The 141,592-nt window shown below is 40.5% G+C and overlaps 11 protein-coding genes, 1 long non-coding RNA gene and 1 gene segment (V, D, J or C); 4 read left to right on the plus strand and 9 right to left on the minus strand.

Annotated features, from left to right (window-relative positions):
* si:dkey-177p2.18 (phospholipase B1, membrane-associated) overlaps positions 1–4,179 on the minus strand; it is an 8,266-nt gene extending 4,087 nt beyond the window's left edge. Inside the window, exons 1-5 of one of the 2 annotated variants that reach the window (XM_017456062.3) lie at positions 4,050–4,179; positions 2,729–2,849; positions 2,504–2,555; positions 2,303–2,383; positions 2,052–2,117 (exon numbers count right to left, since the gene is read on the minus strand). In XM_017456062.3, the coding sequence (XP_017311551.2) occupies positions 2,052–2,117; positions 2,303–2,335 (99 nt within the window). In that variant the 5' untranslated portion in view covers positions 2,336–2,383; positions 2,504–2,555; positions 2,729–2,849; positions 4,050–4,179. The remainder of the gene's footprint in view (positions 1–2,051; positions 2,118–2,302; positions 2,384–2,503; positions 2,556–2,728; positions 2,850–4,049) is intronic. The other variant, XM_053675588.1, reaches the window with a different exon arrangement.
* Positions 4,180–10,607: 6,428 nt separating this feature from the next.
* Positions 10,608–23,535, minus strand: sel1l (SEL1L adaptor subunit of ERAD E3 ubiquitin ligase). The gene is made up of 21 exons (XM_053675589.1): positions 22,925–23,535; positions 22,780–22,826; positions 21,385–21,595; positions 20,406–20,573; positions 20,150–20,255; positions 19,793–19,955; positions 18,667–18,720; positions 18,493–18,552; positions 18,334–18,415; positions 18,084–18,238; positions 17,784–17,840; positions 17,591–17,659; positions 17,353–17,430; positions 17,198–17,260; positions 16,401–16,488; positions 15,464–15,612; positions 14,299–14,464; positions 13,686–13,760; positions 13,146–13,318; positions 11,698–11,826; positions 10,608–11,394 (listed from the first exon to the last, which is right to left on the minus strand). Exons 1-21 carry the CDS (start codon positions 23,013–23,015, stop codon positions 11,182–11,184), a joined length of 2,397 nt encoding a protein of 798 aa, XP_053531564.1. The 5' UTR covers positions 23,016–23,535; the 3' UTR covers positions 10,608–11,181.
* Positions 23,536–24,599: 1,064 nt separating this feature from the next.
* ahsa1a (AHA1, activator of heat shock protein ATPase homolog 1a) lies at positions 24,600–30,166 on the minus strand. Of its 2 annotated transcripts, XM_017456060.3 has the most exons (9): positions 29,802–30,164; positions 27,650–27,840; positions 27,477–27,559; positions 26,974–27,091; positions 26,793–26,872; positions 26,395–26,520; positions 26,113–26,214; positions 25,319–25,370; positions 24,600–24,962 (listed from the first exon to the last, which is right to left on the minus strand). In XM_017456060.3, the coding sequence occupies exons 1-9, from the start codon at positions 29,879–29,881 to the stop codon at positions 24,790–24,792; spliced, it is 1,005 nt and encodes a 334-aa protein (XP_017311549.1). In that variant the 5' UTR covers positions 29,882–30,164; the 3' UTR covers positions 24,600–24,789. The 2 variants fall into 2 exon arrangements, with proteins under 2 accessions (XP_017311549.1, XP_017311550.1); XM_017456061.3 differs by lacking the exon at positions 25,319–25,370 and having other exon boundaries at positions 29,802–30,166.
* LOC108257912 (uncharacterized) lies at positions 27,834–28,741 on the plus strand. Its single transcript, XR_001810565.3, has 2 exons — positions 27,834–28,127; positions 28,476–28,741. It is a non-coding gene; the product is annotated as an uncharacterized LOC108257912 (long non-coding RNA).
* Positions 30,167–32,350: 2,184 nt separating the features above from the next.
* On the minus strand, positions 32,351–43,035 carry si:dkey-177p2.6 (SERTA domain-containing protein). Its single transcript, XM_017456057.3, has 2 exons — positions 42,410–43,035; positions 32,351–37,149 (listed from the first exon to the last, which is right to left on the minus strand). Exons 1-2 carry the CDS (start codon positions 42,541–42,543, stop codon positions 36,483–36,485), a joined length of 801 nt encoding a protein of 266 aa, XP_017311546.1. The 5' UTR covers positions 42,544–43,035; the 3' UTR covers positions 32,351–36,482.
* A 1,430-nt stretch (positions 43,036–44,465) lies between these two features.
* Positions 44,466–51,501, minus strand: cdca4 (cell division cycle associated 4). 6 transcript variants are annotated; one of them, XM_017456556.3, is made up of 4 exons: positions 51,317–51,497; positions 49,415–49,439; positions 46,984–47,175; positions 44,466–46,769 (listed from the first exon to the last, which is right to left on the minus strand). In XM_017456556.3, exon 4 carries the CDS (start codon positions 46,760–46,762, stop codon positions 45,899–45,901), a length of 864 nt encoding a protein of 287 aa, XP_017312045.1. In that variant the 5' UTR covers positions 46,763–46,769; positions 46,984–47,175; positions 49,415–49,439; positions 51,317–51,497; the 3' UTR covers positions 44,466–45,898. The 6 variants fall into 6 exon arrangements, with proteins under 6 accessions (XP_017312045.1, XP_017312043.1, XP_017312046.1 ...); XM_017456554.3 differs by lacking the exon at positions 46,984–47,175 and having other exon boundaries at positions 51,317–51,501; XM_017456557.3 differs by lacking the exon at positions 49,415–49,439.
* A 5,677-nt stretch (positions 51,502–57,178) lies between these two features.
* LOC108257675 (E3 ubiquitin/ISG15 ligase TRIM25) lies at positions 57,179–66,537 on the plus strand. Its single transcript, XM_017455605.3, has 9 exons — positions 57,179–57,866; positions 61,990–62,085; positions 62,412–62,645; positions 64,227–64,386; positions 64,478–64,579; positions 64,667–64,765; positions 65,009–65,107; positions 65,580–65,644; positions 65,782–66,537. Exons 1-9 carry the CDS (start codon positions 57,282–57,284, stop codon positions 65,797–65,799), a joined length of 1,458 nt encoding a protein of 485 aa, XP_017311094.1. The 5' UTR covers positions 57,179–57,281; the 3' UTR covers positions 65,800–66,537.
* Positions 66,538–67,896: 1,359 nt separating this feature from the next.
* LOC108257673 (E3 ubiquitin/ISG15 ligase TRIM25) lies at positions 67,897–75,440 on the plus strand. Its single transcript, XM_017455603.3, has 8 exons — positions 67,897–68,574; positions 70,337–70,432; positions 71,352–71,585; positions 71,974–72,133; positions 72,216–72,320; positions 72,408–72,506; positions 73,696–73,815; positions 73,924–75,440. The coding sequence occupies exons 1-8, from the start codon at positions 67,990–67,992 to the stop codon at positions 74,007–74,009; spliced, it is 1,485 nt and encodes a 494-aa protein (XP_017311092.1). The 5' UTR covers positions 67,897–67,989; the 3' UTR covers positions 74,010–75,440.
* A 6,720-nt stretch (positions 75,441–82,160) lies between these two features.
* On the minus strand, positions 82,161–95,753 carry LOC108257670 (uncharacterized). Its single transcript, XM_017455600.3, has 5 exons — positions 95,555–95,753; positions 86,679–86,939; positions 86,493–86,525; positions 84,582–84,641; positions 82,161–84,346 (listed from the first exon to the last, which is right to left on the minus strand). Exons 2-5 carry the CDS (start codon positions 86,929–86,931, stop codon positions 82,629–82,631), a joined length of 2,064 nt encoding a protein of 687 aa, XP_017311089.1. The 5' UTR covers positions 86,932–86,939; positions 95,555–95,753; the 3' UTR covers positions 82,161–82,628.
* A 6,293-nt stretch (positions 95,754–102,046) lies between these two features.
* Positions 102,047–108,728, minus strand: LOC108257671 (G-protein coupled receptor family C group 6 member A). Of its 2 annotated transcripts, none has more exons than XM_047150861.2 (6): positions 108,389–108,719; positions 107,967–108,258; positions 106,642–107,427; positions 105,877–106,083; positions 105,316–105,433; positions 102,047–105,152 (listed from the first exon to the last, which is right to left on the minus strand). In XM_047150861.2, the coding sequence occupies exons 1-6, from the start codon at positions 108,577–108,579 to the stop codon at positions 103,723–103,725; spliced, it is 3,024 nt and encodes a 1,007-aa protein (XP_047006817.2). In that variant the 5' UTR covers positions 108,580–108,719; the 3' UTR covers positions 102,047–103,722. The 2 variants fall into 2 exon arrangements, with proteins under 2 accessions (XP_047006817.2, XP_047006818.1); XM_047150862.2 differs by having other exon boundaries at positions 105,016–105,152; positions 105,316–105,419; positions 108,389–108,728.
* Positions 108,729–114,151: 5,423 nt separating this feature from the next.
* Positions 114,152–115,795, minus strand: LOC108257686 (uncharacterized). Its single transcript, XM_017455623.3, has 4 exons — positions 115,661–115,795; positions 115,230–115,562; positions 114,758–115,099; positions 114,152–114,647 (listed from the first exon to the last, which is right to left on the minus strand). The coding sequence occupies exons 1-4, from the start codon at positions 115,698–115,700 to the stop codon at positions 114,520–114,522; spliced, it is 843 nt and encodes a 280-aa protein (XP_017311112.1). The 5' UTR covers positions 115,701–115,795; the 3' UTR covers positions 114,152–114,519.
* A 14,194-nt stretch (positions 115,796–129,989) lies between these two features.
* LOC128629161 (immunoglobulin lambda variable 4-60-like) lies at positions 129,990–131,974 on the plus strand. The segment is given in 4 exon segments: positions 129,990–130,422; positions 130,521–130,862; positions 131,014–131,112; positions 131,290–131,974. Coding segments are annotated over 4 exon segments (618 nt in total).
* A 7,571-nt stretch (positions 131,975–139,545) lies between these two features.
* LOC108262065 (uncharacterized) overlaps positions 139,546–141,592 on the minus strand; it is a 2,512-nt gene continuing 465 nt past the window's right edge. Inside the window, exons 2-6 of the mRNA XM_017462739.3 lie at positions 141,165–141,509; positions 140,915–141,013; positions 140,692–140,790; positions 140,475–140,512; positions 139,546–140,345 (exon numbers count right to left, since the gene is read on the minus strand). Coding sequence (XP_017318228.2) covers positions 140,226–140,345; positions 140,475–140,512; positions 140,692–140,790; positions 140,915–141,013; positions 141,165–141,509 — 701 coding nt within the window. The 3' untranslated portion in view covers positions 139,546–140,225. The remainder of the gene's footprint in view (positions 140,346–140,474; positions 140,513–140,691; positions 140,791–140,914; positions 141,014–141,164; positions 141,510–141,592) is intronic.

Here is a 141,592-nt window from a genome sequence, read left to right on the forward strand (position 1 = left end):
CACATCGTGTGATGCAGAAACGTCTCAGAGAAGACCTACCGATGAGATGTTTTCCTCATACCGCCCACCTGTACACGAGACCGAGTGAGGGTCAGAGTCAGAGTCAGAGTCAGAGCCAGAGTCAGTGTCAGAATCAGAGTTAGAGTCAGAGTCAGAATCAGAGTTAGAGTCACAGTCAGAGGTAGAGTCAGAGCCAGAGTCAGTGTCAGAGTCAGAGTTAGAGTCAGAGTCAGAGTCAAAGTCAGAGTTAGAGTCAGAGGTAGAGTCAGAGCCAGAGTCAGTGTCAGAGTCAGAGTCAGAGACAGAGTTAGAGTCAGAGCCAGAGTCAGTGTCAGAATCAGAGTTAGAGTCAGAGTCAGAGTCAGTGTCAGAATCAGAGTTAGAGTCACAGTCAGAGTTAGAGTCAGAGCCAGAGTCAGTATCAGAATCAGAGTTAGAGTCAGAGTCAGAATCAGAGTTAGAGTCACAGTCAGAGGTAGAGTCAGAGCCAGAGTCAGTGTCAGAGTCAGAGTTAGAGTCAGAGTCAGAGTCAAAGTCAGAGTTAGAGTCAGAGGTAGAGTCAGAGCCAGAGTCAGTGTCAGAATCAGAGTTAGAGTCAGAGCCAGAGTCAGTGTCAGAATCAGAGTTAGAGTCACAGTCAGAGTTAGAGTCAGAGCCAGAGTCAGAGTCAGAATCAGAGTTAGAGTCAGAGTTAGAGTCAAGGTCAGAGTTAGAGTCAGAGTCAAAGTCAGTGTCAGAATCAGAGTTAGAGCCAGAGTCAGTGTCAGAATCAGAGTTAGAGTCAGAGTCAGAATCAGAGTTAGAGTCACAGTCAGAGGTAGAGTCAGAGCCAGAGTCAGTGTCAGAATCAGAGTCAGAGTCAGTGTCAGAATCAGAGTTAGAGTCAGAGTTAGAGTCAAGGTCAGAGTTAGAGTCAGAGTCAGAGTCAAAGTCAGAGTTAGAGTCAGAGTTAGAGTCAGAGTTAAAGTCAGAGTCAGAATCAGAGTTAGAGTCAGAGTCAGACGCGGCTGCAGGATAATCAGTGATTTGAGGAAGCCGCAGCTCCGTCACGCGAGTGCAGGAATGAATCTTTAACGTGTAATATGATACAGATTTACTGCTTAATCAGATTGAATTGAATTATGGAAGATGACGAGTAGTAAACATTAGCAGTAGATATCTGAACCCTTTCGTGCATAAATGATTTAAAACGCAGATCCAGACTGTTTTGATTTTCCTTTTTTATCATTTTCCTATCATTTTTAATCACATTTATAATCACACAAAAAAATTTAATATCCAATATTAAAGAGTAAATGGATTATGCATGAGTATAAAAGGCTGAAATATTATTTCAGGTATGCCTGTAATAATAATAATTATAATATTTATTTATTTTTAATATTCCAATGTTCCAGATTTTTTGTTTTTGTTTTTTTATTAACATTTAGGTCTAATATATATATATATATATATATATATATATATATATATATATATATATATATATATATATATATATATATATATATATATATTACATACTTATATACTATATTATATTAGTTTATTTTAAAGCAAGTATTTAGTTGAGTCTGGCAAAAAACAACAACATTTATTCTCCTTTAAATAGTGTGTTATGGAGAAGTTAGTGAAGAGGATGATGACGGAGCGAGCTACAGGTGATTATATTCATTTACAGTACATCTCTCAGCTGATTTGGAGGTGATTTACAGCTGATATTTTCCTAAAAAAAAAAAATATATATATATATATATATATATATATATATAAAAAAGAGCTTTAAAATGGACTGTACGTGAGCGTGGACACGACGTGTGAAAGGGTTCATAATAAACGGGTGTAAAACCTGCACATTTACTCATAATGAACTCCTGCGTTCTCATCACAGGCTCTCGTTCCACACACCGGAGACGGAGGGATTTATCGGTAAATCGTCCGCAGGTGCGTTCGCACCAGGAATCAGGCGTTTGTGAAAATCCAGCTGGTTTGAATTTGGTTTGTGTAAACGGACGCACATGGAGCGTCTAAAAAGAGGTTTATTTTTCTACCTCGTTCATCAGCATCTCCAAGGACGTGGCCATGTAGTGGATGAAGTTCTCCACGGAGAACAGCGACTGTGTGAATAAACAGAGGAACAGAGGAATGAAAAGGACGGAGAGGCTCTGAGTGAAGTTACACACTCACTACTATGATACTGGAGTAAGAAGAACACTAATACAGATATAGATACTGATATAAATACGCTGTTACACGTCTACACTAAACACGTTTCACGTGTGGAGCAGCTGGAACTCTCGACCTTGTCCTTGCAGTAATCACAGATATCGTTCATGCCGATGAGAACCGTCAGCAGTTTCCAGTCCTCATCGAAGTTAATGTCCTGAAGTTAAAATACCATCAGAAATCTCATTCATTACAGAATTAATCACAGGGTGAGGAGCGGGAGAGCTTCTGAGAGCATCATCAGCATCCTCCCCTCTCTACAGGCTGGGGGTCTCACCTCGAACGTCTTCAGGGTGTCGATCAAATGCCGAGTCTGTCCAGGAAGATTACTTACACACACACACACACACACACACACGCACGCGCGCACACACACACGCACGCACACACACACACGCACGAGCACGTGCACGCACACACGCACACAGAAGTGTGTTATTTCACTTTACACCCATAAAATTGTTCAGAAGGTGTTGATTAATGTTCTGTAACGGAGACCTACAAGGTGTTGTGTCCCGACACGGCCAGATTCAAACCCGTCTCACTGAGCGGAGCCGGGGTACCGTGCACGGTTCTGCTCCGAGCCGGACCCACAAGATCAGGGTTAAAGAGTCTGAGGATGTCTGAAACACACACACACACACACACACACACACACACACACACACACACACACACACAGTGCAGGTATGAAGGGTGGCATTAGTAAAGAACCAAAAAATAAATAAATAATCAAACATGAAGCGTAACACTGGAGAAGAACCACTTTTAGTTCCCTTAAGAACCTTTTGGTGGCAGTCTGAGCCGCAGAGAACAACAGAGACGCCACTGTATCCGCAGGTAAAGGTAGAACCCCGTGGAAGATCTTTGTGGTAATAAATGAGGAGTTTGTTGTGGCAAAAACAAACCCTGATCTGGACTGAAGAGATCTTCCAGAACCAAAAAAATAACTTTTTTTGTTCTCCTTCGGCAAAACCTCGTTTCAGGAGGCTTTACTGTCTAGAGAGGATGAGGACCGTGTCTGTGTATCTGATGATGCTTTAGAAATAAAGTTGACAGAAAAGCTTCAATGTCTCAGGAGAACTATGGGAAGAATGCGAGCCGGCGGAGGCGGTGTGATGCTCTGGGGAAAGTTCTTCTGGGAAACCTCGGGTCCTGCATCCATGTGGATGTTATTTGACACGAACCTCCTACCTAAACACTGCTGCAGAGCGAGTACACCCCTTCATGGTAACAGTGTTCCTAATATCAGTGTCCTCGTTCAGCAGGGTAACGCTCCCTGACACACCGCACACACTGTTCCGGAACGGTCCGAAGAGCACGACAAACAGTTCAAGGTGTTGCCTCGGCCTCCGAATTCTCCAGATCTCCATCCGATCGAGAGTGTGTGGAATGTTCTGGACAAACCCGTCCGATCCATACACAACATTTTTTCTTTTAATGAAACATCTACAGAAACACTTTGAAGAAGCTTCACTCTCATCTTCATTGTAAGCGTGTACGACACTTCTATAGAAATAAAGTTAAGGGGAAACCTTCTTCAGAATGTTTTAGGAGAACCAGCTGTTGGTTCTTTAAAGACAGCAGTGTTGTTTATTATCTCCCATTCAGTCTTCTTCCACACAGAACCCAGAACACTGAGGAGAGCTGCGTTCACTATTTAGTCGGTGCCACAACGAATTTCTCAGTAATACGATGCGGAAGCTTCTGGAACAAGCTGGAAATAAGAGTGTGTGTGTGTGTGTGTGTGTGTGTGTGTTATAGTAAAATAGACTGTAGTGGTTTGATGTGTAATAAATGCTGAATAAAGGTTCAGAACTTACTTGCGAGTGTTATTACGTTCCGGAAGGTTCCGTAACCGCCGATGCTGCACGAGTTATTACAGATAAAAGACGTCAGTGTTCACGTCAAGTCATTTAACCACAGTGCAACTGTTTCTGTTTAAATATAGCATTATATTTTTGTTATATATACACACACACACACACACAGAGTACAGTATGTATAGAGCTTAGTGCAAAAGTTTGTACACCCCCCCCCCCCCCCGCCCCCCCCCCAAACTTCTGACTCAAACTATCATTACTGTTTATTTTTTTCCTCTCTTTCTTTTCTTTCCTTCACTTTTGTGTATTTTTTTGTCTGAGAAAATTCAGATACTCCTGGTGTATGTAAGTATTGTTGGATAATTAATTTTAAAAGTGCAGGTTAATATTGCTTGTATTCCACTTTATGGCGGAAAACACCTTAAAATCAACTCGGAATATTTTGAAACAGATAAACACTGATATAAACGTACGTGTTTCGTCTTCTCCACCTCAAACCCGAGGGGGCACAAACTTTTGCACTGTAACGGTTCACAGCAGGTGTATCATGTAATAGTGTGTAACTAGTGGAATATGATGACCTGAATGAGACGTGGCGGAACTCGATGGGTATTCCCAGCAGGGTGGTGGCGTTCGCCCCGATAGCCGTCTGTAATCACACAACACAACCATCAGCATTCTCCATACTCACTACACACACAGCACTGCGGAGTCCTGCGCTCTGATTGGTCAGAAAAAGTGGAGGAAAGACCACGCCCACTTCACATCCTGCTGTGTGTTCACTGGAAGTGAGAGTTCACACTCACCGTCAGAGAATCTCCCAGAGCAGCAATCACCTTAATATCTGCTGCTTTCACCACTTCAACTGCGCACACACACACACACACACACACACACACACACACACACACACACACACACACACACAATTATCAAAAACATCACAAATCCAAACTATGTTTGCAGAAAATATGTTCAGGTAAAGATGCAAACAAATGAATAAATAACTACATTAATAATAATAATAATAATAATAATAATAAATAATAATAATAATAATAATAATAATGATGATAATAACCTTTCCAGCAAAAAGAATCTGAATAAGTAAATAGATAGCTAAATAAATACAGTTGTGCCCAAAAGTTTGTACACCCCTTGCAGAATTTGCTAAATCTTGACACTTTTAATAAAATAAGACGGATCATAAAAATCCCATGTTGTTGTTTATTTAGTTCTGTCCTGAGTAAACTATTTCACATAACAGATGTTTACATATCGTCCACAAGACAAGATGACAGCTGAATTTATAAAAATTACTCCGTTCAAAAGATCTTTAAGCAAAATAATAATATATCTGTATGTAAATGTGGAGTTTTGACGCTTTGGGGAGAGGAATGGGGAGGAATGAGGAATGAGGAATGAGGAATGATGAGGAATGAGGAATGAGGAATGAGGAGGAATGAGGAGGAATGAGGAATGAGGAATGAGGAGGAATGAGGAATGAGGAATGAGGAGGAATGAGGAATGAGGAATGAGGAATGAGGAGGAATGAGGAATGAGGAGGAATGAGGAGGAATGAGGAGGAATGAGGAGGAATGAGGAATGAGGAATGAGGAGGAATGAGGAGGAATGAGGAATGAGGAATGAGGAGGAATGAGGAATGAGGAATGAGGAGGAATGAGGAATGAGGAGGAATGAGGAATGAGGAATGAGGAGGAATGAGGAATGAGGAGGAATGAGGAATGAGGAGGAATGAGGGATGAGGAGGAATGAGGAATGAGGAGGAATGAGGAGGAATGAGGAATGAGGAGGAATGAGGAGGAATGAGGAATGAGGAATGAGGAATGAGGAATGAGGAGGAATGAGGAATGAGGAGGAATGAGGAATGAGGAATGAGGAGGAATGAGGAATGAGGAGGAATGAGGAATGAGGAGGAATGAGGAATGAGGAATGAGGAGGAATGAGGAATGAGGAGGAATGAGGAGGAATGAGGAATGAGGAATGAGGAGGAATGAGGAATGAGGAGGAATGAGGAATGAGGAGGAATGAGGAATGAGGAATGAGGAGGAATGAGGAGGAATGAGGAGGAATGAGGAGGAATGAGGAATGAGGAGGAATGAGGAATGAGGAATGAGGAGGAATGAGGAATGAGGAGGAATGAGGAATGAGGAATGAGGAGGAATGAGGAGGAATGAGGAGGAATGAGGAATGATGAGGAATGAGGAATGAGGAATGAGGAGGAATGAGGAGGAATGAGGAATGAGGAATGAGGAGGAATGAGGAGGAATGAGGAATGAGGAATGAGGAGGAATGAGGAGGAATGAGGAATGAGGAATGGGGAGGAATGATGAGGAATGAGGAATGAGGAGGAATGAGGAATGAGGAGGAATGAGGAATGAGGAATGAGGAATGAGGAATGAGGAGGAATGAGGAATGAGGAATGAGGAGGAATGAGGAATGAGGAATGAGGAATGAGGAATGAGGAGGAATGAGGAATGAGGAGGACAGATGACAGACAGGTTTGAGTTGGAGTTTGTTTATAATCTAAAACAGGTTTGATTTTTCCTAATCATCAAACCTGCCATGGAGATGCTTTAAAGTCGAGGAAAGTTCATCTCACTCCAACACCAAGCAGAGAAGAGCTTCGAATAAAAACAGCCTCATCCCTGTTGAGCAAGGCCCGTAACCCTCATCTGCCCAGTCGTATAAAAATGAGGTGACTGTCAGTGGCTCTGGATGATCGTGGCGTGTACAGAATGCTGTGAATGTAAACCCGCCTCCAGTCTGCTGCTTCAGGAGCACTTTACTAACGCTGCTGCTGGTGAACGAGCCTCAGGAGACCGTACTGTGTCGCGCTCGGAAAGAGGATCAGGAACATTCATCCAGACTGAAGTCAGGCGACAGTTAAACGCAGGAATAAGACCGAGTCGGTTCTGTCTGCCGGGGCGAGAGGGTTACCTGAAGCGGGGACGGGGGACGACGGGGTCATGTCGGGACAGCTGAACGGCAGGTGTTTAAAACCCACGGGTCTGCTTTTCTCAGGATGTTCCTGTAACACCACACACACACACACACACACACACACACACACACACACACACACACACACGCGCGCGGATTAAACCACGAGTGCTGTCAGTGGCACGGTGAGGTTTCCAGTGAGGAGAGGTGTTTATTTAAGGAGTGCTCCAGCGGACGTTGCGGGAGAGAGGAACACGAGACCGAGGCGGCGCGGCGTGACTCTGCGTGAGAGGTTGTGATCGCGGCAGGTTGCTGTGAGGGAAGAGGAGTAAAGCCCTGCGGGACAGTAGCCGCTCCGCCGCGCCGCGCCGCCGGGAGGGAGGAGTCTCCTGAAACATCACAACACACCATATAGAAGTGGTTTATATATGAAACGGACCTTCCTCAGGGCTTCCTCGCTGTAATATCCGAGTCCTTCCTCGTATTCCCTCCGCCATTCATCCCCTTAACGAGATACAAAAATAAAAATCGATTAAATAGTGTCAACTTTCACCATAACCATCAATCAGCACCTGTGACCTTTGACCCTGAGACTACATCACTAGCCCAGTCTTCACAGCAGCATCCTCAGTGAAGCAGAGCTCCGTCCTGATGGGGCGTCACACACTCCGCTCTCTCGCTGCTTCTAGAACTTACCTCTGACAGGACGAAAGGCGAGCAGGCACACTGCCACGGCCATCCAAAGCCCCTCCATGATGTGTGTGTGTGTGTGTGTGTGTGAGCGTGGTTTGGACAATGGCGAAAGCACATGGTCAGAGCAGGTCATTATAGCCGGGCCCCCGTTTAGCTCACCTCACACACACAAAACAGCTGAGTGACAAAGCGCACACACACACACACACACACACACACACCCAGCACTACCGGGGCATTCACACAGTGGGGAGGGGGTGTAGTCATGTGACATGAAATTGCCCATGGGTTTAAAACTCACAATACTCAGACTGTGTTATGAAACGTTTATAAAGTAAGCGTCTGATCAGAAACATCACCTGGGAATAAGAATATGAAAGGTGGGGATGCAGAAATGTGGGAATTCTACACTGATGAAACACACACACACACACACATACAGTGATGACATTCCTCCCCAATAACAGCGTGCTCTACAGAGTCCAATCCGTGATCCATAAATGTTATGTCATGGATGTGTGAAGTCTGGGTTAGTGGAGACAGCCATGACTCCATGTCTCCTTAAATGTTTTTGCTGCTTCTTCATGTTCCTCTCAGATTCCATCTGCTCCATGCTTGTGTGGCAGAGCTGCCAGCAGGTGGAACGGTATCTTCTCCCAGGCGTGAAGGGTCAATCTGATGTTTCCGCGGTGATGCAGTGGTAGGTCAGTGGCGAAGACGTTGGACCTGTGATTGGAAGGTTGTGAGCTGCCACTGCTGGACCCTTGAGCAAGGCCCTTGACCCTCAACTGCTCAGTCGTATTAATGCTCCGGATAAGGACGTCTGTCAAACGCCGTAAATGTAAAAGATGTATTGAGGTAGTCTTTGTACTGCTTCTTCTGACCCCCTGCAGACCGGTGGCCCAGATGAAGCGGTCCTGCAGGACCTGCCATGGCAGGGAATCTTGTGTCTTTCCTGATATGACGCACAAGCCAGCGCAGCGATCGTGGTTTGGACGTTATATCAGGAAGACACAAGATTCCCAGGAGTCGCTGCAGGCATCTTATATGGAAACGCTCCAGCAACCTTCCAGTGCAGTGGTGCTTGAAAGTTTGTGAAACCGTTAGAATTTTCTTTATATCGACATGAATGTCACACGAGTCCTTAAAGAAGACAAAGAGACAAAAATGTTGTACTTTATTTATTTATTGAGGAAATAATCCAATATTACAGATCTGTGAGGGCTAAAAGTGTGTGAACGTCTAGGATTAGCAGTTTAATTTGAAGGTGAGATTAGAGTCAGGTGTCTTCAATCAATGGGAGGATGATCAGGTGTGAGTGAGCGAGCGTTCTGTTTTATTTAAAGAACAGGGATCTATCAGAGTCTGATCTTCACAGCACGTGTTTGCGGAAGTGTGTCACGGCACGAACAGAGGAGATTTCTGAGGACCTCAGAAAAAGAAATGTTTTCAGCACCATCTCTAAGTTTGGACTCCACCAATCCACAGCCAGACAGATTGTGTACAAATGTCGGAAACTGAAGACCGGTGTTCCCCTCCCCAGGAGCGGAGACCAACAACGATCACTCCAAGAGCGAGACGTGTAATAGTCCACGAGGTCACAGAGGAGCCCAGGGGAACTTCTACGCAAGTAAAGACCTCTCTTACATCAGCTGATGTTAATGTTCCTGAGTCCACCATCAGGAGAACACTGAACAACGACGGTGTGCATGGCAGGACTGCGAGGAGAAAAACACTGATCTCCAAAAAGAACACTGCTGCCCCTCTGCAGTTTGATGAAGATCCCGTGGACGAGTCAGAAGTCTAATGGAAAAATGTTTTGTGGATGGAGGAGACCAAAATAGAACTTTGGGTTTAAATGAGAAGCGTGATGTTTGGAGAAAGGAAAACACTGCATTCCAGCAGAAGACCCTTCTCCCATCTGTGAAACATGGTGGTGGTAGTGTCAGGGTTTGGACCCGTTTTGCTGCATCTAGACCAGGATAAAACTCCTCCGAGTCGACGTGCAGATGATCAACAGTTACCCCAAACGTTTATCTGCAGTTATTACTGCACAAGGAGTCACACCACATTCTGAAAACAAAGGTGCACATACTTTTACTCCTCATAGATATGTAATACTGGATCATTTTCCTCAATAAATAAATGACCAAGTGTAATATTTTTGTCTCATTTGTTTAATCGGGTTTCTTTATCTACTTTGAGGACTCGTGAAAATCTGAAGTTTTAGATCATATTTATGCAGAAATGCAGAAAACGATAAAGGGTTCACAAACCGTACGTGAAGTACAAGTACAAGTAGGGCTGGGCGATATGACCTGTGTGTTACGATACTTGACACATTTCAGTGATATATAATTTAGGTAACAAACTGTCCTCAAAACAGTCAAATAAACAATAAATACATTAAAGAAAGGTAGTGTCAGTCGGTTTAATGCCTACGAAGACAAATTTTTTAATTACGTCAAATCAACGGCGTCTATTCAGTACCCTTTAATGTGTAATTATTAAAACCATTTAAAAAAAAATTATATACATATATATAATATTGCGTAATCATTTATCACGATATCGATATTATTTCGATATATATGGCCCAGCCCTGCGTGTAACACACTGCCTTTTTAACAAGAAAACGAGGCAAAGACAGAAATAACGCAACGTTAAAAAAATAATAAAGACCATGAAACAATCCCCACGCTGAGATGATTCATCACATCCTCCTGAACGCTCACCTTCCTCAGCGAGAGGTTCCAGGTCTCACAGATCACACGCATCACTAATCATTTGCATATCAGTTGTGATTGGTCCATAGCGCAGAATGACATCACAAAGTGAAATCAAACCAAAAGCAAAAGAACTCTAAAACTGTGATCGTACTGAGCTGAAACGGGACGTCAGGGACTTCAGGGGGACTTTAATGATTCTACTTTACGTACATTTTGTGCTGGAGAAACATCTTTGTAATAATTTATGGTTATAAATTAACTCCACTCTGGCAAGAACACACATTACAGCAAAGCATGCGAACGATTGGGGTTGTTTTTTTTTTTGGTTGTTGTTTTGAATGATTTCCAGTGTGTTTCATTTCTTACTTAACAAAACAAAAACAAAAAAAGTGGGACAGGGTACTTTTATTAGACGCATGTTAAACAGGGGAACGCAGTAGGTCCGTGGTGTCCAGAAGGGCCGTACTTCACCCCTAAAGAGTGCACACTAATCTGCACACACACACACACGTGAGAGTGAAGCCTCGGTGTGTTGTACCCTGAGCCGTACGCTTTAGAGCCAAGTCCGTGTTCTCTAAGCGCATGGTGTGTGTGTATGAGAGAAAGACACCCCCACTGAGCATCATGAGAGTGGGTCTGTCCCTTTAACTAATACTGGTGTGGGAGGAGAGAGCCGCTCAGGCTCCGCCTTCCTCCCAGTCTCAGGTCTCTTGTGAGCGTCTATTCACTGTATTCCTTGTAGAACTTCAATCGCGGTCGGGTTCGGGGGCGGGGCCGGCCTGCTCCGGCTGGGGGACGGGTCTGGGCGGGGCGGGCGGGGCTCTCGGTACGGGTTGGTGCTGTCTCTGTCTGTACGCGATGACGGTACCCAGGAGCAGAGCGATCACGGTCATGAGGTAAAGATCCCACTCTGGACCCAGCAACTGGTCCAGATCCACCTGAGAGAGAAGCTCCTTCAGCTGGAGGCAGAGTGGAGACGAGAGTTAACAACAACTCAAACAAAAATGACTAAAAATGGTCTAGGAACGTTTCCGTCATCTACATCACTGATTAACAGCGGATTATAATGTTGCCATGACAACCACCACATCGTCATCACTAATTAAAATCTTTAGTTGAGTTATCTAAGGACTCGCTCTTTAATAAGGATAAAGGTGTAAGAGATGTGTGTGTGTGTGTGTGTGTGTGTGTGTGTGTGTGTGAGTGTGTGAGAGAGAGAGAGAGAGAGAGAGAGAGAGAGAGAGAGAGAGAGAGAGACTTACGTTCAGCTCCTGGAAGTACTGCAGCGTGTAGACAAGTCCCAGTTTGCACAGGGCGAGGAACACGGGCACCTGGGCGTCAGGACTCGCCTCTGCGGCCATGTCATAGAAACGCTTAGCCAGATGGATGTCCTGCATCAGGAGACAGCCGTGAGCACAACAACAACCACGGTTCTAGCACGGGAACCAGGCAAACGAAGAGGGAAAACGTACAAGGAAAGAACAGACACTAGGAAGGAAATAAACATTAAAAACAAATAATAAACAAGGAAACAAAAACACAGTCTATAAACATAGACGGAAGGAAACCATCAAATAACGAATGAAAAAGAAGGAAGGAAACAAATATGAAGGAAATCAGTAAATAAATTAGCTTTGATGTATTTAGAGCAATAAGAGTAAATCTTCAGGAGCTCGACCGATTATCGTTTACCGATAACTAAGGCGGGCGATACCTACCTGCCCATAACCAATCAACCGTTTTTAAAACTGAAAACATAACACTCAAAATAAACTACTGACTGAACCATGAAAAACCATGAAGATGTGCTGAACTTTTTTTAAATTATTGACACTACCGGTCAAAAGTTTAGACACACTCATTCTTTTATTTATTTATTTTATATTTATTATTTCCACATTTTATAATAATAATAATAAAGTCATCAGAACTCTGGAGTAACACAGATGGAACTACGGGAATTATGTTGTGATAAAAAATCCAAAATAATTTAATATTTTATCATCTTCAAAGTGGACGCCCTTTTCACCGAGAATTTCCAGAAATGTATTCTTGGCGTTTTCTCGAGCGATTTCCGAGAGATGATTTTTAAACAGTATTAAAGGAGTTCACACCGACGCCGGACTCTTATCACCTGCTTTTCGGAATATTTCACTCCGAGTCGTCTGTTTAAAAATACATATTTTTGTAAATAAAATGTAAGTTTTCTAATGAAAGAAATGAATGTCGACACGATTATATTTTTGTCTACGACACCAATTTCACACATTTGATCATACACCTTTAAACATTTCAGTCAAGTGTCCACAAACTTTTGACTGGTAGTGTGACTAATAATATATATTACCTAATAATAAATATTAAAGTAAATAAAAAGATATGCATCCAAACTGAACCGAAAAGTAACACTCCAAATAACAACAAAATTTAGACAGCAATGGTTTATGTTTCGCCTCTAGAGGCCGCTCTTGTGCTGTATAAGAACAGCAGACGCTTCTCAGCCACTCCGCACCGGACGCGACCGGGGAACACTATCGCTGTGGAGTGGTGTGTGGAGTGGTGTGTGGAGTGGAGTGGTGTGTGGAGTGGAGTGGTGTGTGGAGTGGAGTGGTGTGTGGAGTGGTGTGTGGAGTGGTGTGTGGAGTGGTGTGTGGAGTGGAGTGTGGAGTGGAGTGGTGTGTGGAGTGTGAGGCATGTTGTTTGTGTGCACCTGTTTAATGCCAAGGCCTTTCTCGTGCATGTATCCCAGGTTGAACATGGCCTGTGCGCTGTGCTGCTGCTCAGACGCCAGTCTGTAGTGGATCATCGCCGTCTCGTAATCCACATCAGTGCCGTAACCATAGAAATGATAATCACCCAGCTTAATCCTGGCCACTGTGTAACCTGGGCACGCACACACACGCCTTTAGATCTCATATACGATTCAACTAATTTATGGGTTTCGCAGGAACGGGGGTGAATACTTATGAGCACTTTTTTTTGGCAAACTCTAATCAACCCCCCCCCCAACTTAAATATTATGGTCTGTTTTTGTGTAGATTCATGATATATAATCCTAATGAAAAATTTCACACTGAACACCGTTACATGTAAAAGGTGGCTGACGCCCCAAAGCTCGGGGTGCCAATACTTTTATCTTAGTGAAGACCTGCAGAATGATTGCGTGCTGACTTTGTGATGACATTTATATAAAATATAGTCACATTATTTTTCAGCTACACTTGAATATGGAAGAAGTGACGTTTCTAACCTTGAGCAGCCGCTCTGGTCCAGTGAAGGAGAGCTCGAGGGTAGGTTTCATTATCACTGAAGATCTGGGACTGCTCTGTAACACACACACACACACACACACACATATTACATGACTTTATACCACCTCTGGGTTGATTTCTAGATTGTGATTGGTCAATAATATTGAATAGTTTTCTATAATAGCAGCTCTGACAATTACAATAATGCACCATTTAAAAAAAAATAAATAAAATGTTTGCATTTTTAATCCAAAGTGGCTTCATCCATGTTACATTATCTTCCATTTTGTCCATACAAAAAACCTCCAAAAAACAATGAAAGTTAATTATGTCAATTATGTTACTTATATAAACAATACTAAAAATACAAAATATCAGACCTAATATGAGCCAAGTTTCACACGTGATGCATTTGTTTGTCATTTTGGTCCATACAGGTTCTTCAAGATTTAAAACTTTTAAAATAAAGTCACCATGCACTTAAGATCAATTTTATTTATAAAATAAATCTATATTATAAGGCAAATAAGAATCAAAGCTAAAATTCTAAGGATGTAAACAGCTTTAATGTTTAAGGCTGTGGCGCCCCCTGGTGTCGGTCACGTGACTCACTCTGGTCGAGGATGAAGGCGACGTTACTCTGCGCCACCTCGTAGCCCTGTTCAGCCAGGAGCAGATACTGAACCAGAGCAGAGTCCATGTCTCCCTCCTTAAAGCTGCCGTAAGCACTCATCAGCCTCTCTGACCACCGGCCACGCTCACACACGTTCTTAAACAGCTGTGCGCACACACACACACACACACACACACACACACACACACACACACACACACCAGCATGAGATAATGAGAGAACACACGAGTGTATTATGGAATTAAATTAGTGCCAGAAGTATTGAACGTACCGTTTGAAGGCAGGAACAGAAACACTTACAAAGATTAGGAAACTGTTAATAAAGGACGGTGTTTATCTGAAGACCGGGTTAACGCTTTCAGTTCAGTGTTTCTTCTTCTCTCGCATTGTTTTGCATCTTTGTTCATTTCTTGAAAAAGTTACGTTCAATACTTTTGGCACAAACTGAATTCCAGAGTGTGTGAGGTATAAACCGTGCGTGAGGTATAAACCGAGCGTGAGGTATACACAGTGTGTGTGAGGTATAAACCGTGCGTGGGGTATACGCAGTGTGTGGGGTATAAACCGAGTGTGAGGTATAAACCGAGTGTGAGGTATAAACCGAGTGTGGGGTATACGCAGTGTGTGGGGTATACGCAGTGTGTGGGGTATACGCAGTGTGTGGGGTATACGCAGTGTGTGGGGTATAAACCGAGTGTGAGGTATAAACCGAGTGTGAGGTATAAACCGAGTGTGAGGTATAAACCGAGTGTGAGGTATACGCAGTGTGTGGGGTATACGCAGTGTGTGGGGTATACGCAGTGTGTGGGGTATACGCAGTGTGTGGGGTATACGCAGTGTGTGGGGTATAAACCGAGTGTGAGGTATAAACCGAGTGTGAGGTATAAACCGAGTGTGGGGTATACGCAGTGTGTGGGGTATACGCAGTGTGTGAGGTATACGCAGTGTGTGAGGTATACGCAGAGTGTGAGGTATAAACCGAGTGTGAGGTATAAACCGAGTGTGAGGTATACGCAGTGTGTGAGGTATACGCAGTGCGTGAGGTATACACAGTGTGTGGGGTATAAACCGAGTGTGAGGTATAAACCGTGCGTGAGGTATACACAGTGTGTGTGAGGTATAAACAGAGAGTACGGCGGTCACCTCCACAGCCGTGTGACAGGAGCGCATCACTCCGGTTCCTGTAGCGTGCATCTGGGCCAGGTTATAGAAGGCCAGGATGTGACCCGCCTGAGACGCCAGGTTAAAGAACTTCAGAGCCTGCTTATAGTCACGCTTCACTCCGATACCGTCTGAAATCATTAAAATCAGAGTCAGGAACACGGACTGACAATTTACACACCTTTCACCCACGAATAAGAACGATGTATAGCATGATAAATGAAAACTGATGTTAGCTACAGCGCCCTCCAATAATATTAGCACCCTTAGGAAATATTCGCGAAGAAGGCTGTGAAAAATTGTCTTTATTGTTTAAACTTTTTTTTTTTTTTAATTCACACAAATACTCTGCACTCATCGATATAAAATAATTGCAAAACAAAATACGTTTATCCAACAACTGCAACAATTATTGGCACCCCATGAATTCACGTATGAAAAATATATTTGAAGTATATTCCCATTGAAATTTTACATTTTTTAGTACACCTGGGTGACTAGGAACAGGAAATTGTGCAACCATGACTTCCTGTTTCACGGGGTATAAATATGAGGTAACACATAGGCCAAATTCCCTTAATCATTCATAACAATGGCTAAGTTAAGGAATGTAGCTGTGATGTGCGGCAAAAGGTTGTTGAGCTTCACACAATGGGAAGTGTCTATAAGAAAATAGCACAAGCGTTGAAAATGTCCATTTCACCATCAGGGCAATAATGAAGAAGTTCCACATTGAATAAATACGAAGTTGTATATTTCTGATAGTATTTCACTGATTGTGCCCATGACTTGTGACGCTATGTTAAAGAGAACAGAGACAAAGTCTAAGCACAAGGCCTGAAAGTGCACAGATCGACTCGTGTGATATCCGAGAATAAAATTCACACTCCCTCTCTCACGCACGCACACACACACTCACTGTAGTACATAGTTCCCAGCTGTAGCTGTCCATCCACCCAGCCTTGCTCTGCAGCTTTCTGGAAGTATTTGAGTGCAAGCTCATAGTTCTGTAATAAACAAACACCAAAACATATTTAAACACACAAACAAGAGAATTTTACAGTTATTCTACTCAGGCCAAAGAACACAGGCCACGTAATTATCACTATAATACGGACATAGGGATGAATACATTTTTCTCTGATATCGCAGGTATCCACAGTATTTTAATAACACACCCCGAGACCATCATCACTCACGGGAACACTGATCAATTACACATTCAGTCCAGAAATATACTTAAAGTACACCCACTTCATTCCACTGTCAATAATCAGATATAAAAAGAGCCGAGATATAACTTTCCATATTCCCACTTTTATGTAAGCTGTACTATTATAATAAACAAAAGCAAACAAAGCATTGAGAGAATTTTTCCACACCCTTTACTGTAAATAAAATAATAAAAATAAGTTCAGAAAACAAATGAATAATTAATGTTACCACCACTCACAAAACTACTACAAATAAAAGTGTACTGCGAAATATTTTTCTATAATTTTACAATAAATACATCTAGTAATGAAGTTAATAAAAATAATATACATACAAAATAAATAATGAGATACAACCTCTCATTATAATATCTTCGAATAAGTATTGATGTACATCATTCCCCACATAACAGCTGTATTTCAGCTCTACTGTCAATAATAATATTCATAAACGTAATAAAGAAAGAAAAGCAGAAGGATCGGAGCCGTTCCAGACACTCACCACAGGAACACCTCTACCGTACAGGTAGGCCATGCCGAGTCCACTCTGACCCACCGGGTTCCCCTGAAATCATCAACACCATAAAATGTACTGAACCTGAACACGGACACAATACGAGTAAGTGAGCGTGAAGCAGCGCTCCTGTCAGAACCCACCTGCTCCGAGGCCTTCTTAAAGTAATGCAGCGCTGTCTCGTTGTTCTGGGGTATAAACTCACTGCCCTCGGAGTACATCTGCAACACACACACACACACACACACACACACACACACACACACACACACACACACACACACACACCTGTACACTTATACAGGACTAAAGGGAAGCATTACTGACCAGTGTGTGTCCGTCTCTCACTACCTCTCTCACACACACACAGAGTTTGTTTACCTTTCCAAGGAAAGCCATAGCGTGTGTGTTTCCTGCATTAGCAGCCTGGTTAAAGTATTCATAAGCTCTCTGATGGAAAAAACAAACAAAACAAACAGCAGCAGTGGGTTTACACGTGTGTGGTTTTGTGGTTTCACGTTAAACAGGACGGAATTGACGTGAGCAGAGATTTATGAAGGGGTTAAAGTGATACCTGATGATTCTGCTCCACTCCTCGGCCTCCGTGTAAGTGTAACTGACCCAAACCCACCTGCAAGGGAGAAGTACGAGGACAAGACATGACTGTATATTTACTCATCATCATCATCATAGCAACAGCAGCAATTTTGCTACATCATATTATTATAATTTATTTTTTTGCAATTTGAATATCCAAATGAGAAAACGTTCATTTTAAAGATCAGTGAACACTCCCTCTATTACTAAAATAAATCCAAACGTTAACCGTCTCTACACTTTCGTCATCCCCGTCTCTCTGAGTCTGGGTCGGTACCTGCGCCTGGACGTCCCCCTTTTCAGCCAGAAACTGGTAGTACTGGATCAGATCCTCCTCCAGCATACCACTAGGAGAACCGGGGTTCTCCAACTCGTCCAGCAGCCTGATCCTCTGCACCGCACTGCCCCCCGTCAGGGACACGTCACTGGCCACTGACAAACAACACCACCACCACACACCGTCATTCAGAACATACCGAGCTGAAATCATTCAGAATGAGGAGTATTTTGGAGCTCAGGATCTTTACCGTGATTGGCTACCAGTCTGTAGTGAGTGAGGGCGGACTCGCAGCTCTGAGGAACCCCAACACCTCCCCAGTACCTGTAACCCTACACACACACACACACGTATTTAACAAGTGATATTAACTAACGTATGATAAATGAAGGCACTGTAATCATCTCACCAGGATCATGTGTGCGATCAGGTTTCCTCCCAGAGCTCCGAACGTGTAATACACCAACGCCTGTGTTTAAACACGCGCTCTGTTAGTGACGTAATCACACACGAATACAACAACAACACACCACAACAACAACACACCACCACCACAACACAGCGGACACTGAGTGAGACGTACTTTGGCTTGACTGGAGTTCACTCCTAATCCAGCTGCGTAGAGGAACCCCAGAGCCTGAGGGACAGAAGACAAGATGAGAAAGATCAGACTTTAGAGATCGGAGCACTGTGATCAGACTTCCCTTCCTCACACACAGAAACCGACGATGGTGTGAATACAGATATAATAAAGTGTAGAGCAGAAACGTACTAAACTACATCCTAACAAAATGAATTCATTAATAAACGAGCGTGTCTTTTTACGTGTGAACATTAGTTAAGATATCCGATCTAACATTTCTCCCGGGATTGGACCGGCGCCGCCTTTAATAAATCTAATCAATAATGAAAAATCTATACTCACATTAAATTAAATATTAATGCACAATTATTAGTCATATTTTAGATAAACAATAAAGATAAAGCTGTATAACATTTTAATGAATATTTAAATGAATGTTAATAGATTAAATTAAAGAATAAGCATTAGATGTCTTCTTACTGAATATATTAGTAGTCAAGTTTGAAATGATGTATTAATCAGGTGAAAATTATATATAAATATACAGATTTTCTATTTTATACCACTTACAGAATATTATTGTGTTACTGCATGAGATTTAAAGGGGTTAATTATAATATTGGTAAAAAAAATAAAAATAAAAAAATAATAATAATAATTTATGACTTTTTTTAATCTACATGTTAAAAGATGAAGGAAAATTTGATTTCTCACGTCATGACCCCTTTAATACATTATTACAGGCATTAAAATAAAATAAACTCATATAAACCATACAGGTTTAGGATTTCCCGATGAGGAAATAAAGCGTTCCAGATGTGAAAAGGAAATGAAGCGATAAAATCGTAGCGCACTTTAACAGAAGATTATTGGCAGCATCAGGGTGGGACAACGAGTAGCTCCGCCCCCTGTTTTAAACAGCCAATAGCTTTTTAATAAGTTGTGGGCGGGACACTTCAGCTTCTTGAGAGCGTTTGATTGGACAGAAAACCTGATGAGAACTGAGTCACTGTTCTGGAGCACACTAGCTTACAAATCTTTTTTTGGATTTCACGGGGACTATAAATTCCAGACTTCAGGTCCTGACGACCCCGGATAGGATACGCGGCTGAGCGGAGTTGCGTACCGTCTGGGATTTGGGCGAGCCCTCGAGCGCCAGCTTCTCAAAAATCTCCCTGGCTTGCTGAACGTTCTGAGGAAGGTAATCTCCCAGCAGCATGGCGTAGCCCACCTTCTCCATGGCCTTGGTGTGACCCATCTCCGCCACCTTCACCAGCTTCTCATACAACCTCAAACACAAACCATACACACCGCTACTTAATACACCGCACTTTAATTTAATGAGAGAGAGAGAGAGAGAGAGAGAGAGAGAGAGAGAGAGAGGATTTAGACTCTTGGTCAGATGTGGATTAATTTTCTGGAACAGCATCTCTGACAGTAGACGCTTAGTAGTTCTAATCGTTTCTATGGCAACAGCACTCACTCTCTCTTCTGACTCTTTCTGCTGGTGTTGTTCAGGAGTCTGAGTGTGTGTTGGTACTGCTCCTCCGCCTCCTCTGCCAGTCTCCGCTTCTCCGCCTGCTCCTCCGCTGACAGGGACACACACGAGGAAACGGCGGTTATTCTCTCACACACACACACACACACACACACACACACACACACACACACACACACGAGATGCAGAGAAAGAATACAAGCACCGCCAATATCCTTTTACAAAACAAGTTGAAGCTCACTTTCACAGAAGCCCCATTTCTTGTCGCGCTCGTAGTCGTAGGTGGTTGCACACCACAGTCGGCCGTCCTCCCGGCCCTCGGTGGTACAGTCCATGTACTCCGTCCCCAGGAACAGGAAGGGAAACAGGCAGGGCTCCCCGGAGGCTGTGCCACCTATCACCATGGGAACTGCACCAACACACACACAAACCAATCAGAGTCACACACGTTACTGCACAACACTTGGAGGAAACCAATCTCTCTCGCTCTCTCTCTCTCACACACACACACACACACGGACGCGCATGAAAGAGTCTCGCTCTCACAAGTGTTTCTCTTTTTGTACAAGTCTCATACACGTACAGAAATACCCCGACTTACTCTCGAGTGCAAAAGTTTGGTGTTTAAAACAACATCTGCATTCGAGACACTGAAAAACATTTTTAAAATGATCACTTCATCCTGAGTAATTTAATCGCGTCGGGTTACACCTCCGATATCGACACGCTTGTGTCTGACGCCGTCTTCCGTCGAAAGTTATAAAAGTACCACAGTTTACGTCACATGACCTTCCTCCAGTACATTACCTGAGAAACCACTAAACGGTGAAGTTTGTTTGTATTTGCGTTTATTGCCGTATCAGCCTCGACGGCTATTTCATGGCAAACGCAGGTATTTATCAGATGTAAATAAAACACTTATAAAATAACAAAAGTAATAAAGGTTTAAAACAACATCACTCAGCTTAAGTCCGACATTTCTATATAACGAGACTCCTTCTTGAAAGATTCTTTACATTTGCGTGGGATTAAAATGGTAAAGGTCTTCCTGGGTCCGTCTTACAAAAGTCTTTGGAAGTTTGCCGTCGTCTCATGACATTATAAACACAACCAGGCTAAAATCATGTTTTGCAGTCAATCCCCAACACAAACACTAACTTTGTTATCTTGTTATTTTTCAAAATGAAAAAAGAAGATGGAGTTTATTTCCCCCAGCTCACCCTCCCTGGGCTTCGCGTCTATAGGAGGAGGTTGGCTTGGAAGGTCCTCCTTCTGGATCTCCTCCGGTTCGCTCTCCTCCCCTCGCTCTCTCGTGTCCTCGCGCTGAAGCTCCGCCTTCATCTCGGCCTCTTCTTCGGGGGTAACCGAGTGTCCCGTCACGACGATCTCGTCCTCGTCGTCATCATCGTCGCTCTTGTCATCGTGTGAAAACTGCACAGAAGAGACACGAGGCGGTAACCTGGTGTGTGCGTGTGTGTGTGCGCGTCAACAGGCGAGGAACGACGACATCACTTCCTGCTGCGCTCATGAACATTCATCCAAAAGGCTGCGTCTGATTAGCTCGGGATTCTTTACTCGGAAAGTCGGGAAGGTCTCCTCGATCCCTGTTTCAGCGCGTGATGACGTGTCGGCATGGCAACTCACGCCGTTAACAATTAAATATCACTTTATAGAGCAAACACCACACACACACACACACACACACACACACACACACACACGGCTGGGCAATCTACCGATATAAATTGATACCGTGATAAATGATTATGAGATACATTTTTCTGAGATATCGTTGGTATGGTGATGTATTTTTTTAAAAAACGTTTTTAAAAATTACAAATTAAATGGTGCTGAACGGATGCTGTTGAAATTTATGCACATTTTTAAAAACAATCTTCTTTGTCTTAATTTCATTGTACATATGTATAGTGACAATAAAAGGCATTCATTCATATTTAGGCATTAAAGCATCATAGAAATGTCCTCAAGTATCGTGATATGATATTTTAGTCGTATCGCCCAGCCCTATATGCACAAGATATTTGAACGTCGAGTGAGAAAGGAAGCTTGCACTTCTCTGGGGTTTTTCCCCCAGGTGCGAACGGCGAAACCTGACCGTCATCTCTTATCGCCGAAATCGTTTTTTTTTTCCTCCTTATTGTAAGTGCGCTAGCGATAACGACAGCGCAGTCCCGCTGTGACATCAGCACGACACACGAGTCCTAAACAATGACGTGCGGCTGTCGAACACTATGACGTGACCGCTGAGCAAACGTACAAATGAACGCTATACAAAAGCGTCAAAGTTGGCGTGCGATTACGATCACGCTACACGACTGATCCTGTGACCGGTCATTTAAAAAATTTTAAATTTATGGGGGCGTGCCCAAGACGAGGCTGATTTTAACGAGCAACAATCTCTTTCCTGTAGTGTAATTGTAACAGCGCCACCTGCAGCACAGGAGCACTCGTGCGATAAACTCACGCCGGCGGTTTCGTCTCACACAGGAATTAGCACGGAATCCAAATAAACATCGCCGTAAACGTCAGAGATATTACACGATAAACATGCTTCACGTGTTTCAGGATGGAGTTTTCCCTTCACACACGTGTACCTGAGAAAAACTGGTCTCCTGGTCATCATCGCCTTCTTGTTCCACTTCTGCGAAAGACAAAATTCCATGTCGATTTATTTTATTATGATGTTCATATCCATCTCTGACATTATATAAGCTGCAAACCGTGTGTGCTGTTACTCACCAGCTGTCACTTTAAAGCTGATGATTGAGAAGAGCAGCAGCAGAAAGCAGACAGTCTTCTGTGTGAAATGCATCCTGCCTTTCAAACCCATCAGGACAATAAGACTAAGCTCTAATGCAGATAACTAGATAAGTAAATAACTAGAACATCACTCAGGTGAGCCAAACAAACGCACACACACTCACACATAGCTAGCTAATTAGCTAACGAGACTATAGTCCAGTTCTAAAAACAAAAAAATATAAGGACTCCAAGTATCCATAACGATAATATTCACAACACACGGCTGGCAAACAAACACTCAGGGTTAACTAACTACGGCTAGTTAGCAAAACAATCATAGCAAGCTAACTAAACATTAGCATAAAGCTGACGCAAAGAAATGTTAGCATGTTTCATTTTCTGTCTGACTGCACGCTAACTTGAGAAACCGTTACACAAACCCGTTATTATTATTGTTATTATTATACGTCGCAAACTTTCCCCATAAACGTAGCGTAGCTCAGTTTCAGCTTAAATTAGCTTAGCGTTTAAACTAACGAAATGCTCATTTGTCTACAGCCCGAGTTTTATCATTACTAGCTGACCGTCATCTTTTATCTCCACCGTACTCCGGGAAATACCCCGCTACAATTGGCTGCTCAGAGATATAGGAAGACATCCGACCAATCAGACAGCTGAACATGGATCGTTATTAACCAATCCCAACACAAGAGGCGGGATCAGTCCGAATGCGGTTAGGAAAAAAAGTCTCGATAAACCGTTTCCTGGTTTTCCTGTTCGACCAATCGTGAAGTGCAACGCCAAAAAAGCAGCCAATGGGAGACGCTCACGAGGACATTTTTCGTCCAATCGGATGCGCACACACATCCTGTGGCTTCACACAACAGCTGAGCTCTCTCTGATCCTGAGGAGTTCATACAGCTCTGTTTATACATTTTAATCAGTTGTTTAACACGTTAAACGTATTTATGTGTGTTTGTTTGTTAATTAACAAATAAATTGGTTCAGCTTTGTGCACTTGTTATCAGCTGAAACGGTCGATTTGAAGGCGTACAAAGTATTGGCACCCCTGTACCTCTACGTTAATCATCACTGAAGATTTCGTTGCCAAATTCCAGTGTCACATAAATTTTTTATTTTTTTTAATCTTAATTTATTTTCCAATAAATCAAGATTACAAAAGATTAAATCTAGCGTTCTGAAGAGAGGTCAGTGATTTGTCTCTCCGGGAAACATTAAATTATCGAATTAAACCATTACCTAGCAAACTTGTTACTAATTAGAAAACATAGACGTAGTGCTTGTGTTGCTGTACCAACTCATACTAACTTAATGAGACTGTAATTCTCCATTGTTCTAGCGTCATCGTTTCTATAGTAACAGCTCATTCACATGAACTTCTGTAATTAAAAATAATTAAAAGTGTAATTGTTGATGTGGTGAATTTTTCTGTAAGGAGAGATGTGTTTATTTAATATTTAACATTTATGGAAGGAGTCTCCAGTGTCAGTGCTTGGTAACAGTCAGATGTAAAACTGTAACTTTAAGTTTTCCAACATCTTCAGGACAGAGGAGTTTACGCTTCTTTGAGGTTTCTCGGGAACACGACAAGATTTTTTTGTTGCCAAGTTGCCGTGGTGTAAGGGGAATAAAACACTCGGGGACGTGCCGATATGGGAACATAATTCATTTTGGGTCGGTAACAGTGACTCCACTTCATCTCTGATTATTTTACTATAACAGCACCACACAGAGAGTGTTTAAGTCCTTACTTATTATACAATAAGTATATGTTCAAGATGTTTTCACGCTGGTCATCAAAGCGTCATTGTGCTTTTAAAAATAAACGAGAACACTAGGGCTCAACAGATCCGAGCTCCGTAACCGAATGTCTGTTTAATGGCATCAAAGTAATATCTCTGCCATCCCTCCTTCATTCTCTCCTCCTCACTGCTGGGCACGCCTTTAGCCTCCAGCGACAGGCCTGTCTCACTGCCTCGGTCTGTAAAGTCCAGAGTGACCGTTGAGAAGTGTCCTGAAAAACAAAACAAAACAACAACACAAGGACTTTGCTGGATTAAAAAAGAAATGAAAAAAGGCAAACAGAAATATATTATCTATCTTTGAAGAACTGCATATTTCCTTTGAGATGTGATTAATCATAAAACAGGATCAACTCTTCTGCAGAATACACTAGGAGCACAGGTACTACTATTCAATTTGTACAATTTTAACTTGTAAAAAGAAATATATTTTTAAAACTTAATTTGATGTAACATTGACACTTCTATCACAGTCTTCTGAAACCCCGGTCATTAAACTCTGCTACAGGGTGTACAAACTTTTGCACTGAGTTGAACACTAACAAGTTTTTTCCTTGAGTACACACACCTGCAGGCCAGGATGAAAACCTCCACCTCATGACAATCTTCTGGTCTGGGACCTGTGAGGTAAAAGTGTGTGATAAAAGTCTGAGGTAAAGGTATGAGGTAAAATGGCAAGGTAAAAGTGTGCGGTAAAAGCATGAGGTGAAAGTATGAGATAAAAGTGTGAGGTAAATGTGTGAGGTAAATGTGTGAGGTAAACGTGTGAGGTGAAAGTATGAGGTGAAAATGTGAGATGAATGTCTGAGGAACAAGCATGAGGTGAAACTGTGAGGTGAAAGTGTGGAGTAAAAAGTGTGAGGTGAAAGTATCTGGTGAAAGTGTGATGGAAAAGCATGAGGTGATAGTATGAGGTAAAAGTGTGATGTGAAAGAGTGAGGTGAAAGTATGAGGTAAAGTGTGAGGTAAAAGTATGAGGTATAAGAATGAGGTAAAAGTGTGAGGTGAAATTATAAGGTAAAACTGTGAGGTGAAAGTGTGAGGTGAAAGTGTGAGGTGAAAGGATGAGGTACAAGTGTGAGGAAGAAGCATGAGGTGAAAGTGTGAGGTAAATGTGTGAGGAACAAGTATGAGGTGAAAGTGTGTGGTGAAAGTGTGAGGTATAAGTATGAGGTAAAGGGTGAGGCGAAAGTGTGAGGTAAAATATTAGGTAAAAGTCTGAGCTGAAAGTGTGAGGTAAAATATTAGTTAAAAGTGTGAGGGGAAAGTATGAGGTAAAAGTGTGAAGTAAAATGTGAGGTGAAAGTGTGAGGTGAAAGTGTATCAGTGAGGTGTTAATCATCACATCTTTTCAGTCCTCACCAGTTCAGCGAACTCTCCATGCACGTTTCCCTCCAGCAGCCGGAACTGTCCTCCTCTCACCCCGTCCACACAGGCGGCGAGATGTGTGAAGGCTTCAACCATCTACAAACATTCAAAAAAATAATTTACAGAGTGAAGTAACGCATCCCGCTGTACAATGTGGCAGTCAATCAGTGATACCTCGCGGCTGGGTGAAGAATGATTGTGTCATGAATTTTGCCATGTACCAGGATATTTTAACCCAAAACCTGTAATGTGGCATTGTGGGAGAAGGAGCCTGACCTGTTGGTTGAGGAAGACTCTGTAAAGCTCCTCAGGTGAGGTGAGGAACGTCTCGTTCAGCCTAAACGAGGCCGTGGGGATTTTCACTCCAGAGCCGGGAGATTTAGGGGTGGTGGAGGAGCCGCTCTGTAGATGAAGATGTCATTAATTTAATCGATTTATTTCCACAGAATTGAACATCTATTATCATCATGAGGAGAAACGTTTGCAAGGAGTGATTTTCCTGTAAAAGGAATCGTACAGAAATGCGACAATAAAAGCGTAATCATTTGAATAAAGTGAGTTAAAGCTGATTTTAATCAGGCTACAGTTACTATTTTCATACGATTCAGGTACGTAATGTCACACACACACACACGTATATACAGTTACGATGTGAAAAGGCAGTGAGAGTGTACCGGTTTCTTTTTCTCCAGTTTGACGTTTGTCTGCGCTTGCTGCTGTGTAGCTGAAGGCAGGATCATACCCTGAGAGAACTCTAAAAAAAATTATAAAATCACATGATTACATTAACATTAAAAAATCTCAATCCTAAAAGTGAAAGTTTGATTTTTTTTATATTGAAATGTTTTATTTCACCTTTTCTCATGTGGGTAACGTAGCCCTGTAGAGCCAGTTTAACCTCCTTCTCTCCCTCCTTCTTCATAAGGGCAGTCAGAGGTGTAGTGGGCTGGTCTTTACACGCTGTAATGCAGATCTGTACAGACGATAATAAATACGATTTTAAAGTGCCTGCCAGTGTACTTGACTTATGAGTAGCAGACTCGTTTACAGGTTCTATGCCTCTGAGTCAAGTCACGAATTCACGAGTCGAGTCATGAGTTTTCCACTCAGAGTCAGAGCCAACTCATGAGTTGTCCACTTAGAGTCAAGTCACAGGTTCACCACTGAGTCTGAGTCAGGTCAAAAGTTTTCCACTTAGTCTGTTTAGAGTCACAGGATTTCCAGAGGTCAGAGTCAGAGGTGATTCATGAGTCTGAGTCGAGTCCTAAGTCAGTAAATTACCTTTATTATATATTAGTACTTTAGTAGTAACTAAATTAATACTTTAGTACTAACTTAAGTAGACTTTATTCACTCACATCCAGGTCATCCATGTCATTTTCATCTGAGAGGTTCATCACCTCAACGTTCCCCTTATACTTAATCCCATTTTTTGAGGTTCCTAAAGGAAAAAACATGAAGATAAAGAGAAAGATTCATATTGCTGTCAAATAACAAAACCTTCTGCCTGAGTGAGACAGCGTGAACATACCGGTCCATGAAGCTTTAATGGTCCACTCGTAGAAGAAGATGAGTTTGCCTTTGCGGTTGTTAATGGACGCCTCGCCCTCGATCAAGCTGACGTCTGTGATTTGGCAGAAGCCGTCTTGATTTTCCACACGGACTCTGAGAAGAAGCTCGTTCAGAATGTCCTGTGACCAGGCTGTCACATCACGCTCTGTCCTGTAATGAAATTTAACAATGAAAATGACCAAAAAAATAAGTACCTGAATAACACACATGCCTGGAGAGAGTATGGAGACGCTGCATATATTTATTTTAATACAATGTTTAAGCAGTGATTTATTTTCTTTCCCCAGAACCCGACCTTTCTCCAGAACCTGAACCAGAACCTTTCTTTCTCCAGAACCTGATCTTTCTCCAGAACCTGAACCAGAACCTTTCTTTCTCCAGAACCTGAACCTTTCTTTCCCCAGAACCTGAACCTTTCTTTCTCCAGAAGGCTTTCAGTAAGATGATTATGTGATTATTTTTTGCCTTATTAACTTCAAGAGAGAGAATAAAGAAAGGGCTGGCGAGGGAACGAGTGTTTATAGCTGCTTTAACAGAAATGAAAACAGGAAGTAACCTGTTTTGCGGATGTTCCATAACGTTAAATGTAATTATAAACAAACTAAAAGTATGATGTGCCGTTCTTTAATAAATAAAAAAGTGTAACCGTTAGTTGCTGTGGTGCAGGAGGAATAAAACACTTGCGGATGTACTGTTACAGGAAAATAATCAACTCTGGAGTGGTAACAGTAACTCTGTATTTTACTGTAACAGCACACAGTTGATGTTTTTTCTCTTTCATACAGGCGCTCTGCTCATTCTCGCAGTATAATTATGGAGTTGACTGTATGAAGATTAAACAACGTGTCTACATTAAATATGTGTCTGAATGGAGAGATCCTGGACTACACCGAGTTCTCCTCATCTCATTCTCTGTACTCGACTCTCTGACCATCTGCTACTCCTGTCTCCACATGACACGTTTCTATTAATGGCCTTCAGGAACAGAGGAACAGAATTCCAGAGGCTTCTCGATAACACGGGAACACTGGCTGTACAGCGGGGGAGAAAACATCAAGAGTAAAAAAACATCAAGAGAATTATTACAGAGCATTAATATGAGAACATAGAGGATTAGCACTAATTTATTAATTCAACTAATAAAGTTTATTTGAAGCTGTGTTTAAACATGGCTTAACAAATCTTAACATCTTGTTTACTTCTCTCTCTTTTAAACAAAATGATTAATATACTATATGTTATCAGAATGTTAATCAATCAGTCTACAATAATGAATGATTTATGAATGAACTAAATTACAATAACGCAGTTTTCTGGATTTTCTTGGTTTTTAACTAAAACTTTTCATCAACATTCGTTTACATATATATATATATATATATATATATATATATATATATATATATATATATATATATATATATATATATATATAATGGATGAATGCAATTTTAAACGATCTTGTGTTGTTTCCCCACACATCTTCAAGATATTCTTTAGATTGTGTGACTATTTAAAATTTTATCATTATATTTCTATATTTTATTCCACAATCCTCTGGTATACCGCGCCACAGACTTGTGTAATTTGCACGAGTTTGTCCTACATAACATGCTGCTTGTTCTATTTATATTTATTTACCTTAATAAGAGATTATCTTATTTTATTCCAGATTAAAGTATACTTTAATGGGGAGCATGATTTCACACCTGAATGTCTTAGAACAACTTTCTGAATTATTATGAAACAAGGTTTAAAAGTTTGGTGCAACTGCCTTTATAATAATTAAAAAATAAATAAACACTGATTTAATCCAGGTTAAAGTTGAATTTTTGGTGGTGTAAATAAGTATAAAGTTAGTCTGGTTTTCACATTCAAATAAATGAAATGGCATTTAGAGATCTGTTATATTTTATTTAGTGAGAAATTAAAATCATGCATGCTGATTAGTTAGTGAAACTCCTCGGAAGGCTGACTTTGCATTCACACACACAGATTCGCCACGAACCGAGACCACTCAGTTAAAGCGAGTTCTTTATTCATTAACTCCAGATATTTAACTGAGTGTTTAGTAAATGTACTCATGCTAACACACCGATATTAAACCCCACCAGTGCCAGTTGTTAACATTCGTAGCGTCCGCTCTTTCCTCCACAATCCAGCGCGGATCTCCGTGTCCCCACTTCGCCATGACTCCCTCACTCACTCCGCCCTTAGCCTCTCAGCTAGCAAGCTAACTTAGCTTAGCTTAGCTTCCCTTAGTTTAGTTTAGCTTCCCTCTTAGCTTAGCAACTCGGACACCGAGCTATTTCAAGCTTCGAAATTTCACCAACAGACCGAATAACTACCAAAATAAAGCACTTTATATAAGAGTTCAGACGTAAAACTAGTAAAAAGTAAAAAAAAATAAAACAACCCTCTTGTATGCAGTAAAGTTAAAATATAAGCTTTTAATAAACTCTTTTATTTGAATGTGCAGCTCAGTCTGAGCTTCAGCTCAGGTATTTATGCTCCTGAGGGGAGAAAGTACCAGAAAGGTATCAAATATCATCGTTGTGGAAGTGAAAAGAAAAGACTCGAATTAATATATAACACAGTAAATACCACAAAACAGATATATATATATATATATATATATATATATATATATATATATATATATATATATATATATATATATATATATATATATATATAAATTAACAAACTTTTCTCTTATAGTTTATATGCTATCTCCATTTATTAGATTGGGATTACACCAACAAGGATTAATCTTTAACCTGGATTAAATCTAAATTTTATCAAAAGCTCTTTAAACTTTGTTTTAAAAAATAAATAAATAACCAGGCTTGTATTTAAACCTAATTTTATTTGAACAGTAAAATCTAATTAACATTATTTGCTCCTACAGTACGAAAAAGCGCTCCAATACGATACAATATTGATATTAATAGTTTAAACAGTTTTAACCTTTATTTATTCCTTGTTTTAGACTTGCACTAATGAAGATTAACATTAATCTAGACTACAGATTTAACAATGTGTTATTGTTGATATGGTGAAGTTTTCTGTAGCGTTTATGGAAGGAGTCTCCAGTGTCAGCGCTTTGTAATGGTCAGAGATAAAGCTGTAAACAAGTTTTCCAACGACATCTTCAGGACAGAGGAGTTGAATCTGTTCATCTGTTAACACTCGGCACAGACTCGGAGGGAAAAACAGATTAAATCTAGCGTGCTAAAGAAGCATCAGTGATTTGTGTCTCTGGGGGAAGCATTAAAATAACTAAGTAAACAATTACCTAGTTAAACTTTTACTAACTAATTCAAGACATTAGCTTACTGTTCATGCTGTTGTACCAAGTCATACTAACTTATTGAGATGTGTTTGATCTGTAATTCTCCATCGTTGTAATGCTGCTGTTTCTCTAGTAACAGCTCATTCACAGGAACTTCTGTAAAAACAAACAAACAAAAAACATGTATAATCCCTGCTGAAAAAAAAGACAATAGAAACCAACACTTTGTAAAGGTTTTAATGGTTATAATGAGAATTGTATTGGTTTTAATGGAAACTCTAATGGTCCCTGTGGGTCTCTACTGGTAATTTCTTGCCTTCTATTGGTGGCATGTTATGTCTAGTAGATACCGTTAAGGACCAATAATGGTAATGGTTTTAATGGTTAACAGCTGATGGTTTGTAATGATATTTGTAGTGGAAACCATTATAATTTCTATTGTTTTGTTTTTTTCAGCAGGGATCATTGATATGATGAAGTTTTCTGTAAGATGACGTTTATTTAACATTTATGGAAGGAGTCTCCAGTGCCAGAGCTTTGTAACAGTCAGATAAAGTTAAAGCTGTAACTTTTTTTGGGGTAAGTTTTCCCACATCTTCAGGACAGAAGAGTTTACGCTTTCTCTGTAACATGACAAGCTGCGTGAAGTAACGACTGTTTATAGCTGCTATAACTCAAGCGATAAAAGGAACTGTTTCACGGATGTTCCACAACATTAAATGTAACTAGAAACGGATAAAAAGTATGACATGACAAATTGCTTTAGTATAAGCGGAATCAAACACCACGGCATGTGCTGTTATAGAAAAATGATTCAGGGAGGTAACAGTAACTCTACTCCATCTCACCACCTTGCCACTAGGAATTTCACTATAATGACACCATTATTACTTAATTAAACTGTGGTGAAGGAAAGCATCAGTATATAGTTCACCCAACACAGCATGACGTCACACAGCTTCTTTCTTTAATCTTTGTCTGCATGAGTGTATCTGTAGGTGTACAGGAGGTCCAGCAGGTGGCGCTGCCTGTACTAATACAGCTATTCAATTCTTCCCTTCTTTTTCCACCCAAATATATTTTCTTTGCAGTAATATCACTGATAGATTTTTCTATCCTGGTGTTAGTTTCTATTTAAAGTTGTCATGTTTTTGTTTTGCAGAAAGATTTGATTTATTTTGGTCTCTCATGAATGAATATTCTTCATGGTGTTATTGGCATCCTCACTGTAGAAATTGGTCAAAAACAACAACAACAACAACAGAGATGGATCTATCTACCTTTATCTCTCTATTAAAAAAAAAAAAACAAAAAACAAAAAAAAAAACCTGATTCCGTGGTTCAGGAGTAAACACACAGAGCTGATTTTGTTAAAAGTATTTTTATTTGTTACACACTGATCTGCTACAGCAGTTTTGCATAGAACACGACTGACGGTGTTGTTATTTACAGGACAGAGAGCTACGACTTAAACACAATGCAGTCATCAGTCCATCAGGTAAAAACCCCACACTGGTGTAAAGCTCGGTGTACTCGTCTCATACAGCGCCGAGTGTGTTTATATTGCACTTGGGACAGGAGTTTACAATTGTATCAGGATAATTCACTCAAAGTCGTATTTAAAAACACGTCCAGGCTGTAAATACGACGCTTAAAGCTAGTCACGGCTTCACTGCTTTCAGATCCGAGCTCTGTACATCAGTCCAGCTTCATGTGCCAGGACACGCCGAGGAGTTCAGGAGATAAACAGGCAGCTTGCTCTTCATTCATGTCACGGTAAAAAATATCAAATAAAATTACATTAAATAGAAATTCCTGGGATCTTAAATAAAACAAAATGTCATGTTAAACAGAACTGTAAATTTCCAACACAACACATTACTGACATTAGAACAGTAAGGCTTCAGACATGACATATTATTATAACTATGACTCATGTGTATATTATTATAATATTATAATAATCATGATCATTTCAGTGTGAAAACAGTGTAAAGGAGCTGCCAGATTAACCGCCTGGTCCGAGGTCGACGATCCGAATAAAATACGCCGTTTAAACAATTTCAAACTTCATACAAATACTTATATATATATATATATATATATATATATATATATATATATATATATATATATATATATATATAAATAAAACAATTTATACTTCTTCATTCATGAACTATTTACACACAGGATGTAATTATTACTCAGAAGGAAGTTAAGGTGAAAGATTCTGCGCTACAAAATGACAAACAATGAAATATTCACTCTTAAATAAAAAGCAATAAATTATCACTCGGTGTTTGGTCTTTAAGAGACCAAGAAAAAAAATGAGAAAGAAATATATACAAAATGTTCGTGTGATCACAACAACAACAACAACAACAAGTTTAAAAGCTGTAGGGTTTGATTTGTTCTCAGAGCAAGCAGGTGATCTCACGTCTGCTGTCTGGTTTTGCGCAGGACCTTCAGTTCAGGACAGGAGTGTAAACTCGAGTGGGGTCAGGTTTCTGCCTCATGACAGCCATGAGGAGGAGGAGGATGTTTGTGAGCCTGAGCTGAAGGAAGATGGGAAAGGCCTTACTAAAAGAGGAGTGTTAATAAAATAAAAAATAAAAAATCTGTTCCTGCATTGTTTTAAATCCAAACGGAATCGTCAACCAGATAGACGTAGAGAGAGCTGCAGGATTCTCAGCATTACACATGAAGATACTGTAGTTCAGCAGGCAAGTCCTGAGCTGAAGGGCGTTTTTTTTTTTTTTTTTAACATGAAGCTCCACCCCCAAACCAGACTGATTGGTTGAGAGGGGAAAACAAGGCATGAAGCCTCATTCGTGGGGGTTGGGCTTAACATTCTCTCTCTCAATCTCTCTCTCACACACACACACTTCAGTGCAGCCTGTTCCACAACTTCCTCCATCCATGCGACAGTGTTCAGGCTTTAACTCCTCCTCCTCCTCTCTCCCTTCCCCCCTGACCATCTCCATCTCCTCTCTCAGGATAAACACCGCACCCACATCATCCACACCCCCGTCCTCTCAAACAGCACTTTTCCACAGGACCGTGTCGCTACTCTGAATCCGGGACTATCCATAAAAGTGTGAGGAGCTTCTAAGCAGGGTTTAGGGGCGGAGACTAGCTCAAATTTTTTTTGGTTCTTTCGAGATACAGCGAGTTTGTCGCGGTGGTATTAAAGCCAAAGCTGCCAATATCAGACCTGCTAACCGTCACGTGTTCTGTGAAGGAGCTGCGCATTTCAACGTCGCAGTCCGCTGTAATGAATGATCGCTCGGAAGTGCACCAGAAGAGCGATCTTCATTAAAAGCTAGCTAACTGCCATGAACCCGGAACGATCGACAGATGCGTACGTGTTTAGAATTCACCGATATGAACTGATGACCTCTGGAAGCCCCGCCCCTCCCTGTTGTCTGGCATTAGCAATCACGTCGTGATTTTCCAGCTCGAAAGACGCGGCGTCGATGCGTTCCCGGTTTCGAGTTCAAATAAAACCCATCGATTCGTTTGATTTAGCCAACATTAGACATGTATACAGCTAACATCAATTCAATATGTTAATTTAAGGACGCACCAGAATTTCACTTCTGGTTTTTGCCGGAAAGAGAAGAAAAGGCTGAATATTTTGACTGGAAATGAAGATTAAACAGATCTACAGTCCGTCAAAATCACCACACACTTCGGCCAAGGTGCGTCATGTGACATCACGCCGCGCGCTCAGCCGAAGCCCTCTTCCATTCACGTGCTTCGAACATGAGCGCAGCTAAAAGGTCTCGTTTACCAGCAGAGGTGATAGAATAAGAGACAGCAGTGAGTCAGAGCGGTGAGACAGGAAATTAGTCACCATGTTGAAGTTTAACAGTGTGACTATTAAATATTATAACTTAAAGCTGCTCTTATATATCAATCAATACTGTAACTAATAACAGTGGTCGTACTTCTAATTTGTAGTGATAAACCACCACGTCATTACCAGCAAACTATTACGTGCGATCGCGATTTCGCCAACTCAAGTAAACTTTTTTTTAAAGCCGCAGTAAACTCAAACATTTTCAGCTGCAACGATCACACAAACGCTCTGGAATCCTGTACGGACTGTTAAGTAGCATCAAATACCCGTGAGAAGAAAACACTAGTGTAGGGTAAATAAATAAAATAAAAGCTCAGTAGATAAGACATTAGCTTTCTGATCAGAAGGTTGCGAGTTCAAATCCCAGCACCGGCACGCCACCACTGCTGAGCAACACCCTTAACACTCAACTGCGTTTAAAAATAAAGAACACTTCCTTCTACATCGTGCAGAAAAATGGAGGATACGTTCACTTGACCAATCGATGGTCTGCATTATTTCTAGCTCCGCCCACACGTCCCTGTTCACACCGTGTAAGAAGAGGAACCAAATGCAGTTTGCGTACTGTTTTTTTTCCTGTCGTTGTTCTTTTACAGAACGACTCAAACAGCAAACGATTAAATACGAGACCAGCTACCGTACCACACCGTCCCGTGGAAAAGATCAAACTTAATAAAACGTGTCGCACGAACTGCTTCGTACGTGGTATAAAGTCTCCGAGCTGGAGGCTGCAGATCCGAGGACCGGATTCAGCCTGAACCGTGTTCACACATCCAGAATGATTCTGTAGTGTCAGAGCAGACCGTGTACAAACATCTGCAAACATGGCTTATTTAGAAGACTGGGATTTCTACTGAGGAGTAAAAAAAATAAACCAATCAGATTAGAAAAGACAGAAAGAACGAGCGTGTGTGTCCAGTGTGCACATCCACCATCGCTAGTCCTCTAGTCTTCATCCTCCGTTTGTAGGCACTAAAGTTTATAATGGGGTCTGACGGTGGGGGGAAAAATGTTATACACACACACACACACACACACAAAATGTAGTTCTTTGTCCCTTAAGAAGAAGAACCGGATCTTTCAGAGCAGACTGGGAGTGACATGTGAACGTTTCTGGATAAAGAATAAGTAGAAACGAAAGAAAGAGGCAGATTGCTCTTGGATTTTGAGAGGTAGTGCGAGTGTGTGTGTGTGTGTGCGCGCGCATGTCATGATCAGTCATGATCAGTCATAATTACTGATAAAATACACGCGTTATATTATAATGATTGAGAAATACTCACAGGATCAGTTCATAAAAATTAAATAAAAGCTCTTCAACAGCGATCCTTTTTTTTTTTAAATAGAAAGTTCATTATAAATAAGCGTCAGTGGTAATACTCGTCATGTTCGTTCCCTGCATATACGAATCTTTGCTTAAATAGGAAAATAGCTATGTGCATCCTACAGTGTGTGTGTGTGTGTGTGTGAGAGATGAGTTTTTTTTTCAATTATAAATATCAGTTCTTTGTATAAAAATAGATTTAACTACATTAATATAAAAAAAAAGCTTTTAAAAAAATCTAAAGTTTCATTCAGTGTAAATACGAAGATGGCTTGAAGCGGGCGGGGCTCGGGCGGGGCTCGGGCGGATCACGAGCGCACCAGGATGTCCATGATGTGGTCGAGGTCGCTGAGGTCAGCCAGGCAGAGCTGCAGGTTCGACAGGTTCTTCAGTGCGTCTTCCCTCGGCGCGGAAAACGCCAGGACCGAGATTTCCGACGGGTCGTACATGGACGTGTCGATGTCCTCAAAGATGTCGTCGAGCTGCAGGTCCGTCAGGTAGCTGGTGGAATTCGTGATCTCGAACGTCCCGAACAGAGAATCGGGCGACCTCGAGGTGTCCGCCTCGCCCGAGAGCACCGGAGGAGGAGCTTTACTCTGGACATCCTCAGCAAGCGTCAGGGAAGATGATGAAGACGATGACGCGGACATGGGTCCAGAGAGAAGGAGAGGCGAGGCGTCTACAGATACAGCCGGGAGTTCGGGGACGTGGCGTGGGGTGGGTGGAGGAAACGGAGAAGGTGAAGTGGGAGGCGGAGCGTCTCCACCCTCCAGCCTCATCTCCTGCTGGATCTGGCGCAGAGTGTTGGCCAGCAGCACGGAGCGGTGAAGGCTGGGCTCGGCATGCTGCTGGCAGCTCTGCAGTTTGTCCAGGCACAGATCCAACACCAGCTGCCTCTGCTGTGGATACGGGAGATCCAGCGCAGGCTCCTCACACTCGCTCAGCTTACGCTTCACCCCACGGCCCAGACCGTACCTACAGAGAAAGAGAGAGAGAGCGAGAGAGAGAGAAAACATGAACAATCGGTCACGCCACAACGCTGGTGAATCCTGGATTCTGATTGGTCAAAAGGTGTTGAGTATAGGTTTGTATTACTTAACGCGCTCGTTCTAATACGTTATCGTTTCTATAGCAACGGCTCACTCACGGGGACTTGTACAGGATGCACGCCTCCAACAATAAACATATGCTGACGTTTTCCTTTTCTAAGGAGACATTTAGGGAAGGAGTCTCCAGCGTCAGTGCTTTGTAGCAGCTTTACGTGATGTGCTTTCACAGCAAGCCTTTTTCTCCCCCCCCCCCCCCCCCGGTCTTGATGGAGGCTCGTGATGGAACGGCCGTTTATAGCCGCTATAACGTCAGTGACAACATTAAGAGATCATACTTTTTATCCATTTAACAAATAGCCATCGTCGACATGTTGCTGTGGTATAAGAGGAATAAAACACCGGGGGATGTGTGGTTATGGGGAAATAAATCAGCTCCGGTGTGGTGACAGTAACTCTGCTGAATCACATCAGCGTTATGCCATTAAAATCTAATCTAATGTGTAACGGAGTTCGAGCCTCCAGGATAAACACCGCTGTGCTGGCGTGAGGTGTTGAGGCGTAACAATAAGCAGCGCAGTACTGATTATTCCTCGTACATATAAACCATCTTCTACTCTCTGGCCTGAGGAGATGGTATCATCCTCTGCGTATACACAGCTCTGTTTTTCTAGTAAACATGCGTGAGTATTACACCGGTAGCTACAGCGTGTGTATGGAGGAGTGGGGGAAACGGTCGAGGCTGTCCACCCCTCTCGGCAGCGTGGGCGGATCAGCCTCCTCCATCCATCACACTGCTGCACACAGCAGGAAGACATCATCATCATCATCATCATCATCATCCCCCACAGCTCCGACCGCAGACTGCACCGCTCAGTGCTTCACTGCAGACACCACAGAAGCCCTGAGGAGCCTCGCCTTCGTGTTCTCACCAGCAAGCTCAACTAATCCGCTACGCAAATAATCAGAGAGCAAACGTCAGTCTATAATGCAGAAGTACCAACACGCATGCAGAGGGGGAAAAAACCCCAACATCATCACAAAACCCTTTAGTGTACGCTGGTGTAAAACCTCACTACTGAACAGTTACTGCTACTTTCAGCTCACAAACCCAGACGCATCAACTTACACGGCGACGTTTCTCGTCCTGTCCCCTTCAGTCAATCACATTTCAGGGAAATTTATTTGAATTTGGACTATTTTTAAAATCATAAATGCTACAGATAATCCGTAAATATTGGCGCCTCCGCGTCATGAACTACTAAACATAGCAAGACCGGGCAAGCAAGAGCGATGCGGTGCCAATACTTTCGATCCGTATAAACTTGAAGGGAATGCTGTATGCAAACACGACGAGTGAGTGTATCTCTCACACAGCGGCGGATAAGAAAGTCTCGAGCATGTCTGGAATATCAAAACTCAAATGTTCATGATATTTGCATGTGTGTGTCCGGTTTTTTTTCTTTTCATGTTCATATACCTTGTGTGACGAAGTAAAAAATTCTAAAAAATAATAATAATAAAAAAGGCAGGTCTGTCGTCATCTACGGAGCATATGTTCAAATAATATATACAAGTTAATGTAAATTAATACACCACCTTTATTATGATTAATTATTGGTTGGAAAGCATGTGTATATGTGATCTATACATATAATAATAATAATAGTAATAATAATAATAATTATAATAATAATGTTTCCTGAAAGCTCCAGAAGTGTACAGATGTTAAAGTCTGAAGTTTAGATGAATGTGTGTAAATGACAGTTGTGTAAAAGCTTCAGGGCTGAAATTAAATGCAGTTTCAGTGGAGCAGAAAGTTGGTCTCCAGCTATACCTATAGAGTATACAGCCCTATACCTCCACCCAATTATTCTACAGCGGCAGTAAGCCTGAAACACTGAAAAGTGTGTGTGTGTGTGTGTGTGTGTGTGTGTGTGTGTGTGTGTGTGTGTGGGGATGGAGCTCGGGCTGTGATCTAAATTGAGACTCCACCATTAGATTGGTCTCTCCGGTGTGTTCGCCATGGCAACGGCAACAGACGAGAGGATGGAGATTGAGTGGCGTGCAGACTCTGCTTGGCCCGGCTCGCTCGTCGAACACAAGGAACCCTCTCACAAAAGTCGCACCTCACGTGATATCACAAACGTTCCGTCCGAGAATGAAGCGAGACACCATTTCGTTTGAAGAACATCTTCACATGCTTCCAGCTGGTTCTACATCCTGTTTAATCCGGCAGGGACGGACGAGCAGGCTGCGTATATAAAATTCACCAGGTGTGTGTATATACACGCATCATATCCTACATGAAAGAGAAAGATGAAAGTATGCTCATCGTCCCTGCGGCCTCCACCTGCTGTGAAAGCGCCGGACTGGACGGTCGCAGGCAGCACAGCGGGTCGTCACGGTCCCTCCTGGATTTCACGATTTCAGAAATGAACGCAAAATCAAGCAAAGTCCGTAATATTCGGAGTAACCGGCGATTTTTCAACACGGACGCAGGTTTTCCGCAGCCGCGTCCCGTGTCGTCATTGCAGCTCACGTTCAGACAAAGCCCTCTTCGATTCACGAGTACAGATAAAAAGGTCTTGTTTACCAACCAACCAACAAACAAAACAAACAAACATCGCTGTGAAGGACCGTGCAAAACTATTTACAATTGTGGTTTCGCCAATTCAAGTAAAAAAATTTAAAAAAAGGAAGTAAATAAATAAAGACGCACAAAAGATATATTCCACTCAGAGCAGTGTGGGTTTATCACTGAGACTGGACTTAAGTTACCTACAGCTGACTTCACAAAGCTTCCTGTTTCTTTACACGAAAGGAACAGGAAGTAGCCTTTATGATGATCACACGCTGTCCTTTTCAGTTCTCCTCTTCTCAAACACATGGCTACACGCTGTCTACAGAAGATAATCGAGCTGATGAAGCGGAGTCTGTGTTACCGTGGTGGAGTCGATTATTTTCCCAGAACAGCGCGTTCCTGAAGTGCTTTCTTCCTCTTACACCACAGCAATTTTGGCATTGGAAATCTTGTATTTATTAAATAATGACACGTCACACTTTTTATCCATTTATAGTTACGTTTATAAATAAAGCTCTCAATTGCGCTGCAGAAGCTATAAACATCCGGTCGTATCCTGACCAGGCTCTCTTTTAAACGTTCTGAAGATGGTGGAAAACTTCTGACTGTTACAAAGCGCAGACACTGGAGACTCCTTCCGTAAACGCTCCTTATTTCATCATACCGCTTTCTGACCAATCAGACGCCGATATTCAACATGCGTTGCAGCTGACTTGAAAGTATCTGTTGAACGAGTTAAAACTTTACCTGAGGAACTTATAGAGATAAGATCAGACATGTCACATCACGAGTAAGATCAGACCAGCCATGTCAGATTTATATTTTCATCTTACGTGATGTCTGAATCTATTAAACACCGGCGATGTGAAACTACGTGATAGTCACCTGCCGTGCGGAAAAACGTGATCCGGTGCGTCCGTCACACCGATATCCCAGCGCACGGTTACGTTTAAAAACCACACACAACCTTTTACCCACAGATTCAAACGATGAATTAGGTGGGCGATGGTGTCGTAAGCTGATTATTAGACACGTTACGTACAGCACAGTACATTCGGATCGGCATCGTCGACCTGTCTAACACCATCTTGATTATCTTTATTGACCCGTCCAGTCAGAGAACGAAACGTGGAGCAGAACGTGATGGAAAGAGCTGGCATGAGATCTCGCTACAGCACCCAAAAACAATCGTGTGTGAAAAGAGGAAGGACGACACGACTCGGAAAAGCTTGCGTGACAGCAGGACAAGTTGAAGAGAGGGAAGAGCGAGTGCGGGCGGGGGGAGGGAGAGGGGGAGGGAAGGGAAGGAGGGAGGGGCGGAGAAAGGTCTAGCAAACCTTCTGTAAGGAGCCAACGAGAAGGCAGATGCAGACAAGCAGGAAGTCCTTATATGGGCAGAGGTGATAGAATAAGAGACAGCAGTGAGTCAGAGCGGTGAGACAGGAAATTAGTCACCATGTTGAAGTTTAACAGTGTGACTATTAAATATTATAACTTAAAGCTGCTCTTATATATCTCAATACTGTAACTAATAACAGTGGTTGTACTTCTAATTTGTAGTGATAAACCACCACATCATACTTTTTTTAATCGCCAAATGGATGCCTTTCACACTGTCCATGAAACAAGTCAGTTCCTGTTCTCACTTACGTTATAGCAGCTATAAACAGACGTTCCCTCACCTGCCTCTCGTTTTACCTCATTAAGTTAATAAGAGCAAAAAAAGGAAAATAAAAACGCAGTTTGTCATGTTGTTGAGAAAATGCAGTCTGTCCTGAAGACGGAGCACAACTCAAACTTACAGCTCCACCTTTCACTGTATATTAAAAATAAATAAATCACCATATCTAAAAAAATTAATCAGTTTATGTGGCACGCTGCAGTACAAGTCCAGTACTTTACAAATGATAAAGTATTAGAGCTCTCACAATACTGAAAATCAATCAACACCTTCTGACCAATCAGAATCCAACGATATATCGGAGATCGTGAAAATCTCGTCAAGTATCGCGATATGATATAGATAGATAGATCCCCCCGACCACCTCGCTCCAGCACTAAAAATGACTTAGTAGTAAAAAAATTTTAACTTCAACTGCACAAAAAAGTTAACCGATCCCATAAGTGAACTTTAATCAATCTATTTGTTTATTTATATACATTTTGAAGCGCCATGTTACGCAACACACTGACGCATTTGCGTGGACTCACACATGGGAGCTGAAACACGGGTTTGTTTTTGTTTTCTTCTGGACGTTAAACACACGTCTGTGTAGTTTGTGTGCGGTTTAACGGCGACGTAAAGGAGAGAAATGTTAAAAGTTGAACGGATTAAACGCGAAAATAGCGACGAAGTGCGCCGGCTCGCGCGCAGAGAACGTTATAACGGCTAACGCGCGAGCCGTAGAGAGCTAACCAGGCTAGCTAACTCCACAATATCACCGGGCTCGAGACGCGTTTCTGCATCGGTTTAAAACCTGACGTGTTAACGCGAACACCTTTAATCGGGTCCGTGTTAACGGCTGGAGTTACTTCTCTTCGTGTGATTACCAGTTTGAGTGTTTTTCTGTCTATATTTATGAATACATGTCGATGGTATTTTTACCTTGCTGAGGAAAGGGCATCTCCTTGGCCGGGTTCAACTTCCTTCTTCAGCACAGAATCCACGTCCAGTCGACACAGAGAAGTTGCCTTACCTTTCATGGACGCATTCAATGATAAAATCTCCCTTTGTCCCATACCATGTTTCTTTAAACCGGGTTCACTCGCGATATAAAACTTCCGACGGCGCGCGCGATGAATTAAAGTCCGCTGGTTATCTCGGTGTAAAAGTAAAACTAATCAGCCCGAGGTTGTCGGTTTAGTCGCTACATCCTTACGGTTAAATAAAAGCTTTTCAGAACTTCCTTTTTTTCTATATGTATATATATTTAATTATTATTTTATTTCTCGCTAAACTTGAGCTGCAAACATTCCTCTCGGAGCCGGAACGCCGCCGAGCACCGAACTTGTTCCGAGTGTATGCGAGAAGCTCCGGGAAAAACAGCCCAGCTGATTGACGCTCGTCAGATGGGAGAGCGTTGATTGGCCGACTGAAATCTTAGCCCCGCGCTGATTGGCTCAATCGTATCTCGAGCCCGCCTAGTAACTGCGTGTAATTGGTTGCTCGCCTCACGACTCTTTTCGGATTGGTCGCTAGGTTCTTCCTACAGGCTTGACCACGTGATTGTTCACCGCACAGATAATTCAGTTTAAAACAAAAAAAGAAAGTAAACGAAACGCATATAAACATGTATATTTAGATGCAATACACAACCCTAGCGCAGCTGTTTTCTCTGTAACCAGTAAAACAGACATCTTTTTCTTTTCCTCGAAGCCCGGGCTGGAGATTTAAATGGTGGCGTAGGAGCTCTGACGTAACTCATACGTCATCTCTTGTAGTACTCACGACTTTAAAGGTGTAATAGTCATGCTGTTGTTGTTTTTTTTAATTATTATTTGTACTATTTATATAAATTTCTTACTTATATGAATAACCTGGAAGATTTATGAATGAGTATATGTGTAAACATACAAAAAAAAAAGGCTTTAATCCGTGGCCTCAGCACAAGTGGCTGAGAAAATCAGTTTGAAAAAGTGACTTCCGGTCTGGAATACTTGTTAAAGATCCTGGGGGCGGAGCTTCGTGAACATGGGGGGGTCAATATGGCAGAAATCCTGGAAGTTAGCACTCAATGCTAATCACAAATAAAGTGTAATTGTATTATTTTATTAAGTATTTTATTATTAAACTACCACCGCAAACCACAACTGACTAAAATGTTAATATTCCCGACATATGTCTTGTTTTATATTACATTATTACTATTAAAAATGATGTTTTAGCTTTAAAAAAGTGACTAGTTGGTTTCTGTTCCATGTCTTTCCATGAGTTCTCACGACTTGAACCGCGATCTGCAAGTGTATCGTGCGGTTTATCATCTAGGTCATTCCTGGTCCTGTACTAGCCACAGTGTTATAAGGAAATATTTGGTTAATTGTTTTGATCAAACTGGTCTGAAAGCAGCGATCGCCTCAACAGATCTCTTCGCATTCTGACTATACAACAAGCTAAAGAATATTACACCCCAGAGCTGCTGATTTCCGTACTCTCGTTGGTCAGAAGGTGTAGGTTAGTTTTCTACAGCAGCTCTGACAGAAGTAATCACAATTTTTACAGTATCGCATTATCGTTGCTATAGTAACGGCTCGTTCGCAGGTATAATACAGCAGACGCTGCATGGAGACGGATGAAAAATGAACGAGTGCAATGGTCGATGTGAAGCTTTATGTAAGGAGATGTTTGTTTAACATTTATGGAAGGAGTCTCCAGCGTCAACAAAATGTGACAGGCAGTTAAAGCTGTAACCAAGTTTTCCGACATCTTTTGCGGTTTCTGTGCAACATGACAAGCTGTGTTTTTGTCTTAAGAAAGAAAGAGCGAGAGGCTGGAGAGGGTAGGACTGTTTATAGCTGCTATAACATAAGTGAGAACTGGAACTAACTTGCCGTTATGAATGTAAAATGTCATTGTAAATGAATAAAAATAATGTAATTCTTTAATTTCAATCATGTATATCCTGAATAAAATGCATTTTCAACAAACCACACAGCAAAACAGGTTGAATTTGTGCTTTTTTTATTAAAAATGTTATAAAAATGCTACAATGCACATATAAAATGTTTTTTATGCTCTACTCTAGACTTATATCATACTTAAAAATGAAACCGACGTAAAGCAGAGAGGAATTACATCCACTCAAATTAAATGTACTGTAATCGTCTTTTTAACGTTTTTCTTTAACTATAAGAACTGGTTTCAGAATCGATGACTGAATTGAAGTTTCTGTAAATAGGAAGACAATCGTTGAAACCCTGTCCTCTTTCTGACGGTCAAAAATACAAAGTTAAAGTCAATACTGTACTTTAAAATGTGCTCGAACACTTTGTGCATAGGAAGTGTATTGCGACACTCAATGCATAGGATCAGAGAAAGTGTACAGCTCATTACGAGGCTGCGTTTAGACAGCAGGCTGCAAAACACGACATCAGATTCAGGATTTCTTTACCTGATCAGAGACTTTATAACGAAAGGCAGCCGAAAATAAAGCTACGACTGAATTATGTTATCCTTAGATCTGTAGATGTGCATCAAAATAGTGGGACATAATGCATCACGACGGCCCTTTGCACACATCGAAGGCTTTAAAACCGACAAAATAATAAAACGCGTTAAATTAAAATGTACTACTGGTTGAAGGATTTGGGGTGAATCAGGCCCGTGAAGTCTCTTCTGCCCTGAGTTTGACCAAAGCCAACACTCAACATGTAAAGTTTGCAACAAATAAATAAAAATAAATTAAAAGTCACTATATAGAATGGGGCGGCCCCTCCCCCATCATTCTTCATTTGTCGATAAAACAAATAAAAGAACACTATGACTTCTAATATTAAAATACAGGCTGACGATTTGCCCAGATACTGATGGGAAAAATACGCTGGGTGCCAAAATGCACCTAAAAGTGTGTTACAATAAAAATAAGTCATGCATTGCTGTATTCTTACTGCCATTTCTGAATCCCGAAAGGGATAAGGAAAAAAAAAAAAAAAAGCCACAACATGACGTCCACCGATTTGCGAATCTGTTTAGAACCATAATGTTGGAAACCGATGACGAGTGCACTGTAACAGTTAACAAGCAGTATCTATTGTAAAAATATATATTTGTCATTTTACAGTTAGGCAATTTCATCTTTATGAAAATATCTTTTGTATACATCTGGCTCTGCACTCCATCCTGTATGTAGTGTTAATGGACGCAATAAAGAAATAAATTAAAAAAATTAAAAATAAAAATAAAAATAAAAAAGACAAAGGGGGGGGGGGGGGGGGGGGGGACACACATATAAAGGGTAACTAGTCAGCTCATAAAATCAAGGCCATTCTTTAGAAGACACACACTCCTTTCCCTGAAAGGACTGCAGACTGAACTTCCACAACAGGTAGAAAAAACATTAAGAGGAAAACGTGTACTAGTCTCAGAGCCGCCTCTCGTCTAAGAGCCGACAATGATCTCCATGATGTGGTCCAGTTCGTTAAGATCAGAGCGGCAGTTTGACGGCGAGTTTATAGACGTCGGCGTGTGAGAGGGACTCAAACTGTCCAGCAGGTCGTACGGACCCATCTTGGGCGCCGTGCTCTGAATGCCCGTGAGCATGGTGTCGAGGTCGTAATACGACGCATCCACGTCCGAGAACAATTCCTCGAGAGCCGAGTCCGGACCCGAGGCACCGTTCTTGATCTCGAACGTTCCGAAAACCTGCCCCATTGCCTTCGGATCCTCCCTGGAGGAACTTTCCTGTTCGTCATCTTCATCCTCGTCTTCGTCGTCCTCGTCGTCTCCTGGACCAAGCCTGGAGCTTTCCGGGGAGTCCTCGGTCTCGTCCCAGCAACGACGCGAGGTCTCCGAGAGACACACGTCAGAGGCGGAGTCGTGCACCGAGACCGAACACAGCGTCTCGTCCGCCACAACCTCTTCCTCGCGGCTGATTCCTTCGTAGCTGATAACCGAGAAGAGCTTAGGCTCGGCTTCCTGCTCTCGTGACCGGCAGAGCACCTCGGTGGCCACTAGGCGTTCGGAAGGGCCCTGGGTCCCGCTGCAGAAGGCCTCGGTGACCACCCAGCTGCCGTCGTGGGTCATCTCCTCCTGGATCTGCCGCACCGTGTTGGCGATGAGCACAGAGCGGCACAGGTTGGGCTCCACCAACATGTGGCAGAGCTGCAGCTTGATGAGGGACATGTCCAGAAGAGACTGGCGCTGTAGACTATACGACGAGGACACCTTGGCGCTGGCCAGGCTCTCGTCCGACATCTCATCGTCATCGCTGGGAAACTTGCGCTTGGTGCCTTTGGAGAACATGTCTACCCTGGGAAAGAAAGTAAAACCTTCATTATAGGTCACATATTTGGACAATTTTTAATGCTCTAATCAAACCAAATCTTCAAATGCCAAACAGAGACAGAAAAGCAAGACAGATTAATGCATAATAAAGCTACATTCGGACAGGACGGGAAACAAGAAACAGGTTAAAGGGAAGCAAGGGACTCTGTGTGTTTAATGAACCGAGTATTTAGTGTTACCAGCATCTACGGAGGCATCAGTACCCATCAGTACTGGTATCAGGTATGGGTGCTCATATACACCAACTTCCATTCCAACATCCAATACCAGGTGATACTACGTGAGGTAATCCGCAGCAACGAACAACACGACGGTCTGGACGTACTTCCTGATTAATGAGTAAAGCAAAGCAGACTGCAAACTGCATCTTCCTACAACGCAAGCACAGGAAAAAAACATGTACGTGTACGTGGTATTGATGCATCGCCACCAAAAACCATTGCCATCTTTACCCAGGAACATTATGGTCAACTCCAGAATTATTGGCACCCTTCAAGAGAATGACAAATGTGATTCTACTCAACTTTTATTTGTATGGCGCGTTTAGCAATCCGTACATTGTCATGAAGCAGCTTCACAGAAATCTCCATACAGATATCGATTTAGACTAATCCTTAATGAGCAAGCCAGAGGCGTCTGTGGTGAGGAAACCCATCCTCATCTGGGTGACACCGGATAGTGCGATTATAAATCCTCTCTCTTCTATAACTGTGTACTATAAACAGTGTTAAGTGTCCAGAGTTTACCTTTCTAACAAAAGTAAACAGGTTTTTCCTTTTTTAACAACAACAGAAACATACGACAAAATTACTGACACCATTAAGTCACTGTGCTCATTAAAACAAAATGGAGGAGTGGCACAGAAGAAGCTCTTTGCTGGCTTTGCTCTCCTTCCAGAGAGCTTGCAATGAAATTTCGCCTCCCGGATCGCCAGCCACGTTTGCTAGTGCGTCGAGTTGTGTTAGCTTTGGGGGTATTACTGCTCAGCTGTGGTTTCCGACCTTTCCGACGCACGTTACATACCGCCATAAGCAGTAATGTCTTTTAAATTGGTCATCAATCAAAAACAAACCTTATAAACTGGAATATTTAATGAAGGATTATCAACAAAGCTAGCCTGAGGAGCTCACAAGTGCACGTCTAACCTTACCGCCTGCATCACGTGACCCCACAAAAGAAGTCCTCCGTAAGAAAACACCCAAAAACACAGCTCCTGAACTTTACCGAACCTCAGTGGAGTAACAACTGGATTCGTGCTTGTGATCAGATTAGATCAAAATCAAACGTCTTGGCCATGAACTACAAGGAAACCCGCTGTACAACATGGCAGTGGATAACTGACGCTTTGGGGCTCTTGTAAAGATTGATGGCGTCGTCGTGAATTCTGGAAGGTACCAGGTCATTTAATCCTTAAACCTGGTTGCCTCTGCCAGAAGGTTACGACTTGCCCATAGATGGATCTTTTATCCTAAATCACGTTAAGCACTACAAAAGAGACCCCAAACGGCAAGGGTGCCAAATATTTTGAAACCAGTACTGTGTTAAAATAAAAACATACAGCACCCCAAAAGCTCAAAACATCACTCACGTTGGGATTTATTTGCTAAATATGAATGACATTTATGCCCATTCTCCTGAGGAGTGCCAATAATTCTGGAGTTGGAAACGCAATTCACAGACAACAGCAACAGATCAGGTGTCTGCGTGTTCGTATCTACAGTAGATCGGTGTAAATCGAACTTATTATTCAGACTTGACTTTCTGCAAACGTGTTTTCACCAGGAGTACCGACCCACAATGCTCAGGAAACAAGAAACGTGACTCTCCACGGTCACGGCGACGCCGTAATGTTTTGAAGACGGTCATATAACTGCTTATACCACAGTGCTGTGGGATTCTGTACTCTGATTGGTCAGAAGGTGTTGATTCGTTTCCTATAACAGCAGCGCTGGCAGTGGCGCAGCTGCACATCGCAGGTTTATATTAATGCGCGTGCTCTAATACGTTATCGTTTCTATAGTAACAGCTGGTTCAGAGGGACCTGTACAGCCGATGCTCCACATAAACTGATTAAAAGACGCGTGTAATCTTAATATGGTGAACTTTTCTGTAAGTAAATGTAAGTTTAAGTTAAGTTTAAGTTTAATTAACATTAATGCCTTGCGGTTTCTCAGTAACATGACAAACTTTCGTCTTATTAAATTCACGAGAGAGAGAGAGAAAGGAAGGCTGGTAAGAGAATGACTGTTTATAGCTGCTGACGTTCTTTAAATAAGAAATAGCAATAGTTGGCAAACTGCTGTGGTATAAGAGGAATAAAACACGTCCTGTTGTAGGAAAATAATCCTCTTCTGGAGGTTTATTTTCAAGACAAAGCAACATGTCTGTTAATTTCACTCATTTCATGTTAAGACTGGTGACTTAACATAATGGAAATGATCTGATTGACCATTAACTTTAATCACTCACTCACTCACACACACACTCACACACTAACACATACCATAAACACACTACCACACCACAACTCTAACCCAACAGACCACACGTTATCCAGATACACCGGAGAGGGTTAGGATGAGGGAGAGGGCACAGGGGCGTGTCGCCTACCTGAAGCACGAGTGACATCCCAGCACTGTAGAAACACAGACCAGAGCGCAAGCTGACAGAATGCACAATCACGGCAAAACTAAATAAACACTACACATGATCGTCACATTAATAATTCCATTCGCACTACACACACCTCATTTTAATACAAACTGACTGGATGGATCTTTATTATAAGCACCTGTTGTAAGGGGGCGTGGCCAGGTGTGATCAATAGTTATGGTCACGTGACTTACATGCACTTTGTACTGTGCTACGAATTCAATAGCTTACCGGAAGCACTGTTTCTCTGACATTTTAAACAGCGTTTATATTTTATTCTTAAGCATTTAAACGTTTTTTTTTTTAAATGAGCGAGTGCTTCCTGGAGCAACTGTACAGCAAAGAAAACATCTTTTCTCACAGGATGTAATGCGATCTTTACCTCATATTTTACCTGGGGTTATTTCTACTGCACGTTGTACATGATACGGCCAAAAGTATGTGAACCCCAGACCATCGCATGAACGTGCGTTAGGCTTTGCACTAGATTTTGGGGCGTGGCTGTGGGGATTTGTGATCATTCAGCTACAAGATCGTTAGTGAGGTTGAAGTCAGGTACTGATGTTGGGATGTAGAGAAGGCTCCAGTTCCAGTTCATCCCAAAGGTGTTCAGTGGAGTTCTTCCACCTTCGTCCAACCTTAACACACCATGTCTTCATGGAACAGTGTTTGGGCCTCTTGGCTCCAGTGAAGGGAAATTATAATGCTACAGTGTACAAAGATAGTCTATACAACTGTGTGCTTCTGACTTTGTGGAAACACTTTATGGAAGAACTGCACATGGGTGTGATGTTCAGGAGTCCACATACTTTTGGCTGTATAGTGTGTATATAAGGTAATAATTACATTATTCACCTCCATCCTCATGTAAAACGAATCCAGTCAGAACAAGGCTTGTGTCTAGACTCATTCAATCGATGTTGGAGAATAAATTTTTCCCATAATTCCACTGCTGTTCTGCATCTCAGGCTCTGCAGTAAATCTAATAAACTCTGAACCTCTCATCACATTAATTTACTTCTGTGAGGCTTTTAAAATGACCAGAAGATGCAAAAATATCAATCTGGACAAATCATGCATCACTATTTAATCCGGGCATTTTCTTTGAACACAGCTAAAACATCAATATTGTTTTGTTTTTATTATTAAATATCATTTAACATGTGACATTCATTATTAAAAGTCCTTTCAAAAAGCCCACTGAAGTAAACGGGGGAATTCTCTTGACGACATCGACGTGACGTCACCGCACGAGCATCCGCTAGGCCACGCCCCCACTTCCGGCCTGTCCCCCTTCCCCCACCGCCTTGACGTGGCCGGTAACCGGGCTAAGCTAGCGGCGCACAAAATAGTCCAAAAGAAACCCCGTAAAAGCATTATACAGTAACACTTTACAGTACACAACAAGCAGCTGTTTCTATTTTCATTTCTACACATATCCTCAAACTTTACACAGTGTGCATTTCATGTTTAAAATGTCTGAAAGCCTAGCCGAGTCAGGCTAGTGTGAAAACGACAAAGATGGACGCCATTTTGGATTTTTTCACGCCAGCTCTCGTGATGGGATGCCAAGCGGTGTATTTTGTACTATTTTACAATACGGTCATGTGTGTGAAAAAAATACATTTAATACATATAAAGAATGCGGGTTGATAGAACAGAGTTAAACGATCAGCAGGTGTAAGATAAGTGGATTTACTGCGCATACCGGGGTAATGTTGAACCCGCGCGAGCGCTCCCACTTCCGCAAACACGCCGTTATTCGAAATCGACCGCGCGGTTCGACATGGCGTCTCGCGCGCTCGGGTTAAAAAAAAAAAAAATAAAACTGAACGCGCGCTGCACAGGAGGAGAACGTACCTGGTATGAGTTTATTTCTTTGGTTGATGAGCGTCATGCGCGGTTCTGTAGGCCGGCGGCGGTGTTAAAGGTGCAGCTCCACTCGGCCACTCCGGTGTAGTGAGCTAGTGAGCATCCGGCACGCAGGCAGGGCTGATGGGGGCGGAAACCTTCAGCTGCATGGACAGCAGGCCATCCTGCATCTGCACATACCCCGGTACCTCTCTCACACAAAGCCTCGGGGGGTGGGGCACGTGGGTGTGGGTGTGGGTGGAGGAGTCCTGTCCTGTATTCCTGCATCTTTAAGCTGAAATCAAAATGATGTTTCAGAGCATTCTGTTCCTGCCCCTTGTTGGTCTGGAGAGCAAGAGCTGGTACACTTGCAAAAATGTTTGCTTTGTGGTAAATTACTCACCAGTGATTTACAGAAGTCATCCCTGCTGAAACAACAACAACACCACAATAGAAACCCTCACAGAATTTGTCATGGTTTTAATGGGAACTCTAATGGTCCCTGTGGGTCTCTACTGGTAATTTCTTGCCTTCTATTGGTGGCATGTTATATCTAGTGGATACCATTAAGGACCAATAATGGTAATGGTTTTAAAGGTTAACAGTTGGTGGTGTGTGATGGTTTTCCCGACAGCAGCATTCCATCAACAAATGACCTATTGTGTCCCAAAATAAATGTCAAAAGAATACAAAAGAAAGTTGCATAAGCGGCAATATTCCTATGGCAAAATCTAAATAAAATGACAAAAAAATGTATTTGTTTATTGCATATCGATATCCTCAGTGTCCCTCATAAACAGGCTGTTTTCTCCTGTCCCACCGTGCGGACAATTATACTGTGTCATGCATTATAATTATAAAAATAAATGCATTTATTTTATAATGTAAAAATAAAATACAATGCATTTGTATTATAATAATTAAAATAAAGGTAAGTTACATTTTTTTTGTGCATGGGCAGCTTGTTATGTCTGTAATTTAAGTGTGAAAACATTCATTTGCATTATTCATGTGTTCGAAGTAATAATAGAGCGCTGCAGGATTTGAGTCCTAAAACCCAGAAAAATTAGTCATTGAATGTTTTTTTTTTTTTTTTAATGCCTGAAATAAAGTCTGTGGTTGTCACAACTCAAGATATTTTCACGTTTTATTCTATTTTGTTAAGCTTTTACGTGTCTTGAAAAAGGCGATTGCTGACAAGTGATTAAATGGGACTACGGACGCTGTCGGGGAAATTAAACGTCATCACGCCGAACAGGAAAACTCTTCTACTGCGGCCTCGCTGTGTTTATACTCGCACTCTTCCAAACTATTCCAGCTCAAACTTGTAGATTTATGAGTTTAGAGTATTTACCAGTTGTATTGTATTTTAAATAAAGATTGAAAGAGTTGTCGGAAGCGTAGCGACGGTGACGTTGAAGTCATGCGACCGTGGTGTAGTTCTATAAACTAGCCTGACGTTAGCTTTTTACTTCTGGCGAGTGTATTTAGGTTTCAAAATTCATAAAAGTTGTGTTCGTTTGTGAAGATTATCTTGATGAACAAGAACGTATACGAATCATCAACGTTTACTGGTCACAGAGCAGCGTATTTCCTGCAGTAATCCAAAAGCCAATGGAAAAATCCTATTGAGATTTTGTCGAGGTACGCGGGGATGATGCTAACTTCCAGGCTGACCTGCAAAAACACCTCATTCCTGCAGCACTCTACATTTAATCCATGCCCCACGGTGTATGTGCACCCCTGTTACTGAAACCCATTTACCAGTTAAACCAATAACACACGACAGCTACCGAGCCTTTACACATGAACCATGTTTACACTGCACATATACACTTTCTCTTGCGCATGTGTGTGTATTGGTGTTTTTTTTTTGTTGCATTATTTGTAATTTATGTTTTTGTTTTTTCCATATGTCGGCTTAAATGATATCAGAGGTTGCTGGAAGAATTCACAGAGTAAGAATTTCATTGTACTGTGTAACAGACTGTTTCCTGTACACATGACAATTAACACCGGAGTCTCGAGTTTTGACAAACAGGAAGTTTCATCATCAAGACCTTTACTAACAGCGAGGCCAAGAGAAAAGTTTCTCCTCACAGCTCTCTGTCATAGCTTTCAAATATTGTCAGCATTGCTCGTCTTCTCCAGCTCAGCAGCGGCTTAGCTACAAAGAATATGTAATTATTGAAAGAATTTCTTTATTTACTGTTACAGTGTTTTTGTCATGATGCTGAACGCGATGTTAACAAAGTTAGCATCCTTTTCTGAATAATGGCCAACGTTAGCCTGGATCTTCAACCCTGTTACTAGCAGGTTGATGTTGAAGACTGTTGATGTCTCAGTGGTACTGTAACGGTGGATTGTAATTCATACTTTCCACATAACTCCATTCTTCTTTTATCAAGTGTAAATCTACTCATATCGGCAGCTAGTGCTGTACATTTTCACTGAAACCAAAAGGAGTCCCGTGGTACAACATTGCTCAATTCTGGAAATATGGAGACTTACTAACCAGCCAACTGATCAAACTTCTTTCAGTGCTTTCAGGGACGTAGCTAAGGGGGAGCCGGGGTGGTTGGTGCAAGTAGCTAACAAGCCGACTATTCCCTGACTTATCACTGATCTACTTTTTGAATAAACAACCAGTATTCTACATCTTTCATATGGAGCCATGATGGAGTTATTCACTGTCAGTTGTGTTATAAGCACAGACCATTACACCACTGACACTAACACCATAAAGACGCTGTCCCAGTTGATTGTTTTGTTTGAATTTTATTTACATTTCATTTTCTTACAGTATATTACAGTGACCATGATTACTACGGAACAGTATTTGATTTACCTGCGTAGCTTAAGATTCATGAGAAAACACAGTAAGATAGTTACTTTATTTATTTATTTATTTATTTACATAACAGGGACAATAAACATTAGTTAATATCAGTATTAATGATTTAAACGTGTTTTATCCGCTTGCATTAAATAATGTTTGTAATTAATCAGTGCTGGAGTTTACGCTGGAATGAAAACACTGATTACAGACAGTGTTTATAGATGTTCTGTTTAAATTAAACTCAGGATGGACTGAGGAGTTTAATCCGATTGTTTTTGCTGTTGATGGCTGATAGAGAGAGCCAAAACCTTTTATTATCCTCTCTTTTAATCTCTCTCTCTCTCTCGCTCTCTCTCTCGCCCTCTCTCTCTCTCTATCTATCTGTCTCTCTCTATATATATAGACACACACACACACACACATACAGGTGCATCTCAAAAAATTAGAATATCGTGGAAAAGTTCATTTTTTCCGTAATTTAATTCAAAAAGTAGAATTTTCATATAATCTAGATTTTTTACAAAAAGTGAAATATTTCGAGCCTTTTTTTGTTTTAATCTCGATTATTACAGCTTACAGCTCACGGAAATCAACACTCTAGTAACTGAAGATATTAGAATAAGGAATTTATAATACAGAAATGTGGACCTTGTGAAAAGAGTGTTAATGCATGCACTGATACTCGGTCGGGGCTTTAATCCTTTTGGACGAATTACCGCATCGATGCGGCGTGACATGGAGGCTGTGGGAATAAATATAAGACACAGGAAAACACAAGGGTAACAGAGCATGTAGTTTATTGAGAATCACTATGATACATATCACACGCTGGGGAGGGAGCAGGACTTGTCGAGCCCTCCACAGAGGTTATGGGAGACAGATGAGCCTCAGTTTGAGTAGAAGCATGAGCAAAGGTCACCGACGGAACGATACGATAAGCGGGAGGGTGAGGAAACCCTGGGTGTACAGGTGAGGAGCAGAGACGCTCCAGCAGAGCAGCAACGTCCACTGCCAAATGTGCCAGCTGATGACGAAGATATTCACCCAGGCCTGGGAGATTGAACAGCTGAGAGGGAGAAGGTCCAGCCGCAGGAGGGCGTTGATCAGCTGCACAGAGATCAGAGAGAAAGGACAAATATGAGATAAACCTGTAGTGGTAACACTTCAAATATATCCACATATATACACATGTACAAGCACATGCAAAGAATGTAGGAAACAGGCATCAATACACTGCATGGAAAGAGCATGAAGTTGAAAACACACACACACACACACACACACACACACACACACACACACACACACACACACACTTACAAAATGTTTAAGAAACACCAAAAACATATAACAAGCTTAGGATTAGAGATAAAACATGTAACAGAAAGCAACGATAAGAATATATCTCACCCATAATGAAGAAGTGGTAAAATATCCTAACTGTCCAGGACGACGGTACGGGGAGATTCACACAGCTCGGTTAACAGAAGCAGGAATGCCAGTGAGGGACTTGGAAAATTTTTAAAATACCAGAAAGAATCGTCTGTATCGTCGGGTCGGGTGTCTCTCGTAGATTCTCTATGGGGTTCGGGTCCGGCGAGTCGGCTGGACGATCGAGCACAGTAACACCACGGTCAGTAAACCGGTTACTAGAAGTTCTGGCACTGTGGGCAGGTGCCGAGTCCTGCTGGAGAAGGAAATCAGCATCTCCATGAAGCTGGTCAGCAGATGAAGCATGAAGTATCTAAAATCTCCTGGTAGACGCTGCATCGACTCTCAACTTGAGAAAACACACTGGACCGACACCAGCAGATGACCTGGCAACCCAAATCATCACTGACTGTAGAAACGTCACACTGGACTTCAAGCAGCTGGGATTCTGTTCCTCTCCACTCTTCCTCCAGACTCTGGAACCTTGATTTCCAAATGAAATGCAACATTTACTTTCATCTTCCACGTGATTGTGTGTGTGTGTGTGTGTGTGTGTGTGTGTGTACTGACCCAGACTGAGAGATCAAAGCCCCAGGAAACCTTCGCAGGAGTTTTGAGTTAATTATCTGATTAGAGTCGTCTCAGGTCGACGTTTCTGTATTATAAATTCTTTATTGCAATATTTTGAGATACTGGAGTTTTGATTTCGGTGAGCTGTAAGTTGTAAAAAGAATTAAAATAAAAAAGGCTTGAAATATTTCACTCTATGTGTAATGAATCTAGACTATATGAAAGTTCCACTTTTTGAATTAAATTACAGGGAAAAAATGAACTTTTCCACAATATTCACATTTTTTGAGATGCACCTGTAGGTATATATATATATATATATATATATATATATATATATATATATATATATATATATATATATATATATATATATATATATATATGTGTGTGTGTGTGTGTGTGTGTGTGTGTGTGTGTGTGTGTGTGTGTGTGTCTATCTATCAGTTAGTTAGCTAGTTTTTTGCTTTTCTTTCCTTCATTTCTCTCCCTCTAGTTTTAATTGGATTTAATGGTCCAAAAGTACAAGTAATAAATATTAAAATAATACATTTGAATAACATTTATAATAATAATAACAATAATAATAATAATAATAATAATAATAATAATAATAATAAAGTAATAAATAAATAAAAAATTAAATGGTCAATTTTGGTGAAAACCTATCACAGTGACAATCTGAATTAACATCTAAAAAAAAAAAAAAAAACCCAAACCAATCAACCAAATAACACACAAAGAAAAGAAACAAAAAGGAGATACGAAGAAGATCCTGTGTTAAATATCTCATATATATATTTCTCCCATGTATTCATTCCTGCTTTGCTGACAAATGGTGTTTGTTTGACTCGCTGATGGTCACTTTTCTCCCAATTCTTCTGCTTTTCCTCTCTTTTATTTATTTTTTTGTTACTCCCCCTTTTTCTCTCCTTCACTATGAATCTTGGTGAATCATTTCCTCACGCTGATAAGGTCTGAAGTAGCAATCAAAAAGAAAAGTAAAATATTCTCACACTTCCCAGAAGGAAGCAGGAAGTCTTTGGGTCTTATCTAGACACTCATCAGGTGTCAAGCAGAGAGCAGTTCAGGAGCTTCACGAAGACTTTCCTGTGGTGTGCGGCTGAGAGTAAAATGGCAGCGTCTCTGTTCCGAGATAGAGATCAGTACAACTGCTCAGTGTGTTTGGATCTGATGAATGATCCGGTGACGATTCCCTGTGGACACTCTTACTGCAGGAGCTGCATTAAACACTACTGGGACCGAGATGAATCCAGGAGAGCTCGATGTCCTCAGTGCAGACAGGACTTTCCTAAAACACCTGCACTCAACAAAAACACAATGCTGGCTGAAATCCTGGAGACGCTGAGGAACACCACGCTTCAGGGTTCTCCTCCTTCTCCTCCAGCTCAGACTTCTGCTCAGCCTGGAGAAGTTGAGTGTGATTTCTGCACTGATGTAAAGCTCAGAGCGGTGAGATCATGCCTGGAGTGCCGAGCGGCGTACTGTGAAACGCATCTCCAGCCTCACTACGACTTTCCGACTCTTAGGAAACACAAGTTAGTCGTCGCCGCCGAAATACTGACGTGTCCGAGACACGATAGACTGCTGGAGGCTTTCTGTCGCACCGACAACATCTTAATCTGTATGAGCTGTATAATGGACGAGCACAAAGGCCACGACACGGTTTCATCTGCAGCAGAAAGAGACGAGAAACAAGTGGGACACTTTTCTCTTATTAAACCTCTATTCATTTTTATTACAGAACACTATCAGAAACAAAGGTGCATTTCCTTATAACTGGGATAGAGATGTAACTGAATCAGAGCATATTACTCAGAATGAACAGATAAAGTGTTCTTAAACAGATGCAGATACAGATATGAATAGAAGACCCTTGTTGTTTTTGTGTTTTAGAAAGATTGCCAGAAATGTTGACATGGCAGCTTTTATGTTCACAAGACCACTTTTATGAACGTGAACATGAACATTTAGAGTGTTCATTCATTCATCCTTAGTTTCTGACTAACACTAACCCCAACTCAGGGTCACATGATTTGAATTAGACTTAACTTGGTGAATGCACACTATTTAAAATTTGAGTTTTACCAGTGTTTCTCGAGACAGAGTGATATGGTTCATATATAATTAAAAAAAAAAAATCCTCTTTAACCACGCCCACCGTACAGATACAGCGGCATTATGTTAACACTTCTTCACTCAAGTGGTATCATCAAGGGCACATCTTTTGTACATTGTGTATACGAATATAATTTAGCTTTAAAAATAACCACAGATGTATAACTGCACCTTAAGGACCACCCGTACCCTTTAAAGTTTTATTCTAAAAGATAATTAAAGGTACACTACATACGCCTTCTCAGTTAAAAGATTGCATATACAATATTACACTTGGTCCAACATCAAGTGGGGTGGACTATTACATCAGTTTAGTGACCAATAACAAATCAACAACTCCTCTTAAAAGTGTTTGTGCAAAAATACAACCTTATTTACAAATTTTTAGAAAATGTAAAAGTTGTGAATGCATTAGTATTCACTCCCATTGCTGTGAAACCCCTTATAAAGGCCTGGATAGGATTAGTGATTAGTTCTAATGATTAGCCTAATTCTTATGATATTATAATTATATTATTATATGCTTTATGTTGAATATACTTTTATAAACAAATGAGCATTTCAAAACATAGGGCTATTCATCATATAACACATAACAAAGCATGGGAAAGACTTTCTAAAAAATAAAATAGTTAAAATAATATTTTTTAAAAGTAAATGGCTTCTTATGTTTTGCTAAAATCCAGGCTAACCTTAACAAGCATTCATTAGGGCTCTTGGGTTCTCACGGTCTTGGGCTGTAAGAGAATTGCCTGGAGCTCCGTTGACCCTTTCATGTTGAACTTTGGTTTCTTACGTAATAAAGATATTATACGTAATAATATCTGTAATCGTAATATCACATGATCTGTAATCTGTAACATAATATGTCACAGACTCTGAACAGATTAAATAGTTCTGGTTTAAACTTGAGTTAGGGATAATAATCCTACTCTTCTGTCCATTCGTCTTCAAACATTCTCTTTTCATTGTTTTTCATGTCATCACTTCGCTAATCAGACCGTGAAGGTTAAATGAAATAGAAAAATAAATCTACTAAAGTCTGTAAAATTCAGTCCTTTCTGAATGAATGTGCTGTAATGAATCTTTGGTCTGTGGTAAATAATTGACAGTTTGGATGAACTCCAACAGAGGATCTGCTTCAGAAACCAAGATGGTCCCAGTGTCGAGCCACTGATCCATGGCCAGTTTTTTTTTCATTTACATTTATCAGCTCTGCTTATCAGCGTTCCTTGCTCCAGATCATAAACATGCCTTATACAGACTGTACAGCTTCTCGTAATCAACCCCATGAAATCTAAAGGGTTTTGCCATTTAGAAGTAAGGTGACATTTAAGGGAGGAGCTAAAAACAGCCAGGAAAAGCAAAAACAATTGTTATCATACAACTTGGTTGACCTTGCCAATTAAATTTCATGCCTAAATGAGCCTTTCCATAGTCCTCTCCAAAACTATTGGAACATCCGGGCTAATTCATTTGTTTTTGCTGTAGACCGAAGACACTTGGGTTTGAGATCACAAGATGAATATGAGAAGAGAGGTTAGAATTTCTTCTTTTATTTCCTGGTATTTATATGTAAATACATTAAACAACATAGAACACAGCAAGTTTTGTATCAGACAACCCGATTTGTAGGCGAGCAAAACTATTAGGGCGTATGTCTGAGAGATGTTTCTTGTTATCCAGGTGTGTCCTATTGGACTGGTTGTTTAAACAATAAATAGCTCTGAACATCTCTCTTGGTTTGAGCATTCAGTTTCACCTGTGAAGACTGCATTTGTTGTCAAAAAGGATAAGCCAACATGAAGTTCAGTGAGCTGTCTATGGGAGAAAAGTGAGCTGTTTTGAAGCTGAGAAAAAGTGGGAAAATCAATCAGACGCATTACTGAAACATCGGGTGTAACCAATACAACAATTTGGAATGTTCTGAAAAAGAAATAAAACACTGGTGTACTGAGGATCAGACACTGGACGGGTCGGATAAGGAAAAAAACAACAGCTGATGATAGAAACATTGTGAGAGCTGTGAAGAAAAACCAAAACAACAGTCAGTGACATCACCAACAACCTCCACAGGGCAGGGTGAAGGTCTCACAGTCCACCGCTCGAAGAAGACTTCGAGAGCAGAAATATAGAGGCCACGACACAAGATGGAAACCACTCATCAGCAGTAAGAATCAGAAAGATCAGATTGGAATTCACAAAGAAACACAGAGACGATCCACAAAAGTTCTGGAACCAAGATGAACCTCTACCAAAGTGATAGAAAGACCAAAGTGTGGAGAAAGAAAGGATCTGCTCATGATCCAGAACATACGAGCTGATCTGTAGAACATGGTGGAGGTAGCGTCATGGCTTGGGCTTGCACGGCTGCTTCTGGAACGTTCTCCCTGATCTTTATTGATGATGAACTCATGATGGAGCAGCAGAATGAATTCAGACGTTTACAGGAACGTTTTATCTGCAGATTTACAGAGAAACGCATCCGAATGAATCAGGAGGAACTTCATCATGCAGCGAGACAACGATCCAAAACACACTTCCACCTCGACACAGGACTTCACCAGGGGGAAAGTGGAAGGGTTTAGACTGGACACGTCCATCAGCAGACCTTCACCCAACTGATCAGCACCTCACCTCCTGAAGAGGAGACTAAAGAGAGAACCCCGAAACACACAACTACTGAAAGAAGCGTAGCTCCACTACGTTAAAAGTAAAATACATGCTTAAAAATGCTCTAAAATGTATATGGCTATGTCAAAAATATGTTATTACAGCAACACAGACTTCACTTACAATAACTTCATGCAGCATACTTACAGTTATGAGTGGTTAGAGTTCCTGACATTGTTTGAGGAGAGGAATTTATACATGCAGCAGGTATTGTATATTTCAACATAGGATACACCTTTATATCCTCGCTCCTAGCTCCTCTGGAAGCTTCCGCACTCCACGTTCCTCGCCTCCTCGTGTTGCAATTAGAGAACTGATATGTCCTTCAAGATGGCTGACTTCGATCAATTTCCGGGTCACAGGCTGGAGGACGGAGGAGTGAGGAAACAAGGAAGCATCAATTTGAGTATCGAGAATCACCCATCGTCCTGGACTCTTTCAGACAGTATGGCCTCAGACCTCTAGGGTACTTAGAGTCATGTCAGGCTGTTGAACAAATAGATGGATGAACCCATACCACAAAGAGAGAACTGACATAAAGTGAACAGTCCCGAATGTAATTTTAGTTTGTGTTTTATTGATCTATTTTTATGCCTCTGCCACTATGAATGAGTTGTTGAATGTTTTTAGGATTTATACAGAATTATTATTGTAACCAGTAGATGAACTTATTAGATTTTGGATTTTGGACACGGTCGAGGTCACAGCAAGGTCGAATGTCTGAAACCGTTTTTCTTACACGTTCATGTTCAAGATAATTCCCATTAGTGCAATATCACGAGAACAAGTGGTTGAATGTTGGCTTCGAGCTCTAATTGTTTTTTTTTTCCCCACAAAGTAAAAGAGAAAAAATGAAAGATGTATAGGTTGAAAGCAAAAGTGAACATTGTCTGTTTGTTCCTTCTGTTTGTTTCCTGTATATACAGGACATTCAGGGTGATGTAGTGTTATACTCAGGACATCATTAATTCTGAGAGTGTGTGTTAGTTTGTTAAATTTTCACAATTCATTTGTATAATTAACTTTATAGATCATACTTCAGGATTATAAAAGCACATTTGTGGAGATACGCGAAGAAAAAGAGAAGGAGCTTCACAACCTGCTAAGTACCCTTGAGGCTCATGAAGTAAGTAAAGAGACACTGTAAGAACTTAAAAAGAGCAGTGTATATATATAGCTTAAAAAGAGCAGTGTATATATATATATATATATAGAAAAGAGCTTAAAAAGAGCTATATATATATATATATATATATATATATATATATATATATAGCTCTTTTTAAGCTCTTTTCTCTGGTAGTAAAACAGCTTGCAACTTTTTTTTGCGTGTTAGGTCTGCAGATATTTTAAGACATGGAAATCTTTATTAAATCAATGTATAATATATACAGTATGTATAAATTATATCTATATCAAATATAACATATACATGGTGTTTTTTTAATACAGCAGTCTGCACAGCAGGCAGTGGAGGACACGGAGCTAGCCTTTAGCTTGCTAATCAGCTCCTTTGAGAAAAGCTGCTCTGAGGTGACCGAGAGAATCAGAGCTCAGGTGGAGATGGACAGGAATCGAGTTACAGATCTTCAGGAACAGCTGGAGCTTGAAATCGCTATGCTGATGGGGCAGGAAGAACTCATGGAGAAGTTTTTACAGACGGAGGATAATGTCTACTTCCTTCAGGTTTGATTCTGTCTGGAAGTGTGTTAGATTGCAGTGTTAATATTATTAGAAAAATAAAGAGTGTAGGCCATATTCAGAGTCAAGTGAGGAGCAGTATTAAGTCCAGAGCAGTATTAAGTCCAGAGCAGTATTAAGTCCAGCGCAGTATTAAGTCCAGCGCAGTATTAAGTCCAGAGCAGTATTAAGTCCAGCGCAGTATTAAGTCCAGCGCAGTATTAAGTCCAGAGCAGTATTAATTCCAGCGCAGTATTAAGTCCAGCGCAGTATTAATTCCAGAGCAGTATTAAGTCCAGCGCAGTATTAAGTCCAGCGCAGTATTAAGTCCAGAGCAGTATTAAGTCCAGCGCAGTATTAAGTCCAGAGCAGTATTAAGTCCAGAGCAGTATTAAGTCCAGAGCAGTATTAAGTCCAGAGCAGTATTAAGTCCAGCGCCACTGTCTGACAGTTTGGCTGAAAATGATTGAATGCAAAATGGGGCCAGTGTTAAATGAATAAATATGGCACTATTAAATAATTAATAGGAGTAATAATAGTGTAGAAGATTATTTAGATCATTCTTCAAACTGCAGGCACATTTTCTTTACAGGAGAGCGCATCAAATTAAAAACATTAACTGCTTAATCCTTGAAGCAACCTTATCAGAAAAGAACGTGGACAGACAATCAGCCATCACCTACAACTTAGCAAGAGAACACTTTGGGGTGGAGACAGAGAGCGGAAATGAAGTCAGTCAGGAGAAGAAAACAAACTAAAGAGAAAAGAAAATCCAACGCTTGAGGAAGGAGTTCAAGATCCTGAAAAGGCAGTTTGAAATAGCTGACGCTGAGGAGAAATCTATTAGATTTTTTTTTACTGTAGTGCTCAATTTTTGACAGCAGAAAGAAATCTGTGGGTTTTTCTTAAGAGGTAGTGCTTGTGTTTAAAAGTGGCGGTCTAGATGTCATTGAAAAACTTCAGATACTTCAGAAAACTCTGGCTACAGAGTCTGAACTACACACAGGTGATTTTAATCATATGAATGCAGGGCTCAGAAAATACATATCTTACATAACCTGATTCTGAATACAAGGTAAACATTGATGGAACTTTTGTACCTAATCAGTCCCTCCAGGATTTCGTGATTTTATGCAAGAAATGAACGCCAAATCAAGCAAACTCCACGATATTCGGACGAGCTTGCAATTTTTCAAAATGACAGCAGATTTCCCACAGATTTTGTCCAAGACACGTCATGTGACATCATTACAACATGCATGCAGTCAAAGACCTCTTTGATTCCTGTGCCTTGAACAAATGCACGAGAACAGCTAAAAATTCTCATTTACCAACAAACATCACTGCAAACACCCAGCAAAACGATGTAGTGCAATTGCGATTTCGCCAGGTCGAGTAGTTTTCCACAAAAAAGCACAAAAATCTCCACAAGTCGCATCTCAGTTTTGAAGAAGAAAAAAAGCCGCAGCGAAATCAAGCGTTTTTTGGCCACAAAAATCACCAAAACAAACCTTCTGAGAAATCCTGTATGAACTGCTTAATTTGCCAACTCTTTGTGAAAAATAAGTGTTTGTTGTCCTTTAACAGAACTTCGAGAGCATGCCCAGTCCCTCTGGAGATGACGAGTCGCGCGCTCGGACTTTAGAGCCGCTCGTCTCTTTCAGTGACGTGAGCAGCATGGTTTCTGAGTTTAAAGAGAAACTGGAGATTTTCTCCAAGCAGACAGTGGACTACATGTTTGCAAACTGTAAGTGTGTTCTTTCTAAATATTTGACTCCTAATCTTCTGGAAAGTTCATTATTGTTTGAGAACCGGTTCCTGAACTTTTCCTCTGTTAGTCCATATCGGGGTCGGTGACAGAGTTCGGGTGAGATCTTCTGTGAACACACCTACATTTCAGTGGGGTCCTATAACACACGAGAGTGTAGGCGTCGTCACGTGTAAGTGTTGTACTGGTTTTTAATCCAGGTTTAATCACAAATGAATTCAGAGTTTGATTATAATCTGAAATCTGCTCCATTTTACAGCCATAAGTGAGGAAACTGTGATCGTCGACTTCCCGGAGCACGAAAACTGGAAAGGACTCCTGTCTGAGATGGAGCGCGTAACTGCTGCTGATGACTCTGGTATCTAATCCTACAACTTTCAGGAAGTGTCATGAGTTATTATAAAGTGTGTGTGTGTGTGTGTGTGTGTGTGTGTGTGTGTGTGTGTGTGTGTGTGTAGTTTTAGTTTTCATACTAGTGATCCATTTAAAATCTACAATTTTTAATCCTCTTCATTATACACTGTCTGCTCACTACAGACCAAGTTACAGTACAAATGAATTCAGAGTTTTATTGTCATTAGAAATCTGCTCCATTTTACAGCCATAAGTGATGAAACTGGGCTCGTCGACGTCCCGGAACATGAAAACTGGGACGGACTCCTGTCCGAGGTGGAGAGCGCAGCTGCTTCTGATGAATCTGGTGTGTAAACACATGGAAAAGTGTGTGTGTGTGTGTGTGTGTGTGTGTGTGTGTGTGTGTGTGTGTGTGTATTTGGAATGTGTGAAATGTGTAGTGGTTTCATGTCATGAATCAGTAAAGTAACTGTGATCTTACGTCGTTGTTTCCACTGCTGTCTGAGCCGGAGTTTAATTAAGCTGTACTGAATTCGGACATATGGGCGGAGCTTGAAAAAGTTCCGACTCGGACACACTGGTCTCGATGACAGCTTTTCTACCAGACACAAGTACTCTTCTGCAATGGGAAACTGATACAGACACTGGGCACAGTGGATCTGGATTATGCTAATAACTCTCTGCTGCTAATAGAGATATTCATTCATTTCAGTACTATTCTATTCCTCATCCACGTGATGATCCGCAGCTCTGCTCTGAGAAAGATCATTACCTGCTAAAATATTAAAATATTCCAAACAAAATATTTTGTTTCATAGGAACTTCCGCTCAGCAGAGGAAAGTGACGCTGTATGTTAAATATATAAAACGCAACTGGGGAAAGGTGAGTGAAGTGTGGGCGTGGTCAGGAGCAAGGCTTTTGATTGACACATCTCTGAAGCTGTACTGTGGACATGCTGCATTCTTATTGTGTGCCTTCATGCATTGCTATACATATAAAATCTTTTTTCCCCGTAACAGGTCTTGGGGAAGAAATGAATGTGGACTTCCCGCAACGTTCTGACGATGGATAGGCGTCGTCTCCGAGATGGAAATTGTGTCCTAAATTATTCAAGATTTGTGTTCATATTGAGACCGTAGAGTTATATTTGTATATTATAAATCAATCTGATTTTTCTAAAAGTCGTGTTGATACAAGAGATACACTCTCCAGTCACTTTATTAGGAACGCCTGTACACCTGCACATTCATGCAGTAAATATTTCTTCATTCTGATGTTTGATGTGAACATTAGCTGAAGCTCTGGACCTGTATCTCTATGATGTGGTGCTGCCGCATGATTGGCTGATTAAATTAAAATATTGTGATGCCTGTGACTTTAACCGTGGTGTGGATGTTGGAGCCAGACGGGCTGGGAAGTGACAGTAATATCAGGTGGAGTGTGTTTCACAATCATTTTATAACCCTTCCTCGCAGTACACTGGCGTTCCATTCCACTGGAGGAATGGAAATCGACTTCTTCAATCAGGATTAACAAATGAGTCATATTATCACCACAAGTCTGTTAGAAGATGAGTCAGGACACTGTTGGGTTTCTGTGTGTAGAGCAGCGTGACTCTGTGTTTAGCTGCTGCTGAGCAGGGATAAACCTAGTAGGCTAGGTAAAAAAAAAACAAACAATGCGCATTCTTAAAAGCCTGAGTGTTTACTTTCACATGAGCCATTAAACAGTACTGTGGAGTGTGACATCACCAATAAATTCAGCGCTGAACATGGGCACAAATTTCTTTTCTTTTTTTTTTGTAGCTTCTGGTAAAGAGTTAATATACTGTGTGCTGTAGTGTAACTGTACTGGTAGTGAAAATGTCATCACACAGTCCTGGGACAGTTTGTGCCGTTCACGGCTGTACTAACAATCAGACTAAACTAAACCAACGGCTGATACGGCTGATCAAAACAGGCACGCTCCTGTCAGTGATGGATCATTTTTAATAAATCATCTAGCAAAAGACGAGGAGCAAAGTAGGACACTGCTGAAGAATATAAACAAATCAATTGTGTGTTTACTGTGTGTGTGTGTGTGTGTGTGTGTGTGTGTGTTTACTGTGTTGTGTGTGTGTGTTTACTGTGTTGTGTGTGCGTGTCGACTCGACTCTCCATCACAGACAGTATATTATTTAAAAAATACATAAGAAAAGTCACTTCTTTCTTAGACCTTAATCGACATCAGTGTTTATGATGTACACAGTAAACGTGTCAGATTTGGCCACATCGCTCATTTTCATCTGCTGTCTCTCTGCAGGAGGATTTTTCATTTTTTAAGGAAAAGGGGAAAAAATAGGACAAAAGATAAACTGAAGAGCTCTTACTAACCCCCACCACGGCACATCCTGCACTCTGTAATGCTGCTATGAGGAACTTTTCCTGTCAAGAAACCCTTTTTTAAAATTATTGCTGTTCTTTATGAGTTGAGCTTCACTTTCCTTCCACCTTGCATGATCTTGTGATCTGAATATTGAAGCCAAGTGCATTAAATTAGGATATAATTATGTAATTAAGTGTTCTGGAGTGTGCATTTAAAAGAGTACGTTGATTACAGCCACGGTGTTTAGATATTATATTATATTATATTATATTATATTATATTATATTATATTATATTATATTATATATTATAATTAATTAATTTATTAATGAATTATTTAAATTTATTTTACATTTAAACTTAAATCAGGGTGGACTAAACGATTTTAATCAAACGTGTTATAGATTGTTGTAGCTTTTAACGGCCAACAGAGGGTGCCAAAACATTTCCTTATCTTGCTCATTAACCCCTGAAACACTTCTACTAGTCTTTCAGTCCTCGAGTCCGTGTATATTTGTCCTCTTTTTATTCTTCTTCACTTTTACATTTTTAGTGAAAAACTCTTTTCCACACACTGCCCAGGTCTGAATTAATGATTTTAAAAAAACATATACAAAGAGGATACAATGATAAATAAACATATTTAAAGCTTTTTTTCTGATTCATGACCGCCGCTCTTTCACTTTCACTTTCTCTTTTCATCAGACATGCGCACACATTTTTGTGGGTTTTCCACTTTAATTCTCAGCGAATCAGAAGGAAGCAGGAAGTCTTTGGGTCTTATCTAGACACTCATCAGGTCAAGCAGACGGAAGTTCAGGAGCTTCACGAAGACTTTCCTGTGGTGTTCGGCTGAGAGTAAAATGGCAGCGTCTCTGTTCCGAGATAGAGATCAGTACAACTGCTCAGTGTGTTTGGATCTGATGAATGATCCGGTGACGATTCCCTGTGGACACTCTTACTGCAGGAGCTGCATTAAACACTACTGGGACCGAAATTATTCCAGGAGAGCTCGATGTCCACAGTGCAGACAGGACTTTCCTAAAACACCTGCACTCAACAAAAACACAATGCTGGCTGAAATCCTGGAGACGCTGAGGAACACCACGCTTCAGGGTTCTCCTCCTTCTCCTCCAGCTCAGACTTCTGCTCAGCCTGGAGAAGTTGAGTGTGATTTCTGCACTGATGTAAAGCTCAGAGCGGTGAGATCATGCCTGGAGTGCCGAGCGGCGTACTGTGAAACGCATCTCCAGCCTCACTACGACTTTCCGGCTCTTAGGAAACACAAGTTAGTCGTCGCCACCGAAATACTGACGTGTCCGAGACACGACAAACTGCTGGAGGCTTTCTGTCGCACCGACAACATCTTAATCTGTATGAGCTGTGTAATGGACGAGCACAAAGGCCACGACACGGTTTCATCTGCAGCAGAAAGAGACGAGAAACAAGTGGGACACTTTATTATTATTCATTAAACTGTTATTTGTTATTACAGAGCACTATCGGGTACTTTCCCTTGTAGCAGAATCTGACTATATTACTCAGAGCGAACAGATAATGTGTTCTAATCAGATACAGGTACAGGTACGAATAGAAGCCCAGTGTTAATTCTTACTTTAGAATTCTTGTCACAGTGGATCTGGTTGAGATTACACGAGTGCAAGTCACATGAGCCGGAGGTTTTCACTTTAATGTGGGTGTGAGTGAGCGGTCAGATGTGAAGCTTGCGGTACAAACACCATGTTTATTAAATGTGATGCATTAACAGTGTTTATTCATTCATCCTTAGTAACTGCCTGGTCAGGGATGTTGCGGTTTACATTAGGCTAGTAGATTGGTTGTATTAGTGATATGCCAGAGCCGTATATCGGTTGAAGGGTTGAGCCTGGCCAGTACCTGGATGGGAGACCTCCTGGGGAAAACTAATGTTGCTACTGGAAGTGGTATTGGTGAGGCCAGCAGGGGGCCTGTGGCCTGTGTGGGGCCTAATGCCCCTGTATAGTGACAGGGACAGCATGCTGTAAAAACAGCATCGTCTTTCACATGAGACGATAAACTGAAGTCCTGACTCTCTGTGGTCATTAAAAATCCCAACGACTAGGGGTATACACCGGTGTCCTGGTGAAATTCCCCCACTGACCCTATCACCCCCTAATAATCTCCATCTCTGAACTGGCTCCATCACTCTCTCCTCTCCACTGATAGCTGGTGTGTGGTGGGAGTTGTGGAGCACTATGGCTGCCATCGGATCATCCAGGTGGAGGATGCACAGTAGTGGTGTCTGAGGAGATTTGACGTTTGTTGGTAAACGAGACCTTTTAGCTGTATTCTTTTTGACGCACGTGAATCGAAGAGGGCTTTGGCTGAATGCATGTTGTGACGATGTCACATGACGCGTTTCAACCCAAATGTGTGGTAATTTTGAAAAATCACAAGCTCCTCCGAATTCTGCCGAATTTGCTTTATTTTGCGTTAATTTATGCGCTCGCAAAATCGCGAAATCCTGGAGGGACTGGTTTATTAACTGGAGCGATGTAGCTGAGGTTGAGGAACTGTCATCGATGCGGTTCTTTATGAAGGTCAGAACATGGCGGTCACATGGGTGTGGATCACACCGGTCTGACGGCATCGGAGTGAGATGGTCTCAGCAACGTTCAACTGAAAAGAGAAAGTGATTTGACTCTGAATCGACTCGACTGCTGGAAATGAATCAAATGAGTTTTGGGGGGTTTTTTGGGTCGCAGATTTTTACTCTGTTTGTAGATGTGAGCTGAGCCAACGCACGGAGAAATGCCATGTTTTCTGGAGATTTGGTGAAAGAAAAAGAGAAAATAAATGCAGACACACAAAAACATTTAATCACATCTAATCATTTATTTAGTTCCAGCTCAGTGTTCTCCGAGCTGTTTGATTAATTATGCGCAGTGTGAAGACAAACCAAACCAAACAGCAAACCAAGCAGAAGTATAAATCCTGCTCTGATTCAGGATCAGCAACTGGACTAACAGTTGTGAACATGCTCTTTAAGATTATTAACGGTACCATGTACACGTTCTCAGGTAAACGATAGCAACACACTAAAGGTACGCGTCCCCTTCATGGTACCACAGCGGCGACATGGAAAAGTCCAGTTTTCTCACGTTATTTCAGACACTGCGTGTTGTTAATTGTTTCATAATTGATTTGTAAACCTGACTGCGTTCTTCACAGGTCACGCTGCAGGCTAATAAACACAAATTTGTGGAGAAACGCAAAGAAAAAGAGAAAGAGCTTCACGAGTTGAGGAAAGCCACAGAATCTCATACAGTAAGTAAAATGCTCTGGAAAGAAGAAGCACATGTCTGTGGTGTATTTCAAGACAACAAACATGCTATAAACATGTAAAGAGTAAATATATCATTTATATTTCTTTAACCTTCATTCAGGAACAGAATCCACACTGACTCCATTATGATATACAGTATAATGTGCTTTTGTCAGTTTAACGCATGTGTTATGAATAAGTGAAGTCATGTCCTAGGCTCGTGTACATGTGCTCGAACAGGTTCAGCAGGAACTCAGGAACACAGTTTATATCAAGACTCAACAATAATTAGTCAACCAGACTGGCCAATGAGGAATGTTTTTCTTTTCTTGCGTGTACACAACGTACAACAGGTCACCGATTACACACGTTTTTAAAATCCGTATATGTGGAGTGTCTGCCGTACTTGTGAATGAGCTGTTACTATAGTAACCATAAGGTTCTCACTAGCTCTGTAGTGTATTGTATCATAACAGCGACCTGGGAGAGCGTAATTTCTCCCAGACTTTACTAATCAGTACGTCTGCTATTAATTCAATTCAATTTGTAGAGCGCGTTTAACAACCGACGTCGTCTCAAAGCATCTTTACAGATAGAGTGTGTGAATTTATCTCTATTGCGCGAGCCGGTGGTGATGGTGGTGAGGAAAAACTCCCTGAGATGATACGAGGAGGAAACCTTGAGAGGAACCGGACTCAGAAGGGAACCCGTCCTCATCTGGGTAACGACGGATAGTGTGAGAGTAAAAGAAAGGTCATTATGGTTAACAGAAAAGTTAAAAGAAGTTATTGTCTCTACTGAATCAACCCTCTCAAGGCTCAGTTAGTGTCTCTGTGTATTAATTAGAAATACATTGTATATAAAATAAAAATGCTGTGTGTGTGTGTGTGTGTGTGTGTGTGTGTGTGTGTTTTAAACCAGAGGTCCACACAGAAGGCAGTGGAGGAGACGGAGCTAGCCTTTAACTCGCTAGTCACTGCCCTTGAGAAAAGCTGCTCTGAGGTGACCGAGAGAATCAGAGCTCAGGAGGCGGCCTATAATGATCGAGCTGTCGAGCTTCAGGAACAGCTGGAGATTGAAATCGCCATGCTGATGGGACAGGAAGACATCGTGGACAAGCTTATACAGACGGAGGATAATGTCTACTTCCTTCAGGTCTGAATCTGTCAGGAAGTGTGTTAGAGTGTACTGTTAACATGTAGAGTTATTATTCTATGTCTATTATGTGATCTACGTCTGCAGTCCACAATTTCTATCTCTGAATTGAATTTTATGGGGGGGTTAAAAGGCAGTTGTCTAGACACTATTGAAAAAGCCAGACGCTTCTACACAAGAAATCTCTGAGGTGTGACCTACACCCAGATGATGTTAATAATCTAAATGTGGAGCTCAGAAAATCCCCTCAGCTGCGTAACCCGACCCTGAATACGAGGAGCTTTCCTCACATAAAAATACTGATGTAACTTAACAGAGTTCATTTCCAACTCTGAATATGACTCTTAGTATAAAATAAATAAAATAAGTGTTTGTTGTCCTTTAACAGAACTTCGAGAGCATGCCCAGTCCCTCTGGAGATGAAGAGTCGCCCGCTCGGACTTTAGAGCCGCTCGTCTCTCTTAGTGACGTGAGAAAGATGATTTCTGAGTTTAAAGAGAAACTGGAGATTTTCTACAAGCAGGAACTGGAAAACATGTTTAGAAAATGTAAGTACATTTCAAATGTAAGAAAAAGAAAGTCCATCACTTTTGCTGAGTTCCGGTTCCTGGTCCTTTTTTCCTCTGTTAGTCCATATCAAGGTCGGTGACAGAGTTCGGGTGAAATCTTCTGTGAACACACCTACATTTAACTGGGGCTGCACTGTCACACACAGGAGTGTAGGCGTCGTCATGTGTAAGTGTTGTACTGGTTTTTAATCCAGGTTTAATCACAAATGAATTCAGAGTTTGATTATAATCTGAAATCTGCTCCATTTTAAAGCCATAAGTGAGGAAACTGTGATCGTCGACTTCCCGGAGCATAAAAAATGGAAAGGACTCCTGTCTGAGATGGAGCGCGTAACTGCTGCTGATGAATCTGGTGTGTAAACATGTAAAAGTATGTGTGTGTGTGTGTGTGTGTGTGTGAGTGTGTGTGTGTGTAACTGAGACCTTATGTTTGGTTATTGTTTCCACTGCTTCACTGAGTGGTAGTGTAATTAAGTACCTGTACTGCGTTAGGTGCCCAAACAGGGGCATGTGGGCGGAGCTTCCAGAAGTGCAGTATATATATATATATATATATACAGTTTGAACCAAGTATGAAAAATTTTGGAAGACATTTAGATTAAAAGTGTGAATTTCCCCTCTGTAGGTGGACTTTTGGAACACCCTGTATTTTTTATATTAAAAAAGTTTACAAATTTTGAGTTTGTGAGTTTAAGGAATAAGAGAACGGGAGATGGATAACTGGATCAGGTCAGTGGCAGTGATGTTAGTCACATTTTGTGGATGAAGCTCTCGGTTTGTTGGTTTTTTACGTCCCTTTCCTCAACTATGGTCACAAACTGTGAGACATGATCGAAAGTAAAAGGTACAAGTACAAGCGGTGGAAATGAGGCTGTTCTGCAGGGTTGCCAGGTGTACTCTTCATGACAAGTTGAGGAGCTCGACAATCTGGGAGATCCTCGGAGTAGAGCTGCTGCTTCTCCATATCCAGAGAAGCCAATTGAGGTAGTTCATGAACCATACAAGGACACCCCTGGTTAACCCCCGTTAGAGCTGCATCAGGCACGTCCCACTGGATGAACACCCCAGAGCAGACCTTATACCTCAGAGTTGACTTGGAATGTTGGGGTGTGGGGGGTGGGGTGGGTGGGGGTGGGGTCCTCCAGGAGGAGCTGGGATAGAGAAGTCTGGTTCAGACCTACTTAACCTGTTGCCACCAGGAAATTTGGAATGAATAAAAAAAAGTGTTGCATTTTACAAGCACCGATCTCCACATCACACCCTCCAGAGAAACTCCCCCTACTTTTCAAGGGTACTGTTATGTACCAGTAATCTGATAAAGAGAGTCAGCCAGGGTACAGATAGTTATGGATTTGGATTATTAACTAACTGGCGTTAACAAAGATACTGTATGTATGCTGTTGTTTCATATCTAGTCTCTCTCTTATTGTAAATAACGTGTTTGAGAGTGGAATAACATCCACACGAAATCTGCAACTCTGTTCTGTAAAAGTCCTTTAACTGCTAAAATATTCCAACATGGATTTTTTTTCGTATACTAGGAATTTCAGCTCAGCAGAGGAGGATTAAAGTCGGAGACCGAGTCCGAGTGAAGCCGTCTGTTACCAATCCAAAACTCAGCTGGGGAAGGGTGACTCACCAAAGTGTGGGCGTGGTCAAGCGTAAGGCTTTTGATTGACAGTTCTGAAGCTGTAATACATACACACTGCATTCTTATTCTGTGACTAAGTTCTGGCATTAAATTATTATAATTTATTTTTCCGGAACAGATCTTGTTGGGGAAGAAATGACCGTGGACTTCCCGGAACATTCCAGCTGGATCGGCGTCGTCTCCGAGATGGAACTTGTGCCTTAAATCCTCATGAGGTGTAATTATCGAGATCTTACAATTGTAATTGAAATTGAATCTGTCTGTTTTTATTTATTTTTTAAAAAATTAGTTAATAATTGAAGTTCCATCATCAAATCTTCAACAAACCTGTCTATAGAGGCTTTTAACCTCACGTCTTCCTGAGCAGTTCTGGACGGGAATTTAGGGCTATTGGGTAAATGTTTAGATTTGGGCTACACTGCCTTGAACTTAGAAAAATAATATCATTAATGGGTTCAGCACTTTTAAAAAAAAAGATGTTTTCACGCTGGAACAATTTAGAGTGATTTTGTTTGCTTCTTTGATTACGTTAATTTTTTGCTCCCTGTAACATTTCTAATCCCAGATAGAAATGTTTTTAGATTATTTTCTAGCCTTATCTTGACATACGCCTGCAAAGACCATGTCGAGTAAGGAGGCAGTTTAATAAATGCTGTGGTGAAAACAGTCAGTGGAGATGATTAAAACCTCTAGCTGAGTGTGATTTCCTCTCGATCATGTGAAACGTCATCGTGAAACAGACGCCAGTCTCATTCGTTCAGTTTGTAATGAAAATGTTGCCCATGCACCAGTTCAGTCACGTCAGCACCAAAAATGGAGAAGACGTCAAAGTTTTAAAATGTTTAAATACTTTAATAACACGACATTTCAGCAACAGAACCGTCGTGAGTGAATGAATCAGTGATTAATGATAATGATAAAGATAATGATAATGAGTCTTTATTGGTCACAGCACAGTGAAATTCTTTTCTTCACATACCCCAGCATTCCAGGAAGTTGGGGTTATTATTTAGTTAGTGTGACGTGAGAGTGAACAGAGAGTGAACAGAGACCAGTGGAGTGAAGAGACGATAACGAAGCCTGTGTTTAGACATCTCGAGTGACTTTTACCTCAGGTGATGAGTGTCATGATTCCCCTTGAAGCAGCGTGCTCTAAGCGCGAATGCGCGAGCGCCGCTTTTCCGTTGTTGTCAGTAGTGACATCTGGACACGTGTGTGTTGTTTATGTTTCTGTCACGTCTCCTCCCTGTTCTGTCATTGGCTGGGATTTCACGTGGGTCTGTATTGCTCTTAGCTGTTAGCGGTGTAGACGCTGATCATGTCCGCATATATACCGCGCGCCTCCCAGCACACAACGCGGAAGATTATCATAGAGTTAGTTTAGTTCGTATAGTAGTTATAGTCGCGGTCCATGTTTAAAGTTAGTTCACGCTGGATTATCCGCTCCCAGTTCCTCGTCATAGTTCATGTTTCTCGTTTTGTTTATCGACCCTGTTTTCCGAGACCAGGACCTAGATTCCTGCCTTGCCCCGTGTAAGCCTGTTTGCCGATCGCCTGACCTCTTGCATGTTTGTGGATCACGTTTTGGATTTGTCTGTCTGTCTCTCTTTAAAATAAACAACTGTTCATCCTGCACTTGCATCCGTCCTATCTCTGCTCCGTCACGATGCGTGTCAATGAGACACACTGATGTGGATGATGCTGATAATCAACGTGAGAACTCATTTCCTGAGTTCCTCTAAGATGTGTTATCCCCCCCCCCCCCCCCCCCCCCACACACACACAAACACCGAGGCGTTTTTACACCAAAATATTCCTGAAAAGTGTTCCGAATTTGCCAAAAACTAAATTAAATGTTTTCATTTTGATGAAAAAAGGGGAATGCTGTAATTGGGTTTTTATTTTTGATAACAATATTACATGAAACCCTGACCCTTGATTTTTTCAAATAAAAGGTAGCACTCTTTCTTTTTTCTTTCTTTCTTTCCCTAGTCAGCTTATTTTCCTCATACAGCTGATAAACAGCACATTGTGTGATATGTTGCTCTCTGTTACTGGATGTAAATCCTCTCCAGAGGTGGGAAAGACTTTGCTACGATACGTTCAGTAAGTTTGGTTGTTAAGTTTCTGTACTGAACTTACGTTTTTAATTCACCGAACGCTGTTGCCTTTTTACTCTCTACACTTTCTAAAATCATACAGATGTGACAGTGAGAATGAGAACTAATACCCAGGACTGTGTTCTATCTGCTGCAGCGTACGTCTTATATACGTAATTATCACAGCACGGTGCAATTAGCATTCAGATCGTTTCCCTTTCGCGGTTGAAAGTCTGCGTGCACGAGTTTGGAGGATGTGATGACCACGTCGGTGAGTTCAGTGGTTTGATTCCGGGAAAAACGGAGGCATTATGAGAAATCAAGACCAACAGGAACTCAAGGCAGCATCTTGTGAGAGTTATTATCACGGTAGATATTAGCGATACAGTACACGCACAGCTCCAATGAGATAGATATATATATATACTATATTTTTTGTTGTTGCAGAAAACATTTGAACAGAATCACAGAGCAAGAACAAGAGAGAAAATACAGTTCGACCAACAAATTAAAACACAATTTTATCAAGTTTAAGATCTTAATTTTAAAACCATGTGGAGTATTGTAAGGATAATAACTGTAATGACGAGAACTCCGGTTCTTGAAATGGAGAGCCAGAAGAAGATCTGAATGTTATCAGTACAGCTCTCACCTACAGGGAGGAATAGAATTATTGCTGTGAATTGTTCGGTTCTAGATTCTGATTGGTCAGAAGTTCATAAGGTGATTATTTAAAAAAAATTGTTTTGTATTTAACTTGTGTTATATGGTATTGGTATAAATTGGAATAAATCATTCTGCAGTGTGCTGGTATAAGAAAATAATCAACTTCAGGGTTTTCACTAACGTTACTTCTCGAAACTCCTACCTGTTACACGGCTGCTGTTTGAACGCGGGAGTGGAACAGAAGCTGTGTTCAACTTTCTGCTTGTAGGACTGTGTTTGGTTTCTTCATCTTCACGGATAAATTAGTAAAAGCAGCAAATAAAGAGAAATAATATTTAAAAAAGCAACGTAAACCACGAAAGCAACCTTACGCACAATTCTGGATAAAGTTGAGTAAAACTGTTTACCTTGAAATTCCAGACGTGTTCCAGATGTGAACCTTATCATATTTCCCTCCACTTCTCCACAGAAATATTCTCCTCCATCATCTTCTCTCGTTCCGATAATGTTGAGATCAAACTTCTGGTCATTTACAGTCATACTGAAGCGGATGTCGTTAAATCCTGTATCAAATGTGTAGCCCAAAGTGCTACTGTATGGTTTTGATAGAAACTGAGGCACTTTTCCAAAACTCTGTCTGTACCAAACTAAATTATTTTTCTTTTTGACCTTGCTCATGTTACACCCCATAGTTACATTTTCTCCACGCTCTACTGTTTTCACATGAAGCTCCTTGATGTCAGACGTTTTTACTGTAAAAAAGTGTTTAATGTCAGTAAATTAGTTAAATATGACATTTTACTATTAAAGTGTTCAAAATGTTACTCACCAGCTGTGCAGAGAGAAAAAAGAGAGTAAAGCGCGACAAAGAGTGTGATCATCGTCCCTGTTCAGACAAAGTGATAGTGAGGAAATGAACTTGTGAGTTCAGTAGAAAACCAGGTCCAGACTCACGCCTGATTGGATGTTTTGAAGCTGTGGACTGATTTGATTGGTCCATTAGCTGATACAGTCACATTTACTTGTTTTAGCCACCAACACACACTTCCTCAGTTTGGAGCACTCTGGAAAAACATGGAAACATGATCTCTTCATTAAACTAGAATCTCTGAGTAAACAGAGCGGGAGCGATCTGTAAAAACGACAGCAGTAGTAATGTAATGACGATCAGACTGCTGTAGTAATTGATAGAAACGGAAGTGAGTGTTCTTTACGCAGCATGATGTTGCTATTAATGTTACAGCACACTGACTGTGTGAAAGTCCTGCAGAAACCACTAACGCTTTCATATGTGCTGCTGTGTGAAATATATTCGTGTCCATGTCAGTGTTAACCTGTAAAAATAAAGATTTCATGAAAAGCAAGTTTACATCCTAGCAGATGTGCACTTTCTAGTCGAATTGACGAAAATGCAATTGCACGCTATCGTTTTGTACGCATTTTTTCACTCATGTTTGTCTGTAAACGAGACCTTTTAGCTGCACTCGTGTTCGACACACGTGAACCGAAGAGGGTTTTGTACACAAACGTGTTAAACCCCCACCTCACACTCTGTACGCAAAAGTGTGTTAAACCCCCACCTGTTGTGAGGATGTTACATGACGCGTCTTGGCCCAAATCTGTGGAAAATCTGCGGTAATTTAGAAAAATCATCCCGCTCCTCTGAACACCGCGGAGTTAATCAGGAACATCAATGAAACACGCAAATAGATTGAAAAGGACTAGCTCAAGCTCACTTTAAAGAATGTTTGCGTTTACGCGAACCCATTTTCTGCACGAGATCATTTCCCAGCTCATGCTGATTGATAACGTGAGCAGAACGTAGTGATTTTCTCTAATCTCTATCATCATTGTGTAATCTGACCCGGAGAACACACGTTATCACAGAGTCTGTTGGGATCCTGTACAGTGTGGCGAGTAACAGTCTTTAAAAAGAAATGTGGCTTGAAATGTCGGAAACAGCACAGAAACTCTTATTCAGATATGTGTAGCAGTGCACTTTCACTTCCTAAAGTCGTCCTTTCAAGTCCTGATTTATTTAGTGGAAGGAATTTTCAGTCTTTACCATCTGACCTGTATTGCCCATCACATATTTCCTTTCACTTACTTACAAAATGAGTGACGGTCAAGTCTTCTTGAAACCTCAAAAAGTGTAAACTCCTCGGTCCTGAAGATGTAAAAAACTTACCCTGAAAACTTACCTGAGTGTTACAAAGCACCGACACTGACGACTCCTTCCAATAAATGTTAAAGAAACATCTCCTTACAGAAAACTTCACCATATCAAGGATAACACACGTTTTTTAATCTGTCTGTGTGGAGCATCTGCTGTACAAGTCTCTGTGGACGAGCTGTTTCTATAGAAACCAGAACACTGTTGAAGCTATAAAAGTGCTTCATAATAATGAGGAAAGTTGAATATAAATATCTCTAGGTGAGTGCACTTTGTGTACAGAGTGTGAGGTGGGGGTTTAACACGTTTGTGTACAGAGTGTGAGGTGGGGGTTTAACACGTTTGTGTACAGAGTGTGAGGTGGGGGTTTAACACGTTTGTGTACAGAGTGTGAGGTGGGGGTTTAACACGTTTGTGTACAGAGTGTGAGGTGGGGTTTAACACGTTTGTGTACAGAGTGTGAGGTGGGGGTTTAACACGTTTGTGTACAGAGTGTGAGGTGGGGTTTAACACGTTTGTGTACAGAGTGTGAGGTGGGGGTTTAACACGTTTGTGTACAGAGTGTGAGGTGGGGTTTAACACGTTTGTGTACAGAGTGTGAGGTGGGGGTTTAACACGTTTGTGTACAGAGTGTGAGGTGGGGTTTAACACGTTTGTGTACAGAGTGTGAGGTGGGGGTTTAACACGTTTGTGTACAGAGTGTGAGGTGGGGGTTTAACACGTTTGTGTACAGAGTGTGAGGTGGGAGTTTAACACGTTTGTGTACAGAGTGTGAGGTGGGGGTTTAACACGTTTGTGTACAGAGTGTGAGGTGGGGGTTTAACACGTTTGTGTACAGAGTGTGAGGTGGGGGTTTAACACGTTTGTGTACAGAGTGTGAGGTGGGGGTTTAACACGTTTGTGTACAGAGTGTGAGGTGGGGGTTTAACACGTTTGTGTACAGAGTGTGAGGTGGGGGTTTAACACGTTTGTGTACAGAGTGTGAGGTGGGGGTTTAACACGTTTGTGTACAGAGTGTGAGGTGGGGTTTAACACGTTTGTGTACAGAGTGTGAGGTGGGGTTTAACACGTTTGTGTACAGAGTGTGAGGTGGGGGTTTAACACGTTTGTGTACAGAGTGTGAGGTGGGGTTTAACACGTTTGTGTACAGAGTGTGAGGTGGGAGTTTAACACGTTTGTGTACAGAGTGTGAGGTGGGGTTTAACACGTTTGTGTACAGAGTGTGAGGTGGGGGTTTAACACGTTTGTGTACAGAGTGTGAGGTGGGAGTTTAACACGTTTGTGTACAGAGTGTGAGGTGGGAGTTTAACACGTTTGTGTACAGAGTGTGAGGTGGGGGTTTAACACGTTTGTGTACAGAGTGTGAGGTGGGGGTTTAACACGTTTGTGTACAGAGTGTGAGGTGGGGGTTTAACACGTTTGTGTACAGAGTGTGAGGTGGGGGTTTAACACGTTTGTGTACAGAGTGTGAGGTGGGGGTTTAACACGTTTGTGTACAGAGTGTGAGGTGGGGGTTTAACACGTTTGTGTACAGAGTGTGAGGTGGGAGTTTAACACGTTTGTGTACAGAGTGTGAGGTGGGGGTTTAACACGTTTGTGTACAGAGTGTGAGGTGGGGGTTTAACACGTTTGTGTACAGAGTGTGAGGTGGGGGTTTAACACGTTTGTGTACAGAGTGTGAGGTGGGGGTTTAACACGTTTGTGTACAGAGTGTGAGGTGGGGTTTAACACACGTTTGTGTACAGAGTGTGAGGTGGGGGTTTAACACACGTTTGTGTACAGAGTGTGAGGTGGGGGTTTAACACGTTTGTGTACAGAGTGTGAGGTGGGGGTTTAACACGTTTAGAAAAGTGTTGCTGGCTGTAACACGACTCTCACGGTCACTGAGATTCACTGCTGATGAAGACTGAAACTTTTACACCACCCATGCAGTTCCTCATTATGGGTCACACCCACACTAATATTGTCTTTATACCACTATCTCTGGTTAACACACACACACACACACACACACACACACACACACACACACACAGACACACACACAAGAAACCAAACATGAATGAAAATGATTTAAAATCGTGATGGCGTCTACAGTCAGGTCTGTGAGTAATGAATTTTCGTAGTGGGATAAGAAATGAAGGAATCGAGCTGTGATTGAAGTGTAGACTTTCAGCTTTAATTCAAGGAGTTCAACATAAATATTGCATCAACAATTGAGGCGTTATGGGCATTTTTTTACAGGCTCAAAAGTAATTGGACAGGCTAACCTAATCATAAATATTAGAACTATTTTTAATACTTGAATGCAAATCTGTTGCAGTCATTGACCGATTGAAGTCTGAAAGCCATGGACATCGTCAAATGTTGAGTTTGAGATGCTTTACCAGGTCTTTACTGCAGCTGCCTTCAGTTGCTGCTTGTTTGTGGGTTTTTCTGCCTGTAGTTTTGTCTTCAGTAAGTGAAAAGCAGCTCAAGGGGGTTGAGGTCAGGTGATTGACGCTGCCATTTAAGAACATACCATTTCTTTGCCTTAAGAAGCTCTTGGGATGCTTTCGCAGTACGTTTCGGGAGGTCGTTTTCCATCTGTACTGTGAAGCGCCGTCCTGTTTCAGTTTTGCAGGATTCGACTGAATCTGAGCAGAACGTATATCTCGATACACTACAGAATTCATCCTGCTCCTTCTATCAGCACTCACATCATCAATAAACACCACTGACCCAGTTCCACTGGCAGCAGGGTCTGAAATTCAGTTTTTCCTCCACCTGCCACAGTGGCTGGTAAATATTCATTTTTACTGTTTGATATGAACAAAAAGTTATTTTTTTACATTAGCTAATCTGACCCTCCAATAAACTATTATCTGTGTGCGGGTCGACTGGCTATTTGTATTAAAATTTTAGAAATTTTAGCAATAAGGCATGTAATGATTCACACGTTCAGGTTAAGTCAGAGAATTTCACTGTGCTGAAATACATATGTGATCAATAAAAGCTTCTTCCTCTTCTTCAGCTATCGAATGCAAATTCAACTCCAGGCCTTTTATCTCCTTAATTTGTCATGGAATAACGAGGAAACAGGCCACACCTGGCCATGAAACACCTGGCCATGGAACACCTGGCCATGGAACATCAGTCAATTGTCCAATTACTTTTCAGTCTGTAAAAATGGAGGGACTCTGTAAAAAATGCTGTAATTCTTAAATGGTTAATGTAATATTTTTGTTGAACCCCTTGAATTAAATCTGTAAGTCTACACTTCAATCACATCTCGACTGCTTCATTTCAAATGTGTACACAGGCAAAATCATGAAAATTGCATCACTGTCCAAATACTTATGGACCTGACTGTAAATGCATCAGAATGCTGCAGTTTCATTAGAAGTAAGATATGTGCAGACTCGGGAGACCAGGATGCAGGTTTTAATAAAATAGATGGTTTATTAAGACAACCTGGGCGTTCTATAGTCTAAACAAAAATCAGACAAAACAAGCTTTTATACTGGTGGGTGGGTGTGTGTGTGTGTGTGTGTGTGTGTGTGTGTGTGTGTGTGTGTGTGTGTGTGTGTGTGTGTGTGTGTGTGTGTGTGTGTGTGTGTGTGTGTGTGTGTGTGTGTGTGTGTGTGTGTGTGTGTGTGAGAAAGAGGCCCACACAGATAATGCAGATGGTGAAGGTAGGAGAAAAACATGTACAAGGACAGAACATCATGACCCAAGGCAAGTGTTCATGAGTGAAGTGAAGTTACAGAAATGAATTTAATTAAACTGTTCTTAAAATTAATAAAATAATCCCACAACATAGTTATAGCGTCACAATAACATTTTGTCAGTAGCTGAATTTGCAGCGCTCTACACTGCTCTAGTGGAATAACACCCCGACTGCACTCAGATGAGAGAGTACAGTTTCTCTTCTTTCTGAATCTCTTTGTACACCGTAAGAGCAGGAGCGAACGCTTTGAAAATAAAATCTGTACACTTATCTATAGGCACTTGAGATATCTTATATGGAATCTCCTGTTCGCAAGGTTCTTTAGGACCTAAGAGTATGGCTCTCTTAATCTTACACACAAACATTTGGTAATGGACCGTGGTCCTAGTTTTGACGGAGGTATTGTCATCGGTGATGAAGATAATTTGGCTCTCGGGAGTTAAGTATTTATACACCATGACATTTTCAGCAGTAAAGCATGGATAATCGCTGAGTTCTGCCATGTTTATAATTGAGATCTGGTCAAATATGTTCTTTAAGTCCTCTTCACGGTTATTACATTGTCTCAGTGCCCAGTCACGAAGCCGTTTATCCTTTTCTTCTTTCTTCTTTTCCTTCTGGTATTTTGAGTTTGCCCTCTTTTTTGAAGTTTCGATCCGATCTTTCACATCTCCGTTTTTAGCTAGTATGGCTGTGTCTTTATTTAGCATCGAGCTCTCTGTGCCATTGCTTTCCGTATGCTCTGATGCGGAACCTGGACTGTTCTTCTGCAGCTGCGTTGAAAGAAAAGGCCCAGGGTTAACCTGCATATTTTCTTGCTCATTTTGCTGCATGTGCATGTTCCCACATCTGCCTTCTAGTGGGATTTTGCTTTTAACGACTGACTCATTTTGGTGCAGCGATGCGGAATGCATCAGAACATTTGATCTTTGAGGTTCCTCCTCCATCTTGTCAATGTGTGCATCCTGAAAGTCCGTGCTTCCAAGTCCATCTTTTAGTGGTGTTTCATTTTTGGCGATTGACTGATTTTGGTGCAGAGACACATCCTCATGCCTTGGGTAATTTGGAACAGATGATCTTTGAGGTTCATCATCCATCTCATCAACTTGTATTTCCTGCAAATCCATGCTTCCAAGTTCAACATCTAGTGGCGTTTCTTTCTTTGTGATTCGCTGATTTTGTTGCAGAGATTCATCTTCATTCCTCATGACATTTGGAACATATGATCTTTGAGATCGCTCTTCCATCTCATCAATGTGTGTATTCTGCATGTTCACAGGTTCTTGTGATGGTGCATCAGCATTGACCTCAGGGTCCATTTGGATGAATGATCCACCAAGGAGCTTTTCAGGGGTTTTGAACTCACTCTCTTTGTCTTTATTTTCATGAATCATAATATCCACGTCTCCAGTGTATCTGCAATCTTCATCTGGCAATCCGTCATCATTTTGTGGTAAATAGTTGAAACTGACTGCAGAGTAGCTATTATTAAGACTTGAGTTTAATGAAGATCCAACTCCACTGCTGCTTAAATCGGTCATCGCCTCTATGCACTCATTATAATCAATGGAGCTTTGAGCTCTGTTTCCTGATGAGGCAGAGGCACGTTTCTTAAACCACATGTCATATGTCAGTTTAGGAAATTTTGCGTTCTGTGTTGTGTTGAGAAATCTTTCAAGTTCCTTATTTTTCCTGATATCATCAATATTGGACGCATTGAAGCATAAACTATTTCTTGGTTCTTTAAGCTTTAATTCTTTTCTCAAAGCTGCCATGCCTTCATCACCAAGTTTTCTCTCCAAGTCACTGATCATCTTTTGGCTGATTTCTGGTTTCGACACCCATTCTTCCAGTTTGGCGAAGGTGGATATCGTCCGGAGATCTCTTTCAGATTCTGATGAAGATGATGTTAATACAGTCATTTTGATTTATTGTGAGAAACAGAAGAGGTTAAAAAAGTCTGTATATAATTATTTTAACCTACATAAGACTATACACATTAAGAATATTTTTCACCTGACTTTACAACAATTTATAAATTTTAACAGTTCACATCCAGAAATCGAAAACTTTCAAAATATTAAGTAACAGCTGCTGTTTCTTACCAGGAATACAACTTGTAAATTTACCGGGAAATCCTGTAAGATTATTATCTGTTTCATCCTCATCCTCGAGTCTGACGCATTTTTCTGTACATTTAAAAAATTAAAACAAATATAAAAAATCATAAATCTCCAAATGACAGAAGTACCATCTAAAGCAACATAAGACACAAAGTCTGAAAGTCTTCAGAGTTCAGTTAAGTGATTTATTACTAAAATTGTGCACATCAGTATCAAGACTTAATGATAATGAGTCTTTATTGGTCACATATACAGTAGAGCACAGTGAAATTGTTTGCTTCGCATACCCCAGCCTGTCAGGAAGCTGGGGTCAGACCTGGAGCAGAGAGGGCCTTGATCAAGGGCCCAACCGTGGCAGCTTGGCAGTGCTGGGGCTTGAACCTCCGATCTTGCGATCAGTAACCCAGAGCCTTAACTGACTAAAATGTGTCGCATGTGATTTTTTCCTTGGATTTTATTTCTTGCATGTTATCATCTCAAATGAGGGGAACTACATATTCTGAATCTTCTGTTTTAGTTATTTAACATAGTTCCAGTGCAAATGACCATGTCAGCGCCGGTAAAAGAGAACTACATCCCACTAGCCACTGCAAATCACAGGCTGCAGACGCCTATGAGTCTGGCAAAGGATTTGAAATTTATTTGAAATACATCAATCCACTGTAAGGAAAATAATCTACAAGTCTCTCAGATTTCAAACAACTGCCAATTTGTCCAGGACCGGCTGTTCCAGCAAATTCAGCCCAATAGCAGACCGTCTGATGCAAAAAGAAGTCTCCAAGAACACCAAAATTTTATCACAGGATCTGCTCGTAAGCCTCACAATTGCTGGTGCAAAAGTGCATGCTTCTACAATCAGAAAGAGATTGCACAGATTTGACCTGCATGGGAGGCGTGGCAGGAAAAAGCCAAGACTACAGTTTGCCAATGAGCATATAAACAAAGACCAGGCCTTTTGGAATAATTTGCTCTGGACAGATGAATCAAAGATAGAGTTGTTTGGTCAAAGTAACAGCAGACATGTTTGGTGCAGACCGTGTACCCACGGCCCTGTGTGTGCGAAGTTTGCATGTTCTCCCCATGCTTCGGCACTCCGGTTTCCTCCCCCAGTCCAAAGACATGCATTGTAACCTGATTGGCGTGTCCATAGTGTATGAATGGTGTGTGATTGTGCCCTGCGATGGCCCCCGCCTTGTGCCCCATGCCCCTTGGGATAGGCTCCAGGCTCCCCACGATCCAATAAGGATGAGCGGTACAGAAAATGGATGGATGGATGAAATAATGTAGGGGGATTTGAAATGAGCAATACATGCAAGAAAACCCTCAAACATCTTGAAACTGAAAGAATATTGCATGGAAGAGTGGTCAAAAAATCCAGCAAGCCTGGTGGACAATTATGCAAAATGCAGAAAAGGTATTTCTGCTAAAGGGGGCATTGTTAGTTTCCGAGGCCAAGGGTGCACTTGATATTTTTATTGAATAAATGACCGTAAAAGCTAATTGTTCTTGCAGGTTTTTTCAAGTATATCAACTTCATTAATAGGCACTGTTTCAAAGATGATCAAATGTTTGCTCGTCCAAATATGTAAAAAAACCATTCAACAATTTCCATGGGGTGTACTTATTTTTAACTTATTTTTTTTTATTGCTGATTGAGTTTTAAGGTGGTGGTAAAGATACTATTAAAAAAATCACATTCAGTACATTTCTACTACAGAACAATCAGATACGCTTGGTAGTGTAAACTGTTTGCAGGTGATTTTAATATTCTGAATGAAGAGTTAGACAGCTTCATAACCGGACTCTAAATATGAGGAACTTTTCCCACATTAATATTGATTTAAATATTGCGTAAATATTTTGGATGTGAATTGCTGACTCTTGCGACCCTTTAATAAAAATATCACAGTTACTTACTCCGTGGTGCTTCAGCCTCAGTGTCGTCGTTTTCTATGTAAATATAAAACTGTCACAAATCTTCAAACTGAGTGAAATGAACATGAATGGTATTAATAAAATACATGTTCCTAAAAATGTTCTGCATATTTATGAGGTCATGTGATACTGGAGAAAATGTACAACACTACATTTTAAGAGACTTACCCAATTCTTCAAACAGATGTGGCTCTTTATTCTTGAACCAATCATACATGCAGTCAAAGTGTGTTTTACTATTGAGCCTCATATAAATGTTACGGGTTTTTTCTTGATTGGTTTTCTGGGCATGGATCTTCTCTAATGTTTCCTGGTCAATCAAGTTCTTGCCAACCAGAGCATCAGCCAGATTCATTGGATTGTTTGTCTTTTGTACGATTTTCTCTATGTGTTTCACCAGAAAACGTTTTTTATCTACCATGTTGACTGCTAAAGGAAAAAAAAAATGATTTAGAGTATAACCAGGTCACTACAGAGTAAAGAACAAAACTGAACTAAACATTCACACGACATTCAATTCTCTGCCTGAATCTATATTTACACTTTAGTCACTGAGTTCATTATGTATCTGATTAATTATTTTAAAATTTTATATATATATATATATATATATATATATATATATATATATATATATATATATATATATATATATATATATATATATATATATATATATATATATATATATATACACACACACACATATACATACACACAGTGAGGGAAAGAAGTATTTGATCCCCTGCTGATTTTGTACATTTGCCCACTGACAAAGAAATGATCAGTCTATAATTTTAATGGTAGTTGTATTTGAACAGTGAGAGACAGAATAACAACAAAAAAATCCAGAAAAACGCATGTCAAAAATTTTATAAATTAATTTGCATTTTAATGAGGGTAAAAAGTATTTGACCCCCTCTCAATCAGAAAGATTTCTGGCTCCCAGGTGTCTTTTATACAGGTAACGAGCTGAGATTAGGAGCACACTGTTAAAGGGAGTTCTCCTAATATCAGTTTGTTACCTGTATAAAAGACACCTGTCCACAGAAGCAATCAATCAATCAGATTCCAAACTCTCCACCATGGCCAAGACCAAAGAGCTCTCCAAGGATGTCAGGGACAAGATTGTAGACCTACACAAGTCTGGAATGGGCTACAAGACCATTGCCAAGCAGCTTGGTGAGAAAGGGACAACAGTTGGTGCGATTATTCGCAAATGGAAGAAACACAAAAGAACTGTCAATCTCCCTCTGCCTGGGGCTCCATGCAAGATCTCACCTCGTGGAGTTGCATTGATCATGAGAACAGTGAGGAATCAGCCCAGAACTACACGGGAGGATCTTATCAATGATCTCAAGGCAGCTGGGACCATAGTCACCAAGAAAACAATTGGTAACACACTACGCCGTGAAGGACTGAAATCCTGCAGCGCGCGCAAGGTCCGCTGCTCAAGAAAGCACATATACATGCCCGTCTGAAGTTTGCCACTGAACATCTGAATGATTCAGAGGACAACTGGGTGAAAGTGTTGAGGTCAGATGAGACCAAAATGGAGTTCTTTGGCATCAACTCAACTCGCCGTGTTTGGAGGAGGAGGAATGTTGCCTATGACCCCTGGAACACCATCCCCACCGTCAAACATGGAGGTGGAAACATTACGCTTTGGGGGTGTTTTTCTGCTAAGGGGACAGGACAACTTCACCGCATCAAAGGGACGATGGACGGGGCCATGTACCGTCAAATCTTGGGTGAGAACCTCCTTCCCTCAGACAGGGCATTGAAAATGGGTCGTGGATGGGTATTCCAGCATGACAATGACCCAAAACACACGGCCAAGGCAACAAAGGAGTGGCTCAAGAAGAAGCACATTAAGGTCCTGGAGTGGCCTAGCCAGTCTCCAGACCTTAATCCCATAGAAAATCTGTGGAGAGAGCTGAAGGTTCGAGTTGCCAAACGTCAGCCTCGAAACCTTAATGACTTGGTGAAGATCTGCAAAGAGGAGTGGGACAAAATCCCTCCTGAGATGTGTGCAAACCTGGTGGCCAACTACAAGAAATGTCTGACCTCTGTGATTGCCAACAAGGGTTTTGCCACCAAGTACTAAGTCATGTTTTGCAGAGGGGTCAAATACTTATTTCCCTCATTAAAATGCAAATTAATGTATAACATTTTTGACGTGCGTTTTTCTGGATTTTTTTGTTGTTATTCTGTCTCTCGCTGTTCAAATAAATCTACCATTAAAATTATAGACTGATCATTTCTTTGTCAGTGGGCAAACGTACAAAATCAGCAGGGGATCAAATACTTCTTTCCCTCACTGTGTGTGTGTGTGTGCATATATATATATATATATATATATATATATATATATATAGTTTCTCACAAAAGTGAGTACACCCCTCACATTTTTATACATATTTCATTATATCTTTTTAATGAAGAAACTGAAGAAATAACATTTTTCTACAATGTAAAGTATATATATAGTCTGATTTAAACTATATTAATCTAATTTTGATTTAACCCACAGAAGAAACGTCACCGTTGTACAACTTTGAGTACAAAATCAGTTTACACCTGATGCATAGCACTACAGATGAGCACAATGTGTAGTTAGCTTGTGGAAGGACTGTGCGTTAGCCATGATGCCCCTCTCTGTTCTGCAACGCAAAGATGTAAATATGCGATAATGCAGAAATATAAACAAGGTTTAAAGCGATGTAAGGGAAAGGCAAAGAAGGTTTTGCTTTTCTGTGTAGCAGGTTTTCCTCAAGTCATATATGAAAAGTAATACTATCTGTGTATTTCATGTTTCTCCCCAGTGATCTTTAAAAAAAATTTTTTTGAAATTTTTTTTTTTATCTTACCTGGAATCTTCGACATAAATGTGCATAGCATTTTGTTTCAACATGCTACCCACTGGGTCAAAGCTCTATCCACTAGGGGGCACTATAGCACTGAACCATTTCTGACACAGGAATATTTTGCTCGCTTACTTCCGATTCTGCAAATAAATACTGAACATGGCAACTGTGGAGGCTGTAACTTTACTGTTTATCTTGGTGGAAGATGGTGGGAACAGCAGCAGTGTCATCAGTGTCTCTGGTATGTTAATCAGTCTTATCATGAAAACAGAGTGTACGTTATTGAGGCAGCCATCTTGTATATGACTCATTAAAAGCAAGTATAATCCAGGCTTTATCTAAAGTCAAACAATGCTTTTACTGTCATTTAAAAAATAATATCCACATGCCAAAATACTGTATTTATTTATTATTTGCCAATTATATTGTTCAATTATCACTAAACTAATCATTTAAAAGCCTCAGCATTAAATTAAAATAACTTTTTGCCTTTTCATTTCTTTCATCTCTGCTGTCTGTTATTTTCTTATTTTCTGTTGAAAGTATGAAAGTTTACCTTCCTACACACCGTCTAACTATAGCATTATGTCATTTGGTATGACATAAGGCTGAGCAGTCCATAAATAAAATATAACATTAATGATCTACAGGGTGTCCCACAAGTCTCAATACATAGGGACATATTAACACTTTTTTTTTTATTTTTAATTAATTAAAAAAAAATCCTTCACATGATTGCCATTTTCTTTATAAATGCACACAGAGTCAGCTCTCCCACTCATGATGTGTCAACTTGTGTTAACACATCTGGAGTTATGCATGTAATTGTATGTTTGTCACAACCCTGTGACAGCTTCCTGATCCTGTAACGGTGGCGGCTCCCAGGAAAACAACTTAAATCAATAATTAAATTAATTGGGCGCCAGACAGGAGAAAGCCTGTTAAAGAAAAACCATTTAAGTTCTAATAGCCACCAGTACCAGTTACATACATTTACAGTAACTTTACACCAACAAAAATAAATGCAAGATTATATATATATATATATATATATCCAAAGTGTGGAGAAAGAAAGCTTCTTTGAGACATTTGAGACGTGTCCATTGTAAAAAGTGTTATACAAATCAAATCACAGTGCCGTCGGGCGGAGTAAATAAATAATAATGCTAATGCTACAAGGTGGGTTTAATTCAAACTTCTTTATTAAATAATTCCTCACCAATCATAATCAAGAGTAGAACTGTTCAGTCTGTAAACATACAGTACACTGACTCTCTCCTTCAGTCTCTACACCAACTCTACAAGAGCACTGACTTCATTTAAACTCACGGTTGCCAGATATCTCCAGAACAGTCATTCCCGTTTCCATGTTTTGATTTATCCCTCCCCAAAACACAATATTATCAGCAGACTGTACTGGGGAACTGATCTAAAACTGATAAACAAACAAAAATAAACTACTAAAATGTAAAGACAGAAAATGTGCTTAGTTAAAAATAAATCTTTTAATATAAAAAAATAGATATTATAATAACTTCATAAAATATAAGTAAAATGAGAAATGAAATAATGTTTAATTAGTATGTGTTACATTTAATATCAATTTGACATTATGCTTAGTTCGCTATCTCATTAGAAAGCTATTAGCCTTTTTCCTAATATTGATCATGCTTGTGTTAGTCTACTTTTAATTAGGACTCTTCATTATTTAAGATATTTAAAAATAAATATTTTATGCTTGTTTATTTATCAATTAACCAACAGTATTTCTCATTGCTAATGATAGACCTCCTGATTAAAGTTTAAATAAAAAAAGACTGGTATCTGGATCAGTTTTGGTCGTAAAAATCCTGATCGGAGCATCCCTAATGAACACCATTAAACTAAAGCGCTTTGCATCTGACGGTAAATGAACTCCCCCAATCACATCCTATATGAGATTATTCAGATATATACACAATACACACAGAGCGTTGCGAGAACTGACTCCAGCCCAGAACCATGACAGATTAATTCTTCTGTAAAGACACATGGTTCCAGTTTAACATTAACACATATACTCAGTTGTTGAGTTTACAGCCCTCTGTTGAACCCCTAGTGGAGTAAGTGGCAGAGGTGGGTGGGTGGGGTATTCAAACTCGAAAACAGTTTTTGTTTTTGATTGAGAAAAGCTTTTCTTTCTGAATCTTTTTGAACATTGCAAGAGCGGGAGCGAACGCTTCAAAAATGAACCTTTTACACTTGTTTATAGGTATGAAGCTCTCATCATATTCAATCTCCTTTTCTTTGGGAACGAAGATCATTGCTTTCTTAATGTCACACACAAACATGACATAATGAAGCATGGTATTGGAGACTTTTTCATTGGTGATAAAGATGATATGGCTTTCACATGATTTTGGGTTCTTAAACACTCTGACATTTTCAGCAGTAAAGCATGGATAATCGCGGTGTTCTGCCTTGTTTATAATTGAGATCTGGTCAACTGGGTTCATGAACTCTTCCTTACAGCCATTACATTGTCCCTCTGCCCAATTAAGAAACAGATTGTTTATGCAATTTTTCTTCTTGAGCACATTTTCCTTGCTCTTTCCCCTCTTGTTTGTTGCTAAAGCAGATTCAGTATTGCTGCATGAAGATTTTCCTGTCGGATCTTTCACTGCTCCAGATGTGCCTGTGTGCAACTCCGTACTGCTGCCATCTCTCTCCTGAAGCTTTGTTTCTTCTGGAGCTGGCATGGATGTGTCCTTATTTTGTGCTTTGATCTCAGCTTCACTCTTCTCCTGTGTATCCCATGAGCCTTTGCTTGGCATATTATCAGATGCTGAAGCTGGACTGGTTTTGTGCAGCAGCTCTGCACGAAAATGCTCAGCGTTATCTGAGTTAGTGTCTTCTAGCAGAGTTTCGTTTTTGGTGATTGGCTCACTTGGGCATTTTGGAGACACATTTTGAGATTGGCCTGGAGGTTGAGGTTGCCCATCCTTCTCATCAGAGTGTGTTTCCTGCACATCCATGTTATCTTTATTCTCATTAATGTCTGTGTCCATGGGCTCGTCATGACCAGTGGAGCGTTCAGCTTTTTTACCTGATGACGCAGATCTGCTTTTCTTAAAAAACATGCTAAATGTCAGTTTAGGAAATTTTGCATTACTTTTTGTAATGAGAAAATCCTCGAGTTCCTTATTTTTCCTGATATTGTCAATATTCATAGCATTGAAGCACAAGTTATTTTTCAGTTCTTTGTCATTTAACTCTTTTTCCAAATCCTTCATGTTATCTCCTCCAATCTTTCTCTCCAAGTCACTGATCAGTTTTTGGCTGTGTTCATCTTCAGAGACCCACTTTTCTAGTTTGGCGAAGGTAGATATCATCTTGAGATCTGTTTCAGTTTCAGACAAAGTTGATGTTATTAATGTCATTCTGTTTAATTGTCAGAAACTGAAGAGATTAAGACAAGTCTTAGATTCTTACAGTAGATAACTTAGATTAAATAATACGCATGTTTTACACTTTTATTTAGAATAATGTATAATCTAAAGAACAATTACTGTGTTTCACATCCAGAAATATAAAACTTTAAAATATTAATTATCTGCTTTCATTTTCTTAATAGAAATGAAACTTCCAAACTTACCAAATCCTGTATGATTATTATCTGTTTCATCCACAGTTTGATTAGTGTTGCCCCTGGATCTTTTTGCTGTGTGTTTAAAAATGAAAACAATATATTTTAGAAATCATAAACCATCTAATCAAGCAAGTACCACCTAAACAACTTGACGCACAGGGCTGTATTCAGAGTTGGGTTAAACACACAGTGAGGATTTAACTCTGAAATCGCACACATCTGTATTCTGACCTCAAATGTAACCAGACATAAGCGCTATTTAGAAGTTACATGAAAACTATTCATATTGGGCGGAGTCTGAATGTTTTTCAATTACATGTGATTCTGAGCGTGAACTTAAGTGCAATGTTCTCATGTGATATTGTCTTGAATGAAGAGCCATAGCAAAAACCTTAAACATCCTTGTCTGTACAATTAACTTGATAATATGCAGGTGGAACGTTCATGAAACCACAGCTAATCTTATCCAGACAGGTGAACCACACAGAAATTTACAATGCTCTCTCAGACTAATGATAGAGAGAAGTCAGTAGTCACTTTAAAAGAGTTGCAGGGTGACCTGAAAGCAGCAGGAACAACAGTTACACCACAATCATCTCAGTTCCTGCATCTCACACTAAACGCCTCTGCTAAAAATATATATTTAGATAATTCAGAACTCTGGAACAATATACTCTGGAGAAAGGAAGTTTTAATTTGGAGAAAGAGGCTGTAATTGTAAACAACAGCTTTGCAATAAAGTGCTACTGTTGTTCATTTGTCATGTCTGAATACTTTACTCCCTGCAGAATAATGAGTGTGGAAGCCATTTTGTTAAATTAAACCAGTGATTAATGTAATCATTATAATTGGCCTATTCATGCAGCAATATATTGGAAATATATTAGACTCCTGAGAGATTTATTTCAACACTTGCCATCTTCTCATTCATATATCATATTAGGCTTTTTATTTTTAAATTTTAAATTGTTTCTTGCTTTTACGTTATACAGACTGCTACTTCAGGGTGCATTTTCTATTCCTTTTTTTGTGTGTGTGTGTTTAAAGGTGTGTTTGTGTTTAAATGCTATAAGGCATTTAGTGGTTAAAATGTTGGACTACTTATGAGAAGGTCATGAGTTCAAATCCCAGCACTGCCAATCTGCCACTGCTGGGCCCTTGAGCAAGGCCATTAACCTTCAACTGCTCAGTTGTGTAAAGGAGATAAATGTAAAACTGTCTCAGATGCTTCTACTCAAGAAAACTCTGACATGAGCTACATTCAGATGATGTTAACAATCTGAATGTGGAGCTCAGAAAGTCTGAAGCTGTATAACCCCATGTCTAAACACTGAGATAAATATTGCATAAATATTTGACTTATAATAGTCTGAAAACGACTCTGGAATACAAATATTACAGGAACTTACTCTGTGGTGCTGCAGCCTCTGTGTCGCTGTTTTCTGTGTGAAGTAAATACAAAACTGTCACTAACTGTCAAACTGAGTGAAATGAATATTAATGATATTAACAAAATGTCTATTATTAACTTAACAGTACCTGTGCTATTTTATAAAATTTACAACAAATTTTTTTTTTTACACTGAACAGCAGTTCATACTGGATTTCGCAGAGTTTTTTTTTTTTGTGATTGATAATTTCTGTGACCGGAAGAGGCTTACCCAGGTCTTCCAACAGATCGGGCTCGTTCTCCTTCAACCAATCATGTGTGCAGTCAAAGTGCTTTTTGAGCGTGAGATACTTGTAAATTTCACGCATTTGATCTGCTGCCAGTTTTTCTTTTCGGATTTTTTCATACATTTCTTTCCCAACACAGTGTGCAGCAAGCAGAGCATCGGCTAAACCGATTGGATTTCTTGTGCGTTGTATAATTTTAGGTCTGTGTTGATTCAGAAAACGTTCACTGTGATCTGCCATGACGTCTGATAAAGAAAAAGAGAACAGTGTTAGAGGATAGCACAGAAATAAACAAATCCCACATGGCATTCAGTTCTCTGCCCGAATCCACATATAATTTATATGATATATTTTAGCATTTACATTGCTATTTTATTCTTTCTGTCATAGTAATAAAAGTAAAACACGTGTGTTTGTGGTGGATTGTGACCCCTTTGGCGTTCCATACAAAACCATTCCTCTGGGAGAGCCGAGTCTCCTTAACAACTGTACTGTGGGGTATCGGAGACTAGAAAATTAAATACAAACACAACCAGTTTTCTGTCTTTATATCATTCAGTTATCACTAAACTAAGCTGGTACACACTTCAGTTTTAAACGCGGTGGGTAAGAAAATATCTAATTCATCCCCCCGACATAAATCACATTTCCCCCTTTCACTCGAGTAATTTATTATCTCTCCATCAGAGTCGCCTATTTAAACCCAAATGAAAGATTTTTAAAAACCAGATTAAAAGCTTTCTGTATTGACCCCCCAGGTAATGGACTAAACGTTCACACACCAGATGCCTTTATAACTCAGATCAGCTGCCTTTAGTGCATCATTTCTCATGTTTATCAGTCGGTTTAGTGAGAATGGAGTATACACTTACCTGTGAATGAGCAGGAGATTGTCTACACAGAGCTGAGTCAGTGTGTGTGCTCTCACCTGAGCTGAACTGTGATCTAAATAAACCAAGCACTTCCTGGAAAAAAAGAGACGCAGTTAAACAGAAATGGCGCCAAAACTGCACTAGCCAATCAGCGTAAAGAGGAATGGTGCCAAAATCTCACTAACCAATCAGCTAAATCCCCGCTGCGAACAACACCTTCAGCAACAAGTTAACACTTTCGGTTATGTTGGTCTGCAATAGAAAGAAAAACGAAAGGAAAATGTACAGAAAACAAACAAGAAAACCCCCACAGGGATCGTGCAGGACGCACTGACACACTGTCAGGGTGTAGGATATCCTGTAGATTTTACACCGGAACCTTCAGTACAACAGAAACATACAGGAATGTCCAGCACTCTACAGCAGAATTAAAATAAAGTCCCAGAGGACATAATCAGTCCTGAAGGACAACTTCTTATTTCCTGTAAATGAAATGAAATAAACAAACAAACAAACAAACAAACAAATAAATAAATAAATAAATAAATCAGCAGTTGACAAAATTAATTTAATAACTGGTAGAAATGCTTTGAGTGGTGAAAAAACACACGAAACACTCTTTCTGTAGCCTTTTAGTAGAGCATGCTCATTTCAGGAAAACAATCGATTAGAGTTGAGTAAAAGTAGTCCCACGTTTTATTAAGTCACTTATTTAATCATTACGATGCACTAAATTACTGTTCTGCTCTGTATTCGTAACACAGTGGTTAGCATAATGTTAGCTCGCTTACTATCAAACACGGTTAATTTTATTATTAAAGAAAATTCTCACCTTATTTATTGTTTTTATTTATTAATTTATTTTTTTTTTAGGTGTGAATTGTACTATGTGCAACATTTATTATTAACTAATTCATTTGTGTAAATACTTTGTTTTAGTTGTGAAGTTGTTTCCCCTGTATGTATCTCGCAGGACCAACACTTGACATGTCCTGCAGAATTTCACAAGCTAACTTTGGCTAAAACTCTGGCTTATCCATACTACAAACATGGCTCTGTTTTTATCTAGGTAAGTCACTGTGGTAACGGACTCTGCACATCTAACCTGCTCACAAAGAGACAGAATCTGTAAGGGTTCTTACATTCTCTTATATTAGTTGTTATTATATATTTAAATTCTTATAGGAATTTATTATAATAGTTTGCTCTTCCGCTGTAAAATATACGGTCTTAATCACTCCAATCACACTCCGGTGCCCTTCTGCTCTTTAAAGTGAACACCCACAGGTGAGGAAAGCCTGGCTGAACTTAGTGAGTTATTAACCCAGATTAAGGCAGCATGTTCGGTTAAGTGAAGTGGTGTCACACTCAAAGCTTTTTGAGCTTGCTTCATGGTACAGTTCTCTGGTGAGTGCATCAGGCATGTGCACTCAAAGAGGAAAAAAGATCTTTAAAGCAGGAATTCTATAATCTATTCCACAATGTTTCATTATCCTACAGCGGCATTTACAGGAGCTGAGCACACCTGTAGAAGTTTACAGTATGTTTACAGGAAGTAAATAAAATGAGAAATGAAGGACAGTATGAAAGACAGCCACTAGGTGACACTGTAGGACATGTTTTCAGTGGTGTATTTATTTGGCTGTAAAGGGGGTAAGATTTTTCAAAATGTCACTTCTGCTTTCAAGCTCTAAATAAATTAACTGTTTTGATTTCATGGTTAATTTTTGAATTCATATTATTTACTGTATTTTACTTTTTGTTGTTCTGTGTGCTTTTAGTTAAAAAAACAAACAAACAAAAAACGACATTTTATTGCGAATTAATGATGCTGTATAAAACAAAAGTTTTAAAAATGATCTACATTTTTACTTTACTCTGGATTACTTCCCAGTCTCAGGCCCCTTAACGGCCACTAAGGGGCGACAAGCATATATTTAAACCATCCATCCATTCATCCATTTTCTGTACCGCTTATCCTTACTGGGTCATGGGGAATCTGGAGCCTATCACAGGAGGCATGAGGCACAAGGCGGAAGACATATCAGGTTTCACAGCACTATTCCCAAAAACAATTATAATGTTTGGCTTGTGTTCCATTCACTTACATGGGAATGGGCGGGGTTAAAAATTGTACTTGTGCATATGTGTGCGTTGAACATCCCATTCCAGATTTATTCCCCCTTCGCTGTTATAAAGCACTCCACTCTCTCTTCTGAGAAGGCTTTCCACTAGATTTTGGGGTGTGGCTGTGGGAATGTGTGTTCATTCAGAGTGTTAGTGAGGATGAGCTCAAGAACGGATCGGAACGGTTGATTTGAGGAGGCTCCAGTACATCCCAAAGGTGTTCAGTGGGGTTGAGGTCAGGGCTCTCAAGGACATTTTATACGGTGTGCTTCTGACATTGTGGTAACAGTTTGAGGAAGAACCACATATAGGTGTGATAGTCAGATATCCACAAACATCTGGCCATTTAGTGCATGTTGTTTTATCATTACACCACATGATTCTGGACTCCTGTTAATTAAGGTGTTGATTAATTTTCTACAACAGCAGCTCTGACAGTAACGCAGCTTCAAATCACAGGTTTATCTTAATGCGCTCCTTCTAATAGGTTATCGTTTCTATAGTAACAACTCATTCACAGGGACTCGTATGGCAGACGCTCCACATGATTAGAATAAAATACGCGTGTAATCATTAATATAATGTTTTCTGTAAGATGTTTATTTTAACATTTATGGAAGGAGTCTCCAGACTCAACATCTTCAGGACAGAGGAGTTTACACGTTGTGGTTTTTCTGTAAGATGACAAGCTGCATAATGTTTTTGCATTATTAACGTCAAGAGAGAGAAAGAGAGAGAGAGAGAGACTAGTGAGGGAAAGACTGTTTATACCTGCTATAATATAAATAAGAACAGGAAGTACCGTAATTCACAGATGTTTCACAATGTAATTAAATGGATGAAATGTATGATCTGTACTTCTTCGCAAATTACTTTGGTATTGTGCTGTTATAGGAACATGGTAATAAGAACAATAAGACAGCCTTTATTTGTCTCATTACAATAAGGTGAAATTCTTTTCTTCACATGTTCCAGCTTGTTAGAAAGTTGTGTTCAGAGCGCAGAGTCAGTCATGATATGTAGCTCTTGGAGAAGAGAAGGAAAAGCGTCTTGCTCAAAGGCACATCAGTAACAGTTTAGTAATACCTGAACTCTTTTATAAGTTAACATGAACAGTGAGATATTTCAGATTCAGCAGGTCACTGCCTGAAGCTACTGCAGGACTTAACATGAATGTCAGAGCTGCAGTTTGAGTCTAATCTTTGGAGACACTTTGGCTTTTATTCCTCCTGAACATGTTGGACTGTCCATCAAGAAGGAACTTAAATAGAGAATATGTGTCATTCTTTAATATTCTTCTTTTCCTGATTTCTTTGAGTTGTTTATATATATATATTTTTTAATCTTAGAAAGACAAGGAAGTAGTGAAACATTTCTGTAGTTCGAGAAACGCTATGCTTTCAGGAAAGGTTTATAATTCTGACGGACGTGAAGATTTAGTGTCAAATTTCATACACATGGTGTTGTTTGTCCTGAAAGTTCCTGGCTGAGGAAATTCCCCTTTCTTTTATTACAATGACGCGCTGCTCACTGACTGCTACTGATGATGACGTACTGGTGTTAGTCGGTTTCCTTTTACAGGTTCTCTTCACTGTAGAATATAAATCATACTCTCACACGGTGAAACACTGTTATGTTTTATTGTCTGAAGTTTGTCCGTTTCTGATACCCACATGTAACAATTCTATTTCAAATAAAATTGTGGGACAGCCTACAGGTTTTACTGAACTGAAATATGTTTCTCGTTTGCATGTTTCTCATTCAGAAGATCATTTTTAAGTATGCCATCATTTACTGGCCTGGGTGCAACCAGTGACAGCATTCTGATAGAAGATGTGTATGATGCAGGGGGTACTGCAGACATTAAGGAGGACAATATTGCATGGACCAGGATGGCCAGCAGTAGGTCAGCTACAGAGAAGGTGATGGTGCAGAAACAGGCACCTCCTCAGATGAATGTAGTGATATACTAACATATTTTAGCTAAATGTGCTGCTCAGAATAAAGCAACAAGCACATCTGTTGACGAGCTCCTCTCTGTGTGTTGAGAAAACACAGACATCAACTGCCTAAGGATGCAAGAACACTGTTAGGAACTGTTAAGCATGGGAATTATGTGGTGGTCAATATTTGTATTTTGATTTTGAGTCTAGAATTTTGAAGATATGTTCACAGTATCCAGATGAGTTCTCCAGAAAAAAAATGACGTAGTCCTAAATTTCAACATAAATGTCCCGATTTGGACAATTCTTTGCAGTGTAAAAAAGGTTTCAGCCATTTAAATCCCAATTCTACGAGTGATTTCATGTCAGACTTTCTTGAAGAGCTTAATAGGCTCCAACAAGATGGAACTGGATTCCATGATGAAAGTCATTGCTTTCATCTGTGATGCTCCAGTGAGAGCTTTTCTGAGATGCATGAAGGGACACAATGCGTACTATAGTTTTGTTTGTTTGGAAATAATTCAGGCTGTACTTATCCAAGTGACATGAAATTTCACCAAGTAGTCCCAAGTTGTAACCTTTCATAAGTGATGTAACTTCAACATAAGTTAATGGCTGTTTTTTAATACATTTTTGTGCCTCTTTTACTTCTCGTGGTCAAAAGTGCATATATCTACATAAAAAGCAAATTCTATCATTAATACATGCAGTTGGGGTAGACAGGTTTCTTGGGTATCCTCTTTGGTCACTCTGTCATTTTTTGTGTGCGGTGAGTTGAATATGGTCCTAATTTGACATGCAGTATGGAAAAAGTACGCTACATCAACTGTTTGTCAGTCTATCATTACATTTTGAACTTGTCACGAGTGTCCTCTGCCCATAAAAACAATCATTTGGACAATAATAAATCAAAGTTGTTGTTGTTGTTGTTTTAAATTGGCTAAAAGTGCTGTTGAAGGTGCTAGCCAGCAGGACTTGAGTGTATTGTGGTTATCTAACAACAACAAAGTGGTTTTCTGGTTTCACAAATCAAGAGAGTTTGCGCATTGTGATGTGATCCTACCGTATTTAAACAACTTTGGTACAACTTTGGAAACTGGCTGCCAACAACACAGGATTTTTCATACATGGGCTGAAATGTACAGCATTTCTGACAGTGATCTAACCTGTGGTTTGTTTTTCCTCTTTAGACGCCGTCATCAGCACATACACAATGACATAAACAAAAGTAATGGAGACCATGTCTAAATACTTGAAGTATGCACTGGAGAGGACGGGTGGTAGTTGCAGTAAGAAGACCCTTAAAGACAAATGCCACTTGAAGATTTTTAAGGGCTTGAAGAACACGACACTGTTGTCAGACTTATTACCAAATGCAAAGAGAATGGAAGTGTTGCAGACCAACTGAGAAGAAGTGGACATCCAGGAACATCCACTGATGAAGGGACAATCGATGTGCTGCTGGCAAACATAGTCTCTTATATATGGAGACTTCTGGGACACCCTGTAGTTTCATGTTTTATTGTTGTCACCTGAGCAGTTACTCCCTGAATAAAAGAAGTGTATTGTTATTTTATTGTTTATTTTTATTCAAAGGAATTTTCTTGGTTTGTGTTTTGTGTTTTAATTTTTATATTCTGGCATCTTATAATTTTCTTCTTCTTCTCCCATACAATGTGGAACATCCCACACCTGCACTACAGGTACTGTAGCTACCAGCGGTTTGGAAATCTGACTATCTGTGAAAGAACATCTTTCCATCTGTGGAAAATAAATTGTAACAGTTGTTTCCCTCATATTTATTCAGGAAGCTGCCATAATCTCTTTTTCCAAGGAGTCTCATTTGATGACATTCAATCTTTACCACTGACTTATTTAGAGGTGTTTATTTTTGTGTGTATAGTATATATGTGGATAGTAGCATTGCATGTTACGCACAGCAAGCTGCATACATTTTATTCAATGTACAGTAAGAATCACTGATTCAGTCAGTACTGTCATATGTTGATCCAATTGTAAACTAGGTTATAATATAATTGAATACACGAGTGTGTATAGTGTGGAGTGAAAATGAAATTCAATCTATAGTTTATTCCATGTTGAAAAGTAAGACTTTGAAACAAATTTGCAATTTCACCATTGATTCTCTTTGTAAAATCAACCTTTAATTCAATGTTAATTCAACGCTGACGCGAGACCTTAATTCACACATGTTGAAAAGTAAGATGTTGGAGCAACGTCATGAGATCAACGTTCGGCAACAACAATTTTCAACAATGATTCAACCCGATCCATGATGTTGACTCATCGCCGTCCCAGACCCACCTCTATTGACACGTTCACTGGACGACTGTCCATATCACACACACACACACTCACTATATATATATATAAGAGAGACTTTCACTCACTAACATTTGCAAAGTAAACGTTCAGTTTGTGTATTCGCCCTTGACATTTACCAAAATTTGTTTTCCTGTGTTTGTAATCCCAGTTTTGACTTTTGCTAGTTTCTTGGTTCTTCGACTTTGTCTTTGCTCTGATTGTGCTGATTGTGCTTCACCTGACCCTCGTCTGTTTGACCTTGAGTTTGGATTGGATTGGTCTGCCTGGCTGTTCCTACTAATAAATTTGACTCGCTGCATTTGAACCCATCTCTCCTCTGGTTATCGTGACACCCGTGAATAAACGATGAAATGCTGCCTGGGTTTTACCACCATCTTGGCTGCACTTCAGCACCTTACTGTACTAATATAATGCTGTAAAATGACAGTTTAACAAGTGCTGTATCATCATGTTAAGGTTATAAAACCATAAATAGTATATCTGCAAAACTTCACTCATTTTATTAACATTTATCATTTGCGTATGTGATAAACTTGGTCTAACATTAAATCCTCATAATACCAAATGTATCATAAAAGAGTAATGTACCTTATTAAACAATTTAAATGGCTTTAATACACATGATATCTGATGTGTCAACCTTATACATGCACTACTTTTTTTTAACATACTATATGACCTGAGAAGCAGATTAACCTCTCGCCATATTCCAAAAAAGATATAATACAAAAGAGCTTCAATGCACCTGCTATCAAAAATATAAATATCACTGTGGTCAAGGAAAATAAGATAAATAGGATTGTTAAAAATCTGCTTTTCTAAATGTTTTAACTTTATTATAGAAAAATAGAGACAATAAAAGAAACCTTTATACATTTACACAACCTTTATACATCACAATATGTTAAATAGTATTTTGTATGATCATCTCTTTGGCATAAATTATAGAGCAGTTATCTCTTATTCCTTTATGTTTTGACCTAATTTCTGGAATGTGATTTATCAACTGCTGACAAAGTTCAAGTGAAAATAAAATAGTAAATTTATAGGGGAAAATAAAAGAATAACCTGGTTGCACACCACTTAACTAGCACCACTTAACTTAACTTAAGAAGAAGCAGCTTTTTTCTGTTTAGACTGACTCAATAGAATGACACAATGTAGGCAAAGTGAAAACACTTTAGAACGGCTTTCAGTCAGTATTGACTTGGTTTATAAGTGATGAACAAGGTTTCTTTTCCCCCTGAACATTTCAAAAAAGTTAAGGCATTTGTTTTTGTTCTTTTTTTGCTTTCACTTTTACATTTAAATATTTTTTTTTTTTTTAGGAAATCTGGTGTGGTTCATGCATCACTAATGGACGCGTTATATGTACGTATGAAGGCTTCACACTATACGAGTGTCCACACAGAAGACCCTGACATGCCTGCATAAGTATAAATCAACCTGAAAGGATGAAAGCATTGTTATGTCTCTTTCTGTAGGTAGAGGGTGTAAATCCCACCGCACCACTTTCAGCAGGTAGTCAAACAGCATTGTGGGTGATGTAGGAACCCGTATTAATTGCAACCCATTAGGGTTTAATTGCAACCCAATAGGAAACCATTAATATGCAAATTATTAATGGTGGATTTTCAGTTTAAAGTAGAAAATGCCTTTGATAAAATGCAGGATTAGATTATTTTTGTCTCACTGCCCTTTTGCATATGCATAACTGATTTGTTGAACAAGTCCATCATTCGTTGTAGTGAGTTAGAAACTCCTTGTTCGCCGACGTCTAATGGAAACAATATTCTGTCTGTGATACCAGATTGGCATTTCAGAGTCTGCATTAATGAATTTTGCTGTATTTGTTATTGTTGTATTTGCAGTATCTTCTGAGCTGTTTGCATCATCTGCAATAGTGAACAGTTCTGGTGACGTTGTCCTCGGTATTGCTATTGAGTCATCTGAGTCACCTATGTTTAGTCCGTTATCCCAACAGGACATGTCACTGTCTCTAGTACTTGATCGTGTTGATCTTGTGCTTGGTATTGTGTCCTCTGAGCTTTCTGTATTCAGTACATTATACACATCTAACATTTCATCATCTCCAACAATGAGCTGTTCTGGTGACGTTGTCCTTGGTATTGTTATTGAGTCATCTGAGTCAACTATGTTTAGTCCATTATCCCAGCCAGATATTTCAACCCCTTTAGTGCCTGGTATGGTTGGAGGCATTGGGCTTGGCAATGGTAAGGAATCCACTGAGCTTCCCAAGTAAACAGAACTTATATCTGAATTTGAAACAGTTTCTGTTGACTGGCTGCCTGTGACCTTTAATGCATTTTTGTGTTCCAGTTTTTCTGAGATAATCTTAAACCATTTTGGGGTGAAGTGGCAGAAGATAACTCCATAATTGGAGACCATGATGGCTGAGATCTGGATAATGGGCCGCAGTTCATGCTGCGTGATAAAGACTGGAATAAAGCAAAGCCAAGCAAACAGATGGATGAGCATGCTGAAGACGATAGGCTCGGTCTCATGATCTCTGCCTTTGAAGGCCAACAGGAAACACACCACAGCTAGAACTGCGATGTATACATGCATCACTCCAAAACTGACCATGGATGCACCTTGGGTACACAGATGGTTCATGGTAAGTTGCTGAGTTTTTGATTCTGTCTCCTCAACGCCCGGCTGATCAAATGCAAACCAGAAGATGCAAATGAGACCCTGTATAGCAGTGAGGAGGCCTATGATGACAAATGGCTTATCAATCTTTTGCAACTTGTGCTGTGTGTGTGGATCGTAGGCCACACAGGCTATAAAGGTGCGAAAAGCCTTCGTGAGAATGCAGGACACACACAGCGTGAATCCGAGACCGTACATGGCCTGTTGTGCCATGCAGTGATGAATGCATGGTCTGCCTAAAAAAATGATGACACCTCCAAAACTCGCAATAAGCCCACAATTCATAATACAAGAATATATTAAAGTGTCTTTGATGATGGGATTGTCTCTGTGTAAAATGAAAAAGACAAATGAGAATATCAGTAGCAATATGCCGATTCCTGTTCCAATCATCACCACGATGGAATATGGGTCAGACCACTTCAAATACCAGACCTTCCACTCCTGACATTCTGATGAACCCGGGAGAGAAGAAAAACCGTTTGGACATTTATGACACGTCTCTTGATCTGTGGACAGAAAACAGTGGAATGTGATAAAACTCATTAATGCCTTTTACTGAAAACAAGTACAGTATTAGTTAGTATTTGTGACTGCAATTCCTATAGTTCAGTCTCCGATTTGATTTAGTACAGAGCATGTGGGATTCAGGATCAGAATTATACAACTCACCTGTCGTGTTAGAAAAGTATCCTTCAATACAATTAGTACAGGTATAGCAACAGGAAATATTTGACACACTCTTCTCTGTGCCAGGGGGACAAGTCTCTGAACACCTAGACAAAGGCACCTAGATGTTAAAAGAGAGGGTTTCTTCGCTTAAAATATTCACAGTGCTCTGTGTTTACAGTGACTTGCATATTTATTCATAATTATACTAGGACTATTATACTATATTATACTGTATTATACTGTTCAACATATTTCTTTGTTACAACTTGGGGGAAAAAAATGGATCCAATTGGTGATTATTAGTTAAATAATTTACACCAAATGGTCTGTAATGTCCTTTAGCTTTTTTCCATTTACATCCAGAAGATCAAAAGCATCCCCACAACAACATGCTACCACCACCATGCTTCACAGTGTGGCCTGTGTTCTCAGGCAGATCAGTGTTGAATTCTGAAAGTCTGAAGTGTATACTATATGGACGTTATATAAAGTATTAATTTAAAGTTTAAATTCCATTTTTTCACATCACAGTTAAACAGATAACAAACAATTTGACCTCACCGTGTTGTTGGACCATGGGATATTGTGCTCATAGACTTCCACATCGTTCTTGAGTATGTGGAATTTTCCCACCACATTGGGTATTCGTACATCACTGGCATTTTTCCACATTATGAGATCATAGCCGCTGTCAAAATCACCATCATTATTAAAAGAATATGTCTGGTTGTCCAGGGTGAAGTTCGTCTCATGAAGAATGGCCACTAGCTGAAGGAGCAGAATTAAAAAAAAACATCATACATAATTCCTAAAGTCTACAGAACTGTTGAATTCTGGATTCTGCTTGGCAATGGTTAATTTTCTATACCAGCAACTCTGACATTAGTGCCACTGCAAATAAAATGTTTATATTAATGTGGACAGTTACTGTGAGGCAATGTTTATTTAACATTTATGAAGGAGTCTCTAGTATCAGCACTTTGTAATAGTCAGCGGTAAGGCTGTAACTTTTTCTGACATCTTCAGGACAGAGGAGTTTACACTCTGTGAAACTCTTTTGTGTGTTATTAATGTCAACAAATAGAAAACAAGAGAGGATGGAAATGACTGTATAGCTGCTATAACGTATAACGTATAAATGAGAGTGTATAGCTGAGACCAGGAATAAATTTTTTCCTGGACATTACAAAATGCTTACTGTAGAAAATTGTTGTTATAAGTTGGATATACACACTTGTGAATGTGCTGTTGTAGGAAAACAATTAATTTATTCACCACAGCACTCAGTATTTCACTGTGACAGCTCATCCCCAAGCTTGATTTTACCTTCTCTAGTGGAAAACTGGCATCTCCAGGACAGACAGAGTTGTTACATTCCAGAATTTCCTTGATGGCATGAGCTATGGCGTAGACTGCAACTCTCTGATTATATGTAGCTGTGAGATCCACAGCACTGAGCAGGAAGTCATCGTTCATCTCCTGGGGGTTGCATTCAGATGGATACGTGTTCTCAGAATTTTGACCAGCAATGCAATTGAATCTCATTTGCTTGTACTCCCTGATGAAGTCATTCCATGCTCCTGAACTTGGCTTCAGGTTCTGGAGATAGTCTTTAAAGCCTGGAATCTCACCAGTGGCAAATGTAAAACCTAAGATGTTTCCTACTTTGTTTATGTCCTTCATCTTCATTAAGGAGCCTGCCGTAGACCAGGCATCACTGGCTATCCAGGTACGACTAGTGTTCGTCTTAATCATCTCTTTAAAGAGCATCTCCACCACTTTTATTCTTAAAATGAGCAGCACAACCTTGGCACTAGAGGATCGAATGCGATCGGCCACCTTCTTAATGCTCTGCTCAGATGTATCAATGGTTGGTAACACTTCCTGGAACTCCACACACACTTTTACTTTGTCTGCAGCCAGTAGAAAGTTCGCAAGTGCTGCATTGCCGTAGTCATCGTCTAGGGTCACCACTCCAACCCAGTCCCAGGAAAAGTGCCTCATGAGCTTTGCCAGTGCCTGTGTCTGATATATATCACTTGGAATAACACGAAAGAATGATGGGTAACGCAGCTTATCACTTAGTATGGGTGCCGAAGAAGTACAACTGATCTGTCAAATGTGAAGACACAAATATGGACAAATTAAACAAAAAAAAAAAACAGACTCATTGAGTGCACTCATTAGACTGTGTTCTACAAAATACATGTTTTTAAATCGATTTATTCTACTGTTTGAGTAAAAATAGCCAGACTAGGAAGCCAAACTATGAAGAAAAACTCTATTTTATATGTATATGTTTATGTGAGTTTGGACATAAACAATTCATAAGATAAAGCTAGTAGGCCTGTGCTGTTAGTTGCTAAATAATAAGATTATAACAAATAAACAGACTATGACTAGGTTTGTCTAGCATGAATGAAGTCATAAAGTCATGAATGTTCAGGAAAACAATAATGGTTAGTGTTATTAAAGGTATCAGACAACATGATAAAATTATATATCACCTGATTCGACCTTCAAATTTACAAAGTTAAGGCAGAATAATTATTTAAGTAATAACATGACCTTTCATACAGGAGAATATTGCTTTTGTATACACTTAGCTATTCTTAGACTTAACCCCACACCACGGTACTCCTCATTATTACCTGAGGAATCATGTAGAGACTGAGCAGTTTAGCAACAGGAATGGATAATTCAGAGTATCTTTCTCCCAAAAATGCCTTCACGGGTGAACTGAAGTTTGAGTAGTCAGAGAGAACGGGAAGTGACCCATTAACCGCAAGCATATGCTCCACACAATGCAAGGCTTTGGACGCACACGCACATGGATCACACATCAGATATCCGAGCCGAATTCCAGGAAGAAAGCTTGAGTTATTGATCGTTTCAATGGTGTGGATTATCGCCAAAGATTGTACAAAAGATATTAGATTAAAGCTGAAAAAGACAGGAAGAGGAGTAAGCAATTAAAATGTGTTGATTTATCAACAGAAGTGGGTGTATAAGTTCTAGTACATTAATAAATATTGATAAAATAACACTTTAATAAACCCTTAAGCATACTCACTCTGCGCATGGTGTGTATGGCCGATTTGAGGCATAAAACGTTGTGAACTTAGAGTGGACTGAGCTCAGAATCCCGATGACAATATCCCCAGGTAAATAAGCTCCACAGAGTGACGATGTACCATCACAGACTACCAACCTCCCAGAAATCAGAGTTACTCCTAACATGTAGAGACAGAAATAAGGACCCATGTTGCAAATACAAAAAAGGGACTGACATTGTCCGACACCAATACCGTCTGATATCCCTGGTACAGTGAATCTGAAAGACGTTCTGCGGGAATTTTCTTTTCACATTTTCCAACACATGATGTGCTACAAAGAACTGGAATAACCAGTTTAGGATATCTGTTTATAACAGGAGAGGTGGCTGTAACCAAGAGAGTATTATAATTCTAGAGTATTATATTTCATGAAAACAAAGTTTAATAATATTCCTTCAGACATGGTATATTTCATAGGTCTCAAAACAGATAATATCTGCCAGTAATGATAAAATGGAACTTCTGGTAGAGGTTGACAGAAGGAGCTGATGCATGAAGAAGAATGCAGGAATGTTAAATACTGTTGTAGAACCAGCTATGTGAGGGTGTCTGATCTCTGGGCTCATGTTTATTCAGTCTGTGTCTTTCAACACACGTTAAAAGGCACAACAAAACCAAAACAACTCATCAGAAATGGGTTTGTCACGAACTCGCAGCTTTCGCTCTGTCAACTTTAGGTTCATGCTCCGCCTTTACATCCAGTTCAGTTATGTTCAAAGTTAATTGCTAGCCTTGTTAATGTTGCAGTTTGTCAGTCATTGCCTGTAGAAGAAGTAAACTTCATTTTAGGTAAAAACCTAGCTGGTGGTAACATGCTGTCTGACCTGGAATAGTTTGAAAGGCCAGATTGCCTCAGAAGAATCTGATCCAGTAATTCCCCAACAAGGAGGCTATGAAGCAACTAAGTCTGTTAGTCAGGTGCAATTCAGGCTCAACATTTTGATTCTAGTCTAGAGAGGTATCTCTCCTTTGCTTGTGATCCCAGTGATATGGCGTTAAAAAAGTTGGATTTTACCTTGATGTTGGTGTTTTGATGTATAAATGGTCTCCCACTGTTGATGTGGTGGAAAGGACTGTGTATCAGATAGTTGTTTCAACTGGCTATTGTAAACATGTCCTCTACTTGGCTAAAGACTGTCTTTGATCTGGACATTTCGGTATCAGTAAAACTTATGCTTGTGTCCTCAAGCATTTCTGGCCTGCTCTAGGGAAAGATGTCACTAAATATTGCTGATTATGCCATATTTCTAAATATGTATATAAATCAACCCAGATCATTCCCGCTGCTCCATTACATCCTATCCCAGTGATAGAAAAGTAATTTGCACATGTTTTAGTTGACTGAGTAGGTCCTCTACCCAAGTCTGGAAATAAATACTTGTTGACACTAATGTGTAAAGCAACTTGTTTCCCTGAGGCTATTCCACTATGATCACAGTGCCAGTTACTGTCAAAGCTCTGATCAATTTTTGGTCTTCCTAGAGTACACACGGATCAAGGAACTAACTTTCGGTCTAAAGTTTTTTCTCACGTTTTGACTTCTTTGAAGATCCGCCATCAGATTTCCAGCCCATATCACCCAGAATCACAAGGTGCCCTAGAGCAGTTTAATCAGTCCTTAAAGTCCATGTTTCATAAGTATTTTCTAGATACAGAAAAGGATTGGGATGAAGGGGTTACATTTGTTTGATGTGCAGTTCGAGAAGCAATGCAAAGGTCATAAGGTTTTAGCCCTCTAGAGTTAGTGTACCAGTTCAAGGCCAATTAAAGGTTTTAAAGGAGGAGAGTAATGCTGTCCCATGTAATGTGCTGGAACATGTTAGGAGTATCTGTGAAAGTTTACACAAGGTTGTAACATAGAAGTGAGGGAAGCTCTACATGTTTACCAGTGTCATGAAGTTGAAGCAGAAGAGGAATTATGATAGAAGTGCAAAGGTCAAAACTCTTCAGCCTGGAGACCAGGTACGGCCTTCCATCAGTCCCAGGCTCTTCTCTGAGAGTTTTCTGGCGCTTATATAGTAGATAGGAAACTGACTGACACCGAATACATTATCCACACTCCTGATCGAAAGTGACAGCCTCTTGTTTGTCACATTAACATACTGAAGACTTACAGTGGTGGAAATAAGTATTGAATGCCTCAACATTTTTTTCAGTAAATATATTTCCAATGAGTTTATTCACGTGAAATTTTCACCAGGCATCAGTATTTACTCAAGAAATCCACAAATATATAGAATTGACAACATTAAAGTCCATAAATAAAGTTATGTGTAATAAAGTGGAATGACACGGGAAAAAAGTATAGAACACACTAAAAAAAGCAGTTCTGCAAGGCAAGATAAGGCAAGGAACCAGCTGAAATCTGTAAGTTGTTAGAAAATAATTATACCCCCTATCTGTGCAAAGTAATATCAGCTGGGTTAATAAACTGATGGTTTATAAAAAAGGCTTTTCATTACCAAGATGTCACACAAGAAACATCTCATTATAGGTAAAAGCTAATAGCTCTCCCATGCATCATGGTGTGGGGCTGTTTTTCATCACATGGTACTGGCAGACTTCATATAATTGAAGGAACGATGAATGGAGCCCTTTACCGGGAGATTCTTGAGAAGAATCTGTTGCCATCCACCAGGATGATGAAGATGAGACATTAGTTGACCTTCCAGCAGGACAACAATCCAAAGCATACAGCAAAGGAAACTCTCAATTGGTTTCAGAGAAAGAAAAAAAAAACATTCTACTGCATGACATACAGGTAATTATGAATAAGCCTTTGAAATAGCAAGTATATCAGGTTGATATGGTGAAGATACTTGCCACAGAGAAAGAAGTTGACTATTTGTTGGAACATGGCTTAGGTAAACCTACCTCAAGTTTTTGGAGTTCACCATAAGGACCCAAACCCAATTCCACCTATAGGTTCTGTACTGAATACCGACGGGTGAATGCAGTTTCTGATTCCTTTCATTTGCCAAGAACAGATGATTGTATTGATAATGTTGGCTCTTAGCAGTTTGTTACTAAACTGTACATACTTAAGGGCTATTGGCAGATAATTTCCTGCAATATAAAGTAATACCATTTACCTTGAAAAATGCTCAAGCTACCTTTCAGAGATTGATCAGGATATATTTGGCTGATGTAACTAACTGCAGTGCTTACCTTGATGACTTGATGGTTTATTCTTTGGACTGGCCCAGTCAACTTCAGTCCTTGTGCACAGTCATTGAGAGGCTGAAAAAAGCCTGTCCGACCATAAACCTAGCAAAATGTGAATTTCCTAAAGTTGCAGTAACCTCTTTTAGTAAACAAGTAGGGCAAAGGCAGGTGTGTCATATAGAATAAAAGGTAGAGAAAAACTTCACACAGTGATCATGCGGGAGATCTGTCTACAGATTCATGAATCTTTGGCCAGCTCTTCCCTAAATATACAGATGCTCTGTGGGTCCACCAAATGGTGTTTTTTTGTGATTGTAATTTGATGTTTGTGGAAGGATGTACTTTATTTACATACAGGAGGTAATTTGAGTGAGGGACTTTGGGAGCATATGCCTTTAATGGCATGCAATATTTTATTTGAACTGCTGTTGAGGGAATCAGACCATATTTTCCATTTGTACTGAGACCTTTGGTATAATACAGTAAACATGTATGGTCGACATCTTATTCGCATTAAAACATGTTATGTAATGTATATTCCTGGGGTATGAGAAGAAAAGAATTTTACTGTGACTCTAATGTATATGTGATATATAAAGACTCATTATCATTATCATTATTATTATCATTATATAGACTTTGGGTGTGTTTAGGGTGATCTTGTCACAGGGAGGGAGAAGGGAGAGGGAGGAGGAAACAGTATAGTGATGATTTCCTAGTCTGTACTCAGCATGATGTGTTAATTGAGATGGAGATGCTAATTCTGCGAGAGAGAGGTCGAGTGTTTGTTGTCATAGTAGTCCATTGTTCTCAGAGAGTAGTTCTCTTTAGGTTCAGACATCTTGTCACCAGCCTTGCACCAGCATGGGAACGCAGATGCCCTCTCACAATACGATGCGCTGTGGGCCCAATGCCCCACGGTAGTAGGCTCGGAGCTGAGTGCAAGGGGTACTGTGACGGCAGGCCGGCAGGCCCCACTCACAAAACAGGAAAAGCACTCCTCCCGCAACTGCCACCTTCGTGCTGAAAGAACAGCTCCCAGACCTCCAGAAAAGGCCTCAACCCCTTTGGGAGACCACACCATGCCACATACACCAACAAGGAAGACACCAACCCCTGAGCACCTCACTCCACATCCCCTTTTCCCACCATCAAACACTTTTTTTGAGTAAAACACCCTCCATGTTCTGAACAGGGTCATAAACAGAGCTGTGGTGTTGTTTCTACAGTTGTGACTACAGCTCAGAACTCATTTATTATCCACGGTTCAGAAGGAATTCTTCAATGTGAAGGCAAACCTGTGATGTTCATCCCCGCCCCCAAATGAGCCCAGAATCATTTCTGGATGTGGACTCAAGTATTCGAGCCAAACGCTCTTAATGCATGTGAAGAAGTGTTACTGGCTGCAGCAGCGCTCTGTCACATCACATGTTTCAGTTTAACAGAAATAGCATTGTGGTTTCAAGCCTCAGATAGATGAGTGCTTTAGCCAGCAGCTCACACGGACTTATTTTGTGTCACTTCAACAGTCCAAATGTCTTTATATTACAATCTCAGGCTAAAACACAAAAGAGATGAAACACATTGATGATAATGTCTCTGATAAATCTGATGTACAGACTGTGCTAGAGACTGAGCTGGATCATTTTGATCTCTTAAAAGACAAAAAGTTTTAAAAACAACAAAGAACGGGTATTAAAGAAAACTCTCACACTATATGATTATTAAATGATTAAGCTGTGAAACATGTCTAGACTTATGCATGCAAAACAAAGTGCTGCTGCAGTCTATGAGTCTGGCAGTTTCAGTACCTTTGATGTGGTATAAACCTTAATGGCGTCACGCTGGTGTTTGGTTTGAGAAGTTTGTTATCTAGCTTCGGCAGAATCAATTACTATCTTCAAAAAAGGTTAAAGACCCACGTCTTCCGTAACCACTTAACAAACCCCTAACTGTCCCCCCACTCCTCCCCAACACACACACACAATTAAACAAAAAAAAATTCTGGACTTTGCTTCTCTAGAACTCAATTAAAAATCTTGTATGGTAGAACTACTTCTACGCTTGATATACTGCTTTGTATTTCCTCTTTTGCTTTGGATAAAAGTGTCTGCTAATGAATAAAATGAAAAAATGTTGTTTTTTTAAAAAAAAAATGAAGTATTGCATTCAAGTCATTTCATGTTTTCACGATCCTCTTTGCAGAAAGCAGGGTTTTGGATGTGGAAAAGGAAACCTGGGAACAACGGGCCTTCTATAGGGGATGAAATGTACTTGTGTGGGCTTGAATATAATTTGGCACTCTGACTGAGCATGATCTATGTGTGGGAAATACTGGCTTGCCTCTTGTAAGACCTACTAGAGGTGAAGCCGTACTTAGGTCATACATCTGTGAAGGACACCCTATTGTTCAACGCACTTCGGAAAATAAGATCATCAACAAATTACCTCACCAATATTGTATTAGCTTTTTTGTAGATTAATAAAATGAAAAGTAAATTTAAAAAATCAAGAAATCATCTAATTTACAGAAGCATTTTACATTCTCAAACATGTAGTGAAAAACAAATAATTGCTATTTAATAGTACTGTCACATTTGTATTAATTCACTCCATTCATTCACTGCAGCTCTTGTCAAATATATTAAAGGAAAAATGCTGCAGTTTATTTCACAAAACATTTTAAAAAATAAAAAAAATAAATCACATACCAAGATGGAAAATGTAATAGATCTCATAAATCAAGAGGACTAACACATTTTATATTCATTACAAATTTTATTTATTTAAATGTTTTTTTTTTCAGTTCTGAACCAAATAAAATAAATCTAGGTAGAAAAACAAAGCAATTAGCAAAAGTTGAAACTAACATTTTTTCCCTTTATGTAACGCATTTATTAGATTTGTCTTGAAATATTAAGTTCTAAATTGATCTTAATTTTAAAACATTGTAATACATTGTAAAGATAATAAGTATGAAGGCAAGAACTCCAACTCTAAAAACGGAGAGCCAGAACAACAAATCCATCTGATCAGTATTGTCACTGGAACCTGTGTAGAAAAATTAAGCTGTTTTGAAACACTTCAACAACTGAAACATTACTGAGTCTAGTGAAACAAAGTTTAAAGTAATTCTGTTAGAGAGTAGGAGTCTTGCTTACCTTTTACTTCCACTTTAATTCCATTCCCAAAGAGGATTTGTCCACACGCAGCCACAGCACAGTAGAACGTTCCATTATCAGAGGTTGTGAGGTTCCTCTTGGGGAGAGTGTAGACACAGCTCTGTGTAGGAGAACCAGCCTCAGAGCTCTTCTTACACTCATCACTGCCGTCTCCATGAGTGTAAATGATTCCTGGATGAGATTCTCCTGAGCCGTGTCTGAACCAGTACACACTCTGTCCTTCACAGCTTGAAGTAAACACTTGTACTGAACACTGGAGTGTGAGCGACTCTCCGTTCTCCATCACTGTGACAGTCGGAGGATGTTGTTTCTTCTCCTCAGCTTTAACATCAATTAGTAAAAATAATACTATAAATAACGAGTGGTGTGAAGTGATCGAGAATTCTAGATAAAGTGTTGATCTGGAATTAGATCGAGTTCAGGAGCAGGATATCAGAGTAAAACTGTTTACCTTCAACAACCAAAACGGTTCCAGATGAAAAGCGTAGTGAAGATGCCCGCAGTTCTGCACAGAAATATGTTCCTGAATCCTCTTCTTTGATTTCTTTAATGTTGAGATTAAACGGTTTTTTATCTTCACTAATACTGAAGCGTCCATCATTAAATTGTGCACCGTATCTGTTCCTTTTATCCACCTGTTTCACCACTTCCTGAGGATATTTTCCAAAACTCTGTTTGAACCAAATAAAATTAACTTCAGTGTATAAGTTGTCACATTTTATGGTTACATCTCCCCCACGCTTGACTTTTTGAACTTGAAGATCCTCGACATCAGAAGTTTTCACTGAAACAAAATCAGTGTTTAAGGTTTAATGATGTCATTAAATAAGATCAATATGCAGTGAAAGTATTTCAGATTAAAATATTCTAAATGTCACTCACCAGTTGTGGCAAGAGAAAGAGCGACAAAGAGTGTGATCATCGTTCCTGTTCAGACAAAGTGATAGTGAGATAATGAACTTGTGAGTTCAGAAGAAAACCAGGTTCAGAGTCTCCCCTGATTGGATGTTTTGAAGCTGTGGACTGATTTGATTGGTCCAGTAGCTGTAATGAGATGCAAAGTCTCAGTAAAAAGGCTGTATGTAGTCTACAAATAGTCGTGATGGGAAATGACGCAGCACTACATCAGCACTTTCAGCTGCACTGAACTTGTTAAAGTGTTTAAAGAACTGAGGAGGGAGATTAAATCCAGATTCAGTGATGTGATGTCGTTGAAGGAGATTTTCTACTTTTACATTTATAAACCCTGTTATTACACTACACAGGATAGTGAAATAGTTTAAGTAGCACTGTGGTTTCAAACCTCAGATAGCGAGTGAGTGTTTTAATCAGCAGCTCACACGGACTTATTTTGTGTCACTTCAACAGTCCAAATGTCTTTATATTACAATCTCAGGCTAAAACACAAAAGAGATGAAACTCATTGATGATAATGTCTCTGATAAATCTGATGTACAGACTGTGCTAGAGACTGAGCTCGATCTCTGTGAGGACTTGTCCACTTTAAAACAAAAAGTTTTTTTTAAAAAAAGAAAGAAAGGGTATTAATTAAAGAATATTCTCACACTATATGATTATTAAATGATGAAGCTGTAAAACATGTCTAGACTTATGCATGCAAAACGTTTAGACAAAGTGCTGCTGCAGTCTATGAGTCCGGCAGTTTCAGCACCTTTGATGTGGTAAAAACCTTAATGGCCTCACGCTGGTGTTTGGTTTGAGACGTTTGTCCTCTAGTTTCCATCTCACACCAGAGAGTGTGTCAGTGTTAATGGAAACAGCACTGTGGCTTAAAGTGAGATAAAATCTAAAGAGTTTGCTTCTCTATCAGGGCTGTAAGAGATGTTAGACTTTTATAAAACACTGACACACACTCTGGTGTGAGATGGAAACTAGATTTTAGGGTGGATAACAGGCCTCACACACAGATAGAGCACAGTCTCTAGCACAGTTTGAATAAATAGTGCTCTCGACATTCTACATGATATTTTTAGAGACATTTTTATGAATGAACTCCAGCTCTTTTGTGTTTTAGCCTGAGATTCTAACATGAAGACATTTGGACTGTTGAAGTGACCCAAAAGAAGTCAGTGTGAGCTGCTGATTAAAACACTCAGTCTCAGAAACTCAGAAACCACAATGCTATTTCTGTTCAACTGAAACAATTGCATGATGTGAGAGAGCGCTGCTGCAGCCAGTAACACTTCTACAAATGTGTTAAGAGCGTTCTCACACTTGGACTGAACACTCGAGTCCACTCTCATGACTGCTTCTACGCTTGTTTGTGGGCGGGGCTTATAATCACAGGTTTGCTGTCACACAGAGGAATTAATCCTGAGCCATGGATCACTTCTGCAATTCCATACCTCACTTATGCGTATGCAGCTCTGCTGGAGGTTCATCCTTTTATTGTTTTTTTATTAGTTTCATATGGTACCACAAGGGTGAGCTCATTACAGTAACGTTGCTCCAGTCCTAGCAAAGTGTGGTTTTATTTATCAATGAGGCCTTCTGTCTCCTCCACTGACAATAACAACCCTTTCCCCAACATCACCAAACTTGAAACTGGAAGTGTACTGGCCTCACTGGCTACCTCACTCAGCTATCCAGTAAATCCACCTCCTAAACACAGTGACCCCCGGACCGTGACGTTAATTATATAATTTCCTATTAATGTTTAACAACAAAAATACACTCAGAATATTTATACTTGACTCGTAAACATGTTTAAATACATGGAACGGCTTATCAAGGGCTAAAAGGGTAGGATTGCTAATGATTGTATCTTGCACTTGACAGTTACTCTTGGGTAACTTCCTGACCCTTGCTGTAGTGGTTACTTCCTGTTTTCTACTTCCTGTTACCTTTCATTGACAAAATGTCTGGGTTTCGCATGTAACCCTGTTCCCTGTGAAGGGAATGAGACATTGCGTTAGCACAACCCTATGGGAAGCACCCTCGTGTGTGACTGGCTTCTGAAGCTTGTGTAACATCATGCTTATTTATAGGCCTGCCATGATCAGATGATGTGGCAATTAAGCACGTCATACAATATGTATACACAGCACCTGTGAACCTCACTGTCAGCCTCTATTATTTGAAGCGAAGACAAAATTCACAGGCCTGCCCCGGTAAGACAAAGCTATGCAATTCCCTTCTCAGGGAACAAGGTTTCATGCCTAACGCAGATGTTCCCTTCCAAAAGGAACTCCACATTGCGTTAGCACAGCACTATGGGAACGAGAATACCCACTCTGTCATACCGAGGGTACGGCCTGTTCAAAAAGACCCAAGCCCAAGGGTCACTGCAAGACACTCGAGCCCGGGGTGGAATGGATTTCCAGGCTGTAATATCGAATGAATGTGTGTGGTGTAGACCACCCTGCAGCAGCACACACATCCTGTAAGGATACTCCTTTGGACAAAGCTTTTGAGGAGGCAACCCGCTAGTGGAATGAGCCTTTATGCCCAGAGGCGTAGCGAGACCATGCGTCATAAACGACAGAGATTGCTTCCACTATCCAATTAGAGATGCGCTGCTTCGACACAGCATCACATCTACTGTTGCCGCCAAAGCAGACCAAAGTTACTTACCCCACTGGCCATAGAGGTGGACGTAAGTACAGAGAGCCCTCACTGGACACAGTTGGTGCATTCTCTCTTGATCCAGTGTGAGGAACAGAGGAGGGCAGAAAGCCTGCAACACTACAGGCTGGGCAGCAGGTGTGGGCAATTTAGGAATATAATCCGGCCTAGGATAAAGGAAGGCATTGGCTAAATCAGGGCTAAAGTCAAGGCAGGAAGGAGCAACAGAGAGAGCTTGTAGATCTCCTACTCGCTTGAGAGCTGTCAGGGCCAGCAGAAGAGTTGTGTTTAGAGTCAGATGCTTCTCAGAGGCTGACTCTAAGGGTTCAAATGGGGCCCCTGACAGACCTTCCAGGTCCACAGAAAGGTCCCAGGAAAGTATGCACGTCCTGCAGGTGGGACTCCACCTGACACCATGCATAAACACTGAAGTTAATGGTTGTTTCCCCAAAGAGGCTCCATCAACATGGGCATGGCTGTCAAAAATGGTGGCCATGTAAACTCTGATTGTAGAAGGAGCCAACTCTGCTGAGAAACGTCCTTGAAAGAAGTGCAGGACTGTAGCTATTGCGCAGTTCACTGGGTCTAGCTGATGTTCCTTACACCACGAGACAAAAAGTCGCCACTTGAGCGCATACAATTTCCTCGTGGATGGTGCTCTAGGGTTCAACATGGTCTCTACAACCTCAGTTGTGGGACCAGAATCTATGAGCTGATGCCCCTCACTGGTCAGACCTGCAGTTTCCATAGTTCCAGTCGAGGGTGATAAATCAGCCCTATGGCTTGAGACAGTAGATCCCTGCGGATGGGAATGTCCGAAGGAGTGCCATCTGGCAGGGATATTGTCCCTGAGAACCATATTCGAGTCAGCAAATAAGGTGCTACTAGCAGCAGACATAGACTGTCTTGGCGAACTCTCACTAGAACTTGTGGGAGCAGAGCAATCGGGGGGAAAAGCATATAGATACGACCTCGGCCACATGTGTACCATGCGTCCAGCCCTAATGGTGTGGATGGAGTGAGGGAAAACCACAGAGGGCAGTGTGTTGTCTCCTCTGAGGTGAACACATACACTTCCGCTTGACTGAACCTCCGCCATATGGACTACACCACTTGTGGATGGAGCCTCCAATCCCTGGACCTCAGCCCCTGCCTTGACAGGATGTCTGAACCCACATTCTGGCTGACCGGAATGTACATTGCACTCACTGACAAGAACCTTCCCTCTGCCCAGAGAAGAATTAGTTGCGCCTGTGTGAACAGGGTGCATGAACGTAACTCTCCCTGGTGGTTGATGTATCATACCACTGGTGTGCTGTCTGGCACAACTAACATATTGTGATCTCTTAATTGAGAAAGAAAGAATTTCAGTGCTAGAAATATGGCCCGTATCTCCATAGATGAGTGGAGCCGGGGCCAGCGCCAGTGTGGCGGTCCACCTCCCCCCGTGGAGAGCCAGGGGGACCGAACTTGACACGCCATGGAAGGAACTGGATGAACACTGCCATTTGGTGTTTTGCTTCGTGAAAACTGTCGGCAATGGCATTAACCGCACCGCCGAACAGGCCAGAAGGTTTAACAGGGGCATCCAGCAAGTACACCTTATCTTTGTTGCTCATCCCTGAGCGGATGAGCCATACGTGCCTCTCCACCACAACCAAGCTACCCATTAAATGGCTGATATGAATGACCGTTTGCTTGGTCGCCTGGAGAGACAAATCTGTGGTGCGGCACGGCTTTGCACTGCCTTGGGCTCAATTCCCTCCCAAGTGTCCAGCTCACTCAGCAGATCTGCTTGGTAGGCCTGCAACACTGCCATTGTATGCAGTGACCCACAAGGAAGACCCACTGCCACGTAGGCTTTGCCCGCTATGATTTTAAACAAGCTTCGGATGCCGGTCGCTTGCGATGGTGATTCCCATAGCGTTCTGCTAACGCAACGTGGAGTTAACTTTGAAAGGGAACAACTTTCACACTTCACTAAACTTATTGAACTCTGGAGGGTAATCAGCTCCACATCCAGAAAAAACCCAACACCTCTCCCTTCCTGCCTTTCACTCTATTGCAGTGGACTTCATAAAGTGTATAAATCCTATAATGAAGCCAATGCAAGCTGAAGTAAATACACACTCACATTAATACTGAGACGAGAACAATTTGACATGTTTTGTCTTTCCTGCCCATAAACTATATTTGTAGTTTGTGGATGCAAATAGAGGTTTCATCAGGAGTGAGATCTTGCAGAACTAAAAAAAGTGTTATGAGCAGGTGATCAGATATGAAGCCCACAGGTCATGTTTATTAATGTGGGAGGATTGTTATTTATGGTAGTAGAGGAGGACTAGATAGATACCATGTAGACATAAAGGTAGTCATGTAGGCCAGGCCAAATAGTAGATCTTTTCTTTTAATGAACACTAAGCACAAACTCATCACATGTTGCATTCCCTTAGCCTCTTCTTTCTCATTATTGTTGAAGGTATTTTAATATTGCATCCAATCTCCTTATAGCTCCGTCCATATTTAAGACAGGACACAACATTCTCCTCCACATAAGTGCTGTATGATTCTACTGTATGGAACAAACAACTAATACTTTAATTAAAGATTAACTGACAGCATTAAACTGAACATGTTGCGTGCACACAGATCAATTAAAGATCATTCGAGCTACAGTCACTATGGCAACAATCATTCAGCATCACTACCTGTAAGATTAAGTCCAGCACTTCCATAGTGAGAACTCACTGTAATTAACAAACCTGAATAATAAAGACATCTGAAAGCAAACTCATCCAGTGTTACAAACTGTAGTGTGTCCAGCCCTGTCACATTCAACACCCGTAACACGTCTTATTCACTATTAACACTTGATTCTAGTTTAAGTCTTTTAAGCAGCCAGGTGGTTTACCAGTTCCCCCTCTCCTCCTGGGAGTGTGGATTGATGTTTGGTCTGTCTCCTCCAGCAGAAGAGTTTCAGCTCCATCTGGAAAATGACTGAGCCGTGACCCATTCCATTTCTTTCCATCACTAAGTATGAAAGTGCTTGGACCAATTTGCCTCTGAACAGAGAGGGGATCAGTGACCTTTGACCTCTGCCTTTGGGTACATGATCAGGCTTCCAAACTCTCACCTGATGTCCAGTCTTGATTACAAGCTCCTTTGCTCCTCTCCGTGAATCAGTGTATGTTTTGTATTCTGTCTGTTTCTCCCTAACAATGTCCTTGACCTGTGAGAATTTGTAACAGCAAAAATGTCCACCTTTGTTCTCCTCCTGTGATTGTTCGGTAGCTCTGATGGGGAGACACCGGTGGTTGAGGTAGGAGTAGAATGAAAGGGTATGAGATAATCACACTCTTTCACAACTCAAAGAGCTTTCCTATGCTAATCAGTACTGTGCTAATAATGCTAATCACATTTCATCTGGAATAACTTCATGTCTAAATACTAAAGTGATAATTTAACTAAATCCATTTCATCTGTGACAACTCTGAGTGAAATTGTGAGCTTTTATATATGGGGATGGATAGTATTTAGGTGTTTAGGTTTGGTAGGGCAGAGTAGATCTGGTATGCTGCTGCTGCTGAGTGAGAATGAATACTTGCTCTGATGATCAAGGACAAGGGTATGGAATGAAGAGCACCCCCTAAACCAAGCAGACAGGCTGTACTAAAAGACATTTTTCATTTAAATAAAAAAATATATTTTTAAATAGATAGGTGGTAGAATGAATAATCGACTGGGATTGGGATCACTATGGGGAGATAGGGATTTGTGCTGCTTAGGCAGATAAGGAAGTGCCTGCTCCTAAAGACCCAGCACCACCTGCAAATGTCTCATTTACATGACCATGTAGAACTCTTATTTTATCATTTTTTAAAAAATGTCCATTGACCTGTTTATTGCATGAATAGGCTATTGTCAGCTATTACCATGACGTTATAATCGCAATTATCAGTGTTTACCAACGTTTATCAGCAATCAGCATTCATCGACAGTCATCAGCAATTATTATTATTAGCATTTATTGGCAATTGTCAACAATTTTCAGCAAATATCGACAATCAGTATTTATCGGCATTTATCGCAATTACAAGCAGATGAAAGCAATTATTGGCAATTGTCGACCTTTATCAACAATTATAGCATCAGCAGTGTTTATCGTCATTTATCAGCATGATCGGAATTATGGGCAGTATGTGTATTTATCCTTATTTATCAGCATTTATCAGAGATTATCGGCATTCATCAGCATTCATATCGGCAATTATTGGCCTCTATTGTCAACATCAGCTGTTATCAGCGTTTATCAACATTTTTCAGCAATTGTCAGCATTTATTGCCACTTGTCAGCATTTAGAGCAGTTATGGACAATTAACTGCAGTTATCAGCATTGCTTGACATTCGTCAGTAATGATCATCATTGGTCAGTGTTGCTCAGAGTTGATCAGTTTCTATCGACATTTATCAGCAATTATCAGCAGTTATCTATAGTTATAAGCATTTATCAGCATTTTTCGACAGTGTCAGAAGTTATCGGCATTGATCTGTGTGGCTCAGCATTTATCGCACTTATCAGTATGTATCACATTTGTCATTCACTACATGTTCGATGGTGACAGGGAGCCAGACCGTGGCCTCCATGTTTCTTGGGTGAAGTGTCTGGCTCGGTGCTGCTTGCTCCTGGGTGCCGAAGCAGCAACAAGCCGGACAATTCACCCAAGATAGGAGCTACACTGGGATTTTTCTTGATTGCAAGAAAAAGTGAGTTTCATTATTATTTATTCATTTAATTAATTAATGTATTTATTTGTTGTTTAAATCCGCTAGGATCCTAAGCTAAGCTAATTGGCTACTGCTACAATGGCGCTGCTCCTGCTAGTGAGCAGGGGTGGCCATAGATGACATGCACTCACTCTTCTTCACTCCTATTGGTAGTCGATGCACCAAATTTGCATAAACCTAAACTTTTCCCAGCTTTGGCTTCACTGGACACGCCCACATCCGGTCGCCGTTGCATTGTCGCTGGAGTCGCTGTATGTGTGAACGTTCCTTTAAGAATACACACCTGTGGAGAAGTCAGCTAATGAATGTTCTGTGATGCAGTGAGCAGCTGAGGAAAAAGGCAGAGAGAGAGAGAGAGAGAGAGAGAGAGAGAGAGAGAGAGAGAGAGAGAGAGAGACAGAGAGAGAGAGAGAGAGAGAGAGAGAGAGTGCATGTGTGTGTGTGTGCACCACGTGAGACTAAAATACACTGCTGAAAAGCTAGGAGAAAAGTGAAAGTAAGTAAAATGAAAGCACTTTCCGTCGGTTTAAACCCAGGCATTATTAGAATTAAAGACATTATTAGCGTTTGCCAGCTGTGATCAGTTTTTAATCCTCTTTTATGGGATTTTACCAGCTGTAAGCGATAAATCTGAAATTTGCCGGCGCGCGCAGGCTGTGAATGGTGAGTTGGTCGGAATGATAAAAGGTCATGTGGGCGGAGACGCGTCAGTGATTGGCTGTTGCGCGGCGTCAAAGGAGCCAATCAGCGCTCAGACAGAGTTTCATGGCTGAACTTGGCATTTCTATATACACAGTGTCATGAGCTTTAATATTGTTCATTTTAAGGTAAGCAGTTTTCAGCTTTTAGATAAACACTTGCGTGGTTTTCCTATGAGTCGGCCTGAGACGGTGTTTTCCCCTCATGAGCTTCTCCAAATTATGAACTAAAATAACAAAAGTGGGTGTTTAGATCTCAAAAAATGAAAACTACAAGCAGAATATATGTGTATATTGTAGTTGAGAAGTGTTTTTATGAGCGGTGTGTCTGCAAGCCATAAAGTGGGAGGAGGGAGTCAGAGTAGATACTGAAGAAATGTGGATGGACACTAAGGCCTAACAGTGGGGGAAAAAGCGTGCAAAATCCTGTTGAGAAGTGTGCTATGAGTTATTTTACAGTGAACTTGCTGAGCTGATGTTAAATATTGGTTAAATATTGGTCTATGCATTGGTCATAATGTATTAACCCTCGTGTTCGTGTGCAATCCGCCCCCTGGTGGCCAAATATGCATCAGACCTGATGGATTTTAAAGTGCATCCACATGTTAAATTTCTTTGACACTATACTGAGTGATTTTCATGTTATTGGGATAGGATATTGTAAACTGTGTGCATTACTGAAATAATTCAAGGTAAAGCACTGTTGATGCAGTACAGCATTTGAGTTCTTCTCAAATATTTTCCTTTTTTCAGGAATACTGCATGTAAGGAGAATATTTGAAGATCCAGAATTAACAGTTCATCACCTCATCACAATAAATGTTTAATCCTTAATCTAAGTTCAGGGTCGGGGGAAGCTGGCCCCTCTGAGTCACTGCCTTGAAGGTCTTTATACTGAATGTTTCCACATCAAACTTGACCTCCTGTATTACCAGAACCTGCACTAAGTGAAGCCCACAAAGCATTCAGTCCTCTCACGCTCTGTGATGTATGCTACTTATGCATCTGGTTCACTCACATCCCCTAACACGTCACAAGCGGGAAAAACGCCCCACTGAATGGCTCCGGAACAGGTTCACTGGCCTTCCGTTGATACGGTTGTGCAAAATTTTTGCCAGAGGTGTCCTACCTGCCAGAAGTAGTCATTTCCAGAAGGCTGTCCTCTCTCTCTAAAATAAATGTGCTATATTCTGCAAAGTAATATTTCACCACACAGTGATTACATCCCCTGATACACTCAGAAAGGTCACATCCCAGAACACTGTCCATGAGCTGTTTCCCATTGTTATCTACATGTTTCAGTACATATGACTGAGATCATCTCCTGCCCCGTGTGCTGTTTGTTCAAGATCCTCTTTAGATTGCAGAAAGCGGGGTTTTGGATGTGGAAAAGGAAGCCTGGGAACAGGGAACTTTCTATAGGGGATGAAATGTACTTGTTCAGGCTTGAAAATACGTTGTGACTATGTATGATCTGTGTGTGGGAAATACTGGGTTGCCTTTGTGAGCCCTATAAGAGCTGAAGTTGGTTAAAATATATCCATCCATCCATCTTCTATACTGCTTTATCCTTTTCAGGGTCACAAGGAAACCTGGAGTCTATCCCAGGGAGCATGGGGCACAGGGCGGGGTACACCCTGGACAGGGTGCCAATCCATCAGAGGGCACACTCACATACACACTCACACCCATTCATACACTACAGACACTTTAGACACACCAATCAGCCTACCATGCATGTGTTTGGACTGGGGGAGGAAACCGGAGTACCCAGAGAAACCCCCCGCAGCACGGGGAGAACATGCACACTCCACACACACAGGGCCACGATGGGAATCGAACCCCCCGAGTCTAGAGGTGTGAGATGAACGCGCTAAGCACTAAGCCACCGTTCACCATTGGTTAAAGTATATAAATAAGATAATCAACTAATTACCTCACCTGTATCATATTATTTATTTCTTGTAGATAAATATAATGAAATGTAGATAAAAAGAAATCTAATTTACAGAAGCATTTTAGATCCTCAAACATAGTGAAAAACATAATTGCTATTCATTAGCACTGTTCCATTTGTATTCATTCACTCCATTCATTCACTGCAGCTCTACATGGGAATGAAATGTCTGAGACTTTTTTCTTATCACAAATTTATTAAAGGAAAAATGCTCTGTGTTTATTCCACAAAACTTAAACAAAATCACAGACCAAGATGTACAATATACAAAAATCTGGTAAAACAAAAGGAGTAAGACATTTAATATTCATTATATTTCTTCAGTTTTGAACTAAATAAAATAAATCTAGGTAGAAAATCAAAGCAATTAACAAAATTGTCAGTATTTTTTACCTGAGCCTTGAATTTTTAATTTGATCTTCATTTAAAAATAATTATTGTAAAAATAAGCATGAAGGCAAGAACTCCAACTCTAAAAATGGAGAGCCAGACCAGCACATGCATCTGATCAGTACAACTGGAACCTGTATGGAAAAATAAATCTGTTTTAAAACACTTGTAGAGCTGAAACATTACTTAGTCTAGTGAAACAAGGTTTAAGGTAAAATTCTGTTGGAGAGTAGGAGTCTAACTGTCTCTGAGTTATCAACAGGACTTTTAGGTCCTCAAATATCTTACCTTTAATTTGAATTACTTCCACTTTAATTCCATTCCCAAAGAGGATTTGTCCACATGCAGCCACAGCACAGTAGAACGTTCCATTATCAGAGGTTATGAGGTTCCTCTTGGGGAGAGTGTAGACACAGCTCTGTGTAGGAGAACCAGCCTCAGAGCTCTTCTTACACTCATCACTGCCGTCTCCATGAGTGTAAATGATTCCTGGATGAGATTCTCCTGAGCCGTGTCTAATCACTTTAGTCTATTTCCCACAATATGATAGATTTTTACACTGTAGAGACCCTGACAAGGATAAAGCATTTACTCCCAATTGAACGTTCTTTGTCCTGTGAGCTTCATATCTCTCACTCCTGCAACTTTTCTGCTGGGTTCAGCAGGATTCCAGTCCCAATGCAACCTCTAGTTTACAACCACAAGCTACAAATATAACGTGTGGACAGGAAAGACAACACGTGTCTACTTGGCCTTGTGTCAGTATTAAAGTGGGTGTGTTTTTATTTCACCTTGTATTACCTGCACATTCGGATAAACTTTATGTAGTCCACTGTTACAGAGTGTAAGGTGGGAAGGGAGAGGTGTACTTTCACAGCACTGGAGCAGTTTGGCTCAGCATCAGCCTCCATGGCTAAAAATCTTCTTACAGCAGAATGACTTCTCTTTCGCAGGTTTTCCTGCATGATGACATGCCGTGCTTCCAGAAACTGCTGTTCTTCATCACCTGAGAAGAAAAGGATGAACCTAATGGCTACCATTTTGCAAACCTGTGTGTACAAAAGTGACGTATGGAACTGCACAATCGATCCACAGTTCAGAAGGAAATGTGAAGGCAAACCTGTGATGTTCATCCCCGCCCCCAAACGAGCCCAGAATCATTTCTGGATGTGGATTCAAGTATTCGAGCCAAAAGCTCTTAATGCATGTGAAGAAGTGTTACTGGCTGCAGCAGCACTCTGTCACATCACATGTTTCAGTTTAACAGAAATAGCATTGTGGTTTCAAGCCTCAGATAGATGAGTGTTTTAATCAGCAGCTCACACGGACTTATTTTGTGTCACTTCAACAGTCCAAATGTCTTTATATTACAATCTCAGGCTAAAACACAAAAGAGATGAAACTCATTGATGATAATGTCTCTGATAAATCTGATGTACAGACTGTGCTAGAGACTGAGCTCGATCTCTGTGAGGACTTGTCCACTTTAAAACACAAAACATTTTAAAAACAAGAAAGAAAGGGTATTAATTAAAGAATATTCTCACACTATATGATTATTAAATGATGAAGCTGTAAAACATGTCTAGACTTATGCATGCAAAACGTTTAGACAAAGTGCTGCTGCAGTCTATGAGTCCGGCAGTTTCAGCACCTTTGATGTGGTAAAAACCTTAATGGCCTCACGCTGGTGTTTGGTTTGAGACGTTTGTCCTCTAGTTTCCATCTCACACCAGAGAGTGTGTGTCAGTGTTAATGGAAACAGCACTGTGGTTTAAAGTGAGAGATATAAACTAAAGAGTTTGATTCTTTCTTTATCAGGGCTGTAAGAGATGTTAGACTTTTATAAATCCAGTGGTTCTAATCAAGATGGTGGTTCTGTAGCACGCAGCAGCTACTTCAGGACCAGAAATATGGTGCATTGTTACGTGTAGTCCAAACCACCACCAAAGAGATCAGGACCAGGTTTTATCAAAAGTTATATTATGTTAAGTGTTTTCTTAGGATACACTGTACACACACACACACACACACACACACACACACATACACACACACACACACACACACACACACACACAGTGAAGCCTGGTTTAAACTTCCGTGTTAATGTGTATTTGTGTCTTTGTGTTTGTGAACATAAACATTACAATATATGAATATTATATAACATAAAAGCTAAAAGAAAGAACAAACACAAATAATAAATAAATAAATACCACCTGTAATTTAAATAAAACTAAAAGCCTTAGGAAGGTAACTGTGGTGTTGGGGGCGTGGTCGAGCTTCAGCTGTGGATGGAGAGGAGGCGGGTCTAACCAACAGTCTAATTATTTGTATCTGTTTGAGCTTTTTTGAACCTGCAAGTAAGAGAAAGAGACAGAGCACGAGTGCACCCCCCCCCCCCCAACACACACACTCACACACACACACATATGTACACCCCCCCCACACACACAGATACACACTCACACACACACAAACACCAAGAAGTGTGAACTTGAACCTAACAGAGAAAAAGGCGTGAGTTTTCTGTTTGTTGTTTTGAAAGTGCACTGAAAAGCGCGGCCTGAATAATCGTGAACCCGGAGATCAGTTAAGATTCCGGCTGCCTCTCGAGTCTTCCTCCACACCCTCACACACTGGGGCACTATGTCTAAACGTTCTGAATAAATAATTTTGGACATGTTTTATACAGGTTAATCATTACACGATTCAAATCTATCCAAAGGTGTGAGATTATACTTGAATTAATCCCAGTTCTGTCTCTGTTGTTATGTCCTTTAGGGTGGATAACAGGCCTCACACAGATAGAGCACAGTCTCTAGCACAGTTTGAATAAATAGTGCTCTCGACATTCTACATGATATTTTTAGAGACATTTTTATGAATGAACTCCAGCTCTTTTGTGTTTTCGCCTGAGATTCTAACATGAAGACATTTGGACTGTTGAAGTGACCCAAAAGAAGTCAGTGTGAGCTGCTGATTAAAACACTCAGTCTCAGAAACTCAGAAACCACAATGCTATTTCTGTTCAACTGAAACAACTGCATGATGTGAGAGAGCGCTGCTGCAGCCAGTAACACTTCTACAAATGTGTTAAGAGCGTTCTCACACTTGGACTGAACACTCGAGTCCACTCTTATGACTGCTTCTAGGCTTGTTTGTGGGCGGGGCTTATAATCACAGGTTTGCTGTCACACAGAGGAATTAATTCTGAGCCATGGATCACTTCTGCAATTCCATACCTCACTTATGCGTATGCAGCTCTGCTGGAGGTTCATCCTTTCATTGTTTTTATTAGTTTCATTTGGTTCCAGCACTCAAGCAGCATGTCATCATGGAGGAAAACCTGCACACGAGGAGCTGTTCTGGTGTAAGAAGATTTCATCCACGGAGGCCGACATGAGACGTGTGTATTTTTCAATGTTCTCAGTACAAACACTCGCAGCACAAGGGTGAGCTCATTACAGTAACGTTGCTCCAGTCCTAGCAAAGTGTGGTTTTATTTATCAATAAGGCCTTCTGTCTCCTCCACTGACAATAACAACCCTTTCTCCAACATCACCAAACTTGAAACTGGAAGTGTACTGGCCCCACTGGCTTCCTCACTCAGCTATCCAGTAAGTTCACCTCCTCCACACAGTGACCCCCGGACCACGCCGTGATGCTGAGGTGTTTAATTTGCATGAAAACCTTTCTAGTGTCTACATCTTAAATAATACAGTTGAGCGTTTCCCCCCAATTGTCTGATGGTTACCGTAAAACCCTGTATATACGCTCACTCCAGGTTCTACCTTAGACAAATGATTTGTGAAAGGACCGTACTGAAACTGTACTGCGTCCCCCTCCCCCACAGCGGGATTACACATTATTCCTCTTTGGGGTTGTTAGATCTGCTGACCTAAAAGCACTTCATTAAACTTCTTCTGTCAGAGAGGTTCCAGCACACAGGACTGATAGAGCTCCAGTACATCATATCTGTAAAGTCATGTGACTCATCACAGCATCAGAATAGACAAGAATTCACTGTGAGCTTCACATCTCATTACAGCTAATGGACCAATCAAATCAGTCCACAGCTTCAAAGCATCCAATCAGGCGTGAGTCTGGACCTGCTTTTCTACTGAACTCACAAGTTCATTACCTCACTATCACTTTGTCTAAACAGGAACGATGATCACACTCTTTGTCGCGCTTTACTCTCTTTTTTCTCTCTGCACAGCTGGTGAGTAACATTTTGAAAACTTTCATTTAAAATAGTCAAATTTTATATTTAAATCATTAACTGACATTAAACATTAAATATTAAACAATTTTTTACAGTAAAAACTTCTGACATCAAGGAGCTTCATGTGAAAACAGTAAAGCGTGGAGAAAATGTAACTATGGAGTGTAGCATGAGCAAGGTCACAAACAAAAATAATTTAGCTTGGTACAGACAGAGTTTTGGAAAAGTGCCTCAGCATTTTGTAAGATATTACGGGACTAATAGCTACAAATTTGCAGAGGGATTTAAAGATAGCCGCTTCAGTATGACTGTAAATGACCAGAAGTTTGATCTCAACATTATCGGAGCAAGAGAAGATGATGGAGGAGAATATTTCTGTGGAGAAGTGGAGGGAATTATAATAAAGTTCACATCTGGAACACGTCTGCAATTTGAAGGTAAACAGTTTTACTCTGATAACCTGCTAATTCCAGATCAACACTTTAACCAGAATTATGTGTACATATGCATTAAATGTTGAATATTTCACATTATTCATATTTAGTATCATTTCTGTTTATTTGCTGCTTTTCCAATGTATTTGTAAAGGTGAAGAGATGAAACACTGTCCTACACCTGGAACGTTTAACAACAACACAGATTCTGTTACACGGTCCAATGAGGGTTCAAAGAGCAGTGATGGAGAAGGTAAGAGTTTTGATCAAATAAACTTCCTTTCACTTTCTATAACAGAATTTTCTGTAGGTAAAACCTTTTCCTGTTAATAAATCATCCAATATTTAAAGTTTTTTTCAATGTTACTCCATTATATATTTCAGCTCCTGATATTTATTATTTTTTAAAGAATTTTATTTTTCCATACAGGTTCCAGTTGTTCTGATCAGATGCATGTGCTGGTCTGGCTCTCCATTTTTAGAGTTGGAGTTCTTGCCTTCATGCTTCTTATCTTTCCAATAATCCTGATTGTTTTCAAATTAAGATCAAATTAGAAATTCAGATACAAATGGAAGAAATACTGATTTAAGGAGAAATGGTGTGTTAGATTTAACTAGAGCTAATTGCTTATATTGTGCGTATATTGGAATGATTTTGGTCTAACTGTAATGTGGAGGTATTTACCAGCCGTACTTACAGCTGCATTTAAGGGCTCCTGAGAGGAGCAGTACAAAATCGTTCTCCCTATTGTCTCGGGGTCTAATCCTGACCATGCCACAGACATCTGTGGTCGGAAGTCCAAGAGAGCAAAATTGGCCGTGCTCTCTGGGAGGGAGGGACATACTCTCTCTCCCCTGTCAATCACGGCAACACCAATCATGAGCATCTGTGGGTGTGTTATGCTGCCCCCTGATGGTCAGAAGCTTGAAAAGATGCAGTTATCTGGCTTCACTGTCTCACAGGAAGCATGAGATAGCCTTCACCCTCCCTGGTTGGTAGCTGTTGTGTGACAGGGGAGACCTCACTGGAGGGCGGGAACTGGCCATGAATAAATTAGGGAGAAATTCAGGGGAAAATGTAAAAATGCATTTAATTAAATAAAATCTAAAGTGAATGTACAACGCAGTGGTCCTCTTTATTTAAAAGACTTTTCTTCATAACTTCAAAGAAAACTTCACATTTTCCTCATCACATTATGCAAATGTTTGAGAGTCCAGAGAGTCGCATTAGACATATCACACACAACTATAATGTAAAATAAAAATTTTATGCAAACTAGATCATTGAACTTATTCACAATAAACTTTGATGTTGTCTTGAGAAAGCCGTCTGAAGGTTTGAAAGTTGTATAAGCTTTTAATTTAATGATTTGGAAAGAGAAAGAAATACCTTGCTTGCATTAACTAGCATGTATTGCTAGCATGTTTTCGCATGTTGCCGGCATGAATTAGCATGTTTCTACACAGAATATATAACACGAAATACCATGTATTGCTAGCATGTTCTAACATGTTGTTAACATGTTTTAGCACACTGCTAGCATTAATTATCACTTTGCTAGCATTGATTAGCATGTTGCTAGCATATTTTAGCATGCTGCTAGAATGAATTAACTTGTTGCTAGCATTAATTAGCACATTGCTCGGATTAATTAGCATGTTATCATGGATTAGCATGTTGCTAGGATGGACGTGCATGTTGCTAGTATGAATTAGCACATTGCTAGCATGAATGATCATGTTGTTAGGATGAATTAGCATGTTGCTAGCAAGTTTTAGCAAAAACTAAAAATCTTAGCAAAATCTACCATTAAATAATCTTTCCATATTAATAACATGTTTAATACAGGTTAATCATTACATGATTCAAATCTACACAAAGGTGTGAGATTATACTTTAATTAATCCGAGTTCTTTAATTAATTGCACAAACTCGTCCAATGTTACAAACTGTAGTGTGTCCAGCCCTGTCACATCCATCACTCGTTGGAGGAGGATGTTGGGGAGGGGGACGCAGTACAGTTTCAGTACGGTCCTTTCACAAATCATGACCAAGGTAGAAACTGGAGTGAGTGTAAATATACGGGTTCTGAAAGGAAATTTTTCATATATTTCGGAACTTTCAAATTCACCCATTTACACTCGAGCTGTTACTTTTTTTTGTATAAATGGCTTATATTCCTCATAAGCATGCATTAAAACCTCTAACTCTGCTTCGCTGAAGTATGCAGCTCACTAGCAGAATGGAGCAGGAAGAAGTCGAGCACTATTGTAATCAGATACTCGAGTATTTAATCGAGAAGGCGGTTTGTTTTTTACAGTGTAATGAACTCCAACACTTTTCCATTACAGAAGCGTTCCATAATCGACCAGAAGAAATAGGATTTCTGTAGCTGGGGTTTATCCAGGTGCAGCAAACACTCCTGACATCTGCCCCGGATAAATCTCATCAGCTCATCCTTCTGCATCTCAGCACTGTAACAGATGTTTAAACAGCTGGCTTATAGAGATTACTGCACACACACACACACACACACACACACACACACACACACACACACTTTAACCACCTGGTGATGTGCTTCAGACCATCTGTGCAATTATATGTCTGTACTAAAGAGTTTACGCTTTTGATAAAATAAGAAGTTCTGTAAACCAATGACTTTGCTAAGGCTTTTCAGATTTATTTAAATTATAGGAGGTGTTTATTATTTGTTTTTTCTTTTTTATTGCTTTTATGTTGATATGTTGTGTTAATGATATTGCATCCATGTATTGAATGTTTATGTTTAAATATAAACAGGACTGCACTAGAATGTCGCTGCATGCTACATTTACCCATAATCCTCCTCTCTGTATCAAGGTAGTGGTCAGATTCAGTGTTATTGACAGTTTTTCTTACCGATGGCAGGATATCACTTTTTTCTGATTTTCCATCCATACATCCATTTTCTCTAATGCTTATCCTACACAGGGTCGTGGGGAACCTGGAGCCTATTCCAGAAAGCCTGGGCACAAAGCGGGGACACCCAAGACTAGGGGTGCCAATCCATCGTAGGGCACACACACACACACACACACACACACACACACACACACATTCATACTGTCCGGACACTTTGGACATGCCAATCAGCCCTTCAATGCGTGTCTTTGGACTTGGGGAGGAAACCAGAGTATCCGGAGGAAACCCCCGAAGCACGGAAAGAACATGCAAACTCTGCACACATAGGGCAGCAGCGGGAATTGAACCCCCGACCCTGGAGGTGTTAACCACTGTAGGTGCTAATCACTAAGCCACCGTGCCCCCTTTTTCCAGTATTGTTTCTATTAAAAACTACTAAGCATTAAAATGTTTGTTTTTACTGAAGAACTAAGGAGATAAGGAGACACCCATAGAGTGTGACCCAAGGCTAGAAACCGAAGATACCTCCAAATTCTCAGAGCATGTAGGCATCACCGGATGACACTGATTACTCTGAGGTTTCATCCTTGGATGAAACCCCCAACTTTTCATCCACCACTGAAACGGTCTCCTGTGCAATCAATAGGCCCAATGTTATGACTGTGGCTGATGCGGCCATAAGGCCCAACAGTCTCTCGTAGAGACTGGAGGGGAAGCCGAGATCCCGCTTTATCTTGCTCATTGTTGATAGGTTTGACCCTAAGCATATTGGGATAGAAACGCCCTCATCGTAGTTGAATCCTTATAACCTGTAGAAAAGGTTCAACCTGAGCCTGAGATTCTTCATGTGGGCAACAGCATCTCGATGTTGAATCACCAGTTCTCTGGATTGTGCTATAATTAACCAGCTGTCCAGGTAGTTTAGTACGCGGATGCCCTGGAGTCGCAGTGGAGCTAGAATGACATCCACACACTTGAAGGTGCAAGGGGATAAAGCTAGCCTGAAGGGAAGAACCCAATATTGGTATGCATTGCCTCCAAACACAAACCTCAGGAACTTCCTGTGACTGGACTATATTTATATGTGGAAATATGTGTCTATTAGATCTATTATCACAAACCAGTCTTCAAACTGAATCTGTGGAATGATAAATTTGGGCATCAGCATCTTGAACCTGTATGTCCGAAGAGTACAGTTCAGATGACGCAGATCTAAAATTGGCTGCATACTCCCATCTTTTTGCGGCGGAACAAGAAATAAGAGCTGTAAAAACCTCCCTCCCTCAGGGAATGAGGGACCAGTTTCTATGGCCCCTTTGTCCAAGAGTGATCTTATTTCCTGCACTAACGTCAGGCTCTGCTCTTTGCTGACTACTGTGGTGAGCACACCTCTGAACCGGGGGAGGTCGACCTCTGAACTGGACCCAGTAACCTTTTTCTACGGTAGACAGTACACAGAACCCCTGAAGACACATTTGGGAGTATTTCCCACACTGTCAGATGGTCTTTTAGTGATGTTAACTTTTCCACGTTCTACTGGTGGGAAAGCATCGGATATTCGTTGCCCTGTGACAGCTCGCTGACCAGAGAACACTGAAAACTTGGGACAGCTTTGGTTAGGGGAGGCCCTACAGTAGTATTGGGGGCTAACTGCCCTAACAACCTAACGGTCCCTAATACGTCCCTCCACAGTCCCTCAGCACTGCTCCTCTTGGTCTGCTTGGGCTTTATGACCATTCTCAGATCAGGCCTAGTAGTAGGCCACGACTTTGGCCGCCCGGTTCCGCTGGCTGTCTGCGGGGGTTGGCGTGCTGCCGCACTCACCTTCTGTGCCTCCCTCGCATTAGCACTGGCTCAGGCTCCACTCATGGATGCCTGGCTGAACTCAACACAACAGGGAAGAAACTGGCTGAATGCTGCCATATGTCGAGCTCACTCAACAGGTCTGCTTCATAGGCCTGCAACACTGCAATTGTCTGCAGTGACTCACAAGCAAGACCCACTGCCGCATAGGCCTTGCCCACCAACACCATAGCGGCCTGCCATGGCTTTGATGGCAAAGCCCCCCTGAAAAAACCTGCCGTCGATGGAGAGAGGTAGCTCGCAAGGTAGCTCCTCCACCTTTGGCATAACTAAATAGCCGTGCCATTCATTCCCAATGATGGCTGAATAATCCAACATCGCGGGTTTATAAATACGGCTTATGCATGGTTTTCCCCCAGAAGTGTGCTATTTTGTAATGCAATTCTGGAAAATGCAGAGTTTTCTGTAGTATGAGGGAGATTTATTTTCAAAATTCAGCGGAGAGCCGCACCCAGCAGACAGAACAAGAGAGAGCAGCGCTCGCTTCCGGCTCCTCTTCCAGATACGTACGAGATCCACAGGACCTGAGCCAGCTGGCTGCCTCAGCAGCGGCCGGCCCAGATCTGCGAGGCTCTTAAACCCAGCTCCCTTCGGCCGAGAAGAGAGCGAGTCTTGAGCGGAGCTGCCTAATTGTAAGGCGTTAACAATGTGTACCCTCAGATCCCTCGAGGGCAACCCTGGCATGCTCCATCCTCAGACAGAAAGTGTCCCCCCCACCGCTCCTCCCAGGGTTGAAACAGGAGCAAGGCATAACACACTTACTGAATTCTCTCTCACTCATACTTGATACTTTTCTCCTTTTTTTAAAGGGACAGAAAAGTAAAGTGATTTTTCTTTCTTTTTTTTAAAGATAGAGAGGAAATGAAGAGTATTTTTGTGAGCGTTACACAATTGAAGGACATGCAGTCTCACTGAAGATAATAAGGCTGACGGCGCGGTTCACAGGTCACCTGATCACAGCAGGCCTATAAATAGGCATGATGTTACACAAGCTTCAGATACCGGTCATGTGCGAGGTGCTTCCCACAGCGTTCAGCTAATGCAATGTGGAGTTCCCTTTGAATGGGAACATATAGATGATGAGTTCTTAGTGGATGATACTTTTTCAGAAGATCCATTTAGAAATAGAAATATTGATTGTGTTTATTGTACAAACACAAATGAACAATACACAGAGCACAGAAACAAAGAGAACTTACAAAGTTGATGGTCGGCGTCACGGACATAGGATGCGTGATGTTAAATCATCTCTGACGGTAAAAAGCCTTTTTCTGATGTTACAAGCCAACTATACACTCTTATACCTCTAAGCCTCTTTTAAATGTTTTGTGACCAGGAAACCAAATGGGAATGAAACAGTGTGTTTTATGGCAGGATTGACCTCCAGATAATTAACTCACCCTAAGGAACTGTATGATAAGTTCCTGAGAATGAGTTGGTGGTAACAAGAGGCCAAATGTCTCCCATGCAAACAAGTGTGTGTGTGTGTGTGTGTGCGTGTGTGTGTGTGTGTGTGAAGAAAGAGCATATTGCAACATATATTGTAAATGTTGTCTCCTAAACCTATATGATATTTATGATATCATCGTTCACCAGGAAATATGGATTAAATTGATACCAAACATGCCCTGAGGAATTCTGTAATTAAACACAGTTTAGATGATCAGGTTAAGTTCACATGATATCTCTGAAACACATTCCTGATCATTTTCATCCTTAATCAAATTACTGCCACAATTTATAAATCTACTACATTTAAATTATAGGAGGAATTTATTATTGGTTTATTATTTCTTTGTGTTTTTATGTTGATATGTTGTGTTAATGATATTGCATCCATTTATTGAATGTTTACGTTTAAATAAAATGTCAAATTAAAATACAGGACTGCACTAGAACATCGTTGCATGCTACATTTACCCATAATCCTTCTCTCTGCATCATGACACAAAGACACAAAAACACATTAATGCAGAAGTTTAAACCAGGACTCACTGTGTGTGCGCGTGTGTGTGTGTTTGTGTGTGTGTGTGTGTGTGTGTGTGTGTATGTGTGTGTGTGTGCGTGCGTGTGTGTGTGTGTGTGTAAGTGTGAACACTTAAGGGATGTGCTGCTACATCTATGAAGAGCCATCGTCAAACCACAATGCTATTTCTGTTAAACTGAAACATGTGATGTGACAGAGCGCTGCTGCAGCCAGTAACACTTCTTCACATGCATTAAGAGCGTTTGGATCGAATACTTGAGTCCACATCCAGAAATGATTCTGGGCTCGTTTGGGGGCGGGGATGAACATCACAGGTTTGCCTTCACATTGAAGAATTCCTTCTGAACTGTGGATCGATTGTGCAGTTCCATACGTCACTTTTGTACACACAGGTTTGTAAAATGGTAGCCATTAGGTTCATCCTTTTCTTCTCAGGTGACGAAGAACAGCAGTTTCTGGAAGCACGGCATGTCATCATGCAGGAAAACCTGCAAAAGAGAAGTTATTCTGCTGTAAGAAGATTTTTAGCCATGGAGGCTGATGCTGAGCCAAACTGCTCCAGTGCTGTGAAAGTACACCTCTCCCTTCCCACCTTACACTCTGTAACAGTGGACTACATAAAGTTTATCCCAATATGCAGGTAATACAAGGCGAAATAAAAACACACCCACTTTAATACTGACACAAGGCCAAGTAGACACGTGTTGTCTTTCCTGTCCACACGTTATATTTGTAGCTTGTGGTTGTAAACTAGAGGTTGCATTGGGACTGGAATCCTGCTGAACCCAGCAGAAAAGTTGCAGGAGTGAGAGATATGAAGCTCACAGGACAAAGAACGTTCAGTTGGGAGTAAATGCTTTATCCTTGTCAGGGTCTCTACAGTGTAAAAATCTATCATATTGTGGGAAATAGACTAAAGTGATGAGAAAATATTGTGGACAGGTTCAGATAAAACATTAACTGAGTAAGAGTAGGATTGGTCAGAATTCCTTCAAAAGTCAGCAGGATTGGGATAAAAAACAAATGCTTGTAGTTCAACTATCTCACTTTCCTGTGATGTCAGTGTGATAATAGGGTTTATCAATGAAACAGAAAATCGTCTTGTATGACTGAATCTCCCTCCTCAGTTCTTTAAACACTTTAACAAGTTCAGTGCAGCTGAAAGTGCTGATGTAGTGCTGCGTCATTTCCCATCACGACTATTTGTAGACTACATACAGCCTTTTTTACTGAGACTTTACATCTCATTACAGCTACTGGACCAATCACATCAGTCCACAGCTTCAAAACATCCAATCAGGGGAGACTCTGAACCTGGTTTTCTACTGAACACACAAGTTCTCCATCACCGTTACAGTCGGAGGAGGTTGTTTCATCTCCTTAGCTTTAACATCAATTAGTAAAAATAAAACTATCATTATCTTACATTACAATCACTGCTGCAACTTTGTTGTTCTCAGTGTCCACTCCCTTCTCTCCAGAAATGTGACCTCCTTCTGGATTTGTCTGGGGGTAACTTCAATCCAGCCTCGGCTATGCGTGACTGCACCATAAATACCGTAAATACCTTAAAAGCTTAACCTCACGCTGGTGTTTGGTTTGAGATGTTTGTCCTCTAGTTTCCATCTCACACCAGAGAACACGTGTGAACATTAATGAAACAACAAAACTGCTTAAAGTGTGAAATAGAAACTAGAGCATTTGATTCTGTCTTCATCAGGGCTGTAAGTGACACTACAACTCAACAGCAGACTGAACTGAAAGATGTGTTTATTAATTATAAACTACACAGAAATTTTAATAAATGTGAAAAAAATTAATCCAATCTATGCTCATGAACATCACTCACATAAATGTCTGAATATAATCAGGGAGGACTATTAGGTACATCGATAATGGACTTTAACAAAATGATGACACACACAGTGTAATATGGCATTTGTGGAATTTATTAAGGAGGCACAATGTAAATTGTGTAAAAACATTAAGATAAAGAAAACCTCGACACTTCATCAGTCATCAATATACATTTCTAATGAAACTGAATATTTATTGCCTGGAGATTAATTTCAGGTTAAACAGTGGAATCTCATCAGTAATGCAGTAAACACTCGTCTTTATACTCAGCCCTCTTAAAGGTCCTCAGTATTTCTGGAAAATTGTTCAAATGTATAAAAGTTTTACATTTACAGATGTACTGACTACTAAATGTTCAGATAATCTACATTAATTACGATATTCACCAGATTTATCCTCTTTATAAAACTCCTATGTTTCAAAGCAAAATAAATAAAAAACAAAAGTTAAAGCAAGATGTGAACCATGAGCCGTTCTTTAATACTTTAACCTTCAGAATCAAACAAAATGTTCTTTTACATTCTAGAAATCATGTGCAAGAGAAAATGCTGAGAAAAAATCCCAAATATAAGACTTTCATTCAAGAAAGAAAAAAAAACAGCAGGATGTAGCATTTTGATCAGAAATATTTTTTAAAGCTTCATCCATCAAGTGAAGCAAATCAGTAGATGAATGATGTTAGGAGTCACCATGGAAACGGCAAAAAAAACTTACATTTTGCTTGTGTTTCAAGTCTGAAGTCATTTGTCTTTATCTATTTTATTTTAACTTGTGCATAAACGTCTTCATGGCTCTTGTCTCTGGATGTTCTGGAGGATGAAGGTTTCTTAGCAAAACTCACAGCTGCATAGTTCAAGACATCTTCATCATCAGCCTGATAAAGAACAAGAGCCGTTATTGTGTAAATAGCTGTCTATTAGAATTCTCTGTGCATTGTGGATTGTAGGTCAGATGTGGATTTATTTAACAGAATAGAATCACAATTAATAGAAGACTGGATTACCTGATTGGTGGGAGTTTGATGGTTTCTTGATGAAGCACCTGAACAATAATACACATAAGTAAAGTTTAAATGTAGAAAGGATTCACATTTTGGTGACAAATTTATACAGTAACTCTATAAATAATAATAACAACAATAATAATAATAATAATAATAATAATAATAATAATAATAATAATAATAATAATAATAATAATAATAATGCAAGTAAACAAACCTTTTCTCTGATTTTTATATAAAACTCCAAGCAGAAACACGATTACAATAAGAGATATTATAATGGAGGTCGTTAAGACAATAATCCAAAAGGTGTCTCCTGAAAATGATGAAAATGAACAACTTGCATAAATATTGGATGATTTATTAACAGGAAAAGGTTTTAACTACAGAAAATTCTGTTATAGAAAGTGAAATGAAGTTTATTTGATCAAAACTCTTACCTTCTCCATCACTGCTCTTTGAACCCTCATTGGACCGTGTAACAGAATCTGTGTTGTTGTTAACCGTTCCAGGTGTAGGACAGTGTTTCATCTCTTCACCTTTACAAATACATTGGAAAAGCAGCAAATAAACAGAAATGATACTAAATATGAATAATGTGAAATATTCAACATTTAATGCATATGTACACATAATTCTGGTTAAAGTGTTGATCTGGAATTAGCAGGTTATCAGAGTAAAACTGTTTACCTTCAAATTGCAGACGTGTTCCAGATGTGAACTTTATTGTATTTCCCTCCACTTCTCCACAGAAATATTCTCCTCCATCATCTTCTCTCGTTCCGATAATGTTGAGATCAAACTTCTGGTCATTTACAGTCATACTGAAGCGGCTATCTTTAAATCCCTCTGCAAATTTGTAGCCACTATTAGAGCTGTAATATCTTACAAAATACTGAGGAACTTTTCCAAAACTCTGTCTGTACCAAGCTAACTTATTTTTGTCTTTGACCTTGCTCATGCTACACTCCATAGTTACATTTTCTCCACGCTTTACTGTTTTCACATGAAGCTCCTTGATGTCAGAAGTGTTTACTGTAAAAAAGTGTTTAATATTTAATGTTTAATGTCAGTAAATGATTTAAATGTGAAATTTGACTATTTTAAATGAAAATTTT

The sequence above is a fragment of the Ictalurus punctatus genome, chromosome 25 (assembly GCF_001660625.3).
Source record: "Ictalurus punctatus breed USDA103 chromosome 25, Coco_2.0, whole genome shotgun sequence".
Classification (NCBI taxonomy): Eukaryota; Metazoa; Chordata; class Actinopteri; order Siluriformes; family Ictaluridae; genus Ictalurus; species Ictalurus punctatus.

Excerpts from the sequence above, each read along its gene's own strand:
- LOC108257686 (XM_017455623.3), bottom strand. The coding sequence starts at position 115,700 with ATGATCACACTCTTTGTCGCTCTTTCTCTTGCCACAACTG. Across the intron at positions 115,100-115,229 it reads AACCGTTTTGGTTGTTGAAG|CTGAGGAGAAGAAACAACAT; the intron begins GTAAACAGTTTT and ends TTGATGTTAAAG. Across the intron at positions 114,648-114,757 it reads AATTAAAGTGGAAGTAAAAG|GTTCCAGTGACAATACTGAT; the intron begins GTAAGCAAGACT and ends TTTTCTACACAG.
- cdca4 (XM_017456554.3), bottom strand. The coding sequence starts at position 51,353 with ATGACGCTCATCAACCAAAGAAATAAACTCATACCAG. Across the intron at positions 49,440-51,316 it reads AAGAAATAAACTCATACCAG|TGCTGGGATGTCACTCGTGC; the intron begins GTACGTTCTCCT and ends GTGTTTCTACAG. Across the intron at positions 46,770-49,414 it reads GGATGTCACTCGTGCTTCAG|GGTAGACATGTTCTCCAAAG; the intron begins GTAGGCGACACG and ends TTTCTTTCCCAG.
- LOC108257673 (XM_017455603.3), top strand. The coding sequence starts at position 67,990 with ATGGCAGCGTCTCTGTTCCGAGATAGAGATCAGTACAACTGCTCAGTG. Across the intron at positions 72,507-73,695 it reads AACTGCTGCTGATGAATCTG|GAATTTCAGCTCAGCAGAGG; the intron begins GTGTGTAAACAT and ends TTCGTATACTAG. Across the intron at positions 73,816-73,923 it reads AAGTGTGGGCGTGGTCAAGC|ATCTTGTTGGGGAAGAAATG; the intron begins GTAAGGCTTTTG and ends TTTCCGGAACAG.
- sel1l (XM_053675589.1), bottom strand. The coding sequence starts at position 23,015 with ATGGGTTTGAAAGGCAGGATGCATTTCACACAGAAGACTGTCTGCTTT. Across the intron at positions 18,553-18,666 it reads TGAACTCCAGTCAAGCCAAA|GCGTTGGTGTATTACACGTT; the intron begins GTACGTCTCACT and ends GTTTAAACACAG. Across the intron at positions 17,431-17,590 it reads CTATGGCTTTCCTTGGAAAG|ATGTACTCCGAGGGCAGTGA; the intron begins GTAAACAAACTC and ends TGTGTGTTGCAG.
- LOC108257670 (XM_017455600.3), bottom strand. The coding sequence starts at position 86,931 with ATGGTAGATAAAAAACGTTTTCTGGTGAAACACATAGAGAAAATCGTA. Across the intron at positions 84,642-86,492 it reads TGAGGCTGAAGCACCACGGA|AAAAATGCGTCAGACTCGAG; the intron begins GTAAGTAACTGT and ends TTAAATGTACAG. Across the intron at positions 84,347-84,581 it reads TAATCTTACAGGATTTCCCG|AATCTGAAAGAGATCTCCGG; the intron begins GTAAATTTACAA and ends CATCTTCATCAG.
- LOC108257671 (XM_047150861.2), bottom strand. The coding sequence starts at position 108,579 with ATGGGTCCTTATTTCTGTCTCTACATGTTAGGAGTAACTCTGATTTCT. Across the intron at positions 106,084-106,641 it reads CCAGTTTTCCACTAGAGAAG|CTAGTGGCCATTCTTCATGA; the intron begins GTAAAATCAAGC and ends CTGCTCCTTCAG. Across the intron at positions 105,153-105,315 it reads ATACTTTTCTAACACGACAG|ATCAAGAGACGTGTCATAAA; the intron begins GTGAGTTGTATA and ends TTCTGTCCACAG.
- si:dkey-177p2.6 (XM_017456057.3), bottom strand. The coding sequence starts at position 42,543 with ATGGGACAAAGGGAGATTTTATCATTGAATGCGTCCATGAAAGGTAAG. Across the intron at positions 37,150-42,409 it reads GATGCCCTTTCCTCAGCAAG|GTACGGTCTGGGCCGTGGGG; the intron begins GTAAAAATACCA and ends CTTTCTCTGTAG.
- LOC108257675 (XM_017455605.3), top strand. The coding sequence starts at position 57,282 with ATGGCAGCGTCTCTGTTCCGAGATAGAGATCAGTACAACTGCTCAGTG. Across the intron at positions 62,646-64,226 it reads ATAATGTCTACTTCCTTCAG|AACTTCGAGAGCATGCCCAG; the intron begins GTTTGATTCTGT and ends GTCCTTTAACAG. Across the intron at positions 65,108-65,579 it reads AGCTGCTTCTGATGAATCTG|GAACTTCCGCTCAGCAGAGG; the intron begins GTGTGTAAACAC and ends TTTGTTTCATAG.
- ahsa1a (XM_017456060.3), bottom strand. The coding sequence starts at position 29,881 with ATGGCGAAGTGGGGACACGGAGATCCGCGCTGGATTGTGGAGGAAAGA. Across the intron at positions 27,841-29,801 it reads AATGTTAACAACTGGCACTG|GACAGAGCGTGATGTGACAG; the intron begins GTGGGGTTTAAT and ends ATTTCATTACAG. Across the intron at positions 25,371-26,112 it reads ATGGAGAGTTCGCTGAACTG|GTCCCAGACCAGAAGATTGT; the intron begins GTGAGGACTGAA and ends TTTACCTCACAG.